At 45.5% G+C, this 144179-nt stretch overlaps 1 long non-coding RNA gene across 1 annotated transcript; it reads left to right on the top strand.

The window, feature by feature from the left end:
* The first annotated feature begins 40884 nt into the window (after window positions 1-40884).
* Window positions 40885-92481, top strand: LOC138511009 (uncharacterized). The gene is made up of 3 exons (XR_011280534.1): window positions 40885-41116; window positions 91246-91364; window positions 92144-92481. It is a non-coding gene; the product is annotated as an uncharacterized lncRNA (long non-coding RNA).
* The last annotated feature ends 51698 nt before the right edge of the window (window positions 92482-144179 follow it).

The following is a 144179-nucleotide window of genomic DNA, read 5'->3' as shown; positions in this document are numbered from 1 at the left end:
AATTAACTGCTATCTGCACTACGCATTCCCCTTCCTCCATAACCTTATCTGACTGAGCACTCGCTAAATTGATTGAGCAGAAGTATTCTGCAAATAGTTTGGTGAGTGTTTGAGGGAACATTTACCAGTCCGACAGAAATCCCCTGCATCACAAAACTGCATTTTAGCAGTTACAAAAATAATGGCTGTGTTGTGTCTGCTGAGCACATATGGGACGAGATGGAACATAGACACCCAAGAATGGCTGCATTTTATTTTCTTCATGTAAATCCAAAGAGAAGAATTCAAAGGCAGAATGGCTCAGAGCTGCTGTGCTGCCATCTCAAAAACTTAAAACTGCACAAGAAAATGTCCCGTATTTAAAACAACCTTGCACTGGTGCTACTTTCATCTTTAAACGTTACACAGTTTTGTTCTAGTAAAACACAGCCATGTCATCTATTTCAGGTTAAACACCATCAAATGAGGGCCATCCCTCCCTGAATGACATTGTTTTGTCAAATAAAGTCTGTGAAGAGCAGGGAATTTCATTTCAGTCTGCACGGTTAGCATTCACTTTGGAAACAAATTAACCCACGCAAAGTACTTCAAAAGAAAGCTTTCTCTCTCTTGCTATATGTCAATTACACAGAAACCATGTTCAAAGCATATCCCTGTACACAGAAATGTACCTGATCTGTAAAAGCCCTTGAGAAAATGAATGTCCAAGAAACCGCGTTTGTGAAATGTACATGAGCTGAGATGCACACTTGTAAACCTGCTTTTACAAAGCAGTGAAATGACACTTTGAAAGCTAAATGTGAAATCATTCCAAATACTCGCACAGAAACAGTATTATATGTGTGGGACTGGGGTGGTTTAAATGTATATTATATTTATTTACAAAAAGACTTGGGTTCTGGGGAAGAAAGAGAGAAAAAGAAGAAAGAAAATGTTTGAAAACAGCAGAACTGGTTTGGCAAGGCAGGCACTTCAAAGTTACCAGCCCCCATGGGAAAGGAAACCCCTTTAACAAATTTGAAAGGGCAAAGGTGTGGCAATTCACTACCTCGTCAGACTGACTGGCATTTCTGCAACAAGGGAAAATGGACCAATGAACTAGCCCTGTCACAAAGAAGTGGAATTCCTTTGACACCTCTCCTCAGCTTCAACTGCCTAGGATTAAAGGGAGCTATGCTAACCTTGTTGATCAGAACTGACACAGAGGGGGCAGGCTGACTGTGGAGATTTGAAGGACCGCCCTACAGTGTCAAATGCCATCCATAAGACTTGAAAGAACTTTTTACATTAAGACATTTATTTATATACTCTGAATAAGCAGTAATGCAAAATTATCACAGTTTTTATGGGATTTTTAGATGCACAGAATGAGACTGGGTGTGTCTTTGTAGCCCCTGTAGAACTGGAGTGGCAGAATAAATTGTATTTCGGTGTGAATCATAAATGGTACAGACATGAAACTTGAGGAAAATATGTCCAATACTAATATGTATTTATGGAGCCAGTGGCAGCATTTTAGGTATTTCGTTTCCCTGGAAAACAGTGAAATTGTGCCCAAAGGACAAAGCAGCATCGTACAGACTTGGCATTTAAACTGACATACTCCTTGTAAAATATGGGATCTGCCTACCTGATTTTTATGGAGGTGTTGTTTGTAAATATGAGGGTTTTTGTTCCATAACTTATTTTGGTAAAAGTAACTGTGATGAAACAAATCATGTCATAAAACACACTCACTTAAACTGATGTCACTTCCCTGGAACCAATCCACCTGCAGGGAGGTGGTGACATCCACAGCCTGACCTATCCCATCTAAGAGGTATGTCCAGGCTACTTCCACCCACATAGTAAAAATTCTCTGATGTCATCCTGCTTATATAAGAGGGAGGCATAGGGAAATCCAGAAATTCAACATTCAAAAATTCACCCTGCTAGATTCCAAGATCCAGAACCACCTATCCAGAACCTCCTATCCAGGCAGAACCACCTAACCATAACTAAACCCTGCCAAAATCCCAATAATTCAGGGATAAAGGAGGAAAGGCTGCTGATCCCTTTGGGAGAATCCAGTGACAAGACCTGTCTTTGCCCAGCTAATGCATCCCACTGTCCACAGTGGCCAGACCCCTGTTGCCCAGCCGTTCAAATAAAGGAGAGCCTGGCCGTTGTCCAGAGGCCCAGTTAGCTGTCCAAACTACCCAACTCAAGTGCATTATGTAAGTATCACCCTCCCCAGTAGCAGAAAGTTGCATACACTGCTCTGTTACCTTGCATTCTGTCCAAATCCTAGAGAAATCCCCTAGGAACCCTAGTAACTTCCCAAATTGTCAGCATCCTTTGTCTATCCTGTCCTTAGAAGAATCTCTGTTAGTCTCCATGTGTTAGCGCAATTCTTTTCAAATCACTTCAGTCCTTAGTACCATTTTTGAAATAAATTAATTAATTTCCGATAAGGATGAACGTGGTGCAAATTGGTTAACATTGCAAATTACATCCTTGCGTGCAGTGTCTTTCTTTAATAATCTAGCCACTAAACTATAGTCTCAGTAGAACAAATCATTTTGGTAACAAAACCGAGTTTGCCCGTGAAATTGTTTCCATTCTAAAATCTGATTTTCATTTCCTATAAAGAAACCCATACTGTTACCCCATAAGAGTAATCCATACACTTAAGTTTCCTATCTGGTATCTGCCTTTAAACCCCATTAGAAAAACTGATTTCCGATTATGACTGTTTAGCTCATTTCTTTTGCTGTTTGCTTGTTTAAATCCGTGAAAAATAAGAAATTGTAATTCTGCAAAGTGTGATTTTTGCTGCATTGCTTTTTCTTCCCAAAGTAGATTTTCTTACCAGTATTCATGTTACTTTAGTACCTTGCCTTGTAACTTGTAAACTTTCTTGCCTCTTCAGTACAGCCACACGAATTCCTGTCCTATCCATTCTACAGCACGTGTAAACTGACCTCTAACTATCCAGTGAATTCAGAGTGCCATTTTGCTCCTTTTTCAAGCGTTTTTCATTTTCGTTTTGGCTTCCCATTCTGGGGTTGTAGGTCGAATTCCTAATCTGATTTTTTCCTCTTATTTCTGACTCCTTGCTACTTCTTTCGACCCACACAAAACCTGGTCAGCTGGTGTTTGGGGGAGTGATGCAGAGGGAATGCATAACAGTTGTGCCATCTAAAAGTATGACACAAAGCGATCTTGCTTCTATCTCCATTTAAAACTCCTGTAACTGACGTGATAAAGTTAAAGTAATTGTATCATAACATTTCGCTGTATATAATCACCACACCTGCGATTGCTGCCCTAAAATTGATTTGTTTGATGTCGCATTTGAATTTAAAAATAAATAAATATTTCATTATTATACACCGGCCTGGGTCATGGGAGACGGGTTGGCTGCCTTCTCAAAGCAGAATCTGAAATTAATAAATTTAAAAGCGTTTTTATTGTGACCACATCTCTTACCAGTGGAAAGGGTCCTGGTCGGAGTGTGCTGTGTCTTTAAATCCGTTACAGTTTTGTGATTGCGTTCATGTTCTTCTTAAGTTTAAACAACTGAAAAAACCACAATATCCAAGATGAAAACACAAAACAAACATATTGCCAAAGGCACGCAGTGCATTCTTTTCAGTCGGTTTGATTTAACATTTATTGTGTTACCTCGAGCATCGATTTAAGTTGGCAGGATTCCAGTTCCATAAACAATTACTTGCGAGTTTGGCAGATGTAGAAACCTTTGCATTTCCATTAAAACAATGATAGAAGATATTAACTTTACATTCCCCCAATGCATCTTAAAGAAAATACATTGTTTCCCTAAAACACTACAGTGCTACAACATATGAACAACGTCCAAGAAACAGCTGTTTCTAATGGGGCTTGGCTCAACTTCATGAAAACCCAACATCATCTAGTCTAAAAATGCAATCACATACAGGATGAATAACCTTGCTGCTTCCCCTGGAGCTTTACCCCACTCCATACTGATTTTGTCCTGCAGCATCCCAACGGCTGAGGACACTGAGACATTCAGCAATGTCTGAGAAGAGGGGAGGATTTTGAACCCTGTTCATTCGGTATGATGGTCTCATCTAACATCCCTTGACACTGGTGCAGGAAGGGGTATAGTGCTTGCCCCTCTTAGCCCCTCCATTTTCTGGGTATTTTTTGGTTGGTATGTTTGATTTTTAAATGGAAGAAAAGAGGAACACTAGCTGTAAGTGGTGATCAACATCCAGAAGAGAAATGAGATAAACGACCCCAACATTGATTTTGTCTTCTCATTTCTATCAGAACATGTAGAAAAACACATTGGCAATGCCAATAGTTTTGGTGTTTACTGTTGTTCTTTGCATTATGCATGTATGGGCACCAGGGTGCAAGGAAGAGAGTGCAAAGTTTTAAAGGTGGATGCAATAAGGAGTGTGCAGGTGTGCAAGAGAATGCGAATGGGAATTTGGCAATAGAGGAAGCCATTGATAGACTGTGCCATCAATGATGAGCAAGAGGAAATATGAGCGAAAGGGTGAGATTGAGAGGGTACCAAATAAAGTGAGAGAGTGAGAGGAAGGATGATGGGGTAGAGATAGGAGGCAAGGTAGGTAGGTGGGTGTGGAAATAGAGGGTATAGCTTGGGTGGGGCTAGAGGGCTTGAGTGGGTGGGGTAGAACAGAGAGAGGGGGTAGGATGGTTGCGGTAGAGCGGGGGTCGGGCGGGAGTGGATAGGGAAATGGGGGAGGGTGGGTGGATGGCAGTAGAGAGAGGAGGTGTGGCCAGAGAGAGTAAGGGTAGGGTGGGTTAGTGTGGAAAGAGAGAGTGGGGGAAGCGTGGGTGGGGTAGGGTTGTGGGGTTAGAGAGAGTGGTGGTAGGTTGGGATAGAGAGATTTGAGGTAGGATGGCATACTGTAATTGGGCAGATTGAACTGCAATGAATCTCCAAAGGGTGGTGGCAAGACATGGTTACAAAGCAGACACTGTTTGTGGTTATTGGTTAGTTATTTGGATATCTTATGATATGATATGATATGATATGGTATTTGTAACGCGCCTATACACATGTCTTTCAAGGCGCGACGAGGCAGGGAGGGGAGGGACAAGGGGAGACGGACAACGATCCTACTAGGCCAGGTGTCATTCAGATCGCGCAAGTGCAGGGGTGGGGGAGGGGGAAAAGTGCATTGAATTATCCATTCTACTATTAATCAGTGATGAATGATGGCTAGATGGAGAAGCAGGAGTGCACTTACGCCAGTAGTCCAACAAACCTGAATCTGCATAATGGGGTGAGTTTGCCCCCCTCGCCCACCTTCAAGTCTGGCTTTGCACTGGGTGTTTTATTTTTCTCCTTTGAGCAAATAGAGGAGGCTGTACAGGCATCGGGTGCTGCCGAGCAAACATAGCTGGGAGATGGGGTGGGGGTGCAACAAGGAACAAGGGCTTGTTATTCTGGTTCCCATCATACCCGGTGGTGGGTCATCAGGCCCATGGGCGCAGAACATGGGGGGATGGGAGGCACAAATCCCCCCACAATTTTAAGTGGGGGGGATATAATAGCTTTTATTCCCCCCAGATTATTTGTGTCACTGCCGTAAAATACAACTGCCGCCTGCACTGCAGGCTGCAGTTCTCATGTAAGCACTGATGTAGCTGGTGCCCCTGCACCCCCCATGGGGCAGGGGGCCCCGTCCATGTCCTGGTAGGGGCTCCTTAGACAAAAAAATATTTTTTTTACAAAATAAATGTAAAAACAGAAAAAAATAACGTTTCTTTTTGAAGTCAATCTGCCTTCATAAAGATTTTTTTTACAGAAATAATTTCTTTATGAAGGCAGACTGACTAAAAAAAGATTCTATTTTTTTTATGAAGACTGAGGGCTCCCCCACCTCATGACGTGGAAGCCTAAAGGCTAGTGGCCTCCAAGACATGGGGCTGGGAGCCCTATGACTTCAAAAACAAATAGGGCCTCATTACGAGGTCAGCGGTAAACCGCTGGTGTGACCGACAGGTTGCCGCCGACCTCGTAATACCATTTCCAACACGTAGCTTCCCGGTGCTACTGGGACATTACAAGTCCTCGCGGACTGGGAAGGTAGGTGCTGGAAAATGTTAGTCCCCATGGGTTCACGGAAGCACCGGCATTGCCACTAATGGTGCCTGTGCTTCTGTGATGATTCTGCCGACTGCGGCTGCTGCACCTGCCAGGGTCAACATGTCGGGTGCAATGGTCCCAGGAGGTATACTGAGTGTGGCGGTCTAGGAACAAGGGTGCCGGAAAGCTTACCAGCACCCTTGTTTCCGGATCGCCACACTTATAATGAAGCCCATAGTTTATGTTTGCAGTAACTCTGCCTTCATAACAAAATTATTCCTGTTCTGGTTTGGTCCTTTAACAGAAATAATTTCTTTATGAAGTCAGAGTGATTTCAAAAAGCAACCATTTATTTTTGAATTAATGGGACTCCCCTCCACCCCATGACACGGGGGCCTCCTGATCCTCTGAGATGATGGGAACAAGCATTCCTGGCTACTGCAGGGAGCTGAAGGTCTTGTTCCCTGGACCAACGGGTTAAAGGTAAGAAAATGTTTTTCCTTTAAATGTGTGTGCGTGCATGTAAGTGTGTGTATATGTATGTATATAATGTAATATGCATTAATGAGTGAGTGCATGATGCGGCCTGGATATGCCTGTGTGAGTGTATGGTGAAAGTGTGCACACTCAAATGTATGGATGGCTGGGAGTGCCTGTATGGTGAAAGGGTGCACACTTAAATGTACGGGTGGCTGCCTGGGTGTGCCTGTATGGTGAAATGGTACACACTTAAATGTATGGGTGGCTGGGTGTGCGTGTGTATGCGTGTATGTGTATGGTGAATGGTGTGTGTGCTTGTGTTCAGGGGCTCAACAAAACCTACATTTCCAGAGACTGCTAACCCTTCAAATGTTGGGAGAGGCACTAACTTCACGAGCGGAGGGGCAGTGGCACATTTATTTGTGTGGGGGGCATCTAACTTCTTTGCGCAATCTAATGAGACTATTCTAGTGCAGCTTCAATGTTACAAGCAGTTACCTCTCTCCTTTAATCAAAGCACCCACTTATGGACTGCTGTGAGAATGAGCGGTCTCCTGTCCCCTATCTACCCTTCCAATCACTCCCCTAGCATGCAAGTACTAAACCCATTTCATGATTTCAACTGCCTAAAAACAAACAGTTAAATGCTTTACATTAGTATTTGCTGGGCCTTTAGGACCAAACACAGGTGCCGATTAACATCTGTGTCCTGTTCTGTCCGGCAACGGATTTGTCGGTAAGCCAGGTCGAGTCAACATATCCCAAAATGTTAAGGGGTGAAGGAAGAAGAATAAAGCCCAGTCAGATCAATGGTGTTGTGCCACTGCTTGTGTTTAATGCCATGATTACTTATTGATAATCTTCATTACTCGTGTCCCCATTCTTCCTCATCCCAGTACTTGTCTATGTGGCACTTCGCCTCATACACAAGTACTGGGATGAGGTAGTGGGGCATGGAGGTAATGCCTGGCTTAGTTACCTGTAGTTGTCATTAATCCTAGCGCCACTCTTCCTCATCCTTGTACTTATCTATGAGCGAACGCGCTTCATACGTCAGCACTGGTACAAGGAAGAGGGACGCAGAGGGAATTCTGGTCGATGGCTTGCAGGGGGCCCCCAAAGCTAATGTTACTCCACTGCATGCAAGCTTGCAAAATTTAAAGTAGAGTTTACATTTACTTTTGCAATCTTACAATAGACTGACTGACTGGAACTTCTGCTGCTGCCCCGCACCTACACATAATGAACGTGCCCAGGCCGGAGAACAAACAAACTGCACGTGCCCTGCCTGCGCAGTGCACTGCTGCGCAGCCTCAGCCTTCATTTTTCAGAACGACGGAGAAGCCATGCAGCGACTCGTGCTGCAGTGACTCTGTGCTCATGACAGCGTGTGTGTTATCGAGGGAGACAGAGTGAGAACAGGCTGAGCAGGCAGCAGCTACCGTAAGGTAAGTCATTCAAGTGCCCTCCCTCCTCTCCGAGGTGCAGGGCAGCATGGGGAGGATTTATTGGAGGGAACGTGCAGCAGTGCCAATGTCAGATATAGTTTCTAAACAAGTGCAGTGCATTGCAAAACTGATCAGGGAATCCTGGCCTCTTAATGTTTCAATGAAACATTAAGAGGCCAGGATTCCCTGATCAGTTTGCAAAGTGCCACATGTGTTTATAAACTATATATCTGACATTGGCATTGGATTTATTTGGGGTGTATTCAATGTGCCAATGTCAGATATACAGTTTCGAAACATGCAAGGTGCATTGCAAAACTCATCAGGGAATCCTGGCTTCTTAATGTTTCAAAGAAAACCTTAAGAGGCCAGGATTCCCTGATCAGTTTGCAACGTTCTGTGCATGTTTATAAACTGTATATCTAATGTTGGCATTGGCACACTTTCATGAATTGAAAAACCTGTGGCCGTGCCAGTGCCGCCTTCATGTTTTTCAATTCATGAAAGTGTGCCAAAGCCCCTGCCAAAGTGGAACATCACATTTGGAACGGCTCTTTGTTCCTTACTGATGGGCAGCGAGGGCTCACATTTAAGCTCCAAGCATTGGCCAACACGGGCTTGCAAGGCCGCACAAAAAAATAGGGAGGCATTCACCGATACAGCAGAGGATCAAGGGTGCATAATAGGAGCCGGTACATAGTAACATGTACTTGCAGTTTCTATACAAATGCCACAACACTGTTTAATATATTATGTATTGCCTTTTTTAAGGAGAAGGGCGTGTTGATTGTTTTTGCTGCTTACACTATACTAGTGCCCCTAATCCGTCATGTTACTTTGAGATTGTTTCTAGTTTATTTTGTTAGAGTTGGATCATGCTGACTGCACCTGATACATTTCTCTGTAAAAACAACATTATAACTGTATTTATAACTGCTTCCCAAAATAAGACACGGTCCCCCAGCTGGAGGTGACATCTATTACTGTGACACTTTGTCCTTCTTCACACTCACTTAACATGCTTAGCATACATGGAGCAACAAGAAACTCTGTTAGAACCTTTACGATTGAGGCATTTCGTTATATTGTACACTGACAACTGAGTCACTTCTAAGTGATCCCAAGTAAACATATATAGAAAATAATGCAAATGCACAGTGGGGAGGTCACACGATTCACCCAGGATCACACAATCTGGCGAAGAATGAATTTTATCCTAGATGTCCCTGTACCCCAGGCCTGGCTTGCAAAGTGCAGACACTGCCTGAGATATCAGCCTGACATTGTATACGAAATCCTCATGAAACCATATAAAGTAAAATGAGTATGAGCTAATGTCAAGAAGGGCCACTACGTGGGATGTGTGCTCTTTTCCATAGGAATGTATAAGGTAGGCAAGGGAACATACTTGATGTATCCTCTAATATCAGTAGGCCTCTCTTAAGGCACACCCCTCCATATCTTCCCACAACCTCATAGCTGCTTGAAGTTTGGATGGTACCACACCTTGGTCTCTGGCATGAAGGGTACCTGCATTTCGCTAGTTCAAACCCAGCAGCAGGGTCCACTTAACCTTTCATAAATTCAGTGTTGTTCAAATGAGGGTAATAATACCTGTTATTACATTGCCTAGAAGCTGAAAGCATCTGGCATGAAGCGCTATGACCAAAGTGTTATTATATTCCATAAGGCAAACTATTACCAGCACAGACCTGAACTCTGTCCCTACCCAAAATAAACCACTTGTTGGAGCCTATCCTGCGCATTTCTTAACAGAAATCAAGCACTAATCTTCTGTAGGTCTTGGCTAAGCTTCACCCTGTTTTATTCAGCCTGGCTGTTTCTGTCAGCGTACTTGAGTGGTCGCAGTGCGATCAGATTTTGGGGGTAGAGCCTCAGCAGTATGTGGATTTAGTGACTTCTGGGTCTGTCCCCCCTTCCAAATATCCATGCTCCTGACTATTTCTTAAGAGTTAATGCTTGCAGGTATCAATGGGCCCTTTTAAGGTCATGGATCTTGCATGACTGTTTCAGCTTATTCTGAGAAGCTATATGGAGTGGTTGGTCATGCAAGGCGGGCAAGAGACAACCTCTGAAATGTAAGCCAGGATATCGAGGGTGCTCTGAAGACTGAGGAGAAAGTGCTGAGTAAGTGTACCGGTGAGAGCTGTGGGGTGCTGGCCATGGGGGATTGGGAAGCGAGGGACTGGGGTGCAGTAGAGTGTGGGACTGCAAAGTGAAAAAGGGTAGAAAGGGTGCAGAGGACAGAAAAAGAGAGGAGCAAGGGAGGGGAGAGATGGGAACAAGAACGGAGTGCAGATGAAAGATAGGGAGGGTTTGCAGCACGGGGTGACCAGTGTGTGTGGGGGGAGAGGGGTGCAGGAAAGACCAGAACACAGGGAGAGTGGTGTAGGGCAGAAATGGCATAGGAGGTGCTTCATGTTTTGCAAATGAGAGAGAAGTACAGGTAAGTGAGAAAGTGCAGAGGGCACTGTGTCAGAGGAGTGACTTGGTGTGGGGTGCAGGGAAGGGACTTGGGAGAAAAGGGTGTACAGCAGATGAGAATGTGTAGTAGAGAAGGGTACAGATGGAAGATTTATACAAGGAAGAATGGTGGCTTGCCTCATTTTCCCAGATAATGGGTACAGTCACGAAAGCGTCTTCTTCTAACGCTTGATCCATGCTCACGAGGCCTGCACGAGGACGATTAGAAGTCGTGTGTTGAAATAATTGCATATATATACACTACACCATATCTGTCTGCACATTGATTGGGCCTGATAATACACACAGTGGTTCCCCTCTCCGAGGCGCAGGCCGGCATGGGAAGGATTTATTAGAGGGAACATGGGAGATCGGGCTTGGTGCTCTCCCACTGCCCCAGTGTCATCTGCGCTGCTGTCTGGTTCCTCTCCAGGAAGAGACAGTCACAGGAGGCTGTTCCTTTATCAACTACCTTTTCACTCAATCCTACCTGCAGCCTAGTTCTGAAGTCAAGACTAACCTTAAATGAGGTATAAATTCACCTCTGACCTGTCCTGTAGTGGAAGCTGGTCCCAAGGTGTGTGGCATCTTACCTTGCGACACAGCATCATGTTATTTGGGCTATTTTAGCAACTTTCATCGGTTTTTGGTGGATGGATGCCACGTGGGCCGCAGACTCATTTTATGGCATAATCTATTCCTTTACAAAAACACTAGAATGATCTATAAAGAGCACATAAAGTGGCAGTTCTGGTTTAGATAAAGCCAATGACTTAGGGATGTTTACTACAAAGCCCTGTGTAGTTAATAACTTAATTGGAGCTGGGAACATACTACTGGTGTAATACAAATGTCTTATCCAGGGATGCCTTCATCCACTCCTTTTCTCCTTAATTGTTCATTGCACTTGCACTATCTGAAATGTTGTTAGGCTAATTATGATAGTTATTCGTAACATTCTTAATTGTTTCAAGGACCTGTAGGAATGTAACTGTATTTCTCCCATGCTCCCTCCCCCTCTTGCAGCGCTTTGAAACACATTGTGCATAGGCGCTATACAAATAAACAATCAATCAATCAAAACTCAATCACTCTATTAGCACTATGCATTTCCTTCACTGAAGTCCTGCTAAAAACCAGCAATGGCAAGTTTTTGCTTGTCTATATGTATTGGGCATTTGCCAGGCACTGCTATTAAATGTTCAGGTACTTGCACCATTTTGCAGCTGCTACCATCAGTGGGTACCTAATACCACTATGGCGGTGCTTGGTATGGGCCTTTTCCCATTCCTACATTAAAACTTAAACAGTTGGTGTTGCCAACGCTGGTTTTAAAGTAGGGATGCAACTGCATTTTTGGGACCCACCACCAGCTCAATAATGAGTTGTAGACAAGTTTTAATAGAGGCCACCATAAGCCATAAGGGTGACCCAGAAATAAATAATTGAGATTCAAAACAGCACTTGTTCCGCTATCCATGTAAATCCAGTGACTACCCTGGTGCCGAGGTATGATTGCAGCCCATACACTGCTGTAAAGGGGCACACTCCTGTTCCGTCATTGAGGGTTCAAGTGGAATAGGATAGGAAGGGTTGGCCATACTCCATAATGCATCTGCACTTAAAGCACAGGTGAGAGTATTATATAAAATCTCTCTAAATGTCCATCGCTGGGAGGATTTTATGCTCTGAACTACTTTTCTTTTTCTTAATTTTCTTCGGTTTTCTTTCCTTCTTTTCTCTTGTTTTATACAGTTTAGTACGTACTGTTTTTATTTTGTGAAAAATCCAGTTCTTTGACTAAAACAAAACAAATAAATTAAAAAAACAAAGTCCCCAAGGTGTCCCCTGTCCACCCCAGATTTTAAGGGTCTCCTACGCCCGTGATCAGGCCATCAATAGCCGCTCCCTGGCAGAGGACCACTAGCATGGTCTCCAGCTTTACCTAGACAACAGCAATTATAAAAGTGAGAGCCCCTAAGGAGTGCCCGTGTGAAATGATAAACAGTGGCGAGGCAGATATCAGCTGGCCTGAACTCTGCTGGGGTAGGGGATGGCATGTAGGAGTTGGGGCCTGAGGGGGTGGGCAAGGGATGGTTTAACTTTGATGATCGTTGTCAAATATTTCAAGTTGCTGCTATTTCGAGCCCACCTGTAATTCATGCAAGCTTTCCAGATTCTCACTTTAAAGTCACACGATTATTTTTTATAGCAAATAATTAGAATTTCACAGAACAAAGACAGCAAAGAAGAAATGCGAAAAGGGGAATATCTCCCGTGTGGAAAGGGGGCATTAGTTTTCCCATGAGTGATGGTTATAGAACGATATTGTGCGCATACATAAGGCGCTCTTCGTGACACGGTGGGTGCAGGAAATCCTTTGCATTTAATCGCCGGGTAACATCCCTGGGCCTGGCTCAGGGCCCGGGGAGTAGAACCCAACCCAGGACACGTTTCTGGGGAGAAGGCGCATTGTCTTTCCTTTTCATTGCCATTCCCATGCTCCGAAGTAGCTGGTTCATTATAGCGACTTCCGGGGCTTTAAGTGGGCCGGGGCCTGCCGGGGCTGGGCCCTGGCAGGCTCCGAAATTAAGTTTTGAGGCGGGGCCCTTCTTGGGCCCACTAATCTCCCCAGGCAGCCCCGGCCACTACACGAAAAGGCATTTTTTTCTACAGCCTGAAGCTCTCGCTCGTATGCGAGAGCTTCAGGCTTCAGAAAAAAATGCCTTTCAGCCATAATGGTGGCGCGGCACCTGCGAGGCATCCCTTTAATCAAGTGATGCACGTGGGCCGGCGCCACCATTATGGAGAAAACGTGAGGCTGCTGGAAGCAGAGGCCTTGCTTTCTAAATACTGAAGCTCCCGCGGATTCACAGGAGTATCAGTCTTTAGGAAAAAGGCCTCTGCTTCTAGTGGCCTCACCCTTTCAGCCTTGATGGTGACGCTGTCCCTCCCAAGCTGGCGAGGGGCAGCGCCTCCATTAAGGCTGAATAGGGAGGCGCTGTCCCCTGCCAGGCAAGACTATAGAATAGAAATGCAGAGATCAGCACTCTCTCCCCCATAGGGGAGAGGGTGCTAATCTCTACAAAAGTCGGCCTGGCAGGGGTGCCAGTAGCCCATTGAGCCGGGGCTCGTCAAGGGGACGTGGCCTAACGGGCCATCAAGGCCCCCGCGGTTAGGCCACGCCCCGTCGATGAGCCCCTGCTCGATTTTTAGTGCCACTTAAGGCAGCCAGCCCACATTGAAAGGGAAAATGACCTCCTTCAGCGAACAGTACACTTCGTATGGGAAGCACCTGTTCTGGCAGCCCTGGTCGCACACCCAAGTCAAATGTATAGTTTGTAAACGAAGTAGACCCAGAGTCTCCGATAACATTATAATTATTTAGTTACATAAAAGTAGTGTCTTTTATCATTGCATTCGATTATGGGAATTAAGTGCCATGTAAACAAAAATATTTTATTATTTGTGTGCCCTGGTGGCCGTGGCCAGTGACCTCCGACTCATTGACCAGCGAGGACTATCAAGTCCTCGCTGGTCAATGAGTCGGAGGTCACTGGCCACGGCCACCAGGTAAGGGCACACAAATAATAAAATAGGTCCCCCTCCTCCTCCTTGACGGGGTGGCTGATCTTAGTGTAGCTGAGCTCCTCCTGTGGGTCCCCTACATCCTTAAAGGGGATCATCTCATTGGTGGGGCAACTTAAGGCCCGAGTAAGCAGACGTCTCCCCATCCTGCCGATGCGTAGACCTCCAGCAGATCCAAAGAGCGTGGGCACCCGGGGAGAAGGCCGATGTCACTTTGTGCCCCATTAAGAGGCGATTCTCCAGCAGTCTCTTGCATTTAGAATCCCCAGGTAGACAGGCGGCTCAGTTGTATACCACTCTTTGCTGAAATTGTTTAAGCTCAGAGAAGAGACTTGAAAGGCGATCACTCCACGCCAGACTTCATACATAGTCCACAGAAAAAGGATTGCTTCATAGAAAATTCAAATATAACTGGTATCTAGTTAAGTGCAGTCATTTTGCTCCTACTTTGTAGCACGCGCAGCTCCCCGGCAACAGCAGCAGGCCGGCAACCTTGAGCGAGAGAGTCATGACCCGGATGGTGCTTCGGCCATTTCATTGCCCAGACGTCGGCAAGTTGCCATGGCAACGCCATACACTGCTGCTGAACCCACTTTTTTTTTTTTTTACATTCACAGTACCAATGTTTTAGTGATTAGGTGGTTCACGCCACTAAAGCACCAAAACCAATTACTGGTCCAGCAGCGGACAACGATTGATGCAGAATAAGAACGAACAATGGGATGAATGTTTGCTTATGCTTATGATTGTCTTTGGGTCGGCTAATGAAGGTTCCTGGATACCCCACTTCTGGAAGAGAAAAACTGTGGGAAATGTTTTTTTTTTTTAAAGCTAATTGTTTCATGGAGCACTATTTGGCCACAGGTGAGGAGAAGACTAGAGAGGCCACATGAAAACATATGGGTCTGAACTGTGGGTTTTTGGAGAGTAGTGACTCAGATTGGGGCTCGTGAAAGAAAAAGCAGGAAGTAAACACACCAGCAATCTTGGAGGCCAGCATGGCTGCACACCCATAGGGAAAAGTGTTCAATTCTAGCTGGTGCACTGTGCCATCAAAGGATATGTGAGCAGTGAAGGTGCCCTGGTGCATTGTCGCTGAAAACTTTTTGTAAGCAGAAAAGAAAAAGAGCAGCAGAACAAAAGAAACCTCCCGCCTGAAAAATTATATCAAAAGACTCCAAAACACTTACAGTGGGAGTATGGTCTCAACAGGGAGTAAATGCCTTTTTTGTTTAAAAAAGCAAACGTGAAAAGCGAAATAGGAAAATAAATAACTACAGTAGAAACCCGCGAGGCCCGAAAGTGGCTCCTTGGAAGGAAATGTCCCTGCCCGGCAATCATCTCCAGCCTGACTGGGGCAGCGGGTGTCAGCAGGGAAGGAAGTCTCCTCGCGTGCTCTGCCATTGAGGAGATTGGAATGGGAGTCTGGGAGGCTGCAGGCGCCACACGTGCAGGCAATGGCAAGTCAAACGGAGTCTCTCATGCATGTGATGTTGGTCCGACTATAGGATAGAGCTCCGACACCAAGGACATGGAAAACGCTGATGCGAGAAAATGGACGCGCGAGAGGCTCGGGATTGATGATCTTCCCGTTGAGTGACAGTGACAACGACATTACTGCCACATCAGCCACATTCGTCACGTCGAACGGCTGCTGGGCAGAAGGTCATTCATGGAACGGCAAGACGTGCGACGTGCTAATGTTTCCGTTTTTGACCTACACGATCATCCTTCTCAGTGGCTGTTTTTGAAGGTTCCGTGTTTGGCGACGGCTAATTCGACTCTTTGAAGTGACACAGTGCGTCATTGTGCTTCTGTACTATTGTGCATCTGTTCCCTTGTGCATCCCATGCATACTTGGTGAATGCAGGTCGGTGGGGTATTACCAGGCCCCCTCCAGAGTCCTTTGGATCAAACATTCAAGCATGCCCCTTAGGCACACGTGACCGCATTGCCTGTGAGCGCTGCAAGATTGAACAGCTGATGCAGAGTGTTGCAGTATGTGTAGGTGTGTTGCGTAAGCTTCAACTGTGCGGCATCTGTGTGTCCACAGGTGGCACGGGGGACTAGCTTTAGTGCTAGCCTACGCTTACAGCAGAACTAATGCTTCCTACCGCCCCACCCAGCAAGGGGCAGGCATTCATGCATCTGTTTCAAAAATGTGTCTGCTTTCTCGGAAGCGTGTCTCCCCCTAATATTTCCGTGAGGAACAGGAACTCAACTAATGAGAACCCATGGCCATTAAACGGTGCATGCCATGACCACGTGGCATGGAAAGGTCTTTGTCCCCTCCGTGAAGACACGACGTAACTGATGTAAACTCAGATAAGGCGAGAGTAAGAACGCGAATTGCTGGCCGCCTGTAAAACTTTCTGTGAATACCTATCGACCTAACTATAGAAACAAACTCTTCGTGAGGGTCGAAGACACTGTCCTCAGCCCGTAGGTACTTCATTTGCTATGTAAATATAAACACGTTTAGCAGGAACGCAGCAAGCATATGTGGATCCCAGGAGTGCGTCCTCACAGAAGAACGCTGGAGGAAATAATTACCTGTTTGGAATAAATGCTAAGAATCTGCGTACTTTGCTCAAACATGGCCCACACAGTTCACCATGTAAAGACCAAACATTTCGCTGTCGGTGTAATTAGTGCTTCCTGCATACACAACAAAATATAGAGGTTCTTAATAATGGACACAACTGTCGTTTAGAAAAAAAAATGAACACGTAGTCTACAGTAGGCTTCATCCCCGTTTGCAGAAATTAAGGTGAATTAACTCCTGAACATGTATGTGGCTCCATGTAGCCGGTCAAGTGACACAGCGAGAAGAGCAGCTCGCTTCGACATCCATGCAGAGCCTGCTAACGCATGTTCGAATCCCGGCAGGGCCAAACTCAGCCTTTCATCCTTCCGAGGTCGATAAATGAGCACCACACACCGTGCCTAATAATAAGCAGCGCTCAGATGCCTGAGGGTTCGTAGCGCTATATAAACGCAAAATTATGTACTAGAACCGCAGTATGGCTGCAAGAAAAGGCTGCTCCTTTTCATCTAGATCCAGGGAAAGAGGACTGTTGCTATTGTGTTAAGAAAATAATTTCTGACTGTGATGTTTCTTCACTTTACGTTGCTTAGGCCTGGCCTTGGATCTATTGTGTTACCTGCCCCAGTCCCGACTCCCTGCTGAGGGTCAAAGGGACAACCTACCAGACTATATATACGTACACACCTAAAACGTATCTAAACAGTGAAGACCTGCTTTAGACACAGTATACATTGGCTTTGGGGTGCAGGGGAGGAAAACAGACCCTGGCACGGAGTCCGGACTACAAACAATGCATGAAAGAGTGTCCACAACTTGAGACACTCCTTTCCCCTGTACACCAATTAGACTACAAAAACAGTCACATTTTTAGGAAATCAATTACACTTTTTACTAATTCTTAAAGCATAACACAATACTTAGGATCTAAACATATATAAATTCACATTTTTCAGTAAAAAATACAGACAATCAATTCAAATAATCTTTCGCCCAATCAATGGGGTAGCATTCATTAGTAACAGAGAAACTGGTGGCTCGCTCTACGCGTTTCAGGGGAAAAAACATCTTCTTCAGGAGCAGATAACTGTAAAATAACATATACATAAACTCAGTAAGCGATTGATCACATATTGATCTCAACAAAGATGTAGATGAACTTTCAGGATATTGATGTCTTGCTATGCCCACAAACAGTTACTTCCGCAGATCAGGGTATAGTTGTAAAGTGTCCACGTGGGTTACAGCCATTAAGCCCAGTCCATACCTGCTCAAAATTGTGAATACCCCGAAAGGTGGATTTCGAGAGAGGGTCTGAATCACTGTGGAAAATCCGGTCATCTGAAGGGCTGAGCTGATAAGACCTGCTTAGGGTCAAAGGGACATCAGGCAAGGGTGATACTGATTTACTGCTCTCACCTGCAATGTCCATAGCTTCTTAATGAGCATTTTTCATATATGCCCCAATATGAAAATGTTATGTCTCTATGACTTAAATACGTGTTAATGCGGCATTGAAACATCTTATAATACACACAGGTGTAGTTGTCTTTCTGAAATCATAATGCATTGTGTTCCCTTTGTCACGTTAACCTTTCTTTGCTCTTTGTGTATTATATTAATTAAATATGCACTGTATTCCAATGCAAAGTTAAGTAAGTCAACCACAACAATACCCTTTCGGCACTAATCTACCTGATGTATCCTGCCTCCTGCAGGATCTACCCTGGGCCAGTAACAACAAGGAGCAGGAACCAGGCTGACCCAGGTTTGTAGAAAGTAGAAACACGCTTTATTGTCTTGGTTACAGGTTCAGATAAGAATATAGGAGAGAGAGATCATAAGTAGCTTCTACCCTGGTTCCCTGCCCAGCTCCAAGTCCCCAACCGTCTCCCCTGGAATCCCCAGGTGCCCCAACACTCCAAGCTCCACTAGCATTCCATCACAGCTCTTACACTGACTCAGACCTCATTCATACATATGCAGGATATAACACATCCCCCCCTTTTCCAATCAAAAGAAAACGCACAAACTCTCAACCATGCTAGGACTAGCAACCACAACTTACTATTGCTCCTTCCACCCTGGCCTGCCACACCAAGGTCTTGGTGCCGCCACCACCAAGCACAAACCTTGCCACATGGACAAACAAAACAAAACTACAGGCATCGACCCTCCTAAACTAAACACCTTCCGCCAGGACTGCCACTCCTGGCCTCAGGTCTGCCACACCTGAGCACAATCCAAAAACGCCCCCGGAGAGGCTACTAACCTGCCAAAATGGTGTAGCCACGAATCTAGAAAACTTACACAAAGGCCAAAACAGGATAGTCCTAAACATGCCAACAAAGATCCCATGCACTCTAGCAAATATCCCAAAAACCATGCCTCATCCTCCTCCCCTAAAGAAAACATGAAAAAGGAATGAAAAACCTAGGAGAGAGACATACAACACAAAGATCACAGAAAACACAACCACAAAAGGAAAGAATTGTGGCTTAAAAACATGTAATTACTACCAAGTGACAAAATTAGTAGTGCATAGCACATTCACCTTTGCAAAACCCAAAATTCAGATGTAAAAATTTTAACACTACCAGAAAAAAATAGTGTAGTGAAATTTCAAAATTTTTTGCAACCCAAAAGCTTCGGCACACCACTGGGATGAAAAATCAAATGGTGTGACCTGGAATTTCTAAAAATATTTTGAAAAGTGTAATAAAAACTGAAATGAATCCAGTAACCCAAACCAGTGTACAATCCACAACTTCAATACTAAACATTGGCTTAATACTGTGTGCCCTCCACTCCTATTCCATACCACTTGCAAACTGGCGTGCAAAAGCAACAATAACCTCCTCTCACATGCACCGCCTGGCATCACAGAACTAACTAGGGAAAATCCTAAACTCAACTAAAGGAAGTGTTGCCGTGCGGTTACCTACAACGCAGACAACTAGTGTAGCCCCTATAATGTAAACATACACTACATAAGAGAAAAAAAAATTCTCCTTTCCCTTCCTTTCCCAAACGCACCACTGCGTTGTAACTCCACAAAACAACTCCGAAGAGGGCCCATGCCCTAAGGTCAACTACATTGGAACACCCTTCTGTGTCCAACCTCCTCAAAACAAAACTTTGGGGTTCCTCCTGAAGGTTTTTTATACTACTGCCAATACACCTGGCCAAGGTGTATAAGCTTAAACCCCATTGCATGCATGCAACTCCCAATATTTTGTAGTCCAATATTGCGCAATCACTCCACTACAAACGTGCATATTCACGCACATCAACATCTACAACAAAGTAAGTCCAAACACATGCAACTCTTCGCACCGACTTACATCACATACCACTTACACTTAACTGCCATAAAAAGGCACTATAATTGCAGAACCTGCTGCCTCCAGTGCGCACACTTGCGTCACATACTCCCACACAATTACACTAAATGTTGCTAACAAGTGTAATCCCCAATACGCTGTCCACAACATACAGACATTAAACGGAAACAAGCAAAAATCTCTAATATCTGAATTAAAATGTGCTGCACGACCAGCGATGGTGGTGATCAGTCACCATGCCGGGGCATCCCTGAAATCACCAAAAACCTCCCGAGTGATTTCCACAAACTCCTAATTGAAAATATATAAACACACTTTCCATTTAACTTCATTGAAGACATGTCTATAGCATTTAAAAACAAGACATAGTGAATATTCCGCCTCCTAAAACTCCATTTACATCTCCAAACGTCATTAATGTAAACATCATGTAAAAATACTTTTCTGATTCCTTGTTTTGTTAACCCCATGGAAAATAACTATCATACGATCTTGGAACATTATCATGCACTCATAGAACAACACTTCCTGAACACATTTTACTTCAAAACATTTTGGTAAGCTATGTTAAAAAAAACGCATTGCATTTCTTAATGTCGTGTTCCATGCCAGCGTGTTGGAGAAACAATGATAATTTTATAAACACATTATATTCCCGACATGTTCCAGCTTCATGCGGCTGCCGCTTCTCAAAATGTTACAGTTCCGCCTTTAACAAAACTGTATCTCCGTTTGGATGCAGGTACAGCAGGCAGTTAAAACAACTTTCCGTTCCGAACGACCGGAACATGAATCACTAGAAACGTTCACAGTACCTGATTTCCACGTGTCTCCATAAAATAAAATACATTGCTGTCAAGCCGTCATCACGTTCTTTAGATAAAATCTGTTGCTGCCTCCAAACCGGAAAGAAAATGTTACGATTTCGTCGCACACTGCATAACGTTTCGGCTGATTTACATTCTCCTCCATGTCCGCACAAAACAAGCACCACAACTGCAATCCGTTGCTTATTTTTTTGACAGTTCATAACACGTGTCTTCGAGCAGCTTGCAGACTTAATATATTCACTCCAACATTCCATATTGAAGCAGATGCTCTTCAATTCCGCACACGTCATCACGCAACGTGGCTATTGTCAAGGGCCATTCCTCTAATGTTACTGATTGAGTCTCCGAATGCGGAAAGCAGGGTAATGGCGTCGGGCCCTTTCTTTTGCGTTCCAGCCCAACGGGCAGGATGGAACGCAAGCATCGGACGGCCTGCAAGGTGCGCGCGCCACCCACAGCCTCAAGGGACCCTTAAATTTAGCCCAAACTTCATCCGCCACGATTCCCCACAGTACCTTGATGGGTGGGGCTGCCAGCTATGGGTCTCCGAAATTTTCAATTCGCCAGCGCTGCATCTCGTATTACTTGGCAGTCTGCTTTATGTCCTCCAGCACGTGCACGCCAATGTGCACACTGTCTCCGGGTACCTGGTTGTGGCCCACTTCTGCTGCAGTCCCATGGATGGGCCTCCATGGTTCGTCTGATGCCTGTTAGCTGCATCCATCTCCTTCTTAGACACCAGTTGCATTATTCTACCACCAGCTCACCAGAAAAACGCATTTTAAATCTGGCAATTTCTTCTCCAAGGCCTCTCCATCACTGCTTCCTCTCTCCCACGCTCAATGTCTATCGGGCTCAAACATCCTCGTCGCCAAATGATGTATCCTGCCTCCTGCAGGATCTACCCTGGGCCAGTAACAACAAGGAGCAGGAACCAGGCTGACCCAGGTTTGTAGAAAGTAGAAACACGCTTTATTGTCTTGGTTACAGGTTCAGATAAGAATATAGGAGAGAGAGATCATAAGTAGCTTCTACCCTGGTTCCCTGCCCAGCTCCAAGTCCCCAACCGTCTCCCCTGGAATCCCCAGGTGCCCCAACACTCCAAGCTCCACTAGCATTCCATCACAGCTCTTACACTGACTCAGACCTCATTCATACATATGCAGGATATAACACTACCAAAGTGCACAACAGCAAGCGTCAAGAAAAGCAAATATATCATATAAATAAATTACAATAAAACAGGAGTGAAGCATAAAAAAGTAAACATTATTTTAAAAATCCAGTTCGAATCTGAACAATGTTGTGAGACTATTGGAAATCTTGTTCTGTCCTCACTTATTATCTTCACTAAAGGTGTGACCAATTACAAGTGAAAGTCATGGAAGACGTGCACTAAAAGTAGCAAGTCAAGAAAAACATTGTCACTACTATGGTTGCACGCTGCCTTCGTTATTCGTAACGGTGAATGTGAAAGGGTTGCTAAGGCGACCGTGGTTTCTTTGTATTTGCATTCTTGGAGAAGGCACAGGGAACCCTGCACATGTCTGATCCCATGCTTCTTAAGTGGCCGCTTAATCCGTGTATTCCTTTGCTTAGTAAACTTAGGGCAAACGAACATAAAATGTATTACTCTCTTCTTTACTGTACCACAAAAAGGACAAAACAAGCCATTACCTTGCCTTCATTTCGATGTTTAAACTGTGAGAGGAAAGATATCGAAACAAAATCGGGCAAGAAAGGTCATGTGGGTTTTTTTTCTCAAACCAGGCGAGATATTGGTTGAAACCCCAATAGTCCTTCATATTGAAATATACAGATGCTTTTAGCCCCATGTTCCTGTGATGAATGAAAGGACCAAGGGCCCCATCCTGAAATCCCATCTCGGTTGCTGTGACTATTTCGTTACAATTGCATGCAGGATCTCTTCAGAGGTGGCCAAGACCAATTATTAGAAATAGAACACAGTATCCTGTGATGGAGCAGATCAGGACTACTATGAATTCATACCCAGAGGAGTAGGGGCTATAATATATCTCATGCATAAGGTTCCATGTAATAATGTCCCCACAAAAATATCGGCATGCAAAAATATCGCCGAAAAAGGGCCGTTTTTTGTGGGGACATTGTTGCATGGAACATGCGGGGGACACCCCCGCAACCTCCAAACCCTTTTTTTTCTTTTTCTTTCTTTTTGTTCTTTTTTTTTTGTTCTTTTTTTTTTGGCTGCCCCTATCCCCATATATATGGTCACCCATGTAATATTGCCACAACCTTTTCTCTGCGATATTATGTACGGCGACCATATATATGGGGATAATATTACCTGATACCATGCATAATTGGATATATAGCCACTTCACAATACATTGACATGGATGGGGCAGAGGGTGGTCTCTCAGAATCTACTGCACAAATGCCCACTCAACCAGAGCCAGGCCATCCAACATCAAGTGACCTCATGTTTCTAGTCGATACATAATGGCCTTAACTTTGGAAACCTCAATAACAGGAAAGGTGGCATTGCCCCTGATTTGTGTGCATTAAAGAGACTGCTGCCCCTGCTCTCTGTCTCAATAAGCAATTACTGATTTTCCATGGGTCAGTCCATTCACTGTTGCTGAAATCCCAATACCTAAATATTTGCAACTAGAGAGATATTTTCGCCATTCGGTTCCAGGTAGGATTTCAGTTTCCCAGCACAGGCGTGCCGGCAGATCATAGCCACTGTCTTGGTGTTATTGATTTCAAGCTTAAATGTCTTGCAGCATGACTCTATGGTTGTAAGCTGCTCTTTAGTACCACAGGCTGCTTTGAATGGTAGAGCTACATCTTCCGCGTAACGCAAAATCCCAATATTTTCCCATCTATATTCGGGGCGTCCGTCTAGATTATTTTCGAGTGTTCCAATCCATTAGCAACCTTGGTGCACACTCTTATTTACTGGGAATACACAAGTAGACACCCCATTGTGACTGACGCTGACTGTAGCAGACGACTCAGTAAAGTGACACCGTTGCCAGTCCTTGCAGACATGTTCTTGAAAGCACCTCTTCAGTGCATTTTGCAAAAAGCAAGTTGGTCCTCGGTTGGCCCGTTTCTGCACACACTCTGAAACACAGCCACTGTCACTGTGAAGACAGAGCCATGGAAAGATGGCAAGAGATATTATTGGGCCTCATTAGGAAGCTGGCGGCCGCGGAATGAACGGTGCCGGTAAGGCCGGTAAGGTACCAGCACCGTTCATTCCGGGCCGCCACATTACGAGGTTGCTCGCGGGTGGCGCATTGCACGTCTGGGCCAGACCAGACGTGCATACCGCCACCCGCGAGCAGACCAGGATGCTAACAACGGACCCGTCATTTACATGTCCGTTGTTAGCATCCTCCCCATTCCCATTGAGCCCTATGGGGGCTCGAAAGGGAATGGGGCTTTACCAGGTCCGGGTCCTGAGAAATGGGAATTACCGGGCCCACAAATTGTGAATGGTCCAGTAATTCCGTTCTTTCGGGACCCGGACACGAGTTTGGAGGCAGCCATGCAGCTAAGAACGGCATGGCTACCTCCAAACTCGTAATGAGGCCCATTGAGTCATTTGCTTCATGCATGTACCCCTTTGAAAGATGGACAGCAACTTCTCAGCACTACATTTAGACATATGGCAGGCATTGTGCATTGGCTGCCAATGAGGTGGCATACATTTGGGTCCCTTTAGTCCTCGACTCTGATTTTTACTGGCGTCATTTTCAGCATTTCTTTACCCACCCAATTAGTCCAGCACATACATTAATTCCTGCAATTATACCAGGCAGTAGTGATGTGACCGTTTATTGCGCACCTAGGATCCTCACAAAGTACTCCTGTTAGGTTTGGCTTGCTGAAAATCAAGCAGATTTTGTGTGTCAATGAATTATTTCACTGACAGGCTGCAATTCCCTCATGAGATGATCATCACCAGGGGCCAGATTACAGAAACTTTGCACTGGTAGAAAGGCAAAATTGCACGGTTTTTGCACTAGGGTATAGTTTGCGCTATTTTTGAAAACACTGGGACATATTCGAAACTCATTGCACCCTGACTGGTGCAGCTTGGCATATTATAAGCAGTAGGGCAAAAATGGCCCTGGTACAAAACAAAGATAGATTTTCACTTCATGTTTGCACCAGGGCAAAGTTTGCCCTAGTGCTAATACGGTTTGGTATTAACACTAGGGCAAACTTTGCCCTGGTGCAAAAATTCATCAAAAATGTTTCTTTTCTTCACTTGGCCATTTTTGCTCTGGTGATTATAACATGTCAAGCGGCACTTGTCATGGTGCAATGATTTTCAAATATATCCCAGTGTTTTAAAAAATAGGGCAAACGTTGCACTAGTGCTAATACCGTGCAATTTTGCATTTGAAACTGTGCACAGTTTGTGTAATCTGGCCTCAGAGATGGAGACTATGGGCCTGATTCATGGAATTATTTGCATGGGAAATAAGGGACTTGCGTGCCAATCTGGCGCAAATCCACGTTTGTCGATTCATGGAACCGACTGTGGAGGACATTCTTGGGACATGCGTGGAGTTCACGCAGGCCCGGAACATCTGTGCGAGCCGTTGAGCACCTTGCCCGACATCACACAGAGCGTGGCCGTGGCATGTGCAGAGGGCTGCGAAGGAGGCGGAACTCAGAAAATGGGGAAGAACATGCAAAAAAAAGTGGACATTACGAAGGACGGCCTGTAGCCAGTCCCTTGCAGAACCACATTTGCACCAAACGACACATATTCATGGAAACACCCACACAGCCCCTCGGCATAGGAATGTCCATGCAAATCCCTCGATCATTACGCCACCTGAAGGCAGGCGTAAGTACACTTGTGCATAGGATTCCCAGCGCAAAGGTGGGTTTGCACGTCAGATTTACGGGTGTTTGTACGCAACCGGGTTCCGATCCATCTCAGGGTTGCATGTAAGCATTGTAGCAGGGTGCAAGAACGGTTTACGGGTGTTCGCAAGCATATTTTCCAAATTCAGACCGAGTTATGATTTTTCACATTCATGTTGACGGGCACCAGCACAGTTATAGGGGACCCTGCGCAGGGTCCCTGAAATCCCCGGGGGACCCCATGCACTGTTTGGAAGGTGTGTGTATTCGCGCCGAGGGAGCGCGCAAAGGTAGCTGTTCTGGCTGTTTATGCTTTGCCTCTGGCCGTGTCAGGGACGTTCCGGGCACAACTTGCGAATACGGTTACTTTGCACAGTAAATTACATAAATATGCAGGGGGCACATTTTTTTATTCTGCGCGGAGGCTCGCGTAGTGTACTTCTCGCGTGCATGAACTTGTGGAATTTCTACACAGGTTTCCATGAATTGGCCCGTATGTGCAAAGCAAGAGACATGCATTTTGTTCACTATTGATCCGGAAGGGATTACATTTGAGCCACTGTCCCTTGCTGGAAGGCCAAGATGCAGCTATTAAAGAATAATGTCACCATCTGCTTAACTTTCTCCCAAAAGCCACCTTTCCTGCGCAATGTGTCTTACTGCTGAAAGGTATGATCCCGCTGCTAAAACTCATGTTGCCTGGCACTAAATGGGAAGGTGGCAAGCTGCCATGTTAAAGCTGTGTAGTTGGTACTTTGGCCACTTGCATTTTCTCAAAACAAGCTATTACCTTTCTCACTGTGATAGGCACACGTGCGACACTGTGGTTCACCATTTTATGAAATTAACTTGTGACTGGAAATTTGCAAAAGCGCATCTACACTTTTTTCTTTTTTAATTAAGAAAATAAACATCCACAAATTGAGCCATGTTTGCAAAGCTGGCATACACATACCTTTTATTAACTAGAGTTTGTTTCAGTTTTTACTAAACGCATTACACATAATACCCCATTTGATACAGTTGCCAATAAAGTCGTTCATATTCCAGTTCCATTTTTTAAACAATTTCCAGTATCTGATATCATTGCAATACACCATTACCATTCGTTTTTCGGTTCACTATATCCCAGAACCTCTCCATAAATGTAATAGTGTGCACATTAGAGGCATTCATGAGCAGTCGCATAGCTTCAAAAGTGGGACACTCCCTCACACCTCAGGAAGCCTAAACAATGTCTGTTAATTTCTGTCTTGACCTTCGTTAACTATCCACCTGATATGTGCTACTGCTGTTGAATTCAAAACTTCTTCCACTTAAAATACTATTTGAGGAAGTATGCGATTTATCGGAGTGCACCCTCTCCAATAAACATATCAACATTTAAATGACAATCTCTAAGGGGCTCATGTTCCATTAATGTGTAATTTGGCAGTGCGGACCCATTACGTTTACACTGTAATGTAATGGCAGATTTTCATCGTTTGCACTGCAGTGTGCCAATGTAAAGGACAAAAGGGGGCACAAAAGAATGTACGCTGCCTTTTGCCCTTCATATTTGTGCTCTGTAGTGCAAAGTGAGTAAAGGCTGCCTGGCATGATAACGTGGCAGGCAGCGTTTACTTTTCATTGTGAGCACCGCTTGCCATGCTTGCATGGCAAGCGGTGCTCACAATTACAATTAAATGCTCTTGGCAGGGTGCTTGCGCAATGGATCCCTATAGGGTCCGCCTGCTTTATTTATAAAGCAGGCGGATCCCATAAGGATCTCCAGCATTTGCACTGGCATGAAAAGCCTTGCCGGCGCAGATGCTAGTGCATCTGAGGACCCATTACGCTACACTGTAATGTAAGAGCGTCCGCGCCACCAGGTTTTCGTCATTTGCACTGAGGGGTGCAAATGTAAAGGCCAAAAGTTGGCATAAAAGAATTGCCTCTGCCTTTTGCCCTTCACATTTGCACTCGGTAGTACAAAGTGAGTAAAGGCTGCCTGGCATGATAACATGGCAGGCAGCATTTACTTTTCATTGTGAGCACCGATTGCCATGCCATGATCTATGTTCTGGTGAAAGAGAGGAAGGGGTTAGAGTTAGTTGTGAGAGAGGAAGAGCAAAGATCCAAAACCAGATCTTTTGATGCATGCACACCCGAATCACCTGTTGTGAGAACGCTAGTTTCATTTCAGGCGAATTATATTTGAACATGGAACATATAAGGTTTTATTGCCACAGTGGTGTTCTAGATCTTTCTATTCAGCTCAGTCGCTTGCTAATGAGTTCTACCCTGCTGGCATGGGTGGTTCTCTGGAGGGCTGTTCTTACAGTATGGGGAAGTTTACTGAGGTGAGGATGGTGTGTGTGTTTTCGGGGATAGGGAGTTCTAGTGGCTGGGATCCTCCCGAGTGTGTATTTCCAGGCTGGTGTCTATAGTGTAAGGTGGAAAGATGTAGGATGAGTGGGTTTGTAGGTGTGGATGCTGGCTGTGATGCTGGCTGTGGCTGTGAGGCTATGCAGTGCCATGAGAGCATGGCACATCCCCCGTGGCTACCCTTGCACTTGGGGACTGTTTCTGTATCCCTACAGCCCCCTACCAGCAATTGACTCCTGATGTCTGCCCCTAACCTTGCACTTGCCACCAGCTGACCACACTTTTTATTTATTGTCTTTATTTATTGTACTTATTTATTTATCTTTATTTTTTACTGTTATCCTATGCACTGCCCCCTCCCCCCACACTTTTCCCCATCCCTCACCCCTGCACTTGTGCGATCTCAATGTCACCTGGCCTAGTAAGATCCCTGTCTCTGTCTTCCCTCTGTTCCCTCTCCCTTGCCTCCTTGCGCCTTGAAACACTTGTGTATAGGTGCGTTATAAATGCCATATCATATCATCATATCATATCATGGCCATTGCTGCAACACACTGGTGTCTGTTTTGGCTACGCAGTGTCACAGGCAGAACTAGTGTGGCTTTGTGTTAATAGCAGATAGCTTGTACAAACGAGGCACTTTGGATCATTTCATAGTCCAGGATTACTTGTATCAGTGTGGAGCAAGATGATTGCTTGGTTTTATTATTTATGAAGAATTAAAACGCCACTTGTACAGCTTCATGGCACTGACATAAAATGCAAAGCAAAGCATAATACGATATACAACAATACATAAACAAGTAATACATACCAATACGATATATGATCCCTATAGCAAACAAACCCATCCTGCATGGAATCTGGCGAGGCAGAATATACAGCACTTAGACATACTGTAATAAAAGGTGTTTAGATTTTCTTTTTTTTTTAAACAGATTGAGAAATGTCTCGTAAGGTTCTAGAAAGAGAATACCACAGAGTTGGTCCAGTGGCCTGTAGACATTGCCCTCTCCGACCCACTTTATGGAAGCAGGCAATGTTCAGCTTTGAGTCCATACCAGGTCGCAGAATTCTAGTAGGTAATGGATGGACAAGAAGATTAGCTAGATACACAGGAGTCACACAGTGGAGAATCTTGTAGCTTCGACAGACTACCTTTACCTCAAAGTGTAGGTCGACTATTAGAAGAGAATACTCTTCCAGTAAGCTGACATATTCACACATTTTCTGAGGTGAATGGCTCTGTTTTGTAGAGCCTGCAGTTTGCCCTGAATTCTGTTTGTCAAATTCAAATATACTGCTAAGAAGTAAAGGAGGAACTGATTGGACCAATAGTATCCTGCGCGGAACACGTTGTAAGGGGCAAATCCTGGACAGGTTGACAAGATGGAAGTGTGAAATCTTTACTACTGCCCAAAAGACAACTTACCATCAAAGATCACCCCCATATTATGCACTAATTTAACATGCACAGGCACTGGGCCCAGGACCTTTGGCCATAGAAATAGTGCAGATGACTCTGAAGAAGAGGCATCCATTCTAACGGGTTATGAATGTTGAGTTCCAGGGGGCAGTCCAGGTATTTGACGGCCACTTAAGTTCCTGTTCATTTTAAGCTTGTATTTCAATAGACCTGAGAGCAGGCAAACTCTGTGTCCTCTTTTTGAAGTGTACCAATACTGGGATGTTATTCTGAGAATGTGGTAGTATGTATTTTAGACAGACCATAGGAATGAAAGGTGGCACAAAGGCGTTGCATGAATAATTCTCAATAGTTTGAGTTTATTTTAACTTGAGATGGTTTGGCCTTGGAACATGTCTTTTGTCTCAAATTGCCTTGGTGTAGGAATATTGTGCTGGAAATAGGTGATATTCATTGTCGACAATCAAGTTGTCATGAGATTATGGGAGTGTTTCATCTCTTACTTTGTTTTAGTCTTATTTGTGAGGTTAATATTATTTTCCTTCTTGCAGTCTTTTGAGGCAACAGGTTTTTCAGAGTTTCTGCAAGATAAGGATCAGGTACTCTTTCTGTGTACAAAGTCACTTGGGACTGATTTAGAGGTTAGTGGCCGAAACAAAAAGGTGGCCCCTCCTTCGCCTTTTTTCTTACTCTGATGAATGCTCACTGAAACTGCATGCGGGGCCATAGTGGCTTGAGATGAACTTCCTCGAGGTTACGTCTGGGCCCCTGCTGTGTAAGACTTGGTGGGCAATGCAGGGCTTTTAATTGGATCCTACACTTCAATTTATCTAATGTATTTATTTAATGAAAATTACAGGGGAAACAGTGCATTTATAGCACAGAAATGCTTGCAAAACGTTTTAACATTGATTTACAGAGTGGAGGACCAATGTCCTTAACAATCGGGGAGAAGGTGTGGATATAAGGATGCAGGCGAGTTAGAAAAATGAACCAGGGACAAGAACAGTAGAGCATGATGTTGGAACAGGCTAGTGGAAGAAGTTCTTAAATTTTAGGATTAAGGGGTGAAGGATAAGTGCTATGGGGTTGTCGTAGAAAGGTTGGGGTAGAGGTGAACTGGGAGATGTGGTGGCATAGAATGCTATGCAAGTGGTTCTTCAGAAAGGAGGAGAGCTAGGAGGTTGAATTTAAATACAGGTAGAGTGGGATTAGTGTAAAGAGGGAGTGGAAGAGCATTTCACTTGCCTTGAAGCCAATGAAGGTTCTATAATGCTGGGCTGATATGCTCCCTTCATTCCTGTCTCTGCAGGAATCTGGACGTTGAGTGTTGAACCCTTTGCAGACATTTCACCAGGTAGTCAGCGAAACCTAGATAGAGGCTGTTTAAATACGCCAATTTCGATGATTTAAGCGCTGTTTTTGTCATCAAGGAGTGTTTTGGAAATTAGCTTCCGGCTAGTTTCGGTTGCTTATTTGATGCATTCAGGTTTCCTTTGGGAAAGATTTAGGTGTCATGTATGTAGTTGCAGCAGATGAGTCTTTGTATACCAATTATGTCCATGATAAGGGCCATCTAACTGTTGAAGAAGAGAAATGGCAGTGATGTGAATGTTGAAGAGAAGTTAAGGTGATGTGTTACATGGGGTTAAATTCAAAGTTGGCATATGGGTGATTTATATCTTGTTTGAGAGAAAAAATATCATCCACAGTAATGCTGTTCACTGAACCTCTCTACAGTCAGTCTTTCAATTAGGATTTTGTAACCGGTTGTGTTAAAGGTCCCTGAGAAATCTGAGAGAATGAGGGTGCCTGTAGCGTTAGCATCCATGTTGTTCTGATGAATATACCAGATAACTGAGTCCAGGTTCAGTTTCTTTTGAAGGCCTGAATCTTAATTGGGTCTATCTATATTGAATGTCATCCAGTACCTGTGAAAGATTAATCTTCCCAGGATATTTGCTTTGTGTAAGAACGTTGGACATTGGGCAGTACCTAATCTGATTGGTCAGATCAGATGACTTTTATTTTACAGAGGATGTTACATTCTCTCGTCAATGCACGTGAAATGCTTGATTGCTCTAAAAAGAAATTAAGTAAGGTTCAGGAAAGTTAGACTAACTCATGTTTTCGTAAAAATTGTTTTGCAGCTGTCTTGTATTAGGCAAGTATTCTAATAGTCTTTCTTTCAGATTAGTTTCAATTTTCGGTTTCTGAGATTTTTGAGGTTGCTGACATACCATCTGAATGTGTGTTCTTGATCTGATTGCTTAAATGGTTATATATGGTTTAACTTGATAATGTGGATTAATATACTCTACATTGCTTTGTTTTGTGTGGATTAGCCGAAACATGTGTCATCAACAAGGGCTACTTAAACAAAATAAAATAATAATTTATTTTTGGAACCTACACTTGGCACTGTCTTCTAACTGAGTACATTTAAAGCATCATATTTCTTTTAAATAGCCTCACCTGTAAGGCCAGATCCAAATACTTGATCAGATCGAAAATAAACTCTGGGACAGTACAATTGAAAATTAAAACTATCACTTCTTTACAATTTCTTGCATTGTTCATTAAAAAGTGAGGTTTTAACCTTCCCAACCTCTCCCTTTTATAAAACGGGCAGATCAAAATAAAATGTACCAGATCTTCATCCACACCCACATCGCATTGGCACTTTACAGAAGTATTTAGCCAGATAGTTCTTTTCGCCAAGGGCAGTACATTTAGCCTGGTCATAATTAAAAGTCTTCTCCCCTCCAGCGAGTCAAGGCCAGAGATAGAGCCTTTTGCAGACAGGCACCCTGTCCTGCGAGAGTAGGTAATGATTCAAGTTTTTTTTGCATCCACTACCAACACTCTGTCTCTGGACCAGGTTTTGATATCAGCTTTAGCTTGATCTGGATTAACCCGCCCTTTCCCGGCCAAGAGCTGGTCCCACAGTCTACTCTCTGTTTTATACCAGGCCGGCTTATGTATCTCCGGACAGCCCTCTATCACTGAAAGTCCTAGCTGTAAATTTGGATTTTTTGAATCACCTGTTTTCAATTTAGTAAAATAGCCCAGCAGAATTGCTTGTGCCAAAAATTCAATACTCTTAATCCACAATTCTATTCTTAGGGCACTACTCGGACAACCCAAGGGAAGCCCTAAAATGTGGTGCCAAAAATGCAACTAGACAGCCTCGAGGGGCTTACAGGAACTGAAACCCCAGATCTCGCAACCATACACCATCTGAGTTACCACCTTGCATTTAAAAACCTAAAAACATTTATCAAGCCTACGGGCACCATATTTTAAATAAAACCTTTGTAAGCCCTGGAGGCAAATTTTCGCCCTGTCCACCTGATATTTAATATGTTCCTTCCAGAGGCAGTCATTTGACAATGTTAATCCCAAATAGATGTTTGAAACCACTATTTCTACGGGGCCATCTTACTGGATTCTTCTTTTTCCAAAGATCACAATCTTGGTTTTGTCTTTGTTTAGCTTTAGTTTATTTACTTCATGAAAATGTTTGCATAATTAAGATTTTACTTCAGGCATGCTCGATTAAGCGGCAGGATGACAGCATTTTCAGCATAAAGTAGGGCACTGTATTTCTCATTACTCCGCCTCGGCAGACTCACTATACTATTGTGTTTTACAGGGTCAAGATCTGGCAGCAAAGTATTAAAAGGAGTGGTGCAAGCGGGCATCCATGTTTTACCCCTGTGTTTGTCTCAAATAAATCTGTATTGTCCCCTACTTCACCAAATCTAACTGCCGTTCTGGTTTGATCATAGCATTATTGGACCAGTCTTGTCTTAGTAAATTGGGCAGGATCCTCAGTGTTATTAGTTTTTCACATAGCGTACTTCTGTCAATTCCATCAAAAGCCTTTTCTAAGTCTAGAAAGGCAGCATTCACAACTCCGCCTTGGATTTAGCAATATTTATCGATGATTAATGACAGAATAAAACAGTGGTCTGTTGTGGAAAAACCCCTCCTGAAGCATGCTTGCAGATGGCCCGATATTTTGTTCTCTAGGGCCCAGTCTTCCAATCTGCCTAGAATGCATTTTGCATAAATCTTAGGTGAAATATCCAGAAGCGTGATCGGGTGGTAACTATTAGGATCGTTTTTGTACCCTTTATTAATTATAGGAACTATTATCCCACTCAGCCACTTGGAGGGAATCTTCCGAGCCCCATATGTTGCTTCAAAGAATTTTACAAAAATAGGCACCCAACAAGCACCATGTCCTACAAACATCTCTGAGGGTAGCCCGTCCGGGCCTGCAGCTTTCCCTGATTTTAATTGGTCAATGGCCCTTAACAAATCCACCTCAGAAAACCGGATATTGTTCTCCAGACACGCCACCTGCAACTCAATCTCCTCATCCCCATCAATAGAATAACATATTCTTAAAGTGCATCACCCACCTGTTCTTTCAAATGAATCCACCCTGCTGGTTCCCCCTCTTATCCCATCCTTTTGATACTTATCTCCAAAGTAACCTGTGATTATAGCTGTCAACCGCATGAGCAAGTGTATCCCATTGTTTCTCTATGGCCTCTGGGTTCTTTTTCTTCAGGAGCTTCTTTTATCCCATCAAAAGGGGATTGTCCTTAAGTGCTGCGTGCAGACGGCCCTTTCGAGCCTTGCAGTCCTGGTTGAACCAGGTTGCATCCCTCCTTATTCCTGGACCCGGCCCGCTGTGCCGATCACCTTCCTCTGATATTCTCTTGAAAAGCATCTCTATAAGTGATTCAAAAGCTATCAGTGTTTTGCCTGCAGTGTACCCTTTATCCAGCACCAACTGATGCTGTTTGCGAACATCTTCACAGCTGAAGCAGCTATTGATTTTAGACCTGTTCAGCCATTTCATCAGGCCCTTGCTTTGGCCATGCTGTACTACGCCAAGTCTTAATTGTAAGGCCAGTGGATGGTGGTCACTCTCCCTTCTGTCTTCCACCCCGAAATCCACCACCCGATTAAAAAGATAACAGTCGATGAGCATATAGTCGGTGATAGATGTGTAATGACCTCTGGCAAATGTCTGTCGGGGGGGTGGAGGGGGTCATTGCCTGTGATCGTACTATTAAGTTCTACAAGAGAGAATTTCATGAGAAATTGTGCCAGCTCCCTACAACTGCTATGACATCTATCAAAAGCACAGTTCTGCTTAGGTATACTGCATGCTTCTTCCAGAAATGTGGTTTCGGAGCTGGTATCGGGAGACTGACAACATTTCCAGGATCATCACCCCACATGAGCTCATGGGCACTATATGTGCCCCAGGGCTTTGCAGTCCAGCAGGCCAGGGACACAAATCCCACCATTTATGAGAAGTATGGGGCACAGGTGGCCTAGAAACCTCCTGCAAGGCTGTATTGCTATTGCCAACTAGGCAGGGTAATGAGGCTCTTCACACATTCAAGGATGGAGGGAATCAGAGAGGTCATTGGTCCACTCCTTGATCTCTGCTGATCCAGTCCCCGAGGCATCCACCCATGTGTGGAGTGTGACAACAAGCAGGGATGAAGCATGGTAGCCACGCAGGCACAGGTGAGGAGCAACTGGGTCATCAGGGTTGAGGGGGAAGGGAGGGCGGTGAAGAAAAGGAAAGAAATAGACAGTGGGAAGCCACACGTAGGTGGCCACACAGAGAGGGCAGCTCAAAAAACATCCTGTGGTGCGTGAACGAGTGATGTGGGTTGCGAGGAGCCCCAGCACAGCAGCTAGCATCAGATCATGGTCCCACTGAAAAAGGAACATGAACTTGCCTACCCCCTTGGGCTTTGGAGCCTCCGTCCCTGGTACACTTATGACTCTTGGCACCAAAAATGCTGACTACATCATTGTCACTCTGAGCCCCAGAAAATCTAGCTGCATAATGTCAGCGATGTAGCCAGAATTTCAATAAAGGGGGGGCTGCACCATATTCTCATGGCCCCAGTGCAGTGTTGACCATAGGCTATGGGGGATTTATTAACGTAATCGGGGTGTTTAAATTTGCAAGCTCCTGTGACCAGGGAAAATGTCAAGATTTTTTACACTGTCTTCACTGTATTGTTAATAACCGATATTCATATTACCCCCTGCAAATCGTACTCATTTCATCAACTGTGTAGTTATGATATCCATAAGTCCTCATGCCAGAATTGTAACATATCGTGCAGGTTCCACAAACATCTCTGGAGAACCATATTTATGTGAACCTGGCCCTACGGAATGAACCCAATAATTGGCCGCTGCTCTACCTGGTTTTCTCTCTCTGTATACAGGAATGTGTTGCCTCTTAGACAGCTTTACCTTAACAAATCCCAAACATATCCATACATAATTAAATGTTTCCTTCGTGGACGCGCAACTGTAATCTGCATGTAAAATAAATGCAAAGTGTAAAAGATATAAAGCTGGTAATGCAGACAGACAGCTGCCCACTTTTCTCACCCAACTACTTAATTCACACTATAAAAATATGGTGGAGCAGGGTTCTCAAATACTGTTCATTTGGCATTGCTGTAGATTTTATAAATACGGAACTCCAAGCATCGGAAGGCACAATGATGTGAGCCTAAAGGCCAAGACTGGTTGATATATTCACACCAAACATGAGACAACTTGAGAACCTGTCCAATGAATTGATTAAGTTCAAGACAAAGGTACATGCTAGAAGAGCCTGTGTGATAAGTTCAAGCTTGTAGTCATTGCTTGACACAGGCATGCAGCTTGTTGTATGCATATTGTATCATTTCGCGGAAAAGTTGATCATGTTGTTGAGCATCAAACATACACTTTCTCTAACTGTCAGGAACACTTCTGAACACAACTGAGCTGAGGCCAGAATAGCAGTGTGGGTCCCGGGGCAATGAAAGTGGGGCTTGCCACTCATGCCACACTTTTTATGTGCCAATGGTTCACTCTCTGGTATTGTGTTCTGCATGTTCTTGGTACCAAGCAGGCTCAGTCATGCCGAAGATGGCTATTGCCTCACTCATTCAGTGCCCCATCCACATGCTGCTGCCCAATGAGAGCACATAGAGGAAGATATAACACTAGACGGCTGGGGCACCCTAAATCAAGCCTGCCCCTCTCATCAATAATCTGTTTCACTACCAGCTACATTGGCTGGTGGTGAAGGCTCCGTTAAGAGAGGGAACTAGAGATGTGTAAAGAGTGGCCAAGAGCCTGGGCTGATGGGATGAAGTGGAAGTCACACTCTGGCACAATGCCGGTGGTGCGACCTTCCTGCAGACAAGAGCATGATCAGATGTTCTGACATATGGGCCACAGGGGAGCATTTATATATGTATTGTTGATCTATATGGTGCCAGATTCAAAATGTATTTGTATTTGTATTTTATTGGCCTTTTATAGAGCGCCTTAAGCCAAAGTGCCGTACAATAAACAATAAAAGCACAGTACAATAAAATCGAACAATTTAAACCAGATTACAATCACTCAAGGGTGTAAAAGTAAGTGTGTTTTGAGAGAACCACTGAAGACAGAATAGACAGTAATAGAGCAGAGAGGGAGTGGGAGGGCATTCCAGTGGAGAGGAGCAAGAAGTTCAAAATATCGGGAATGAGACTGAGCGCAGGGAGTATGAGGAACTGAAGGTCTAAAATGGGCAGAAGACCGCTGAGAGCGAGATGGAGTATAGAAAGATATGAGAAAGATATGAGTTCAGAACTCATAGAAAGATATGAGTTCAGTAAGATAGTTGGGAGTAAGGCCATAAAGAGATCTAAAAAATAGACAAAGAAAGTTCAACTTAATTTGAGAGTGAAAAGGTAGCCAGTGGAGTGTTGCAAGAGGTAGGGAAGAAGGCACAATAGACGAATTGAAGAATTAAAGACTGATTAAAGACTAAAAATGCTGAGTGCTTCGTGGCACCCATATGCAAGGCAACAGCCGGAAACAGCAGGAGGGATGAGGGATGAGATAGAATGATTCACTAGTACCACAACATGGATTAGGCAGGGGTCCGGGGAAAATAAACTTGGAAACACTGAAACAACCTGAAATAAAATGTGCATGAAAACCTGAGGATCAGTGAGGACACTCGTCGCTCATGAAGACACTCCAAACCACATTCAGCCCAATCACCATAGCCCTGGCAACACATCCATCTGTGCACCTCCTCTTCCCCATACATGAACAGCATTAGAGCAGGGCAGGCAAAGGAGAACTCCAGGCCAGGGTTTCAGAGTCAGGCCACAGGGCAACCAGGGTGGCAAGAGTAGAGAAAATCAGAGAGTGGGCGAGGAAGGGCTAGAGCCGAGATGGGAAAGAGGGAAAAGATTGGCGACCTAGTCACCAGGGTGGACCCAGTGCATTTGCTGAGATCCGCAAGTGAGAGGTGGTGCTGTGATTATCGTCAAATAGTTCATTACTGATTTTTGGGGCCTGAATCCTAAAACGTTGTACCCCTTTAGCAGCCAACTTGAAAGAATGGATATGTAGGAGGGACTGACAATCATTTCTGAAGGTAAGAGGTGGCAGATACGAAGCAATACTGGTGTTAAATGTTTCAAGGTCAGCTAATGCACACATTTGGAGGCAAGACAATCAAGCTGGAAATGGATGCTGCTGTCTAGGTTGAACCACTAGACTTGCTGGCATTGGAACGCAGTATCTTTTGCCTAGACCACAGACTAAAGTGCCCTGCTGCATTCTGAGCTCTGTGTAGCGTAGCTTGACAATCTGATAGAGATTAAGTTATGTGTAAAGTGTGTGTTCGCTGCTAAATTAAGTGCTGCGTCCACCAGCACAGACCTCGTGGACAGAGTAATTGATGGTCATGTCACGAGAGCCAAAATGGAAGGCTGTAGCAATGGTAAGCGTGCACACCCTGAATGAAACACCAGAGTGGCACAATCTAAGTGCCTTTCATGTACTTGCAAATCCAGCAACATGATTTACGCCCTGATTCATGGATTATTTGTGCTGAAAAAAACGGGATTTGTGTGCCATTCTGCCTGCAAATCCCTGTTTAACAAATGGGGATTTGCGGGCAGAATGGCGCACAAATCCCGTTTTTTTCGGCGCAAATGATCTATGAATCAGGGCCTTAATGTCACTGCTTTGGGAGAAATACCTGGCACAAGATATGGCAATTCCTGCTATGTGTCAGGCATTTGATGACAATGACATGGCATATGATGTCAGTCAATGGCATGTGAGTGCAACAATGGCATAGAATGTGAGAAGCTGTCATGTCTGTGCCTGGGCATTTGATGGCAATATCGGGATGCCAATTGCGTAGAATTCCAATGCACGTAGTGGCATGTGATACCTGGCTTTATAATAACAATAACCAGCAACACATAAGATAATGGCACCCAGCAAAGGCTAGATTGCTAGCCTTGCGGGTCCTTGCCTTCAACCCCAAAGTGGCCAGAGCAGCCAGAACTGCTGTGCCACCGTGACTTTGCCCTGGAATGCAAGAAAGCCAGAGCACCTTGAGTGATGGACCCAAGGATGGCCATGACCCTGAAAAGAGAAAAATAAGCATGAAGACACCGTGAACAGCCAGTGGGGGTCGGAGGGGGTGCTGGGAAACCAAAACGTGGCCCTGGAAATGTTTTTCAAAGTGACCCTAAATTACACCATGCATGAAAACATGAAAAGGCAGGGAGCAACCCCCTGTCCCCCGAGATAGGGTTTTGGGCGGTGGGTGGGTGGTGCAATTTGCAAAAAGTGGATTGAAATAGTGCAATTGAAAACACATTTCTGCCTAAATAGGGATTAAAAAGCATTTTAACATGTCAAAAACGAGCATGTAGTTAACAGAGAGGAATAACATCCTGGAACATGTATCACAAGTTAATGGCTTCAAAGTGACGTGGAGAGTTGGAAGGAAGAGGTTGAGGTGCCTAGGAGAGGGGGTAAGAGGAGCACAAGTCCAGAGTTGCCTGTAGCACAGCCCGCCACTCTGAACAGCGGAGTGTTACCTTTCACCATAGATGAGCCTCGCCTGCTTTCTCACTATTCACTCCTGTTCATGACAGCTTTCCCAGATATTCATTTATATTTCTTTAAACATGCATTATAAACCTTTAGCGAAGTGCAGCATTTACCTGCCTCTGCATTTAAACGACAACCATTTAGTTTGATTACGAAACACAATTTTCTGTTTTGGAATTCCGGAAAGAAGGCAAGAATAGAAATTGGAACCAATTAGCAGTGTGTTCCCGACACTTCAGAATGTAGGCGAAAGTGTCAGACGTTTTCAAATCAAATCGTGAATTTAAAAGGTGTCACGAACTCCCCGCACTTGAATAATCACGGCATACTGTATTGACTGTTAGCGGCCCTGCGGAAAGTATTGCCCACGCATCCTGCGCGTTTTGCAAGCTGATTAAGTCTGTCATTTGTCCGGTAGCTGCTCACCGGGCAATAGCAACCCTCCCAAGTCAAGCCCCGGGAAGACGTGGATCGTAATAATCTGCACATCCAGGGACTGAAATACGGACTCGACGCGGCTCTTTGCGGCCCCGCTCTGAAATGCAATCACGGGGGCTCATCGGGGAACGCTGCCCCCATCTGAGATGGATAAATACTTTGCCGCGTGAACCCATGGCCCAGCGGAGGTTTGTAATCAGAGGAAGCGAGGTTTTTATTTGAAAAGCTGCAGTGCGGTCACCTTTTTAGCCACATAAAAAGTCATATTTTCAAAATGGAGCTGCGGTGCTTTACTGTGACTTTGTTGCAGGATATCGACCTTTCATTACGTCGTAGGATGTTTGTCAGCATTTCGCAAGTTTCCATAACATTGTCGCTGCGTCTCTTTTCAGAGAACGGGTATCTAAACGAGGCATCTTCAAACGCCTGGATTTGTATTTTGTTAAATAGAAGGAGTACCTAACCGGAATGCTACCAACAAGTGTTTCCAAAGCGCAGCACATAGGAACTCGAACATAACTATGCAAACACAAAACACAAAACACGCCGCACTCATCTGAACAAAATAAAATACAAACACCATCACGAAACAGGGCAATCTCTATAGTGTTGTTGTCTCAAAGGAGCACAGCCGCAAGGTGCTGAGGTTGCACTGGCTTGTCACCAGCACTGTGTATCTTAACGCTGGCTTATGGGCAATGCTCTCTATACTGCTAAGAATGGTGGCCTTTACTGGTTCGCTGTGTGTGGTAAAGAGTAACAGAGTGACGTTCATGACGCAGCTGAAATGGCGGGCGAACGCGCCAACGAAGGTGGCATGGCGGGCGCCGTCCCTTAGTGGGGGCTGCCCAGCCGGCCTCCTCCCCCCCACTACTCAAGAAGCAGGTCAGGGGGGCGGGGATGGGGGAGGAACACGCAGCCCGCCCCCGGAAGGGACAGGAGCGCGCGAAACGCAAGGGGCGGGGCAGGGAGCCGAGTGAGAAGCAGGCCTCATAAAGGCACGGGTTTGTTCCAGATACAAACACATTCTCCCTCGGTTCCCTGCCCCCACCGGATCGTGGATTTTGTTTCGTGGGACCCTGCAGACTCGCCGTGGCTGAAGGTTTTCGTTTTGCTGCCCAGATGGAAGGAAGGCTGCTCTGGTTCGTGTGATGCAGCATGGCGGTTCCAGTGTTCCAGCGAGGGTGTTTTTGGTTGCTGGCAGATAAGGAGTTCAAGGGATTCAAAGAGAGCAAAGGTAATGACTGCACTGTGTGGGATTAATGAAGGATAAGTGTTCATTCAGGGATGAAAAGTGCGGTTGTGCCGTATTTGTTGGCTTTTTAGTAATTTTAGCAGCAATGAGTATTCCCACGGCGGGTCGCTTGCAAGCAGGGTACCCAAGGCGGTTGTTTTGTAAAGCAAAAGAGCAGTCGCTATGCAGTAAGAAAGGACGGTCGCTGTGCCGCCCGCTTTGAGTCCTGCTTGTGATTAGGAACGTATTCTGCGTTTACCTTCGGGGATGTATATGGTTTGAGGCAATAGGAAGGGCCTTGTAACACTCGCAAAATAGATGCATGGACTGGTAAGGCTTAGTAGATAACATACTTGCGGGCCCCGTGTAACGTAGGAAGTCATTTATAATTGAAAGGCACGCTTACGGGCGGGGGTCATTGCTGGGTTCATGGCTGACTACAAACACCAGCAGGCAATGCGCCATGAGGCACTGGGTTGATGTGTGGTCTGATGTCCTAGTTTGTTTGGGTAGCACGAGGACTGGGAGCGGCCATAACCGGTTTGCGTGTTAGGGTTCCTCTCTTGCCCCCGATTTAGGCAGGTGCGACACTGATAGGAAAGGAAATGCTCGGCGCTAACTTTAGGTACGCCCCCGTTTCCTAGAGCAGACCTGGTACTCGACAGCAAACGAGAGCAGCGCGAATAGCAGCAGGGGAGGCGGGTCTGGTCGTGCTGGCTGTTGGACTTGGAGACCACTGCCTAGGTTTGGGCCAGGAGGGGCAGCAGCAGACTCTCCCTTTCCCCAGCGCCTCGATTCTCCGCAGTTTAAAGATTAACATGGCGCTTGCCACTCCCCGCAGAATACATTACTGCGTTGGTCACAAGCTTCAGCGTCATAGGTAGCGCATTTTGATAAGGTCACATTAAGGCTGCCTTTTTAGCAGTCACCCAACACTGTGTTCAGTCCTCGAGATACAATGGAGACAAAGCTTGGCTCGGAACGTTGGGAATGTTGGATGTTAAGGTGTTTTTGTTAGTGGGGAGGTGATCCAAAATAAAGGCCCTGTAGAACACGCTACGAATTGCTTAAATATGCATAGCTTACTGAGCGGTATGCCCTTGCCCGGTGGCGTGGTAAGGGGGGTAATGTGGCCATGGGGGTGGATCTAAGCCGTTGCCACAGTGCGGGATAAGGGCTGTGACTTGTCCCTTGCTTCAGGGATCGGTAATGGGCTGAGGGATCGTTTTCTTGCAGGCGGGAACAGGGGCTGACTCAGTAAGGAGAATGTCGTGGGGTTGGCTGCCATGGCACCAGCGCTTGGGGGGCCGAAACTAGGTGCGATTGGGGTGAGCAGAGGGTTGGGCAAGGTTCGGACAGAGGGGGGCGGGAAGGGCATTGCTGGGATGAGGGCTGGCATATGGAGCGGGGGAAGGGGAGTCTTGTTTATCACTGCGTGTGGGTTATTTGCCCTATGCCTGTGTGTGTCGGACATCGTGTTTGGGGCAACCACGGTAATGCGACCACCCTTTTAGCCAGCTGGCCATAGCGCGGCCCTTGGGCACGGAAGCACAACGGAGGGCGCGCACACTTGTTGTGGTGCAGCGGTTTAGGGCGCATTGTTTGTAGTGATGTGGTACAAGTTGTCTTCGCGCGGGGCAACGTGGCAGGGTGGGTGGGGTTCTTGCTTGGATCGCCGCATTCCTAATGGGGATTGATGTTATTCATGGGAGGCTGGCGATTTTAGAGTGCTAATTTGAGGATGCCACTAACACAGTATAGAATACAGGTCGAGCTCGGGGTTTTGAATGGGGGACACACCTGGTAAGTGCGGGTTTGGAAGTGCCATGGGATGGGGCTTTTGGGGGTTTGGTCCATGCTGGGGCGAGGCGGTTGCAGGGTGGTAAGTACGGGAAGCTGCATTTACAAGGGTCAACATGAGTTAAATGCGGAAGGTTTGGCACGTGTTGGAACAAGGATGAAGGTTTGGGGGATAGTTCTTTATTTACCAGGAATGGCCTACTTTGTTCGAACACATTTGGTTGCCGTGCGGGCCGCATGTCGAATTTGGTAAACGGGGCCTTCTTTGTATGTTCCGTGGGCGGAAAATGCTATAACAAAAATATTCAAACTCAGCGCGGCGCAGGGCTTGTGGTGAATTACCTGGCATGGAGCTCATTCAGGGGGCGCGTGGCGTTGTAGGGTAGGAAAATGTTATGTCAAGGGGGGGAAGACGAGAGTAAGAGGTGGGGGGACAAAGAGCTTGCAATGCCTTGTTGGTAAGTGTTAAGACTGAAATAAGTTGACCTCCAACCAAAGGAAAGGTACAAAATAATATTTTAAAACAGCGCAGTTTCTTTATATATGAATTCAACCTTAAACCACTTCCATGGCACTGCTGACGAGTTACTTCACTATGCGGCCAATAGTTTTGACCAGTGTTGGGAGCAAGACCACACAGAGCACCACACATTCGCTTCGAGCCCCCTCACCCCGTGCAGAGAATGGCGGGGGATTGGGGTGCTCGGTCCGGCGAAACAGGGAGTAAGGGGGCACAGTATTAAGGGGTACAGAACCAGACACCGGGAATTGGGGGGGGGGCAAGGGTGAGAGCACTAATACCACATTCAAGCATGATCTGTAGGGCAAGACAGTTCTATTAAACCAACCAGTTAAGCATCACAAGGTAACGTGCCGCAAGAGCTAAGTGCGGATTAACGGAGAGGCATCTCCTGGAGGGGGCAGTAGAGAATCCACTCGAATTCACTGGAACTAATTTCAAACCCACTCAAACAAACTACACGTAAGGGCATTGCGTAATTAAGTTAGGGTTGCCCCAAGACGTAGTTTCAAAATGGAGCATTAAAAAAAAAAAAAAATACAGGGCTCTTTAAACCTTTCTCGACATGAACGAAATTAGGTATTTGCCTACCCCCTCACAATTACAAACCAACCTGACCTAGGTCTAGGTCCTCAACCCGGCAATGGCAACAAATGGAATATCCTCAGCGCAACTCGTACACCCCCCCTCAGACCCAGACCCCCCTCCCCCGGTGCGTTTACTTCACTGCTGCCTGGGAGTAGGATGCGCAGGCTGGCAGGGGAGGCAAGGCCTTGGAAGGACCGGGGTGTGGGGGGGACAAGGAGGCCATACACCAACCAAGGAGCAACGGAGCGAGGGGAGTAAGCGGAAGGGTTGGCTATGGAGCGACCTGTGCAGGTTGGGGGAACTCTCTGCCGCCGGCAACCAGCAGAGAGTCTTGGAGGAGTCACAGGTCGAACCCTGTAGCAAAGTACTGGCAGGCCCATAGGGGAATGCTCAGCCAACAGCTTAGATATTACGGCGCCCCAAGAGTACTAGGCTCAGGGGAGGCCCTGGGAAAAAGGGGAGGGACGTAGGGGACTTGGGAGCCAATTCCACGCCCAAAATTGCAGGGAGGGGGAAATCAACATAAACTCACAATCAAGGCCATCAAGGGAAGTCGGTCGGGGGGGAGCAAGAGGAGACTACGGGGGGCTCAGGTAACGGTGACAAAATAACAGCAAGGGAAAGTCTTCACGGAAGGAGGGGGGCATGAGGGGGAGGGAGGTGGAGGATCCAAGATAGGGCGGCTAGGCGAATAGAGGGAACAGGGGGGAGGAAGCCAGCCCCAAGGAATAAGGGGGGCAAGGACCAAAAGCTGGGGGACAGGAGACGGGGTACGGAAGAACAGGGCTGGGAAGTCTGCCTCTGGGGGGAAATGGAGCTAGGATATGGAGGGGCAGAAACGGCAGGGAAGGGGTGGGGTTTGGCGGGACCCTAAAAACTGGGGACCTGGTGAGTGGAGGAGCGAGGGAAAGGAAGGAAGGAGGAGGGATAGGGTACACTGAAGAGATATTACGCTGGCGGGGGGGCACTGGGCCAGACTCCACAGGGAGGCTGGGGGGAGAGGGAACTGGGAGGATTTAGGGGCTCGGCAAGACGGAAGGGAGACATGGGGGGCAGCATAGATAGGATAGGGCTTCTGGTACAAGCGGCACTTGGGGGACTGAAGGGGGGACATATAGGCAGGCAGAAAGGTGTGGGCCGGCACCGGAGGTCGGGGTCAGCCTTAACGTACGGATGTGGGATATGTGTAGCGTTGGGGCACTTGTGGTGGTGCCGGTATAGGAACCTGATTACTAGCGAGGCACCGCGTGGCTGCCGGTTTTATCTAGACCCAAACACCGGACACGGTGAAGTGTCGGGGGAGGAGGGAGCAGGGGATTCCCAACAAAGACCTAGAGAAAAGGGGGGGGGCTATGCCAAAAGTCGCTCATGGGAAATCTAAAAACGGCCAGGGGTAGAGAGAGGTTAATAGCAAGGGCCGGGCTCAACCTGAGGCATCCACCGGACGAGGAGGGTAAGGGAGAGGGGGGGGGGCAAGGGATACCTAGGTAGCCGCACACAGAGTAGTATACCTGTGGTGGTGAATGACGGATCGCCTGTAAGATAACTCCAAGACTTTATGCAAAATAAAGCTGCTGAGGCATTTTACTCTTCCAACTTTACAAGGTGTCTGAGTTGTTTCTTCAACATGTGATGTATGACATATGCCGGGGGTATGAGGGGAGGAGAGGGGGGTTAGGGGCCAGGTCATGGAGGAGGGGGGGGAGGACAAGGCACTGGGGTGCCCACGCTAAGCAGGTGTAATCGAAGAGACAAAATTCATCGGGACTCAACAGTTGGAACGATGGAGAGTAAACGCCCCAGTCATAACCTGGGCATTTGTCCCTACTTATCCCAACATACTTGCTTATTCCATTCGCCACCCATGCTCCCCCACCAAGGAAAAAGGCGCAGAATGAAAAATTCATTCTTTGTTGGCATAAAAGGCCACAGATTTATTTTCACAACATTGCTAAAAACTACAAGATTCCAAAACACTGCAAACCAAATAGTTCTGAAGGTGCAGCGACCAGCCGACTGTTCTGTGTCCAAACCTAGCTTCACCCTTTTCCAACCAAGTCCACTGTAGGCCAAAGCTCCCCCAACCATTCTTGTCTGAACCCCACCTGCCCTTGCAGGTGTTCCTGGGTTGGAGGAGTGCCCTTTTGTCCGGGAAAGTCGAGCCTCATCGACACCTCCAGCACCCTTGCCGTTTAGGCCTCAAAGGGGCCCTGATCACGAGAAGAGCGAAAACCCTTGCCGTTTTTCCACGGCTCGTTAGTAGTCCGTTTAGTGCCACTGGTCGAAACAAACACCGCCTCGCCGTTCTGTGACAGCAGCAGCAAGGCCTTTCAATTCCGCCGTCCTTATGCAGGGTCGATGGGAGGTAAACAAAACTGCTTCCTCCTTCCTTGGCTGTCAGGTGTCCCTGGACTGCAAAGTTCCACCAACCAAATGCCCAGCTGCTTATAAGCCCCCTGGCCTACCCATTTCTTTAGTTTTAATTTCACGGGCAAACTTGCCCAGTTTGGTGGGCTTCCTGCCCCTCGCTTGCTCACACTCCTCCCCCCTGCCCAGGGGGGAGGCAGGAGGACGCTGCCCTGTTATTTGGGTGCCTCCTCCAGTTTCTCCGTCGTCACCTCCAGAACAAACTGAATGAATTGTTGCTTTAACGTGTGTTTGGTTTTCTAAAAAGTCCAATAACAAAAAGCCTGTGTGATTTTAGAAGTGGATAATGGAGCATAATGAGAGCCTGGTCGGACACAGAAGTGAAAGTAACTTTTCAAACTGAGAGAAGATGAAAGCCGTTCATCCGAGCCAACTGCTTAATAGAAATTGCCAAAAAATGTGGAATCCAGAGGCAAATGCAGGACATACACTATTAACATTGAGATGACGAATACTTTAGCAAATGTATGTTTGTTTAATTAAGGTTAACCCCGACCTTGCAGTACAGGTCTGGCATAGCTTTTCCAAAAGTACACATTGGCCCTCATTCCGAGTTTGCAGGTAAGGGAAAAACGATGCCGGATTACCGGCATCGCTTACCGCTACGGGCTATTCTGACCAACAAGACAGCTATTAGCGGCATCGTAAAGTACAATGCCGTTAATAGCGGGCTGAGTGCGCACACGCGACCCACCATGCCGGCATTAGCGGCATGCCGTAAACCGGAGTAGATCACAAGTGAGGCAAACATGCAAATAACGGCCTCATGAAGGTGGAAAAAGTGCCTACCGGCATGGCGTAAATACCGGCATCCCTGACCTGGCATAAAGAGCCCTGAGCAGTTTTTCCAACTGCTACAGGTGCACACAATAAGCACAGGTGGAGGCAATGGAGTCAGGCCCAGTACAAAAGGAGCACACCCACACACCACACCCCCTCCCACACTAAAATTATACCAATAGTAGTAGCATTACTGGAGCTGGAGGACCTGCTTGCAATGCCTCAACATCAACAACAACAACAGCCGCCACCACAGAGGAGACGCAGGAGGAGAAGGAGGGTGAGACAGGCCCAGCATGCCCCACCAGTGCAGCTACCATTACCACGCTGGCAGCCCCCAACCCCACGCATCAGAGCCACTCCCTTCAACCTAACCCCTGAGCAGATCCACACCCTGTACCGTCTGGTGCAGGACACCATCACCACCATAGTGGACCTGATACACGACGACATAGTGATCCTCATTGAAATATGCACCACAATCCCCCCTCTACTGAAGGTAGTGTCTGTGCTCCACTTCCTTGCCACAGGCACCTACCAGCACACAATGGGGCACATGCATGGCATATTACAACCCTTATTTTCCCGGATCCTAAACCAAGTGCTGGATGCCCTCCTCAAGCACAGAAGGGACTACATCTCCCTACCACGGACTCCCCAGGAGAAGTTTGATACAAAAGTTGCCTTCCATGCACTGGCAGGCATGCCAAATTGTGTAGGTGCCCTCGACTGCACCCACGTGGAGTTGGTGGTCCTGCATGCCATGCAGATGGTGTACCGCAACCGCGAGCAATACCACTCCATCAATGTGCAGATGGTATGCAACGCCAGCAAGATCATCACACATTGTTGTGCCCAATATCCCGGGTCAACTCATGACTCTTTGGTCCTGCGGAACTCCACGCTACTACGCTCCATGGAGCGACATGCTGGATGACGTGTCTGGCTGCTTGGTAAGTAGCAGGACTGGCACATGGCATTGAAAAGGGGGGAGAGATGCACACACCACCATGCTGCCAATATTGATGAGACTGCACGATGTGCACATCACCAAACATTGTGCCCCAAATCATCACATACCGTACAAGACACACAAATCCAATATGAATGAAGTAAGGTCCACACCTATCACGACATGACTAACAGGAAACCACCCCACATCCCACAACATGTGCACCACCCATCAGTGACCATCATCCTCCGTAACGCCATCCTGCACCATGCAGTGCATATGCACCATGTTGATGTCTCCAGCATATTACCACACAGGACAAGCATTCCTGGGAGTGCATCATACTGAACCTACTAGGGAATCCACAGTCCCAGTGCTGCATGTCACCATGGGAAAGCCAATGCTCATTGCCCAATATTGCACAGACTACTGCCAATTCTCACAGGACACAACACCTCACTATTTTGACACTTCCACAGCTGTATGCTTACACCATGCATGTGCAACTAGACGTCAGTGCACACCATCATCTTGAAGATGAAACCCACACCATTAGAACATGGCACAGGACACATGGAGGGACAGTAAATGATGGCAATGCATCCAGGGACATGTGCATATGGGCAACCATAAACAGCAGGCATGTGTGACTAGTACAGCTGTCCTTCATGATTCCCCTGACATTTACCTCCATTTTTCTCTCATACAGGTGATAGTGGCTATCCCTTGAAACCGTGGCTCCTCACCTCTGTCCGAAACCCACAGAACAAGCACGAGGAGGACTACAATCGTTCCCATACCCGTACCCGTGTGGTCATCGAGCAGACCTTTGGTCTGTTGAAGGCACAATTTCGCTGCCTCAGCCGGTCGGGTGGGGCACTCCTCTACAAGCATGAGAAGGTGGCCAAGATCCTCATGGCATGTGTCATGCTGTACAATATTTGCATCCGCCGGAACGTGCCCCTGACATGGAACTTCTACCACCTGATGATGATGACGGGGAGGAGGAAGATGTGGCAGGACCTCAACACGGTGCCAATGCACTGGAGGGACGTGCTGTGTGGCAGTCATTGATCGCACAATATTTCTGACACACATGTCAGTAGAGGGTGACATAATGTTTGGACATAGGGCACTGGGTGTGGGGGTACATGTACAGTATGCACTGTGAATGATTAAATGACACATGCACAATGATTAATGTCCACTCAGGTCTTCTTTTTCACACAACTGGTGTATTGAATGTAACAATATTAACGTAAGTGTCAAAACCCTCCACCATCCTCACCCCCATCCCCCACCCCCCGCAACTCCCCCACACACCGTCACCCCCTCCCCCTCCCCCACAACTCCCCCACACACCCTCCCCCTCCCCTCCCCCACAACTCCCCCACACAAGTCCCATTGAGTCCACGAAGCCTACATGAGGCTGCCATAACATTCACTCGGTACACCCAGAGCCAGGGAGTGGCATGTCTTGTCAGCGCAGTGCACGGACTAACCGGCGGAGCGGGCTGGATTGGATTGAACTGCTAGAGGATGGTGTGGCCTCCTGCTGAGGTGGTGGGGCGGGACGACCTGCCTCCAAGGCATCAGCGATGTGCCCTAGCACCTGCCGAAGTCCCGAGACCTCCTCACAGAGGCAGTTGGTGTTGTCGGTAAAGGACTGGCCCAGTGTTGACAACTCTGTACGCCACTCAACTCTGGCCTGACGGTTGTCCTCTACAAATTCTCGGATGACTGCAGTGAGTACGTCAGTCCGCTGTGTTCCCCTGGCTGCACATGTGAGTGTGCTGGGTATGTGGCTGGCATGCCCAGCCTGCTCATCCTCCCCAACACTGGATACTGGACTGATATGTCCCTGGGTGTCATCATGGGCAAACTGCTCTGGGGTGTTGGTGTTAACGGTATTGCTCGTAGATACCTGGGGGGATGCAATTTGGGTTGTGGTATGGGCAACATCCATTGTATCATCCTCAATGGTGCCCCAGATGTCATCCTGGCTGTCTTCCAATGTGAGGGGTGCCGTGGCTACCACCTCCCCAGCCACACTGGACTCCTCCGAATGGAGTGTCTGACAGGTGTCTCCAGCCAGAACAGTGGGTGAGGGGGGTGGGGGTGGTGTGCCCTCCACGGGCCTTGGCGGTACAAGTGCTTTGTGTCCCTGCAGTGGCTTGCTTGCTGGGACACGGCACCCCCTGGCTTGTCCCCTGGAAGTTGACGAATGGTTGATGTCCTCCTGGGACCTCTTACTGGGTAATGCCTGTGCATCGGTGGTGTCCTGATCTTCGCTGTCATGCTCACTGCCTGTGGGGGTGGAAGAGAGGGACGGCATGAGTGATGTTTGGATAGGCACCATACATACATTGGGACAATTGCTCATCCACACAATTTTGGGTAAGAGGCATTTGTGTTGGGAAGGGCACGTCATTTCATACATGGGTGGTAAATGCAGCCATATGTCGGAGTCACTCATGTTGGCCAGGAACAGTGCTGTCTGACATGCTCACTACTTTTTTCATGAACGCTGTGTGACTCGTGGAATTTCCTACTTTCTGTGGTATGTGTCATGTACAATATGGCCTTGCAGCAGGCATCAGCATGTGTCTCACTTGCTTCTGACTACTTTACAGGGAGTGTGTGTGTGGCTGACCATGGTGTGACTGTTTGGACAGACCTTGGCATTAACTTTCATCAGATTTGGCTTAGCAGTGTTTACTTTGGACACTCACCTTCATCAGCAGATGTCGTGGCTTCACACTCCATTTCACCTATGCCGTCAATCGATTCTGACCCAATCATGCTTGCACATGTGTCCTCCCATGGGGTGAGCTTTATGGGTGAACTAGGTCCTCCTCCAGTTTCCATGGCCTGGGCGCGATTTACAGATAAAATGTTGCGCACCCTTAGGCGCAGATCATCCCACCGCTTACGGCAGTCTTTCACCGTGCGGGGTGTGTTGCCCACTGCGCTAACCTTCTGGGCAACAAGTGCCCAGATCTCTTTTTTACACAGCACTGCCTCTCTCCTCATGTTGCTGCTGAAGACTATGGCATGCTCCTGCAAAGTGTCCACAAGCATCTGCAGTTCGTCCTGGTTAAATCTCTCCTTTCGGAGGTGGGAAGATCCCTTCTTCAGAGCTTTAGGCATTCTTGGCTTGTAGGGGGTACTTTTCAGTCAATCAGCAGTGTCCCAGGGGTCCTGTGTGCTGATGGATTGTATTTTTAAAGATGGCCGCCGTGCTCCTTCCCGTTCCTGTGTGATGACGCTATTTCCGGTTCCGTTATTTAGCAGTGACTGGAAATAGAGGTGTTCGCTAATTACGGTCACCGCTATTTACAGTCACCGCTAATGTCGCCTTGCGCTATGTCGGAAGTGTAATCTGCGCCCAGCATCATGCCGTTAAGGGCTTTTTGGGAGCCTTTTGCAGCATGGCGCTAGGTACCTTACCGGCATGGTGCAAATCTCGTGCCCGCAAAGTCATTATAGTCCTTAATTAGCGGACTGGTGCCAGCACGGACATGCTATTTGCGCCATGCCGGTAAGGGACGTTACTTACCTCCAAACTCGGAATGAGAGCCATTGTTTCGGTCCTTGTGGTAAGATGTGTGAACTCCTAATTATGCGAAAATTACAAAAAGGCATCAACTATTTATGTTCTAAACAGAGGTTGCACAAATGGAGGAAACAATTATTCATTCAGAAAGACACTGATTTCACATTGGAAACAGCATGAAATATAAAGGTTAAGAAAAAATGGCGCTAGACAGACACTCACCGCCCTGAAGAAATGCACATATCGCCCCATGTGAATGGATTTACCAAGAGTGAGCAAAATATTTTCGCACACAAATCCATCTGACACGTTCCACTGATCACATGCTAGTGTGATGTCTTTAAGCTTGAAAAACTCCCACACAATTGGTAACAAAGGAGGTATGGGGTGGGACACGTGAGCTTGTTCAGCAATGGCTACCTTTTTTGGGAGTCTCTGTTCACGACACAACAACAACGCATAATAATACATTTGATTGCTAATGTTAAACCATAAAAGTAATCACCTGCAATGCTTGAGAAAATGCTGATCTTGAGAAACAGTACCAATAGGAGGAAGCACCTAAGGAGAGAGCCTGTGTATTCCTGCAGTCATTAGTGCTCTCAGCCATTTTAAAAGTCTGCGGCTCTGAGACAGTATCCTGCACCACCAAACCTGAACATCAAGAGGAGCTGCAGACTGAGCTGGAAACCAGAGCTGTGGGAGCGACCGAGGAGGCTGCGATCCCACCCCTAATACTCATGTTACCGCCGTTGATTAACCAAAGAAGGGTAACATATTGTCCTTAAGTGTGACAAGCAGTGCAGAATGCTCAGATATGACTTTTGATGCATTTAAAGCTGGTTCCTAATGAAATCCACCACATGCCAGCAACTACTAACGTAACCCACAGTCATGATGTGAGTGCAGAAGCTATGTGGAAAAGCAGACACTATATCTACTGAAAGTTAGGTGTTCACCTGCCCTTGAAGTGGACAAGGCACACACACAATCCAATCAAGGACCAGCTTTGCCACCAAAAAATCACATCAACATATTTAGGGTTCTAAGGGCGGGTGGGAGGACCTTGGACTCTGTTAGGCAGAATCCTGTGCAGTGCCCTTAGGGACCACTACACACAATTAAGACTACAGGTGGCAATACAAGTTTTACCTTTGGTACAAGCCTGTACTACTATGTTAAAGTGGTAGCAGTAGCGGAGCAGCCAGGCTTATCTCAGGAGTATATGAGCAGGAGTAGAGATTACACAAAGAGACCACAATTACTGTAACTCAAGCAAAAACTCACTCAAGGTTTCAGGTAAAAAAATATAAGTACATTTATTTTTAAACCATTTGTTATAAACACAACACTTCTATTAATTCAAAATCACACGTAAAATACACTACAAAAAAAACAATTCACTTTGGTACACTCTAATTCAAGGTAAGTACTCTATGTTTTAACGGACCGGTGTTGTGAAACAAAAGACGTTACCGGGAATACGTATGCGATCACTTTTTAACAGTAATGACAGTTCGGTCTTACTAAAGAAACGCGTATCTGCGGCAAGAAATGTTACCGGGGCAAAAACAGATTTAGCACCTGAGTTAACCACAGAGAGAGTTGAGGGTAAAAATCATAAGCAATACTTTTATCAAGGCAGACAGAATCAGAGAACACTCGTTGACATAAATTCAAGAGTCAATAGGCCGTAGCCAGTGTCAAGTGGAACCGGGTTCCTACTGTCGAGGATCACACAGTTGGACAGTTCAAGATTCAACGTTGCCAGGAGTACTTAGATATTGTCATCAGAGGAAGCAAAAGTTATAAGAAGGAGGGAAGACAAGAGCAAGCCTTGGAGGCGAAGAAAAGGGGTTCACCCTAATTCTTCAAGCAGAACACAGTACCTTATTCAATGAAGAAGATGGTGCCACGGCAGTTGTTCCTGGTAGTTTCCTGCAGACCCAAGGTTCCTGGAGCTTTGGTGCGAAGGAGGACATCTGGAGGGGTCTGCACCACACAGGGATGAGGCCGGCAGCAGTGACGGTGAATAAAAGGTGCGCTCCTTAAAAACAGGAGAGGCTCTTCAGATGGCTATCCGGACCACTACAGCTGTGTGCAGCGATTTTGACCAAGAAGAGGATCTTCTGGCTGTGGAAGATGAGCTGGTTATCCCCACCAGGCTCAAGGGAAGAAGACTCCGGGCTGGATCTTCTCTGGTCGTCGAAGGGTAGATAGCTCAGGACTGCAGCAGGGCTTCACTGGGACGGGGTAGTTGCAGCAGCCGTCATTTTCTCCGATTCTCTTCGGTTCCTTGTAGTTCCAGTGGTGACTCTGACACCTAGCCCAAGAGACCTGCCTTTTATGTGACAATCCCCCATTCACACAGCCTGGCTGTCAATCACGCAGAAGGGGGGTTGTCCAGCCCGGACAACCACCTCAGCCAATCATGGCAAAGTGTGACTTGGGTTTCCTAGGATACCCTGTGCAGGGGGTGACTACACCCCTCCCTCACATTCAGCCCACCTAGACAACCAGGTGCCTGGAGGAGGGCTTCTTGGCAGAAGCCCACCAAAAGACAGTGAACAAAGAAGGCAAACCTGGTTTGCCGCACAAAGTAAAACACAAGAAGGACTTTAACAAAAAGAAATGGTGAATAAACCCGACCGGAGCCAAAAGAAAGAGTATTTGGTCAAGCAGGTTTACGTTTGAGGCTAATAAAATAGCCTAAAAGAATACCACGTTTATATAGTATAATCGCAGTAGAAAAGTTAGGGTAGATACCACTGCCACCAGCCAAGTCTAAATGTTAAAAGAGCAAAACAATGCTCTAGGAGGTACAGATAAAAAGGGCTAAGGATTAACCCTTTCCAGTACTCCATGTAAGATGGGGTGTACTGGATCTTTAAATGACTAACTAAAGTTATTGGCAACTTTACCCTTTTCTGGGGTACAGTAGTCAGCCTCAGAAATGGAGTTGGTGGGAAGTCTAAAAGACAACCCTGTGTCACTGCACTGAAGGTGCTGTGTAACACACAAACGAAGGGGGCCACTGACGTGGTATACTCCAGAGTCCACAATCACAAAAGCAGATGAAATACACATGGCAAAAACACAGGTAAGAGTGGGAAAAAGAGGCACACTCTTACCAAGTGAAAAAAATAACCCGAGAAATGCAGCAAAGCTGCTGGGGGACTCACTAGGTGAGGGAAATTAGCCATAAAATGAGAATTCTCCATAACGCTGCCCGCCCCCCCCCCCAGACTAAGGGACGGGAGGATTTAATCCACTCCTGGATGGATCTCAAACCTCTAGTCGATTATAAACATCCTTGAGAGACCATCAGCATTTTGGTGGTGACTTCCTTCTGTGTGCTCAAAGGAAAAATCAAATCTTTGTAGGCAGATTGACCATCTGAGTAACTTTGGGTTTTCCCCTTTCATTTGCATCAGCCATCTCAAGGGTTGGTGGTCAGTCTGAATGATGAAGGTAGATCCATACAAGTATGGTCTAAACCTCTTCAGTGACCACACAATAGCAAAACATTCACGTTCTATTGTCGGGATCCTTTAACTTCCTGCTGATGAAACAAATGGGGTGTTCCCTACCTTTCTCATCCAGTTGACTAAGGACTGCATCTACACCTACTTTAGAAGCATCCGTTTGTACAATGAAGGGTTGGTGATAGTCAGGAGCTCTTAGGACTGGAGCTTGACAAAGGGCTTTCTTCAGACCTTCAAAGGCTTGATTCCACTCTTCATTCCACCTGACCTTTTTTGGGATTTTGGGAGAGGATATGACATTCAAGGGAGAAGCTGTGGTCCCATAGTTCTCTCCGAAGTTCCTTTAATACCCAGTGAGACCTAAGAAGGCTCTCACTTGGGTTTGAGTAGTCGGGGTGGCCCAGTTTTGTACAGCTTGTACTTTGCTAGGCAATGGCCTTATTTCACCTCCTCCTACCTCATGTCCAAGGTAGAACACTGTACTCTGAGCAATTTGACATTTGCTTGCCTTCATGGCCAGATGGCCTGTACCAGAGCCTGCAATACATATCCTGGGTGTTCAATATGTTCTTTCCATGTAGGGCAGAACACTGCAATGCCATCCAAGTATGCCATGTAGAAGTCCTCCATCCCATTCAGAACTTGATTGACCATCCTCTGAAATATAGCAGGTGCATTCTTTACTCCAAAAGGCCATTACCTTAAACTGGTATAGGCCAGCTGGGGTGGAGAATGCAGTTTTCTGCTTGGCATGGTCTGTCAGGGCTATTTGCCAATAGCCTGATGTTAGGTCAAATGTGCTGAGGTACTTGGCTGCACCAAGTTTGTCCACCAGCTCATCTTTCCTAGGTAAAGGATGGGCATCAGTCTTTGTGACTGCATTTAGAGCTCTATAGTCCACGCAGAATCTCAACTCCTTGGATCCTGCCTTTGGTACAAGCACAACTGGGCTAGCCCATGGACTGGTAGAGGGTCTATAACCCCGAGATCAAGCATCTCATTGACCTCATTCCTTATATGGGTTCTTACATTGTCTGACATTCTGTACCCTGTGCTTTCGACAGGCAAACAGTCACCAGTGAGTATGTCATGCTGTCCCCAAGGGGTCAAGCCTGGTGAAAGTGAGAACAGGGAGGCAAACTGATTTAACAGTAACTTGCACTCATCCTGCTGGTCAGATGTGAGACTGGAAGAGAGATTAACTCCTTCCACTTGCTCATCTAAAGGTAAGCCTCTGATGAGGTCAGGCAGAGGTTCACTCTCCTCCTCCTGAGCTGAAGCTAGAAGCAGAGCTCCTATGTCAGGCCTAGAGACATAAGCCTTTAAACGGTTGGTGTGAAAGTCTCTGGGAGCCTCCTTAGGATTGCCTAACTCCACCAGATAGTTCACCTCTCCAAGTTTACCCACAACATTGAAGGGTCCCATCCATTTGTCCTGCAAGGCCCTCTGCCTTGTGGGGACAAAACAAGAACAAGCTGGTCTTGAGAGAACTCAACCATGTTAGCCTTCTGGTCATGCCAATGTTTGACCAGAGTTTGACCAGCCTTCAAGTTATCACTTGCCTCTGCCATCATGTGTGACATTCTCCTCTGGGGACCTATCACATAGTCAGTCACTCTGACTGGTTTGGGGGAAGGAGCACTCTCCAACCCCTCCTTAATCAGGGCCAATGGACCTCTGACTGGATGGCCATAGAGAAGTTTGAAGGGACTGAATCCTACTCCCGCCTGAGGGACCTCCCTATATGCAAAGAGAAGGCATGGCAGTAGAAGGTCCCATTTTCTTCTAAGAGGTTCTTCTAAAGCACCTATCATGCTCTTCATAGTTCTGTTAAACTGTAACGCTCACCTGGCTCCCACGGAGGCGCTGACCTGGTCTGGATTGCTGTGACCTCTTCAAGTGTGATGCGCAGGATTCGAAACACCGACTGAACTGGACCCCCAAATCTGGCTTGTCTTGCCCGCAGAAAAATCTTTCTGTAGGTGGAGAAAGGGGATTAACTGTCTGCAGAGTTATGTGATTGCTTCCCACCTTCCCTTTGCTCTTCTCTGACCACCTCCGAAATCCCCAATCAAGGCTCACCTTAATGTTTGAATGGATGAGCTCTCCATCCTGCTTCTGGTGCAGGGGCGCGTATTTGACCAGTTACTTCACTGGTTTCGGAAGGCGAAATGCCGTAAGTATGCAGTTTAAAAAGTTCCAGAGTAGAGTCTTCTCTTTGTTTGCTTTTCTTAACCTGCGATCTGTCCTTATTTTCAGGTGCAGAGTGGAAGTGATGCTTCGAGGGATATTGCCGGAGATAAACTCAGGTGAGTTTGTGATAAAATGATCCCTTTAAATGTCTTTGAATCCCTCTAGTAATGTCTTTATTTTTTCCCCTTAGGCGCCGGGGTGCGGTACCAGGCCAAGAAGTGGCGCCGACCCGAAATGAGGAGTGGTTCTGTCAAATATGGCCAGGTAAATCTTGTGACGGAAAATCAGGCTTTCCTCATTTGTTCCTCCTGCTCACCTTTTGTCTCTTCTTCTCCCCTGCAGGTGCAGAGATGTGGCGGAATGCCCAGAAGGTCGCGGTGGATAGTGAAGAGCCCACGAGGCAGGTGAGTGATGCGCGGCGCTGCAACAAGTAGCGCAATGCTTTTTAAAGAATGGCTATCTTCAGGATCGCTGGCGTGATGGTTCCGGACACAGGTAGGAAGTTAGATTAAGTTCTTTGTTTTCACCCTTTTCTCTTCCCTTCCTTCCTTTCAGGTATCCCAAGATCGAGGCGGGCGTGGCTGGAGGCAGGATGCAGGAGCAGGCACGGTGAGCGTTCAGCTGCTAGATGCAGAGCAACGCGAAGCACGTGTGGCAGTCCGGGCGTGGTTTAAATAGCCTTGGAAGAAGTTCCAGGTAAGTATTCTTCCACGGTCCCCACCCAAGTAAAATAGTTCCTTTGATAAAATAGTCCCTCCTAAGCCTCATTTGGCTTGAGGCTTCATACAGCATGGTCTGCGTCAGGTAAGTGCACCAAACACCCTCTTTTATGAGCCTGGCGCCTATGGCACCAGGACTGATGTCCAACATGAGCCTGGCGCCAAAGGCGACAGGACAAAGTCCAAAGAGCCCCTATTAGGGGCTGCTGGGCTTTTACCCGAGGGCATGATGCCTGCTCCCGGGGGTGCTGGGCCTGTCCTGGTGCTCCGGGGGTAGGCATCATGACAGCACTCCCCCCCAAGGCCCCTCCCAAGGTCGTTCCCTCTGGAGGTTTCGGTTTGTTTGGGAAATCCCGATGGAACTTTTTTACCAGCCGAGGTGCATGTACATGGTTGCTGGGTTCCCAAGACCTTTCCTGAGGCCCGTACCCTTTCCAATCAATTAGATAGAGAAGTTTTGATTTTGAACTTTTAGAATCCAAAATGTTCTTCACCTCGAATTCAGGCTCCCCATCTATCTGAATTGGTTATGGTGGCTTTATTAATCTGGTTCCTGGTTGCACTGGTTTCAAAAGTGACACATGAAAAACGTGATGAATCCGCATGTTAGCTGGCAGATCGAGCTTGACTGCCACTGGATTAATGATAGCTTTGATCGAATAAGGGCCCAATTACCTTGGATTAAAAGTTCGAGGTCCCTCGAGCAATAAATGTTTGGTAGCCAACCATACTTGGTCTCCTATTTGGTATGAAGGCGCCTCCTTCCGATGCAGGTCTGCATTTTTCTTATATTTCTCTTTCGCTTGTTGCAAATGGGCAGTTGCATTCTTGAATGCTTGAGTTATAGTGGAATGCATATGGTCTACTGTGGGCATTTCAAGGCTCAGAGGAGAGTCCAGGTCTGCAGTACGAGGGTGATGTCCATATAGGGTGTAAAAGGGGCTTTGTCCAGTTCCAGAGTGCACCGAGTTATTGTATGCATATTCGGCCACCCATAACAAATCCTTCCAATTACCCTCCGATTGGTGCAACATACACCGTAGGTATTGTTCAAGGGTCTGGTTCGTTCTCTCCGTCTGACCATCGGTCTTTGGGTGATGGCTGGTTGAGAGTCTTACGTCGATTTGTGCTAGTTGACAACACCTTTTCCAAAAGTGTGAAATAAACTGGCTTCCCCGGTCAGAGACTAATATGGACGGGAATCCATGCAAGCGGATGATATTTTCGAGGAATTTCTTAGCAAGGACAGAAGCTGAAGGTAATCCTTTCAACGGAATAAAATGAGCCATTTTAGAAAATAGATCCACCACAACCAGAATAGTATTGTATCCATTACAAGGGGGCAGGTCCGTGATAAAATCTAGTGACAAGGTGTGCCAAGGCGCTGGTGGAATGTCTAAAGGCTGAAGAACACCGGCGGGTTTTGTCTTTTGGCCTTTGTTTTGGGCGCAAACTCCACAGGACATCACAAAAGATTTAATATCCTTTCGCCAGGAAGGCCACCAGAATTGTCATTTAATTTTTTCCTCAGTTTTGGCAATGCCAGGATGTCCTTCCATCAGGGTATCATGATGACGGGAAATAACCAGTTCTTGTAATTCCTTTTCTGGCAGAAATAAGCGTCCTTGGAAGTAAGGTAGGCCATCGTTGACCGAAAAGTAAGACCCCCTTTGGATCCAATCCTGCAAGGCGGTAGAGTCCAGGAGTTGTTTTACTCGTGCTTGAATGTCTTCAAAGGTTTGTAAGGAGGTTAATCCCAAAATTCTTTGTTCGGGAATGATCGGCACAGGTTCTGAATTAGTGTCTATTTCTCCCATTCCTATTCTAGATAGTGCGTCTGCTTTGCCATTTATACAGCCGGGACGGTAAGTGATTACGAGATCAAACTCAGCAAAGAACAAAGCCCATCGGAGCTGACGTGATGATTGAGCCTTGGCAGTCTTTAAATATTGTAAATTTCGGTGATGAGTGATCACGGTGATGGTGTGCCTGGCGCCAAGAAGATAATGCCGCCAAGCCTTAAAGGCGGACTTAAAGACTAATAATTCCTTATCGGTAATTGCATAATTTACCTCAGGCGGTGAGAACTTTCTGGACCAAAATGCTACAGGATGCAGTTTGTTGGTTTCAGGGTCTCTCTGAGACAGGACAGCTCCCATGGCTAAACTGGACGCGTCAGTTTCGACTATGTATGGGAGATCGGGACGCGGGTGCTTCAAAATAGGTGCAGATGTGAATTTAGCTTTCAATTCCTGAAAGGCCTGTTCGGCTTCCTTGGTCCATTCGAAACGTTTATTTTTCCGCAAGAGTGCAGTGATGGGTTGTACTAAACGTGAAAATTCCGGAATAAATCTGCAATAAAAATTGGCAAAACCAAGCATGCTTAGGACCCCTTTTACCGAGCTAGGGGATGGCCATTTGAGGATGGCCTCCACTTTCCGTGAGTCCTTTCGGACCCCATTAGGTGTCAGGATGAATCCAAGAAACTCCACCTCGGTGGTATGGAAAACACACTTTTCCAGCTTAGCAAACAGTTTGTGCTGGCGCAATTTCTCAAGGACGGCCCGGACATGCTTTCTGTGATCAGATTCCGAAGAGGAGTACACAAGAATGTCTTCGATATAAACGACAACACAAACATCGATAAGTTCCCAAAGGACATCGTTCATGAAGAATTGGAAGGCAGCAGGCGCGTTGCACAACCCAAAAGGCATCACCTGGTATTCGAATAAACCATATTTTGTACGGAAGCCTGTTTTCCATTTGTCGCCTTATTTTACTCGCACCAGATGATAAGCCCCCCAGAGATCTAACTTGGTGTATACGCAAGCGTCCTTCACCTGGTCAAGGAGTTCAGGGATCAAAGGCAGAGGGTAACGGTTTTTAACCGTTATCTGATTCAATGCGCGGTAGTCGATACAAGTTCTAAGGTCGCCTTCTTTTTTGGGCACGAAGAACAAAGCCGAGGATGCCGGGGACTTTGACCGGCGAATGAAACCATTGGCTAGGTATTGATCTAAATATTGTCTCAAATGCCGGTTCTCAGGTTCAGTAAAGGGCATAAATCCTGCTACAAGGGGGTTGTGCACCGGGCAGCAGATCGATTTGGCAATCGTACGATCTGTGGGGGGGTAACGTGTTGGCCTGTTCCTTTTGGAAGACGTCCTGAAAGTCTTGGTATTCCGGAGGTAGTTGCATGGAGACAGAGGTTACAGATGCTAGACTAATCTTCAGATTTTCTGGGTAGCAGGTTTGTGCACAATCCGGGAAGGTTATTCTCTTTGCTCGCCAATCAATTCGAGGATTATGTGTCTCTAACCAAGGAATTCCGAGAATAACCTGAAACTGTGGGGCCTTGATTACATCAAACACAACTGCCTCCCGATGGCCGTCCGGACCAATAAGAGTCACCTCAGTAGTGGAATGTGTTACCGGTCCTGAGGCAATTTCAGTTCCATCGACTGTGGTGATGACATCTTTGCTGGTTTTTGGACGCAGAGGGAGGTTAATCCTAGAGACCAATTCACGATCCACATAGTTTCCTATAGCCCCACTATCGATGTATGCCTTTATTGCATGCAACCCCTTAGGCTGTTCCGGATCTACGAGAACCATTGGCACAATGAAATGCGAGGTCTGAGAGTTAGTTTTCAAGCTCGGCAAGCGGACCCCTACGCTTGTCGGGCGGAGTCGTTTCCCGAAACAGTCTTCATGGTTTTTATCAGCGGCTCCTACCACCTTCTTGGGCGGTTTTGCTGGGCAATCTCGTAGAAAGTGTCCAGAGTTCCCACAATAAAGACATAATTTTAACTGCCACTTCCTTTCACGTTCCTTTTGGGTTAACGGTCCTCTAACCCCTCCAATTTGCATAGGCTCGGAGACATCAGCACCCTTGGGAGTGACGTGGGTCTTGACCAACACCCAGGTTTCAAACTTGTACCGATCTGCTTTTCGGTTTTGGAGCCTGTGATCCAATTGGACCACTAAGTCTATATATTCTGTGCAGTCTTGGGGCGGATTTACAACTTGGGCCAAGACATCTTTAAGTTCTCCGCATAGACCCCAATAGAATAATGTGATTCTTTTATCCTCTGGCCACCCAGTTTACACGATTAGTCTGTTAAAGGTTGCTATGTAGGAGAGGAGGTCTTGGTTGCCCTGTCGCAGGGATAGAAGTTCATCATCCAGAGCTTGTCCCTGAGAATGACGAGCAAATAATCTCTCCATGCTTGCTTGAAATCCTTGGAAATCCTGGAGGATTGGGTCATCTTGAGTAACCAGCGGTACTGACCAATCGGCAGCACAGCCGCTAAGGTATGACAACACAAAAGCTACCTTGGTCTGGTCATTAGGGAAGGCCCCAGGTCTGCATAGGAAGTGCAAACGACATTGATTCATGAATACGGCGAACCGTTTGGGGTCCCCAGCAAAGCGTTCAGGTGGGGCCAGCGGCATATTTCCAGGTAGATTGATTTGCACAGGGTTACTTGAAGCCACAGGAACAGAATTCCCCCCAGAACCAGGTAGAGGGGTTTGCCCAGCTTGACCTTGCAATACCTGCCTAGCCAGGTCATCAGTTAGTTCCTTAGATACGATTATTTCCCTCCTGAGGGCATTAGTCTCTTGACGAGCGGCATGTACTTCGGCCCATAATTCCCCCAGTAATTGGGCCAACATATCAGTCTCAGAAGTTTCCATAGCGCCTCGGTGGGAATTTGTAGGAAGGCTTCGCGTTCTGTAACGCTCACCTGGCCCCCACGGAGGTGCTGACCTGGTCTGGATTGCTGTGACCTCTTCAAGTGTTATGCGCAGGATTCGAAACACCGACTGAACTGGACCCCCAAATCTGGCTTGTCTGGCCCGCAGAAAAATCTTTCTGTGGGTGGAGAAAGGGGATTAACTGTCTGCAGAGTTATGTGATTGCTTCCCACCTCCCCTTTGCTCTTCTCTGACCACCTCCGAAATCCCCAATCAAGGCTCACCTTAATGTTTGAATGGATGAGCTCTCCATCCTGCTTCTGGTGCAGGGGCGCGTATTTGACCAGTTACTTCACTGGTTTCAGAAGGCAAAATGCCGTAAGTATGCAGTTTAAAAAGTTCCAGAGTAGAGTCTTCTCTTTGTTTGCTTTTCTTAACCTGTGATCTGTCCTTATTTTCTGGTGCAGAGTGGAAGTGATGCTTCGAGGGATATTGCCGGAGATAAACTCAGGTGAGTTTGTGATAAAATGATCCCTTTGAATGTCTTTGAATCCTCTAGTAATGTCTTTCTTTTTCCCCTTAGGGGCTGGGCTGCGGTACCAGGCCAAGAAGTGGCGCCGACCCGAAATGAGGAGTGGTTCCGTCAAATATGGCCAGGTAAGTCTTGTGACGGAAAATCAGGCTATCCTCATTTGTTCCTCCTGCTCACCTTTTGTCTCTTCTTCTCCCCTACAGGTGCAGAGATGTGGGGGAATGCCCAGAAGGTCGCGGTGGATAGTGAAGAGCCCACGAGGCAGGTGAGTGATGCGCGGCGCTGCAACAAGTAGCGCAATGCTTTTTAAAGAATGTCTATCTTCAGGATCGCTGGCGTGATGGTTCCGGACACAGGTAGGAAGTTAGATTAAGCTCTTGGTTTTCACCCTTACCTTTTCCCTTCCTTCCTTTCAGGTATCCCAAGATCGAGGCGGGCGTGGCTGGAGGCAGGATGCAGGAGCAGGCACGGTGAGCGTTCAGCTGCTAGATGCAGAGCAACGCGAAGCACGTGTGGCAGTCCGGGTGTGGTTTAAATAGCCTTGGAAGAAGTTCCAGGTAAGTATTCTTCCACGGTCCCCACCCAAGTAAAATAGTTCCTTTGATAAAATAGTCCCTCCTAAGCCTCATTTGGCTTGAGGCTTCATGCAGCATGGTCTGCGTCAGGTAAGTGCACCAAACACCCTCTTTTATGAGCCTGGCGCCTATGGCGCCAGGACTGATGTCCAACATGAGCCTGGCGCCAAAGGCGCCAGGACAAAGTCCAAAGAGCCCCTATTAGGGGCCAATGGGCTTTTACCCGAGGGAATGATGCCTGCTCCCGGGGGTGCTGGGCCTGTCCTGGTGCTCCGGGGGTAGGCATCATGACATAAACCTCTCCACCAATTCATTGGTTTGGGGATGGTAGGCAGGTGAGAACATGTAGGTGACTCCACAGGTTTTCCACATGGTTTGCATGTAGTGGGGCATAAAATTTGGTCCCCTGTCAGATATCACCTCCTTAGGAAAACCTACTCTGGTAAAAATACCAAGTAGGGCCTTAGCCACAGGCGGAGCCGTAACAGTCCTCATAGGTATGGCTTCAGGAAATCTAGTGGCATGATCCACTACAACCAGGAAAAACTTGTTGACTGAAGATGTAGGAGGGTCAAGAGGATCAACAATGTCAGTCCCTACCCTCGCAAAAGGAACTCCCACCACTGGGAGAGGCACCAAGGGTGCCACATTCTTGGATCCATGCTTGCCAGAGGTTTGGCAAGTGTGTCAGCATCTGCAGAATTTGTCTACTACTGAACCCATTTTAGGCCAGTAGAAGTAAAGAGAGATCCTTTCCTTGGTCTTCTTAAAATTTAAGTGACCAGCCAAAGGTATTGTTACGCTCACCTGATATCCACAGGGACGCCACCCAGCTGGGTTACTCGCTGGCATGCTTCTCAGCTTTGCCCTGAAGTGGTCTGCGGGGAAGGTTCTGCCTGAAAACACAGGAGGACTGTGTTCAAGACTGACCAACTGAGGTAAGTGTCCTCCCTCCACCCACGTATGCTTTCAGTCCCTCTTGGGCCCTCTCCTCACCTTGTGGTAGAATTAGGCATGCTCTCTGTCCTGCCTTCTTTGCAGGGGTGCGTTGTCTTTCATGGGCGAGTGCGGTCCAGTTACTTCACTGATGCCAGCCCGTTAGATATTGTTCAGGTAGGTCATATTGCTGTTCTTTAGTTTTGTTGCTATCCTGCATGCCTTTCTTTAAAATGTCTCTTTTTTCCTCCATTAGGTATGTGAGCTTCAGCGCGGCGAAATGGCTTGGTTGAGCCCCGCTGGTAAATGATGGCGCATTAAGAGCGCTATGATGCGGTAAGTAAGCGCTATGCGCAGCGCTGCAAAGTCTTGCCTTTGCTAACCTGTGTTTTCCTTCCTTGTAGGTCGCGGTTTTCTTCAGCGCGAGTGGAATTTCCGGAGTGGTGCCAGCTTAGAGGCAACCAGCCAGGTAAGCCTTTTGAGCAGTTCTTAATTTGTAAATGTCTCTTGCCTCTATCTTCCTCTTTCAGGTCGTTCTGTCTGGGAGGCGTGCTGTTTCGAGGAAGCTGTTCTCAGTAGCTGCGAGTGTTTAAAGAGGAAGACTGCAGGTAAGATGCTGCTGCTAATGATGTTCCTTTTGTCTCCTTGCAGGTTCTGCTTCTAGGAAATAGCTCGACACGGTGAGCGTCACGATGCAAGCTGCAAAGTACCACGAAGCATGTTCTGCAGTCAGGGTGTGGTTTATATAGCTCAGGTAAAGTAGTACCAGGGAAAGTAGTTCCAGGCCTGCCACACCCAAAACACTAGAATGCATAGCTTGGTTCTTATGAAGCAAGCTATGTGGATGCCTCCATGTTGGCTGACAATACAATAAAGTAGTTCCCAAGCGCATTGTTGTTCATGGTGTATGAGCCTGGTGCCAGGGGCGTCCGGACTGGCCCCATGAGGGCTATTGAAGAGGATGCCTGGCCCTAGAGGCCTGAGTCCTGACTCCACCTGGCCAATGGGTTTGCCAGAGGGGGTTTTGGGCGAGGGTCGTGACAGGTATCTTGTGGGCTTACTGCAGAAACTGGAGTCGGTTCACTAGAGGTACTACAAGTTTCTTGCAGTCTCCAGGGGTTGACTTAGTCAGTTCACTGTAGAAGAGGCCATCTTCCCAGTGCAACCTATACTTCCCAGGCTCAGTCCCATTGAGCTGAGAAGCTGCATGTAGGTGAAGACCTTCCAGGGTTGGACACTCTCTTTGTCCTTTGCTGAAATCTGCCCTGTTGGGTCCACCTTCTGCCAGTAAAGACTGCAGCTCAGGATGGTCAACAGGGTCAAGATCTCCTAAGAGAGTAAGATCTTCTTCTAAATCTGATTCCTCATTATCTAGCTGGACCATACAGGGTTGAAACTCACACTCAGCCTCAGCTGGTGGAGGAGTCACAGATGTGACTTTGGACAGTCTTGGCAATGTCCTTCTGGGCACATGGGTGTTTGCTGGTTTCCTGCTGGCAGACTTGGGTTTCCCCTTTGTTTCTTTCTGTCCTGCAATAGCAGTAATTAAGTCCTGTGGACTTGGGCTGATAGTTTCCTCTATCATATCCCCAGGAGAGCCTCTCAAGGTTCTCTCCCTTGCAGACCTAGTGAGCTCCTGCTTCCTTCTGCTGGGTGGCCTGGGGGTACTAGAAACAACTCCAAGAGTTTTAAGGTCATTACCCAGCAGAACCTTCCCAGGTACGTTATTGTGCACACTTACAGGTATTTTGACAGTCATGTCTTTACACTGGATGAGAGCTGGTAACTGGGGAACCATTTGCACAGGGCCTCCAGCTAACTTGGTTAGGTGTTTGGGTACCTTAGCAACATCCTCCACCTTGAAAAAACATTAATCAAGCACAGTTATGCTGGCTCCAGTGTCTCTGATGGCAGGGGTTTCCTGACCATTCACAAGAACACTGATTTTGTAATACTCTTTAGTATTATCTGGGATTGAGTTATAGACATCTAAGTTCTGTTGTTCCCAAAGACCCAGGGACACTAAAGAAACACTAGCTGAGACTCTCATGGGCTCATCAGCTAGTAACTGAAAGTTTCCACTGGCCATAGGTACTTCATCCACCGGCGAGAAGGCTAAGGAGACAGTGTGGACCCCTGAAGGTTTACCCTTACATCTGGGATCTCCTTTCACATGGTCAGTTATCCCACAAACAAAGCATTTCCCAAATGCTCTCTGGAATGGGAGGCTTTTTCTGACCTCCATCTGGTTTGGGACCAGATGGTACACTAGCCTGGTTCGGTTTTCCTTGTGGCTTACTCTGATTATGTTTGTGGCCCTCTTTTGGATTGGAGTTATTGGAATTCCCTTTGTTGTCTTTCTTGGGCTGCTTCCCCTCATCCTTTTTCTGAGTAGCCCCAGAATCCTTGTGAGTAGCCCTGTTGGCAACCCACAAGTCAGCAGCCTTAGCTAGCTTCTTAGGATCTATCTCATTTGATCAGCCAAGTGCTGTCTAAGCTCAGGAGAGCAGACATCAAAAATAGATTCCAACATCACAAGATTCCTCAAACCTTCATAAGTGTTCACTTTGTAACCCTTAACCCAACCATTTAAGTCTTCAAACATTCACACACCCAGGTAGCCCAAGGGGTACCATCATGCTTTGTGAGGGTTCTAAACCTCTTAAGATAATGGGAAGGGGTCTTCCCAAACCCAGCTATTAATGCTAGTTTCACACACTTATAATCCTGTTTATCCTCCCCCCCAACTCTATTAGAGCATCACTTGCAGAGAAGCCTAGAGAAAAGCCAGGGAATCAGCTGATTCCATGGGATACATTGAATCCCATGTGTGTACTCAAACATTTCTAACCAATCCAAAACACCAAGTTTAGTCTCATACATACCAATCATTTCCTTTGGCATACGGGGTCTCTTAGGGCTGGAAGACCTAGAAGCCTCTGGGAGAGAAGCATTTTCCACGGACAGTTTCTTCATCTCTAGTTCATGACTCAGCTCCATTTCTCTGTGCCTCAACTCTTGATGTTTCATGGCAGTTTGTGCATCAATGCGTTTCACTTCTAATTCAAGTCTCATTTTCTCAAGTGCAATAAACTCAGGAGTAAGTGCAGGACCTGTGGGGGTCCCTGTGGGCAGAGGTTGTGCTTTCTGAGCAGGCAAAGGAGTTGTAGGGTTTCCTAGCAAGGACTCATCTACTTCTTCTAAATAAATGAACACTCTCAGAATCAGAAACATCAATATCCACATTTGCTGGAGGGGTATGTCCTTCTGACCCACTCTCCAGACTTTGTTTTTCCATTAACTTTGCAACCAATTCGGATTTCTTTCCTTTACCAGAGACACTCCTCTCCCTACACATGGTTCTCAAAACCTCAACAGTGTAATTTAAGAGACCCTCTTCAGTGTAGCTTTCCATATTTGACATGATTTCTCAGTTAAATATAATTAGTGGTGTTAGCCTTGTGGTTAGTTGAACCCAAGCAATGGCAGCACTCTAAGTGTAATCACTATACTTCCAAATCCTCACCGCTGTACACCAGTGTTAGGCAGAATCCTGTGCAGCGCCCTTAGGGACCACTACACACAATTAAGACTACAGGTGGCAATACAAGTTTTACATTTGGTACAAGCCTGTACTACTATGTTAAAGTGTAAGCAGTAGCGGAGCAGCCAGGCTTATCTCAAGAGTATATGAGCAGTAGCAGAGATTACACAAAGGGACCACAATTACTGTGACTCAAGCAAACACTGACTCAAGGTTTCAGGTAAAAAAAATATAAGTACATTTATTTTTAAACCATTTGTTATAAACACAACACTTCTATTAATTAAAAATCACACGTAAAATACACTACAACCAACCAATTCACTTTGGTACACTCTAACTCAAGGTAAGTACTCTATGTTTTAACAGACCGGTGTTGTGAAACAAAAGACGTAACCAGGAATATGCATGCGATCACAGACAGTAATGACAGTTCGGTCTTACTAAAGAAACGCTTATCCACGGCAAGAAATGTTACCGGGGCAAAAAACACACTCAGCACCTGAGTTAACCAGAGAGAGTTGAGGGCAAAAATTATAGGCAATACTTTTGTCAAGGCAGACAGAATCAGAGAACACTCGTTGAAAGAAATTCAAGAGTCAATAGGCTGGAGCCAGTGTCAAGTGGAACCGGGTTCCTGTTGTCGAGGACCACACAGTCGGCAGTTCAAGATTCAACGTTGCCAGGAGTACTTAGATATTGTCAACAGAGGAAGCAAAAGTTATAAGAAGGAGGGAAGACAAGGGCAAGCCTTGGAGGCAAAGAAAAGGGGGTCACCCTAATTCTTCAAGCAGAACACAGTAACTTATTCAATGAAGAAGCTGGTGCCACAGCAGTTGTTCCTGGTAGTTTCCTGCAGACCCACGGTTCCTGGAGCTTCGGTGCGAAGGAGGACGTCCGGAGGGGTCTGCACCACACAGGGATGAGGCTGGCAGCAGCGACGGTGAATAAAAGGTGCGCTCCCTAAAAACAGGTGAGGCTCTTCAGATGGCTATCCGGACCACTACAGCTGTGTGCAGCAATTTCGACAAAGAAGAGGATCCTCTGGCTGTGGAAGATGAGCTGGTTATCCCCAAAAGGCTTAAGGGAAGAAGACTCCGGACTGGATCTTCTCTGGCCGTCGAAGGGTAGATAGCTCAGGACTGCAGCAGGGTTTCACCGGTACGGGGCAGATGCAGCAGCCATTGTCTTCTCCGCTTCTCTTCGGTTCCTTGTAGTTCCAGTGGTGACTCTGACTTCTAGCCCAAGAGACCTGCCCTTTATGCGAAAATATCCCATTCACACAGGCTGGCTGTTAATCGCACAGGAGGGGGTTGTCCAGCCCGGACAGCCACCTCAGCCAATCATGGCAAAGTGCAACTTGTGTTTCCTAGGATACCCTGTGCAGGGGGTGACTACACCCCTCCCTCACATTCAGCCCACCTAGACACACAGGCGCCTGGAGGAGGGCTTCTTGGCAGAAGCTCGCCAAAAGAAAGTGAACAAAGGAGGCAAACCTATTATTTGGTCAAGCGAGTTTATGTTTGAGGCTAATATAATAGCCTAAAACAATACCACGTTTATATAGTATAATCGCGGTAGAAAAGTTAGGGTAGATACCACTGCCACCAGCCAAGTCTAAATGTTAAAAGAGCAAAACAATGCTCTAGGAGGTACAGATAAAAAGGGCTAAGGATTAACCCTTTCCAGTACTCCATGTAAGATGGGGTGTACTGGATCTGTGGTTAAATGACTAAGTAAAGTTAATGGCAACTTTACCCTTTTCTGGGGGACAGTAGTCAGCCTCAGAAATGGAGTTGTGGGAAGTCGAAAAGACAACCCTGTATCACTGTACTGAAGGTGCTGGTTTACACACAAAAGAAGGGGGCTACTGAAGTGGTGTACTCCAGAGTCCACAATCACAAAAGCAGATGAAATACACATGGCAAAAACACAGGTAAGAGTGGGAAAAAGAAGCACACTCTTACCAAGTGAAAGAAATAACTCCTGAAATCCAGCAAAGCTGTTGGGGGACTCACTAGGTGAGGGAAATTAGCCATAAAATGAGAATTCTCCCTAACAGACTCATATTTACAAAACGCCATATGACTAGATGAGCAGATTTGGCAATTACCACCGTGGGGAGGCAGGTCACCTTGCATAAATCCGTCCCAACAAGCACCCAAGAGACACCCAGACCAGTACTCTGGGCGAGAGACAGTTCCTGCTCCTTGGCTGTCTCTCACCCTACTTCAGGGCTGGATGCTGTACCAGTAATCCCTCCCTTATCCCCGGCAACGGGCATCCATAACCAGGCTGACTCGCACAATGTTCTTTACAAGTGCAATTATATTTCTCCCTCCTTGGTAACCCGAACCACAGAGTATGATATGATATGATATAATATTTTATTTATATCGCTCTCGTACACAAGTGTTCCAGAGCACAACCAGGTGAAGGGAGGGGAACAGGGGAGAAACAAAAACGATGATGATCTTACTAGGCCCATTGACATTGAGAACGTGCAAGTGCGTGGGGATGGGAAAAGGGGAAAGTGCAATTGAAGGTGGGAGAAATATGAAAGTTCAGAGCATAGGAGAGAGCAAAATAAATAAGTCAAATCAATAAATAAATACAGTTGATAAACAGTGGTAGTGGAGCCGGTGAGTGGCAAAGTGCTAGGTTAGTCAGATAGGTTGTATCAGATAAGTGCCGAAGAAGAGTGGGTGGGGGACTGTATGGGTCAGATACAGGCCCCACTGCAAGGGGTGGCCCGAGGCAGTGCAGGACGGTGGCCAGGTCCACAGTGCCGAGAGAGATAGCAGATCATTAGGGAAGAAGCGGGGCAAAGGCAGAAGTGAAGAGGAAGGTCTTGAGGAGCTTCCGGAACTGTAGATGGTTCTCCTCAAGTTTCAAGGTGGCAGGGAGGCAGTTCCAAAGGGAAGCCCCAGCCGAAGACAGAGATCTACCCCCAGCTTGTTTCTTTGAAAAACAACTGACCCTGAGGGAGTTAGAGATAGAGGAGCAAAGGTTTCAAGAGGGGAGGTATTTACGGAGGGATAATTGAATGTATTTTGGACCCAGGCCGCAGAAAGCCTTGTAGACAATGCAAAGGGTTTTGAATTTAATCTCTGCATCCACTGAGAGCCAATGACGGGATTTCAGAGCTGGAGAGATACGATCCCTGGGCTTGAGGCCAAGGACAAATCTTGTAGTCCTGTTCTGGATTAATTGTAAAGGGTGGAGAGAGGAGGCATGAAGATTTAGAAAGAGGCTGTTACAGTAGTCCAACCTAAAGAGAATAAGAGCTTGAGAGACAGTGGGCTTCGTTACACGTTAGGCGGCTGTGAATGAACGGTGCCTGTAAGGAACTGGCACCATTCATTCCGTGCCGCCCTATTACGAGGTCTGCAGCGGGTCCCGTTCAGGAACACCTGGTCAGACCAGGCGTCCTTAGCAGGACCCATTAGCAGACCAGGATGCTAACAACAGGCCCGTCATTAATGGGCCCGTTGTTAGCATCCTCCCCATTGCCATTGAGCCCTATGGGGGCTCAAGTGGGGATGGGGATGTACCGGGTCCGGGTCCCGAGAAAAGGAATTATCGGGCACTCCAAGGTTGGAATGGCCCGGTAATTCCCTATTCCTGGAACCCGGATCCGGTACCCGGTATGGGGGTAGCCATACCGCTGCAAGCGGTATGGCTACCTTCATACTCGTAAGGAGGCCCAGTGAGCTTCTGAGGGAAGGAGAGGAAATGAAGAGTACCTCTAAGGAGGTGCAATAAGATGTTTGACTTTTTTAGAGACATCAGAGATGTGTGCGGTGAAGGAAAGTGTGGAGTCAAAGATGACTCCAATGTTCTTAGCCTCACAGGTAGGGGCAGGCGGAGGGCCAAGGGAGGATCACCAGAGAGTGAGGGGAAAGGATGGAGAGGGTGTACCAATGACCAGGATCTCTGTCTTGTTGGCATTTAAACAAAGTTCATTGGCGGCACACCAATTTTCAATTGCAATTCGGCAATCAGAGATGAGGGAAGGAGAGGAGGTTGTTGAAGGAAACCTGAAAATGAGTTGGGTGTCATCAGCATAGCACTGGAAATTTGAGCAGAAAATGAAATGCAGTAGGCGAGGGTTGCCAGGTATTGGTTGAAAAGCCAGGGCGAGAGGTTAGACCCCTGGGGAACACCACAGGTAGAGAGCGAGATAGAAGACAGGAAGGACCCAAGTTGTACCTGGGAGGGACGACCAGAGAGGAAAGAGGTCAGCCAGGCCAGAGCCTGATCAGTGATACCCAGGTTGTCACAGAGACGATTGAGCAGGGTGTTATGGTTGACCGTGTCGAAAGCAGAGGAGAGATCAAGTAGGATGAGGACAGAGGGAATGTTAGAGTAAAGGTTGACGAGCAGTTCTTCACAGATGTTCAGGAGTGCGGTTTCCGTGCTTCTGGCACCTCTGAAACCTGATTGGTGGTCATGGAGAGTACTAACTGAGTCAGAATGAAGGTTAAGCTGAGAGATGGCAAGTTTTCCAGGAGCTTACCCAAAAGGGAGTAATGGAAATTTGGCGATAGTTAGCCAGACAAGAAGGATCAGCAGTGGGTTTCTTGAGGAGAGGATGTACAAGGGAGTGCTTCAGAGGGGAGGGGAAAGATCCAGTGGCAAAGGAGAGGTTGCAGAAATCAGCAAGGGCCGGAGCGAGGGTATCAATGTGGTCCTTAATGGTTTTAGAGGAACAGGGATGGACCTGTTTTGATGAGGCTTTCATCGATCGGACTTGTCTAGCGACTTCATTAGGGGAGAAAGGAGGAAAGGAGGAGAAAGAAGGAGGGGGGAGCTGAGGGTGGGTCAGCAAGCAGAGAAAGATAGGGGAGAGGAGGAGAGTGTGGACAAGATGTCCTGGCTTTTAGAGATAAAGTATGAGGCAAGGGCATTGCAAAGAACCTGGGAGGCGAGAGGAGGGGTGGATACTGCAGCAGGGTTGGCCAGCTCCTTGCTGATTTTAAAGAATTTGGCCGAGTTGTTAGATGCCGCAGAGACATGGGCTTGAATGTGGACTCGCTTCTTGGTGCATACAGAGAGTCGATATTGCCTTTGGAGCAGGCGGCAGGCCAGTTTGTCAGAGGATGAGCAAGAAGGCCTCCATTTCCTATCGGCCGCCTACACTTATGTTTAAGTGTAGCTAGGTCAGAGTCATACCAAGAATTGCACTTGACTTTGGACTGCAAACAGATCCTCATGACAGGGGCAAGAGCATCAAGAGTAGCATAGATAGAAGAGTAGAGCAGAGACAGGGCTGTGTCAGGGTGTGAGTCAGCCAGGGGTGAAGGAGGGGTGAGAAGGTAGCAGCAAAAGCCTCGACTGACACACGCTTCATGGGCCGGATGTCCGAGAAGGTGGGTGGCAATCTTGGGGTGGGCTTGGCTTGAGGGGAGGAGATGGAAAGATAAGAGGAGAGGAGGAAGTGATCACTCCAGGGGAGAGGATTGGTGAGGGGAGTAGATAGAGGAAGGCCAGAGGAGATCAAGACATCAAGTGTGTGACCAGCAGAGTGAGTTGGGCCGGAGGGGAGGAGAGTAAATCGCAGAGGTCGCGAAAAAGAGCAGATGAGGAACAGGGAGAATCCAGATGGATGTTGATGTCACCAAGGAGGAGGAGATGAGTGGTAGAAGCCAGGAGGGCAGAGGAGAGTTCTGCCCACTCAGAGAGAAAAGAGGTGATTTGACCAGGGGGCAGGTAGAGAGTACCAACAGTAAGACAGTGGTTAGGTGGGGGACAGAGCCTACCAACAAGGCATTCAAAAGAGGGGTAAGTCTGAGTGGGGATGATAGAGGCAGGAATCCACTCAGGGAAGATCAGGGCTACAGCCCCTCCGGGCCAGGTGGTACTGGGGCGGAGAGGATCTTGTAGCCGTCAGGGAGAAGAGTGTCAAAGCTTGTGACAGAGCTGGCCATGAACCATGTCTTGGTAAGACGAAGGACATCAAGGTCAAGTTCTTCTAGGAGGTGGCAGATGTCTGAGGAGTGTTTGACAGCAGAGCAAGAATTGAGGGTGGCAAGATGAAGAAGGTTGCCAGCCTTAAAGATCTTCCGAGGTATGCCCTGCGGAGGTGTGGAGGGAGCATGAGATGGGGCAGAGGAGGGAGGAGAAAAGGACAAGGTAGCCAAGGTAGGAAAGTAGGATACAGCCGGAGATGAGAGGAAGTTGATGAGGTGAGGCAACTGCCTAGCAAAGAGAAGGAGATTGGCCTGAGGGCCTTGCACCGTGACAGTGCCATTTAGGTAGACATTAATGATGACTCTGGGGAAGTCAAAGGAATCCATACGGACTTCCCAGCGGGTGCCAACTTTAATGGGAGAGGAGAAGACAGAACAGAGCACAGAGATCATATGAGGGGTCCAGAGATCTGGCGAAGGAACGACAAAGAGGATGTCAGTGAGGGTTTGTCTGCCAGAAGCACTGGAATAGGTATCAGCAATGGGGAGACCTGGGTTGGAGCCCAAGATAGCCTTTTTAAATTTCTTCTTGCCAGACTTAGTGAGAAGGAAAGGGTAGTTGATAGTGAAGCAGTTTAAGTAGATAGGAGAAACAGATAGCGCCATGGACAGGTAGAGAGAGGGGGCAGTGAAAGAGATATGAAAGTCAGCGATATGGAACATTCACTGGGCTAGCAGGTTACAAATTGAGGGCCAAAGGGAAATGAAAACACACCAAAATTTGACTTTCTAAAACACACCTATATTTGACTTTCTAAAACACACCCAAATTTGACTTTCTAAAACACACCCAAATTTGACTTTCTTAAACACACCAAAATATGACTTTCTGAAAACACACACAAATGCGACTTTCTAAAACACACCCAAATGTGACTTTCTGAAACACATCCAAATTTGACTTTCTAAAACACACCCAAATTTGATTTTCTGAAACACATCCAAATGTGACTTTCAAAAACACACCCGAATTTGACTTACAGTGGCAAATGCTAAGGCACCATAGGTAAATGCAAAGAAGTAATAGTTAGAGGTCAGTGTTGGAGCAAGAGCATTAAAGGGAATAGCAGGGAGAACAGTTGGAACCAGCAGAGAGGAGAGTGAAGGTTCATGAAGGGAAGGGGGTAGAAAGAAGGAGGGAGCTAAACCCAAAGAGAGGAAAGTAAGAGAGTCTTGTTAGTCCATTTACATGGCTGAGTGAGCAGGCAGCCCCAGGGACTGTCCAGTGGGTCAGGCTGTTGTAGTAGCGTCATGTAGCGTCCCGGTAAGCAGGCAAGGAAGCTGACAGGGGTCTTAGAAGTGTGCCTTCGCACAATAGGCAGGTTCCCGGCTCGTGTGATAGGAGGTTCAGGGTAGCCAATTAGCAAGGGGCAGGGGAAGTCAACAAAGCTGCAAGACCATCAGGCAGCCATCTTTGAGGTGATTCAGACTAGTAGAAAAAGAAAAGAAGATGCCCAAAAACAATGACACTAAAAGCTAATGCAGGTCAGGAAAATGGTGATTTACAAAGTGTTTTTCTAAGCAGGCAGATTCACTGCCAATATTCTATATTAGGGAAATGCAAGAAAATAATGATTTGATTTCTTATTTGATTCATAAATGTCCCAGAAAAATGCCCTTTTTCATATTAAAAAGTCTATTCCTTTTCAATTCTGTTTTCTCTTTGCCAATTATTTGTCTTCACTGCTCGCAGATATATGTAGGGGCAAGAGCCAGAGAAAGGAGTCGACAGAAAGGCCTTACCAGGCAAACACGAGGTGCAGGAGCGGAGCGAAGCAAGCAACTCCTGGGAATCAGCTGATCGCCATTAGTTGATGGCCCGGAGAGTACCATGGGTGGGCTCCATGGTCAAATCAATAGCCGAGGACTGTGTGGTGGTAACCTTTAAAGATGAACAGGTAACCAAGTATCTGGTAGAGTCTCCCTTTAAACTTCTCCTACCCCCAGGACAGGGAGAATGGAGGGGCAGTACCTACGGTCATGGGTTCTGTTCACTCAAAAGTGGCCGTGGGTCCATGCCGGACCCCTTCCAAGTGGCTCAGTTCCCATTTGGAGTGGGTCGCAGGGTTGAGAGCGTGACTGGTCTGGAGGGCAGTGTATCTGACTCTATGCTTGCCTGGAATCAATTGGCTTGTCTGACCGATATGGAGGACATTCGAATGATGCCAGTCCCCTGGGGCGGCCCATGGACAGTCACAAGAGGTGGTACCAAGTGCTGCTTTGGGCCCCCCAAATGTTGAGATTGTGGGCAGGGGAGAAAATGTGATATTATTGTCATAGAATGTGGCCAGAATAAGAACAAGGCTGGCCTGTTCAGAGACACAGATCACATTTAGTGAAGTAGATGTTGTACTGCTCCAAGAAACATGCTCCCAGGATAAGATTAATGTTGATGGCTTGGTCCCATATCAATGGTAGTCGGAGAGAAACAAGCGAAGGAGAAGTATGTATTTTGGCCAAAACACACCTGGAAAGTGTGCAGGTGGTTCTTACAATTCTGGTGCCATATGTATTGGCGGTTAAAATCCTTAGACGTGGCCAGGTGGATCTCTTAGTAGTTCATTTTTATAATAGTCCCCATAAACAGTATGGAAAACACTGTCTGGGTGTGTTGGCTACTGCCCTGGAGGGGTTTTCTGCCGGGCTCTCTATTGGTAATGTTTGTCTGGTAGTGGGAGGTGACTTCAATGCAAAACTGGGGGGTGGGCCTGACGATAATTTGTATGACACTACAGTAGATGCCGTGGCAGGGATATCCCCTCACACCATGGTGGACACTAGGCTCTGTGGGGAAGGGTTGTGCCTTTGGTACTATCTTTATGAGTGGGGACTGCGGGTAGTAAAGGGGCGGCTGGGTGAGGACATTGCTGGCATAGTTACTTTCTCCTCTGCAATGGGTAGCTCAACAATCGACTATTTCTGTGTGCTAGTTAAGCACTGGGGCCTCATTAAAGGATTTGGGGTGGTGGATAAAATCTGTAGTAACCACTTCCCCATCAAACTTGAGAATAAGTGAGCTACATGGGTGGACAAGTTGGGCCAAGTGTATCCACTGGAGGTATCTATAGATACCTCCCGGCGTAGGATAAAATGGAGGGAGGACAAGAAGGATCATCTAGTAAGAAAAGCAGTCCTATCAAGCTCACATGACCTTGAGAATCTGCTGTCAGGGAATCTGGATAGTAAAATTATACTGGAGGATTTTGGAACCATGCAGACCCAGCTCTCCCAGGTGTTTTCTTGTGCCTCAGGCAAATGAGGAGGAAAGGGAAAGGGAGGGTGGTTTGACTCTGAGTGCACCAGAGCTAGGAAGAACCTCTTACTTGTTGTAAGCAGTATTGGAACTCCCAAAACGGCCATTATAGGTGCTAGATCCCAAAATAAGAAAACTCTGGCCACTAGAAAAAGGGCAATTGAGGAAGAAGCATGGGAAGCCTGGGTGGTAGAAGCAAGGAATGATGACTCCAAATTGTTCTGGGAGATTGCCCAGAGGGAGCCATATTATAAATTCAATATGGATACTTCGATTAATAATGTTTGCAGATAGGGCCAAGATGGACAATATTTCAACCCTATACAGTGAGGGCAGAGGGACTGATGAATATAGGCAAGCGACTAGGGGCAGTCCGGGACATAATGAAGGGATGGGCACTGAGTCAAGTATTGTTTTCTCAGTGGACGAAATAAAGAAGGCTATGGGTTGCCAGCATTGTAACCGAGTTCCGGGCCCGGATAATGTCCCGGCTGATTTATTCGTTATGGCTCTGAATCTCTGGGCACCAGTATTAGCACAAGGGTTTAATGCAATATATGCAGGTAGAGCTATCCCACCGTCATGGTCCATAGCGGTTATCCAACCAATATATAAGAAGCGATCTTGGGCTTCCCCTGCTTCGTACAGACCCATATCACTCTTGGATTCTCTGTTCCAAATATTAGGTCATGCCATTCTGGCCCATCTTGAGGACTGGGTTGTGAGTAGTGGGGTCCTCTCTCTGGTCCAGCTAGGATTTCGGCCAGGGCTTGGTACAGCTGAGCAGGTACTCAACTTTTATTTGATAATGGCACATTCACTCTATTTGAAAGAGCAGCCAATCTATATGGCCTTCATGGATCCGAGCATCGCATTTTACAAAGTCAACCGTGCCAAGTTGTGGGATATGCTCAGGTGCATGAATTGCCCAGGGCCACTGGTAGACCTTCTGGCCAGGTTGTATGGCTCCATGCAAGCACGTGTCAGGAGTGGTGCTAATGGGCATTGTACGGGTTTCTGTCCAGCTGAATTGGTGGTACGCCAGTAATGCATTTTGTCTCCCCTATGTTTTTGCCTATGGATAAATGGTCTCCACAAGCACCTCCTAAAATCTTCTCCAGACATACCAAAAAGGGGTGGCTGGCCTTTACCGGTCGTAGTGTATGCAGATGATTCTGTTTTGTTGGCCCGTACACCAAGAGCTCTGCAGGCCTTCATTTCAGAATACACTGTCTTTACGGAGGGGCTGGACTTTGTGGTAAATGCAGCAAAGTCGGCAGTGATGGCTTGTTGGAAGGGGAGACGGAGGATTAATTTTAGGGCTATGCACTGCAGGACAGTGTTATCCCCACGGTCGGTTTTTCAGACTACTTGGGGGTCAGATTCTCCTCTAATGGTGGTGCCACAACCCATGTATATAAACAGGCCCAGTAGTTCAAGCAGGCTTTGGGTGGGGTCTCCAGGGCCATGTCTATGTTTAGAGCCAAACCAATTGCTCCATGGCTGCAGTTGTATAAGGGTAAAACGGCCTTGGTTGCCAGATTTGGGATGGAATTGTGAGGTTATTCAAATGTCAGTGCGGTCCCGACTCTGGAGAATCTATTGCTCAAGAACCGTCTGGGGCTGCCAGCTTCTACTCCTAATTTGGGAGTACATATGGAATTGGGTTGTACACCAATTGGGCACATGGTTTCCCTGCAGCCAGTATTGCACTGGCTCAAGTTATGGGGTATTGGTAAAGCGTCACTCACCCATGAATTGATCATCTTCCTGATAGACAAGAACTTAGGAGGCAAGGTCCCATGGCTGACTCACATTAAGAAACAGCTTAGGGTGATCAATACCACCATCTGTACCCACCCAGTAGTATGCTCTCTCGGGGAGAGATAAACTGACAGGCTGCAGGATGAATAGAGAAAGTATAGAAATAATGAAGCCAAAGAATTGTGGGTTGATGACAATTATGTCCCTGGGTATCCAGTGCTATTAGCTATGGGCGGAGTTCCCAGCGGAGTGTGTTTTCGCAACTAGGGCAAGGTTTAACTGCATCCACCTTAGGGCTGTGGTGGCAGCATGGTCCGGGGGGTGGGAGGGTGCAGATAGATCTTGTCCAGTGTGTGAAGCACCATAGGAGGACCTTGCACATCGGATTTTCTTTTGCTCTGCCTGTGTACAAGCCAGAGGATGGCTTATACAACCTCTATTGCAGGAACTGGGCTTTTGTACAAAATCAGCATGCCCTAATATATTTGGTCTGGGTTGACACACCACGTGTGGGTTGGTCCTTACTTACATATTTGAATGCAGCACTTTTTCTCAGGAAATAACTGCTAAATATACCGCCCTGAAATGAGCTCATGCACACTGTCTAATGAACTGTAGTTGTAATCTGTATTAGTAGCTATCATTGATGAGGTTCTTATGATCATGTGGTTTACTGTGTTATAATTGGTATGCATTTTTGTTTGTTGTACTGTTTTTGTGGATTGTTTTATATGCATATCCGAAATAAACATGATGATGATGATATTTGTAAACTATACAGGTATAATCTAATGCAAACAGGAAAAGCAATCTCCATGTTGATCAAAGGAGGAGTCATAATATTTATCCATGAGAACATTGAGTAGGAGATTCTGGCGCACATTCTGAAAATCGAACTATCCTGAAGCTTGTGGCTTTTCTAATCTGCTCCCAAGATTTGCACATTACTGAATTCCTGCTTGGTGTCCACTTGTACACTGTTCCTCATGTTGAATACTCACAGTCATGATGACATTATTTAGCTCTGTCATTCCTTCATTCCATAACACATATACTGTATACTTTGGGAGACAACCCTTTTGTTGAAATTGAAACATGGTTGGTTTTGTGCTGCTCATGATGGCCTTTTTAAGCTTTTGTTATTTTCACCTTGCATGGCATGCTGGTCTGAAGTATGGGAGAAAGATTGATGTATATGTGCTCTATTGTTGTGAAGTGAATACTCTACCCTTGGTGCAATCTTTAAAGCCAATGTATGATGCGTTTAGTCAGGGCTCTCATCTCATCTATAGCTTGCCCTAATATTATACTCATGGATGGCACCTCATTTCCTCTAAGATAAAAGGGATATCTCTGAATGCCAAAAGGATCAGACCCCAGCAAAAAGAGGGAACATACTAGAGAATTGCCAAGCTAACGCAGCAAAGTCACTTTACTTCAAGAATCTGGCTACGAAACAGATATGAATAGACTGAAAAGTCATTTTATTGATTCAATTTTAGCCCTGTTAGCATTCAGCAGAGAGGATGGAATAGCAATACTGCTAACCAAATCCTTTCAGATAAAAATAATTGTCTGCAAAGAAGATCTAAATACCTACATGTAGAAGTAGACATCTGGGGATCTGCCTTGAATATTACTGGCATTTTTGGGTGAAACCAAGATATTTCAGACTCCTGCAGAGAGAGACCATTTACATAGTAATCTGTTTTATGTCCTGGATCCCTTAGTATGTTGTCTAATATTAATGTATTGTTTCTAATCAATGAATCCAATTATTTTCAAAGCTCTTTTTAAATCACTAGACTATTTAAAAGCAAAGCATTTTTCTTTTTCCCAATTGATTTGCTTAATTTTCTGTTACAATACATCCTACCAGCTACATGAGTTTCGAGTTACAAATTCTTCTTCCTGGCATATTTCAGTCACTTTCACCTGCAATGATTCTGTTTTCCGCAAGATGCTTTTTAACAGACTTTGATATATTTGTTCTTTTAGTTGTATTTCCCTACACAGGGACCAATCTCAGTTTCAAGTATTAATCAATCTTACAGGATCAGCAAGATAAATTAGGTAACAATCATGTAACTAAACGGCAAATAGCCAAGACAGAGTACGTACCTTATTGGAGAACATAGATATACTAAAGAAAACAATTAAGAAAATTGAAGTTTGGATGGATTTTATAGTTTATATCATGGGAATAGAAAGGAAAGCGATTTCTTAAATTAACATTGATACTATTACTTAGTTAAAAGTACCCACAACACATGTATTCCCCAGTACGGAAGATACAGTTTCTCCCAATGTATGTAGTAGAATCTACAAGGAGTTAGGATTGGGTATGCTCTAGACCTTCCTCAGTGGAGACTTCACTATAAATATTGACACTGGCTGCTCTCAGAGCCTTTTTTAAATCGGCCAAACACACATACACATGAAGACTGCACAATCCCATTATGGTGCAGTGTATGTTCTATTCTGCTCCATATTATTCCCAGTCAAGAATAGGTTGCTTATCTGTATCCAGAAACATTGTGAATGTGATTACAGGACCTAATATCAAGTTGATCTTCATTTCAGACCATGCAGTGGTCGCTATACTGCTTAGTACTCTTTGGCCTGATGAAAAAACATCCAGATGGAGGATGAACACAGAAGTAAATCTACAATCAATCTATTTAAAATTATTTAGAGATATCTCTAGAGATTTGTGGCCTCCTGCCTTCCCTTTCTTGTGTGATTGTCTGTATGCTTGGTGAATATGTCATAGATGCATGGCTGGTGGTTGGTAGCTCCTCTCCTAATGGGACTGGATAGTGTGCACCTTGCCTTTGGTGTAGTTTTCAATTGAGTTGCTCTTGTGCAAGCCTGAGTGTTCCCCCTCTCACCACTGCCAGGGTGTCAATTGTGGCATTCAGGTGAATATGTGGAGGCTGTGTGAAGAATTCAATGTGATGTCCACATTTCTCTCCTGAGTTTAAACAATGTCGGGAAGCCTGTACACAGATTTTGGCTTTTTTTTCTCCAGAATTCAGCTGAGAGCAATATAGTGACACAAGATGTGATAAGTGTCAAGCGGATTTGGATGAGCTTTTAGGAAGAAAACGAGCCCAGACGCCTACGTAAACATCCAGCAACTTCCTGCTTCCATTGTGGGTTCAATTTGGCCGTATCAAGGTAGGGCAGGGCTGATCAATACCAGGAGTTTGAGAGTGAGAGACAGCAGTAGGCAGGATTTATTTTTTTGTTTCGAGGAGGTGTGTGCTATTTAGAATTTGTAACATTTTGTTTTAAGCTGGGAGCACTTCTTTTTGGTTTTCTTACATTTTGTGCCTGGCCATCAGGCAATATATGTAGGAAGCCATTTTGTTTTGTTTGTTATGGAATCCTTTTCTTTTATATTGTGATTTGAATTTGAAAACTTTGTTACTCAAGTTTTTCTTTCTTTTGTAGCCAGTTTATTTGAGAAAGCTGATTATTTGTTAGATAAACCTTTGATGTTTTATTCAAGAAACTTTATTCGTTTCTTTTTTATAGAGAAACTACTTTTCTATTTTACCTCTATTTTGTTGGAAAAATAACCCGGGTGCTAGCGGAGACATCTGGTGTGGTGCTATCTGTACAATAGAAATACAGTGATCTACATCCACAGGTGGATATGGATCTCTTATCCTGTTAACTTGGAATCTGAGGAGAGGGGGCAGAGTTCATTAACGTTTTCAGGCTGAGGCACACAGACTCTGCCTCCTCTGGCAGATGAAGAAGCTGCAGAACCTGACGGTGGGAATGGTGGTGGCAGTTGAGCCTGAGCCAGGGGCAGTGCCAACACCACAGTGGTCAGGAAGAGAACCATTACTGCAATGGCCAAAAGGAGGAGAGCCAACACTACAGGGTTCAGGAGGAGGTATCAAGCCCAGTGACAGTTCAAAATAGACCAGAAGCTCATTCAAATGTGGGGAGGGCAGGAAAATAGCCCCTTTTGCCAGCATCCTCAATGGGACTTGGATTACTTTTAAGTTGCCTCATGGGATTTTCAACAGGAGAGGCTGAATCTGTGGAATGCAAAGACGGTTAGGGGTGGAAGGTCTTTGCTACTCATTCACTGGGTACTATGGCACTCTTGGACCATCTGTGGCACTGGCACTGGGATCAGTACCAGAAGTTACAACCGCCCAAGCCTATAACAGTGATAAGGATGAAACTGTGGCAGGGACCACACAAGAAGGCTCAGGAGTAGTGTGACTCTGTTGTCAGAAGTGCAGACATGTCCATGCAGTGGGAGAGGTGAATCCCAGGTAGGTGGGTGAAAGGGTCAATGTCCCAGAGGGAAAGTACCATTGAGAGCATAGCCCGACAGATTGGAACATCCAGCCTAGGGGGTGGATACATCCTCAGCAAGGGAGAATTGGCGCATGCGGCAGTAGTGCCTGTGCAGATCATCATTTTTAAAAGCACCACCCTGAGTGCATTTTAGAATATGGGGAGTTTTGCTGTACTAGTGTGGCACAGTGAAATTGTGTGAATATCTTTTGTTTTGCTTTTGAAGGGGGCTATTTATGTAGTTTTCATTTCCTCCTTCCCTCACTTAAAAAAAGTACCCAAAAAAGTACTTAAGATAAACATTTGAAAAAATATTGGAAAATTAAAAAATAAATACCCCAAAAATAACATGTTACAATTTGTTCCATTTAGTTTGGTGTAATCCTTTGGGTGTTGAAGAATAAACATTTGAGTGAGGCTAAGGGTAGACATTGGAAAAAACAGGTGTCCTATTTCAGGATTTCTGATTGAATTATTTTGGAGAAAAAGGATTGTTTCCCTGCTTCCTGGTCCAAGGCCTATATAGTCCCTATCTTTAAGTGAGGCTTAAAAACGAGTCATCTTAACTACCGACTAAGTGCCCTGTTGGATGCGGACAGCAAGGCGTTTTCGTCAATCCTGCTGTCGCATCTGGAGGATTGGGCAGTGGCGGCTGGGAGTCTAAACAAATGTCAAACAGGTTTTCGGTGGAATCTTGGTAGCAGCCTCAATGGAGCAATCATAAAACTCATCCAGCATTTGGCTTGGGATGGCAAACATAAAGCAGCATACATTGCTTCGATAGACTTAAGCACTGCTTTGACGCAGTGGATCGCTAACAACTGCGGACTAAACTGTATCAGTGGAGAGTGCCTGCTGGTCTTTTAAGACTATTGATTGGCATGCAGTCCGAGTCAGAAATCCAGGTGCGTTTGAACTGCAAGGGGGCTTTGTCTCGTCATATTCTGATGAACCGGGGAGGGGGGGGGGGTCAGGTAGGGTTGTGTGTTTGCTCACTGTCTGTTCAACCTATATCTATCAGATATCAGCAAGCATTTAAAATCTGCCGTCCTTGCTTAGCCTGCAGTTGATCATTGTAGCCCTTTTTGGCGATCATACACAGATGATTTTCTCCTGTTTGACCACATACGATTGGGCCTTCAAAGGCTCTTGAACGCCTTCACAGTCTTTACTCAATCTCAGTCCCTTTCCATTAATCATGCTAAATCCAAGATCTTACAATGCTCCAAACGTATCACAGGAGCAAAGTTTAAGTGGTATGTTGACACAGAACCAATAATGAAAGTTAGTGAATTTAGGGTTCCTAATACAGGCCACCCGGACTGGACTACATTGAATGCCTGGGTGAGAGAACAGACCACCTGATTAGTAAATCAATTGATACGGGCAGATAGCCCTTATGGAAGCTACACATTGCTACCGGCTTTAAAATATTACAAGGGTTAATTGGTTCCAAAATAACATACGGGAGAGAAATATATTCACTATCTCTAATGGATACTTTACCCTATCTTGAAGCTTTGGCTTGGCGTAGGGTGCTGTGCTTGCCTAACGCAGTTCCTATCAAAGATGTTTGATATGAACTGGGGATAACCTCTTTGACTGCCTGCGTAGAATGGAAGCGGCTGTCCTTAGTGAGGAAAATATCATAGCCTTTAGGGGGCTCCCTTTTTGACAATCTAAACAACATCCTGGTAAGCAGGAATAGCTCTTGGCTCAATGAGATCTTTGATCACTGCACATTGGTCATAATTAAAATTCATAGCTCATTGGAGGAACTTTCTTACAATCCTGAGCGGGTGAAGAAAACGCTATTTGACCTGGAATGGATCTCATCCATGGAAAAGGTACATAGTTACTCCTATCTCTCACATTTAAAATACGACCATAAGAAATTGAGAGTGTTGGCACCATTCCTGTCAGTATACCCGGCTAGATGGGCTAACCGTGTATTACTGGGATTTTGTTGGAATCTCTTTTTAACCAAAGAAATCATGGACAGAAGAGGTCTGATTGTCGGGGCTGGGCGGGGTGCAGATAATGTAAGAATGTGGAAGCACAGGAAACTTAAAACACTTATTCATTGTATGCCCTGCACAGAGTACATTGAGATCAAAGCTCCTTAAAAAGATTGCACAACTCGCAACCTCAGGTGATTCTGAAAGGATTTGGCCCTTGTGTTTTGTTGGTCATCTGACATCCACTGTAATTGCTGTTGTTACCTTCCTAAGAGCATTGGGGTTGGAGGCGGGGCTAGCATAGGGGGAAAAGTCATCACATCCTATTCATATTTATACTTGTTTGAACCACATAAGTCTGTAGTAAAGATGGTTATGATGTATGAATATACCTAGATGCTGGGAAGTTAGGGGATTATGGATTTAGCAGTGCCTGATGTGGTATCTGTGTTTTCCTTTGTTGTTTTTTGTTTTCCTTATTGCTGCTGCTGTTCTTAATTCTTTTTTTTATTATTGCTTAATTGCTGTGATGAACTGTCTGTTTATTTTAATTTAATGATTGTCATGGTTGTTAAAAGTTGACTTATTTAACCATAAAACAATAAAATTAAAAAAAAAAAAAAAAAAAGGAATCATATTACACTCACTAAGACATTGGGCCTCATTACAAGGTTGGAGGTAGCCTTGCCGATAAAACCGGCAAGGCTACCTCCAAACTTGCAAGAAAGTCCGGCACCCGCAAATGGGCAATTACCAGGGTATTTCGGCCACGCCGGACCCGGTAATTGCCTTTTTCTCAGGTGCGGGAATCAGGTGATCCCCATTCCCATTGAGACCCAGAGGGCTCAATGGGAATGGGGATGCCTGTAGCACCGGCATGGTTCATTACCGTGCCGGTGCTAGAGGCAAGCTGTGCTCGCTGGTGCCTTTCATTCCACCAGGCCAGACTACCCTGCTCTCCTGCAGGCTGTCTTTATCCTACTTCTCTTATGCAGCTTGTCAGTCTGCCCTACTCTCATGCTGCCTGCCTTTGTGCATTCCATCTACAGCCTATCATTTCCCAGCCTACTTTGTGTCCAGTTGGTCTGCCTTGTGTCACTCGTCTGACCCCTGGACCTGCTACAGTCCTTTGTTTATCCTTCCTTAAGGGGCCCTTATGCGGAAGCAACCATCAGCACCATCTAGGTGAGTGCTTCACTGTCTCCTTACCATACTAATACTCGGAAGGCACGTTCGTGGTTTGGATAGTCTGGCACTGGCTCTCCCTGACGGTATATAATTACAGGGAGAGGAAGGACTGGGTGGGTATATCATCAAAATGGTTGTACATCATCACCTTGGTCGCCATGCATCATTGTCACCACAGCACAATTTAATCTTCAGAGCATTAGCTAGTAGTCAATGGAAACCGGCAGCCTCCTCTACGTCTGGGCTGAAGTGTTCACTGGGGCAGAAGGTCGTGCTCCGTCTCAACTCTTTTCTGCTGTTTACTTTCAGGATCCTGCCAATGTGCTTGCACAAGCAATGGTATGTTTCAATATTCGACTTTGATATGGTGTTCATTCATTTTAATAGCCATCACTTGTTCTACATGAGCCACATAGTCTTGTCCAATGGTCAGAGACAATAGCATGAGCAGCACTAAACATGTACTCTGACTGTGCACTAGCTTGGAGCAGCTGAGGATGTCAATGGCTACACAGGCAAGTGTTGCTGCCTACACAGACTGCTTAAAACACCAATTTTGCAATTGGCCATCATCCGTGCCAAGCTGGCATGCGTCTTGTGAAAATCTAAAAGAAAACGGTAGGCCCACTTCCACTTCCTGCTGTTCTCCCGGGCCAAGGCACATAGAATCATGCAGAATCTGCAAGCAGGTACCCCAGGCAGATGATACCTGTCAGAGTTGCACACGTTAAATGTGTTCCCCCTGCACCTGACACAGTTGTAGTGGAGAAAGTGATACCAGCTGAAGACAGCCTTCGTACTGGCTGTTGTGGATGCTCAGTTGTTGTTGTTATTGCCTGACCTTAAAACCTCTGCTCTCCAAGCAAGTGATCTTGGAAATGCCTGTTGAGTGCGTTCCTGTACATTTAAACTATGTCATCTCTATGTGTCATTCTACTGCCCACAGTCTGAATGCAGCCATGTTAACCTTAAATCACGGCTCAATGAATGATACTCACTGTTTCAAGTGTTTTATACCCGGGTCATTTTAAATGGTTGACAGCAGTTATCTCACCAGCTGCGCAATGTCTGACTCAATCATGTTATTATGTTCCATTGCTCTTTTGCACAGGTTCATTTCGATGGAAGTACCTCACTCAGTGACAAAGAGGTTTGGATCATACCTCTGTGTGGCTTTCTAAGAGGGCCACAGGAAACAGCAGAAATTGTGCATGGGCTGTCACTGAGTTGGGGTGAAAAAGGTCCCATCCAATTCTTAACTATGACTGTAGCTGTAGTCACTTACAGCATTATTATGTTCACTTTTAGGAAAGATTATATTTTTTCAACTTTCCCTCCATAGATTTCTATGAGCCACCAGTCTTTCAGTTCATGTTTGAACCCTTTCCTGACTTTTGGTGGTCTTTAAAGCTATCTATTGTACTTCCATTGCCTGTTTTTCCCATCCTTATGGGGAAACTGACTAGTGCCTAAAACTGTCAGTACTGAGAGATGTGGGCTTCATTACAAGCATGACAGTGCAGAAAATGCCCCAGTAACAGAGTGGTAATTCCTTTACTGCCCCATTACTTCACTGACATACTACAGTTTTGCTGGTAAAGGGAAGGATTTACCTCCAGCAAAAATCTGGTGATAAATCCGCTGCTATACTGGCAAAAATCTGCAAAATCGGCACAGTTTCAACTATCAGTAATTCTGCTGAAATCCCTGTGGTGTCCCATGGACTCTAATAAATAAATGGGTACTAACACCGCCTACCCCCACTTTTAATCTGGCACTAACGCCGTCTGACAAAGTGGAGGTAACAGTAAATATGTTTGGTGGTATTGTGGCAGATTTATAGATGAAGTAACACCAAACGTGTAATGAGTCCCTTTGTCTCTGTTTTGGAATTCTTGTATTGTATTTTTACCCTTGCACACATCACTTTACAGTGAAGTTCAATTAGGATACTTTGGGCCTCATTACACGGAAGGCGGTGATCCAGGGTGCTATTAGCACCCTGGACCATGCCGGTAAATTACCGGCACCGCCTTGGCGATAAGGGGATTTACCGCCCCATTCCAAGGTCGGTGGGGCGGTAAATCCCCCTTCCGCCATTGCCCTTCCCCATTCCCATTTCTGCCCCATAGGGCTGTAAGGGAATGGGGAAGGCGCTAATTACGGCACCGCAATTTTGCGGTGCCGTAATTAGCTCCAAGGTCCCTTAGCGGGTTGGTTTTTAACGCCTGCAAAAAGCAGGCGTTAAAGCACCAACCCGCTAAGGGACCTCGTAGTACGGCGGTAAGGGTTAACGGTCACCGTTGCCATTAACGGTGACCGTTAACCCTTACCGCCGTCCGTGTAATGAGGCCCTTTGTATTCGTATAACATTTTACCTAATGCCTTTTTGGTTACTTTGACAATGTGCCTAAGACAAGCTGTTATCAGCAGTGTGATTTGTACAATTCTTGTGATATTGTTGTGATATTTTTCTGCATTTACCATGAATGGCAACTAATGGTGGCTAGCTAGCGAGGTGAGATTTGCACTTGTTCCTTGGCCGTCTTGTCCGTTGGCCATCTTCCTGCCTTTTCAGGTCAGGAATGTTCATATATGGTAACCCCTTTCTTGGTGGAAGCTGCTGCTTTAGCAGGCAAGTGGGCTTTGTGTGTGTGAGGAAGGGGCTAGATTGTCTGGTTCCTGTCTACATCCACTGGAGCCCAAAGGTCTGGTGCTGGACAGATGTGATAACCAGTGGTTGTCCAAGACTGATCGTGCAGTCTGACTTGGACCCGTGGTTGTCCAAGAATTTCAGCCATCTCTCTACAAGGAAAGCTGGGCGGGGCCTGCTTCTGTGTTCACCCCTGGATGATCCCCTATCACAACATGACCATGGTGACCTCCGCTGGAACAAGCTCACTGCACTCCCATAGGATATCCTGAAGGGTCTGAACTGCCTAAGTCTGCATCCTTTCCTCTGGCTTACCTTGGGAATAGATAGATAGGATAGAGTGGGGGACTTACCTTATTACGGGTAAATATTTTCCTTACTTTAAAGAACTTTCAAAGCACCCCACATCCCATTGCATCATTTCTGAAATACCTTTGCTGAGGAAGTTTGGAACTTGTGTCCTTTGGGTAAAAGGCTGCATACATTTTAGGGCTGGATTTATTCAGATATAGGAAAATGGGTTTGTGTTAACTATTCTAACTTTTTCTCCTGCATCTGATCACTCACCTGTATGGCACTGGTACCTAAGTCATGTTTCTAAGGGTTAGTCGGTTCCTACTGGCAAAATACATAATTGTATTTGTATATACTTACTGACTAAATTAAATTATTGGTATTGTTCTGTGTGGTGCCATTGTGGTCCCATTGCAGCCCTGGACTACTCTCACATGTTTCCTGAGACTAAGCCTTGACTGATCATACACCTACCTTGATTGGGTTTTGGCCAACCCCTCAGTGTCTTTCCTGCTCGCCATCAATAGGGTGGTCTCCGACAAACCCCCCCCCACTCCCACCTGGGGCATATTTTAGAAATCCATCTTAACACTCACACAGACATTCAAGCATATGCAATGTTGAATTCCAGCAAGTGGCAGATACATTTTAAGTTGTTGGTGTAGGGCTTTGTGCTGCACCTGCAATGCACTTAAAGTATTTCTGGTGCTAAATGACTGACTGAAATGAGAACTGCAAGAATATCACGGTCAGGGAAGCAATCACTCACAAAATGTTTTGCCACAAGGTGGAGAATAAGTGCAAAGTATGCCACAAGCACTGCATTCACTAGCCTTAGTGCAGCAACGGCACTGCCATCACTGGCTGCTGCCACAAAGCCCAATGCTAGCTGGCAGGAAATTAACCAGTCTACTGCCACTTGTTCAACTTCATCAAATATATCTGCTCATGCGTGGCTCCTACCATCAAAGCTTTACAAACACAAAGCAACTTACTGGTGAACAACATGTAGCTGCTCCAATGACTTTGTTTGCTTACCATTAGAGGGGAATGTGGGCCAATATGATGTTATAGCCATGTAATCAGTGCTTAGCCCACTTGTCCACGTATCCATAGTGAAGTGGGCTTTCCCACCCTCTGAGCTGCACAAGGCCTTTCTCATCACATAAATGACTGATCATACAATACAGGAACAAAAGTAAGTCTCTGGGGGAATTCATCAGTGGGCATCAACATGGGTTACCTATTCTATGAAACATCTGTAGTGTATGTATGGCAAAAGAACTAGTACCAACATTCTCTCCAATTTAGCATTGAGCATCTCTACTTGAGGTTAGCAGATATTTCTGACTGCACTCAAATGACTCGTTGAGGCTGGGCTGGCAGTTAGACATAATTCTTCTTCCTCTACTTTGTTTTTAGGTGGTGCTGTTAAAGGCACTGACAGACACCCTACCTTGCTGAAGGACTGACCCACCTCCCAGTTCTGGATTTACCATATGGGGTAGTTCCAGAATGCTGATGACTGTATGCTGGCTCCTGTGAGTATGCTGTGTAATTTATCCCACTGTTGTGCCTAATGTCGCATCATATGAGAAAGCGATGATGATGAGGCCAGATTGCTCCCCGCTTTACCACGAGACATGTCTTTTCTTCACAGAGTGTTGGTGTCAAAAAGCTGCTCTTTATTCGCTTTACCCTGTACTAAGACATTTTAGACTATAGATATACGCTGTAGATTCACAATAGGTCACTGACAGCTGAGCAGAGGCAGAACAAGAGGGGACATGGTGATCCACAAGTCACACAAGTGCAAGAGGTGGTAGTAGGTGCTGTGATGATCTGGTGGGTGGTGTCATTGATTTGTGTACACCACTACCTCCCTAGGATCTCTGAGGTTTTGCAAAGACAGTGTATACAGAATAAGCACTTTTTGTGGTATTTGCGCACTCCGAAACTATGCTGGGGCTGTGGTGGCAGTAGGAGCCCTTTTAGGCCGTGGTGGTTCCTACAACCCCACCCTCTTGGCTGCTGATGTGTTGGACAATGTATCATAGCTGTAAAAACCTGTCTAAGATTTCCCTTTATAGATGGGGGGTGTATTCATCAACTTGGTTATCATCTTCATCGCCCTCATCACCATAATACACATCATAATCCCAAGGAGTGAAAGGGGTGGGAGTTGCTGGGGGTGTGCCAGGCTTAGGAACATCCTGTTCCACTAACATGGGCATTTGGGCATTGCTATGCTGCACCTGACCTACTGCTGAGAACTGCAAATCCAAACACTTCACAATTATTTCTTCTCCTTCTCCCACAGATTCAGTGGCAATGTCTTCACTTGCCACCCCCAACAGACCCCTGCAGAATTAGGTCATGTAAGCAGGTCTGTTGAAAAAGAAATCATGGGATACTTCCTGAAGTTTCAGAAACTGCTAAACCACAGAAGATATTAGAAGACATGTAGCCACCACTACAACCAGAGTTTCAATGCCTGTGGTACTTATTGTAGCAATGTTTTATGTACAATTTTAATTATGGACTGACATACTATTATACTAAGCAATATTCATGTGTTGCCAGCAATTGCAGAAGCTACTGTTTCTACAGTGAAATTGCAACATTTCCATGGCACCCTAAACCTCCTCTCACGTTGGCCTACCTGCTCTGTGTACATTGTAATTGGTCGACAAATGTTTTGTATAAGATAATTATTAAAATCTGTCTTTTATATTACCATGCATCTCTGTCTAAATTAGTTAAGACAGCTCTTGCCTTGTGGGGATTTTAGCACTGATTGGATGTAAAGGAGGGTAGGTGTTTTGTGGAATCTGCTTATATGCAGTGCAAGGAGTGCCAGGGGCAAGCAGTGGAGCCAGTTTTTATTTGTACTATTTTTGGTTTTGGCAATCATTTCCTTCAAAAGGCTATTGAGACGTTCACACACCCATTTGCTTGCTGGTGATAAGAATAGAAAAATGCATGTTAAATGCCCAGCAAGGTTTTAATGTGCTTGAAAATCTCATTGGTGAAGTGAGGGCCATTGTCAGACTGCAGGACCTCACACACGCCCCATTGTGGGAATACTTCCCGGACCAGGAACTTGGCTGCCCTGAGGACATCAGGATGAGAACAGGGGCCTGCCTCAATCCACTGAGAGAATGGGCATACAACCACTATCATGTAGCAGTATCCTTGGAAAACTTGGATCATGTCGATATAGTCGATATGAAGATGCTGGAATGAGCACGTTGTCCGAGGTATGGCTCCTCTCACAACTCTCAATGTATGTCCTGCAGTAAGCTGTTTACAGTTCATGCAGTTACTCATAAATTCAGCCACGTGTTCTGTCAAGTTAGGACAGATCCATGTTTCTCCACGTTGGGCAGCAATGAACTCCTTCCCTGTGTGTGTTGGATAATGTAACTGTGTCAGTGCTGTGTGCAATAATGTCAGTGTCATGACCACTGTATGTATGTTATTCTGCTGCCATAAGGCATCTGTGGGGGTACATCCCCTCTTAAACCACAGGTCTTTCTCCTCCCTGGGTACAGTTCTCTGCAGCTCCATTATTCGTGTTTCTGCTAATACATTGTACCCTTCCTCTAGTGCCATTTTCCTTGTAAAGTCACAGGCATGTGACAAGGCCTCCATTTCTAGTAGTTCTCCAAAATATGCAGCACACTTTGCTTCTGGTTCTGCTGCTTCATTTCCCCTTGAAATAGGGTGTTCCCCTTGTGTGTGTGCTTGGCACTTCACGGTGGCTATCTGTGCAGGATACTTTATAACTTCAATTAATCTGCCTAATAAAAGTGTATGCTATACTGGTGACCCATCTGCCCTCCTGAAGCCCCTCCTCATCCATCGTGACAATCGTGAGTGTACTGTTGATGTCACGTATGCAGAGTCTGAGTATACTGTCACCTCCTTTCCCCTGCTGTGCTCTAATGCCACTGTTAAGGCCACTAATTCTGCTGCCTGTGCAGAATAATGTGATGGCAACTGCACACTGACCACTACCTCTCTGGTGCCATCCTCTCTCAATCTTACCACTGCCGTTCCTGTATGCCTGGCCCCATCCATCTGGTCAATTGTTGAAGAACCATCAATGTTAAGCTCATTTCCCCTAGCAAGTGCATCCCCCTGTACCTTACGAGTGTCACTGAATTCCTGTATGTTTTCTGTGCAATCATGTGCGTATTCACCTTCCTGTAAAATGTCTGCAAGAAAGATAGCAGGGTTAACAACTCTGCAGCTCACCACCTTAAGTGATGGGTTTGATAGTAGCACCTCGAACCCTAATGCTCTCTGGGTCATCAGTGTGTTCTTTGGTTTCTCCAGTGTCACAAAGAGAGCATGCTCCATGTAGAGAGTGGTACTGCACCTCATGGTAGTACCTGCTGATTTGTCCAATGCAAATGCAGGCAAAGTCATAGCTTGTTCGCAAGGTTAGTGTCCTCTCATTACTGGGTCCAGCTTCCCACTGTAGTAGGCTATTGTCTTGTGCCCCAAAGTAGTCTTTTGTGTCGGTACTGTTTTTATTATCACCCCGTTGGTGTGTGAGAATAAAAAGAGTTCCTTTTTACAGTCTGGGATTCCTAACAGTGGAACTGTGCAAAGTGCTTCTTTTGGTTCATCGAACGCCTCAGTCATTTCTGTTGTTCATCTTATTGTCTTGTGTCCCTTCTGTGCTTCTTTCAGAGCCCCTAGAAGAGACCTGGTGTAAGTGCTGTAGTCAAAGATCCATACCCTGCAGTAATTGCACAACCCCAAAAATTGTTGAATCTCTCTCACTCTCATGGGTTTTGCTGTCCTGTGTGTGGTTTCTGCCCTTTCTGGCATCACCTGTCGGCCATTTTGTGAAATCATCCGTCCAATGTATAGCACTTCTTTCTGACAGTACTCTAGTGTGGCTTTGTCCAGCTTGTACCCCTTGTCAGCTACCACTGTCAGCATGTGTATTCCGTCCTTTCTACACTGTTCTTCTGTCATGCGGCAGATCAAAATGTCATTGACATACTGTGTAGCCATGCTTTTCATCTGTACACTGCCTAGGTCCATCTGGAGAACGATATTGAATATGGAGGGTGACTCACAGAACTCTTGAGGAAGTCTTGTATGGTTTCCATTGTGTATTTCTATACATAAAGGAAACCAACTCTTGTGAGTCTGGGTGTAGTGGTATGGAGAAGAAGGCATTATTAAAGTCTATGACCATGAAAGAGGCATCTTCCACTGGAATGCTGCACACAATTGTTGCTGGATTTGGAACCAAAGGATACTCTGCTTCTACAATGTGATTAAGGGGGCGCAAGTCCTGGATAAATCTCCATGACCATTTTGCTTTCTTAACTCGGTAAACAGCAGTGTTGTATCGGGACTCTGATGGTATTAGAATGCCTCACTCCACTAGTACTGCAATTGTCTCATAAATGCATACGCCTGTCTCCTTTGAGAGGGTTCCATGTGTTAATATCCCCGCAAAAATATTGCCATACAAAAATATCACAATATGTTTGCGGCTATATTAAGCCATGGAACCTGCGGGGACACCTCTTCATCCCCCATCCTTGTTTTAAATGAGCAGGCAACACCCCCTCAACCCCTAGTCCTAATAACCCCATAAATTATCCCCACTAATAATATCACCTATGCCCTTACCCCATGACCATATATATGGCGATATTATTGGTGGGGATAATATTACCCGATATCTTTGAGAGTGGGTATTGTTTGACTCTGGGCAACATTGCTCCTGGTTTCAGCTTTATCTTCACTCCCCCACTCCTTTCAGAAATCCCACATCATAGGGACTTGTGGTCCATATGATGCTGGACACCTGGGCCAAATCCTCCTCACAGAAGGATGGTGGTGCTTCCAGTACCATTGCCATGCTCTGTGGTACCTCTCTGTAGTCTATTTTAAACCAGTATGTCACAATCACTTTGAACAAAATCTCGTGCTCTGACCGTTCATCTCTGAATAGTTCTTCGGCTTCACGGTAGTTAGTCTGTACCCCTCAGCTACAGCAATCTCTGCTCACCATGGTCATCCTGTGTCATCCATCTCATGAACTGCTATCCAGTCATCCCTCACAATCACTGCCTCGATGTTTATTGGTATTATTGTCCCTTCTGTCTCATCCAAAGGTAACTTTGGTCTGAACAAATATGCATTTGGAGCTCGCCACCACCTCCCTTGAATCCCTGGGAGCCATGCAATTGCAATCTCAGTCCCATATTGGAATAGCTCCTCATCCACTGGTACCCCCCTCTGTACCTTCCATCCACACTAGGCTTGCATTATTTCTCTTACATTAAGGAAATGTATTCCTGCTGTGCAGTACACTATTTCCTTGTCTGTGAATGAAATTGCCATGTCTAGTCTGCTCATAATGTCTCGTCCCAGTAAGTTTACAGGTATCTGTCGAGAATAAAGGAAAGGCAAAGATAGATTGTGTTCCCCTATAGAAAGGGGGATATTTTCTGTAAATGAAACCACTTCTTTAGCCCCATAGAATCATTGAGTATTCATGGCATCACCTGACAAACCTATATGTTCCCTCTCAAATGCAGTACCTAGTCGCCCCTGTGTCTAGAAGAAAGGAAAACATTTTGTCACCTATCGCCACCCCTATGTGAGGTTCCTCTGCAGGGTTGGGTGGGATCGACAGTATGAAACACCCCTACCCTTGCCCGTTTCCTCACTGCCTTTATCAATTCATCCTTCCAATCTGGCTTTGTCCCGACTGGCCTTAAGGAAGTCTGGGTACGCCCTCTCCTTAAGAAACCCTCCCACGACAAAGCAGCCTACCTGCAAGTCCAGAAATTCCTTGAAGACAACCGTCTCCTTGGCCTTCAGCAGTCTGGCTTCTGTCCACGACATGGTACCGAAAAGGCTCTACTAGACTTGAAAAATCAAATGGACGACCTCAGAGATGCAGGCAAACCTGTGCTCCTTGTGCTTCTTGATGTATCTGCAGAATTTGATTCCAATCTTACCATGAACAGACAGGTGAATGCCAATGCCTCATCCTCGGCGTACTACTCCAAATTGCTTAAAGGAGCCCGACCTTTCTTAGCTCAACAATACTGTTTTACCATTGTGCAGGCTATAATTGGTTCAAGATTGGATTACTGCAATGCCCTCTTTATTGGGACCTCTGGCAAGAACTTTGCCAAACTACAAATGGTACAAAACAGCACCCTCAGGGCCGCCACTGGGACCTCTAAAAAGGACCACATCTCTGAGGTTCGGAGGCAGGTTCATTGGCTCCCAGTTAAAGAGAGAATTGTCTTTAAAACCCTTGCCCTACGCATAAATGCCTCCATGACCTTGCACCCCATTACCTGGTCCAAAGAATAGCCAAGCCCACCTTATCTAGGCCGACAGGAAAGCCTATGCCAATATGATTTCCTTGCCCAAGACCCAGAGGAACCAGTCTCCCATCCATGGCTGCCCTTCACTGGAATGCCCTCCCATCCCACATTAGGAGGTTTAACTCACACTTAGCCACTTAGCCTTCTGCAAAACAATCAAAACCAGGTTATTTGTCTGATAGCTGAGCTCGTACTAGCCACCTACTAAACAATACTCAACAATACTCCACAATACTGGATACCCCCATCAAGCCCCCAGTTGCCATGTGACTGTGTCAACGCTTACACTGCGTGGTCTGCTGATGCTGCTCGGCTGCCGCATCCCCCAAATCTGCCACTTCTCCCGTCTGGTCTGCTGGACGCCTCAGAGACATTGAGCAGGCTATTTCCCAGTCTGGCTCCTGACAGCCTTTCCGCGGGGCACGCGTTCTCCGTCTTCTCGAAACACATGAGGGGTCCTGCAGCCTTTCAGGTTCTGCGTAGCTAACCATTACCCTCTTAGGTACCCATGCATATCATGATGGGGCCATGAACTCATGGGGTTTCCTTGGTGGATGGATCCAACCTCTTGGCTTTTTTGAAGTGTGGGGTGCTTTTGGTACAAGTACTGTTTTCTGTGCCTTTGGTACGAGTGTTGTTTTCTGTTGCCTCTGTTCTTCCCTGTATGTTATGTCTATGAGTGCCTGAGGAATGTGTGGTAGCTGTGTGGTTGTTGGCTGGTAGATCTTTTCCTCAAGGGACTGAACGGTGTGCATCTTGCTTTTGGTGCAGTTGCTCCCTGGGGTTACTCTTGTGCTTGGTGCATTGGTTACTATGTGCAGTGCTTGTGTGCTGTAAATTTTTCTTTCCTCCTTTCCCAGCTCCCCTGTGTGAGTGAATGTGGTATTCAAATTAGATATACACCTTTCCCATGCCAACATTTTCCCATTATCTTTTGAACTGGCATTTGCTGTGACAGGTGCATAGGTATGACCTCTTTTCTGTTGCCTTCCAAATGTTGCTTTCCGTCTGTGTCAGATGTCCCCTTTACCTAGCAAGATGGAGTCCCAAAATCCCTGAGGTGCCACAATAGGCTCCATACAAGCTTTGGGGTTACACTTGTTGTGACAGATGTTTGGGCGTGCCTTCCCATTTTCTTCACCATCCTGCCTTTCCCTGCCCTGTGTCAGTAAGGGTGTCAGTGTGAAAGCTGCATCCTACTTTCCCGTCTTTGTGTGACTTTCTGTATGCTTGTCTATGAGTGCAGTGTTGTCAGTGTTGTCATGGTCCTATGTGATGTAAACATAGAGTGCTTCTCCACCCAGGGGTTCTACTGGTGTCATATGGAGCTAGCTAGATGTATGGTGGGAACCAGCGAGATACTATTAATTACATCTCACAATGTACTTACATATTTACTGATAACTTAAAGCTTGAATAAATGGAACTTAACTTGAGAGATTACTGAAGACTTCAAGTGATTTCAGAGAACTTATTTAAAGAGTACTTTCACTTAAACAATCCAGCAGACACGAACATAATGTTACCAGAGATGCATTTAGGGTGAATATTAATTGTGCTGTAATAGTTATCATGGCATTTGAAAATAAATCTAGTCCAAACTCAAATATTTGGAAATATATATTGTTAAAACAGAAATACTTTTTGTGTCTTCAAAGTCACCCAACTAGCATGTCAAATTACAGAGACATATCTTTAACAAACCAAGACAACAACGTTTATTTGTGGATGTTAACACATTACTGATGTATGGACCCAACCAGCTCTTAAATGCAGATCAAATATGGTTTTAGAGGGGCAGGTTTTCTGTGGGTCACACGTTTGCTGTGCCAGGTCAAGGGAAATGTGCATAGTGGCTCTGCTCCACATAGCAGCAAAGCCCTAAATGCAGAAAAAGCTTTTGGACATAACTCAAGGGACATCATTGTTTTTAAATTCATAAAAGCCATTCATGTTAGAAAAGATTTTGCTAAAAAGACCCTGTCTCTATATACCAACCCCAGGGCAGAAGTGTTTGCCTATGGCATCTAATCTCCACCTTTCAATTTGACATGTAGCACACCAGATACTGCAAGACTTCCGCAACTTCTTGTAGACCTACACATCTATTTCTAAAAAGTGTGTGTGTGTGAGTGTGTGTGTCTGTGTGTGTGCAGAGGAGGGGTTTCGACCGATACAAAGGGCCACATCTTACACAAAACCCAATTTTTGGAGGAACTGTAACTCGTGATATTTCATGAACATGGCCATTGCATGTGTTTTCATGCACATCATAGAGGACTCGTAGAATCATTTACAGCCAGCTCTACTTTGGATGGATATTATAAGTCACTAATGCGTTAATTGACATGTAAATCATGAGGTTGCAGGGTGAGTTATGTAGACAGGCATCGAACTCACAGATAACGTTAACTAGCTTTATAATGTATTTCTTGGGAATACATTATTCTTTATAATACCGAAACAATGTACTGGGAATGAATTGTATTTGAAAGTTGTATATGAACCAGCATTTTACATAGTTCACTAGTTTGGACCTAGCAATGTGCAGGGCTGGGTCTTTATGGTGTAGAGGGTGCACAACGCAGGGTGGAACTTTAGGGCGGGAATGAGTATTGTTGTGGGGTTGGACCTTGTAGCAGTAATGGGGTAAAGAGTGAGACTGGCCTTGCGATGGGGGTGAGCTTAAGAACATAAATGAGCCTTGTAGGCAGACGGACCCTGACGGTGAGATGGGCCACATGGCAGGGCTGGACCTCTTGACAAAGATGGGCCTCGGGATGTGGATGTTCATTGGGTCAGGGATGGGCCTCAAGTGAGAAGCAGATATCGTCTCTGTGTGAGCTGCTAGTTTAGGTTAAAGGAGAATGTTTAGTAAGATTGAGTAAGGTTGACTGTTATATCAGAACATGCCAATTATATTGTAATTGGACAGTTGTGATATAATAACTAGCTGGCTATAACATTCTGAGGTATGTCTGATGGTGCCTGGCTAATAAATGAGTGAAACAGCAGGAATCAGAAACATTTTCGAAGAAAGAAAATCGAATGGGAGAAAATGCTGACTATAGCAATGGAAAAAATAACGAATTGCAAAAATGTCGATCAAGGGGACCAGGGGTTGTGGTGGGGGCGTCCCCTGCTCACCTTGATCGACATTCCAGGACTTTGGAGGTTGCAGAGGTGTCCCCTGCTTCCATGAAAAGAAAGGGCAGGACAAACAAACTTTTTTTTAAAAAGCAAAGGATCCTGCAGCGCCTGGTCCCTTCCATCTGCTTTGCAGGAGGATTGCGGAGGTAGCGGCACACTTTCGCTTTTTTCTGCCTCTGCCATTGCAGATTCTATCATTTCACTGTGATCCCAACAGCAAACACCAATAGGTGACACATCAGTGGGGTGTACTTCTATTCACGGATGATAGTGCACTCCCTCTACAATAGGGAATAGCATCAACAGAATACACAGAGAGTATACCCATGCACACATTAGTACCTGTTATACATGCCCACTTGGACCACTGCAGTTCTCTTAATTGCCCAGGGAATTAATCCTTCTCTTGGCTCTGGTTTTTCTCCAACCTGAGGGAATTACTCCTTTCCCCTTGGGTCTTGCCTTTTCCCTGTGGATGTAGCCCTACCAGGAGAATGACCCCCTTCTCTTGGTATCAGTCACTTTACCCGCAGCGAATAACAAAGCAGCAGATTTTGCCAAGTAACATTAATGATCATGCTTCTTTATTGGTCCCGTGAAACGGTGGTCAGCCGACACATGTTTCGACCCTTGGGTCATCCTCAAGGCCTAATTCTTCTTGGAAACCCTCTAGTTTTTTGTGCATAGGCAATCAGATTAAAGTCTATCTTTGTTTTCCTTCTGATGAGTTTGTGTTTTTCCCACATTTTTATTATTTTTTAAGGGTAAAAAGCAAAGACGACAAAGGGGGCCTAATAATCCTCCAAAGGCCACCAAAACCTTTCTAAAGCACAAGCTGTTGAATGGCCCTTGCAGCCTAATACAATTCACAATGAGCAAGTGACAGTGAGCTGATACTTCTATAAGGCCCCCCGAACACCCCAGAGTCCATCAAATCTCACCAGATTTGGACTGGGCAGAGGATTGCCAAGATCTCATTGGTGCTCCAAATCCCACCCTGATGTTTAGGTGTTTCGTTCAGCCCATTAGTAACAGTGAATGGAGGGTCAGTCTTACTCAGCAGCAAAGAAACAACCAGTTGATCTTACTCTACGTGAATGCAACTTGCCAGGTCTAACAATTATTATTACCAATGTTCAAGCATCAATGCCCTTTTGCATCTGGAAATACTAGCAATTGTCTTTGTTTTTTTTTAAGAGGAATTCCTTAGTTGTTGCACTTGGAGAAGTGAAATTAGATTGCCACCCGTGAAATAGTATCGGCTCCATATCACGCAGATTAGAGCCATCCATTAGTTCAGTTGTCGTTCTCAAGCAAGCCTTTGTTCTGTTTGAAGACACAGAACGAAGACTCTCCATTCTACTGTCCAGACATTGAGGCGGCATACCCTTCACTGGATTGCAGTTTTCCAGCTTCTTGGAAGCAGACTGCTTCGTTTGAGAGGGTTAAAAGCTAATCAGCTGCTAGCATTTTGTGGGGCACCAGTAAACAAGGCGTCCTTAAGGAATCTTTAGATCTGGTGCGGGAACCGTTAGGAACGGTTTGTGCAGCCCCAAAAGCTTTTCTACGAAGGCTGAAAAGGTACTATTTTATCCTCCTCTCCTCCAAGTCACAGAAATACATTAGAATTCAAATGTATTGATATATCATGCACAACACTGTATATTACTTTACTTTGCAGAAAAGGGACATTTTAATATAGCTCATCCGCTCTGAAACTACTGCAAAGACTGCTTTGCAGAATGGTGTACATACTGATCACAACTTCGCATTGCGCTCGAATTTAACTTTCCTCGTAAAGTAATATTAGTCTAGAGGAGTTAAAATATCTCTTTCTAATGATGCTGTGACCTCTAAACCCCAACCAAAGATTTCCCTTTAAGAAGTCGCACTGCAAAGATCTCAAGAAAAATAGATAAAAGGTGAGCCACAAATGGTTTCAAATCAGTTTTTCTTACATTCACACAACTCAATCCTGCAATTGACCTGTTAGTCAATATCACATTGATTGTCTGTCATCTAGAAGGCAGTTATACGAATGGGAAACATCACATGGCTTCTCAAATAAAAACTGTAGCACATCACATGCTCGAGTAAAGGCACCATGAAAAGCATAGAAAGTCAGCGTTGCAGTCACCATAAGTAAATATGAGGAAGGTTGAGAGCAAAATAAATGGTGTATGCAAAAGGCCGGGTAAAACTCAGGACAAAATCAGAGGGCATGACTTGCAATGCCATAAAGGCATCATTTGGGCAATACGCAATCAGACAAATTAAATAGTCTGATGACTAGACAGAAAGAGCTGATATTTGCTGTTCATGCATAAAGGATGGCAAGCATTCCGTTTTCCATTTTTGTGAGATTCTTTATTGTGGTATAGGGCTCAGTTGTGAAAGAGAAATAACCTTTTCAGTTTTCTATTGTTTTGCAAGTCTTAATTGTAATACAAATCTCTGTTGTGAAAAAGAAAATAACCTCAACACGTGCTTCACCACTTAACATGTGGATCTTCAGGAGGTGAGCAGTTTATAAATCAAGATTAATGTATTGTCTCCAGTATTTGTTGGCGCTTGAGTCACTATCTACTAACTACAACTCCAATCAACCCCAGCAGGCCTTGTCAATAGTAAGGGATACTGGTAGTTGTAGGCCAGAATATCTGGAGAGCCACAGATTGCAAACCCTGGACTTACACAATGCATTACACATACAGACTCCATGCCATCCCCACACCTCCTTGATCATGAGTTGAGGGCATATCACTTTCCTCATGCCCTACCATTTTAATGACATCAGCTGCCTTTCTTTATTCTTCTGTGGACAGTTTCCCCAATTCGTTTAGCCTCTAAAACAGTCATTTCTGCACCGTTCATCGAAATATCTAGGACTTATTCAGAAAACAAGGCCATCACATATTGATAACAGTCAGAAACCAGGTGGCTGAGAAGACACGTAAACAGGGATCAAAATCAGGAAGAGAACTCTCAGCCAGAAGAAAACAGACTTTTAAGGAATAATTAAAAAAGAAGGCCCTGCTTCTCATTTTTCTCTTCCCCATCTCTCTTGATGGCAATGGTGTTTCACTTATTTCTATCCTTCCTTCCTTCCTTCCTTCCTTCCTTCCTTCCTTCCTTCCTTCCTTCCTTCCTTCCTTCCTTCCTTCCTTCCTTCCTTCCTTCCTTCCTTCCTTCCTTCCTTCCTTCCTTCCTTCCTTCCTTCCTTCCTTCCTTCCTTCCTTCCTTCCTTCCTTCCTTCCTTCCTTCCTTCCTTCCTTCCTTCCTTCCTTCCTTCCTTCCTTCCTTCCTTCCTTCCTTCCTTCCTTCCTTCCTTCCTTCCTTCCTTCCTTCCTTCCTTCCTTCCTTCCTTCCTCTCTCACATTGCTCTGGGCAACACTCCAGGCCATCGTTCTTCACCTGCCAAGCCATTACAAAAGGAGAAAGACCAAATGCAAATCAGGCTTGATCTGGCCATCAAAAGAGGCAGTCCAGCCAAACTGCTTGGTCACATCCCTTCTGCATTAGACCACAAGCATCCCCAAACATGTTTGGGCCTCTTTGGGCCTCATCAGTGAGAAGTAGCTTGGCACTCTAGGCCCAGCAGGCACGGAACCCACATCTGGGCATACCCGTCCCACTCAGGGTGACTACAGCAAAACAAAAGAGTTGCTGGCTGTAAGGCTTAGAATATAACGTACCCTCTGGCATTGCTATGGGCAACCCTCCAGACCATTGTTCTTCACCTGCCAAGCCATTACAAAAGGAGAAAGACAATATTCAAATCAGGCTTGGTCAGGCCCTCAAAAGGGGCAGTTCAGCCCGAACCGCTTGGTCACATCCCTTCTGCATGAGACCACAAGCAGCACCAAACATGTTTCGCTCTCTTTGGGCCTCATCAGAGAGGAGCAGCTTAAGTCTCACCAATATCTACCAGTGCTGCCACCTTTCATGCTTCTTGTGCACAAATATGATCATGAGGCCAGTCTCATCAATATCTGCCATGTTCATGCTGGCCATGCCCAAATAAAATCAAGAAGGCTGGAGAACTTTCTTAACCATATTTGCAACATGTTTCTGCTGCTTGTTGCCCAGGTTCTTTCCCTTGTCACCATCCTTGCCCATGCATTCCTCAAACGTCTGTACATCTGTGGCCAAATTCTTTGTTATCTATTGTTGCACTACTGTGGGGAAGCTCTTGGAGAAGTAATGTCCTTCCCACTTGAGACAGGCTTTTACTGCAAAGAAACGAGAATCATTTGGGCAATTGACAGCCATTGCACACCTGTACCTACCATTAAGGACAGGGTGACTAAAGATTGTGACAGGCACATGTACATGGGAAAGAGGTTGTCAGGCCAGTCCATTGCCTTTGAGACTGTTCTGCACCTGTTTCTAATCTGCACTTTTTTCTTTTTTTAATTATAATGGTATGTTTGTTACCAAACCTTTCATTTATCACTTTACGTTTTACAATTTAGAAAATTAATAACCAGTCTGTGCCTTATTCCTTCGTTCCCTTTTCTTTAGCTGATAGCTCTTTTACAATTAGGGTATTTTCATTATGTTAATCCAAAACTCTATGATGTTAAAGATTATGTGTTTGTCTTGACCAGGAGGATGTGAGTCCATCTTTCTCTTGGCTCCATCTGTTTTTTTTGAGATTACAAAGAAGTCTCAATACTGGTTTCTTTTATCAGTCAGCGCCAAACATTCCATCACTATGTGGTGAAGTGTTTCTGTTTGTCCTGGTTGTTTACAAAATCGACAACGTTAGTTCATAGGTGGTATATGTTTTCTCTGTTCTTGAAGTTCTCTTGTGGAGAGAATGTTTAGGTGAAATTTCAGAAATAGATCACGGATCTTTCGCTCAGGAAAGAGTGATAGATAATCTGGGAGTTGGTTTAGACTTCTTGTTTCACTTTCGCAGTTCAAGTTTCGTTTGTAAAGTGCTTGTTTCTCAAGGGTCTTTATCCAATCGTTTCTTTGTATCTTGCGTTTAGCATATTGCGGTCGCTGCACCAACATCTCTACAGATATCCCTTCTAAAGCCATCTTTTTCTCCAAGTCCATTTTCCACCTATCCAGCGCTTTGACATTCATTGCTTTTTCTTTTTTCCATAGAATTTCAATTGCTGGTATTTGTTCAGGACTGAGCACATTCCTGAATAGGTCTAATTGTTTCCATAATATTATCGATTGCAGGAATTGGAGTGCTAGTTCAAAGCGATTTCTTGGCATTGGGACGTTCTTAGGTAAGGCTAGTGTTTTCCTCCAGAAGATGGCTTCATATATTTGCCACTCTGTATGCTGTTGATTCAGCATTGTTTCGCCTCCATAGCTTAAGATGGGTATGAACCTTTGTCTAAAAAATGCCACAATCGGTCTGAAAGAGAATTTACTGAATTTACATTGGAAAAATCTACCTTGGCGTGCTAATGACAGAGCCTTTGTCTCAAGTTGCTCATTTCACTTCTCATCTTTAGATTGATTATTCAAGAGGCCAAGGTATTTTGTGGTTTGGACCACTTCTAAGATTTAGTTTTCTACGACAATCACTGGCGTATGTTCCACTTTTTTCCTTGTTTGAATTAGCATCATTATTTTAGTCTTTGTGCTGTTCATTTTTAGTTCATTTGTCTTCATATATTCCTCCATCTTTGTTAGGCTCACTTGTAGCCCTCTGATAGATTTATCTAATACGATAATGTCATCTCCATGGATCATTGTTTGCAGTGATTCTTTGTTTATCTTTGGAGGATTTTCGATAGAGTAGAGTATGTACATTCTTCGCAGTCTGATGTATATAGATTATACAAGGTCGCTGCCAGTGGACAGCCTTGTTTAAGGCCATTCCTGGTTTTAATCGGCTTTGATGTTAAACCTTCTTTAGTCATTCCTACTCGTATCGTGGTATTTGAATAAAGTTGCCGAATGGGTTCCAGGATATCTTTTGGGCATTGCCATGCTGATAGTTTTGTCCATAGCTTTGTCTATTTACAGATTTAAAAGCCAGTTTCAGGTCAACAAACGCTGCATAGATTTGGCATTTCTTTGCATGCGCTTCTTGCTTTATCAAATTTTTCAAGATTAGATTAATGTTGGTTTCCGACTTTTGGGACAAATCCTGTCTGGCGAGTGGCTTGCCTCTTCTTATTTTTAGCCCAGGTTTTTAGTTGTCTTAGAAGAAATGTAGCAAACAATTTTCCCAAGGGATCCAACAAGGCGATTGGCCTATAGTTGACCGGGTCTTTCCTATCGCCTTGTTTAAATATCAGGATCAGTGTTGCAGTTTTCCATGTCAGTGGAATGTGTCTTATTTTAACAATTAGGGTGAGTAGTTGTACAAAGAATCGAGTCCATTGTTCTGGTGCTAGTTTAAGCATCGCATTGGAGAGGCCGTCTGGTCCTGGTGCCTTTGATGCCTTCAAATGAGTTATCGTTTTAGTGAAGTCTTCTTGGTCCCAATGTAGATTCCAAGTCTTTGCCAGACTCTCGAGGCTTGGTTTGTCAGCTTGTGTTCTTTCCTTGTAGAGGTTTGAGAAATAAATTGACCATTTATCTTCTGCCACTTCTTGGATCATCTCTTTATTTGTGACCTCTGTTGTTAAGAGCGACCATAATTCCCTGGTGTTTCTCTTTTTCAAAACGCTCAAAAATGCTTCATCATCAGTTTGTTGTAAGGTACATTCTGCCGATTTTAGACAATTTGTATATTTTTGTTTTTCCTGTCTTATTTGTGTAGCACTGGGCTCCGAGTTTTGTTTCTTTAACATTCGTATTTTTTTTTGCATTTCTTTTTTTCTGATGTTAATCTGTCTATTGAAGTAATGTTTATGTGAATTTGATGGCTTTCCGTTCATGCTCCGTAGTTGTTGATACGGCTGTAGGATACATCCATAGTTCAATTTCTTGTGTGATGTTTTTATTGTACCTTCAAATTTTTCTGCCAGGTGAATAATGTGATGCTGTTTAATTCTGAGTTTGTTCATCCCATTGATTAGCCCTAATGGTGGTAACTCTGTCATCTTTGTGCGGGTAGTTTCTTGGTCCCAGGTTATTATTATTTGATGATTGTCACTCTTATCTGTAGCATTATTTGCTGTTTTGGATACTGCATGCTGTTTTTTTTCTGATACATATATATAGTCTTATAGCTTTTGATTTCCCTCTGGTCCAGGTTGGTATCATTTGTCCTGTTGCGTTTATTGGTTTGCCTGTCAACATAAGATGTCTCAGCGCCATTTCCTTTGACCATTTCCGGGCTCTGCTAATTAACGTCGCCATATCGCCAAGGTTGCCATTTGATGAATATAGATGTATGTTCAGATCCCCACATATGATGAAGTCGATGACCTTATGCTTGTTACTCAGGTCATCTATCACTGCACAAGTGGCATCTATAAAGGCTGCATCACTAATGGCTATTGGATTCCAATACAAGTTGAACATTCCAATTGTTTTCCTTTGTATTTCTTTTGATTTTTTTTATCAGTGGGTAGTCTTCGTCCTGGTATTTTGAGGATCATGTATTGCACTCATGTGTTCAAGTTCTTAACTTCCATGATTTCCAAGTTTTGGTCTAATTTTATGAGTATCATCATTAGATACGATAGTCTCCCTTGTTTGCGTTCTATTGCTGCATTTGAATGAGTAAGATATCCGTCACAGATTACTTCTGATGTTAACCACGTTTCTTGCAAACATATTATATTTATCTTTGCCAATGCTGGTGTTGCTTGTTGGAAGAGATGGACATTACCTCTCGTATTCCAAGTGCATACTGTATAGCCAGTAGGGAGACAGTTATTTCGTTGTTATGAGTGCTCCAATCTTTTCTTTTCTGGTTGTTGATCTTCATATCGTGGTTGTTTCCAAGTACTGTTTTGGGCTTCATAGTTCGTGTCCCTCCAAATAAAATGTTTTGTCATGTTCAAACTTTCCATACTTATTCTGGTTGTATTGGGGTTTATTTCTCACTTATCTCTGTTTCTTTGTTGATATACTGATATCTCTCCTTGTCTGTTATTTCCATACTTTATATCAGAAGACGATTATGTCTTCCCGGCAGTTTCTATTGTTTTTTCTTGCTACTTCTAAAGGTTCGGCTTCTTTACACTCGAAAACCAATAACTCCATAACCACACTCCCTTCTCAAACGCATAGCATCAAAAGCCCTTTGGTATGCAACAGTCTGGTGTGACACTAGTTCTTTTGTTAATGGTGTGCCCTCTGAAGCCTGCCTTGCAAGCTGATCCTGCTGAGACCTCCCTGGGCTGGAGGCAGGTGTTACCAACCCACTCAAAAGATCAACCAGAGGCATATCCCACTGGCAATTGTCCAACTGGTTGCAGCAGAGACAGTCAGTCTAGGGAGAATGCACACAGTCTGTCACAGTCTGTCCATGGCTGGCCTGGACTCACAATGTGAACATATGTATCGTACAAATCAGATATGGCCCTTTACAATTATGTGTACTAACAGCCACCACATCCCAACCCCAGGTATGGCTTATGTTTTAAGATCAATCTGTCATCAGGGTGATAGTTCATTTTAACTATGCGGTTTTGGAACAGATGTGTATATTTTAAATGCGTACACTGTAGAGACCTTGCTGTCACTGCAGCTGTCACACGGGGACTCTGTGACTTCTGAACATGCTCTCTGCCTTTGGAGAGCAGGGACAGAAGACCATTATATTCATGCAGCAGGGCACAAGTGTACGTTATGCTTTTGGCCTAATGAAAGGGGGTGGGGGTCTGTTTAGCAGACCACCCTTTCTAGGATGGATTAACATATAATTTCATTATCAATACAAAATCAACAAATCAAGGCAATCAGTCACAGTGAACTTCCAAATTATACTTTGCCATGGAAAAGCTTCAAAGGGCACCCTATGCAGTTTACTAAAATGGGTCCAGAAAATTGGACTAGTTTACTTTAAATTATTTGCAAGGTGCTACCAAAGTGGCCCGGGGGCATACGGTCTCCAATGAAGTCTGGTGAATAGTACAATAGAATGTCATAGGACCAGAGTAACCACTATGGAGGGCTATCTGAATAAGTGTGTTTTGAGGAGTTTCTTAAAACACTCCAGAGATTACCCAATAACTCTGTGTATTTTTATTAAAGTATTGTCAATTACATATCAGGGATTGTACAGAAAACATTTCAATGCAGTAATAATGAAATTAAATCATAGATACAATTTACAAAGAGATCATACATACAAAGTAATTCAACAAGATGTTAAAACAAAAACGTTATAACCATTTTCTTTTGAGATTTTATCAATGCAAAATAGATCAATGTCTTCATTTTTGTTCAAATGTAAGGTCCTAAAACATGCCTCTACATGCCTCATGATATATACACTTCTTCAGGAAAATAGAAATCTATCAGCAGAAAAGATTATATTTAAATAGGTTTATTGCCTGTTTTCAAAGAATATTCACAGGCTTGATCAAGGATAATTACCTTTACCTCGCACAATTTCCAGAAATCACCTTAAAACCTGGTGAAACGATTGCTCCTACGGTGCCTTCAATTACATTGCAGTATGTGTACAATTCTGGACAGGAAGCAGACAAGATATTTTCTTAAAGATAAGTATACAGGTACTATATTGTGTGGCCATTATGCAATCATATTGTTATATACTCACATGGACAACTGAGATGTTGCTGTAATCATATTATGTTAAATGACTTTTAGTTCGACAGGCTTTACGAGAAGAGTTAGAGGATCCCATCAAGATCCTATGAATTTCATGCTCTTGTTGCATGTTGGAAGTGTGATATGCTATCCTTTGTTAAAGCCGTTTGGATAATTTATTTTATTTTATTTCTTTTCATTTGTATAGCGCACACATACTCTCAGGCATCAGGGCTCTGGAGAAACCCGTTACATGTAGCTCAGAGACAAGAATCACATTTACTAACATACAAAGTGGTTACAATGAGTACAGAACATCACAGGCAGGTAGCATGAATATTAGGTTCAGATCAGAGTAGTTCCAGTGGTGCTGCTCTACACAGCAGATGTATGTGGTAAAAAGGGGGTTTGTGAGGGGTGGGTTAATTAAACAGCCAGGTTTTTAGGGATTTGCAGAAGACCCAGTAGGATTCCTCCATCCTTAGCGCATGTGGGAGGGAATCCCATTGCTTAGCAGTAATGACTGGGAAGCTTGACCCATCTGCTTTGGTACGTTTTAACTTGGGTTGAATCAATCTGTTGGTCTAAGGGGTTCTGGTGTTCCTGGTAGAGTGATTCTTTGCAAATCTTTGAACCAAATAAGGCAGGGCAGATTTGGAGATTTACAAATGAATCATAACCAGAGAAAGGTCTATGCACTTTGGAAGTTTGCTTTTTAGTTGTGTTGTCTCTCTTTTGGATTTCAAACAATATTCCCTATCAGTATTTAATAGGATTGAGAAGCTTTTCAGAGTAAACATATTTGTTCATTCAACAAAGCATTGCTGTCCAGCGGGTTAGAGAGCAGAGCACAGAGCAGCCCTTGCAGTCCGCTCTGTTATTGGCAACGGTATCCAGCTTATTGTGTATGCGAACCTGACTGGTTTTGACATTGTATCCTGCCTATTACCAGACTTTGTCACTTGCATCCAGCTTCTATTGGTGCTGCCTCCTCGACTCGACTCTCGGCAGATTCATTTGTCAACAGTTTCTTAAAAGCTGACAACGTGCGCATCAGCGTGTGCATTTAGCGGAGTACAGAGCAGTCTCTCCAGTCCATGCAGGATGAGAAGGTGAGAGCAACAAAAACAGAAATCCTTTTTTAAATTATCTTTCACTTCTGTCATGACAACTGTGGGTGGTGGCAAGGGACAGAAGAGGTAATCTAAACCCCCTTTGCCAAGATCTTATCTATTGTGCAGTACGGTTGGGAGACAGCAATAATAATGAAAACTAGCAAATCGTTGTTGCGTGGTCCACAAAAAAATAACAAACCTTCAAAAGGACCAGTCATTCTTCCTCAAGCCCCTCCTAGATTCAATGGTCAACTCAAGAAGGTAATAAAGAAAATATAGCTGACTGCACTAAAATCATATTTTTTTTTTTACAACTACAACAACAAAAGCCATGAATAATGTAACTTTGATTAATGCTTCGACTGCAACAATGGCAGGCTCATCATCCACATTAATCCCTATGCATAACAAATACTCACTGCTAAATTTATGCTTAGGCCTACAGCGTGAAGCACAAAATGAACAAATTACGCAGGCCACCAACATGGATTCACAGATGGTATTAAACACAAACCTATCTGCCAGTCCTGATTTAACCAGACATCGATTGACATCTGCGGATAACTCGGATTCCTATGATACTACGAGGACAGCCTGTGCCCACTTCACTCAAAAGGGGGAATCAATTATGCCTGGCATAATTGCAATTGAGGCAACAGTGGATGCGATTTCTGGGTTGTGCACACATTTGGCACAAGAACAACGTGATATAAAAAATATCCTGCCAAAAGTGGTGGATATTATTTTATCCCAAAGCCAAATATCTCTGCCAATGAATTGCTCAAGTAGTGCAGAGTAAAACCAAAATCTTGCAGAAGAGCACTATGATACTCTGTTGTTGTTCTCTTTGCGGGAGCGGATCTAACTAAGGAGCCAAATAAGGAGAGAGTGGAGACGGAGTTGGATGCTGTAGCCTCCATCGTGGAAGTGTACATTTTAAATGAAAAACACCAGTCAAGAAAATCAAAATCAGAGGCATATAAGAGAAATAAGCGCAAAACGCAATGGAAGTGTGACAAGGGCCCACAGTCCACAAAAGAGCCAATATGGAGAACAAATGATATGATATGATATGATATGATATGGCATTTGTAACGCGCCTATACACAAGTGTTTCAAGGCGCGACGAGGCAGGGAGGGGGGAACAAGGGGAAGACAGACAGCGATCCTACTAGGCCAGGTGTCATTCAGACCGCGCAAGTGCAGGGGTAGGGGGAAGGGAAAAAGTGGAAGGGGGAGGGGAGGGAGACTGCAGTACAAATAAGTAGAATAGAAATAAAATAATAAATAAATAGGGCCAGCTAGTGGCAAGTGCAAGGTAAGTGCAGACAAGTGCTGGGGGGGGGGTCTGTAGGGATACAGAGACAGTCCCGCAGTGCAGGGGTTGCCAGGGAGGCAGTGCAAGTGAAGAGTGACTGGGCCCAGGACCGAGGTCGGTGAGAGTGGCCCAGTTGCAGAATCAGTGCAGTTTAGGTGAAGCATTTAGCAGGGGAGAGGGAGAGAGAAAGCAGAAGTGAAGAGGAAGGTTTTGAGGTGCTTCCGGAACCGGAGATGGTTCTCCTCAAGTTTCAGGGAGGCAGGAAGGCTGTTCCAGAGGGAGGCCCCTGCCGCGGAGAGAGATCTACCCTCAGCTCGTTGCTTCGAGAAGCGGCTGACCCTGAGGGAGCACAAGCCTTGGCAATAGCAATCATCATGAAATAGTTTGCATAGAAAGCCAAGATAGTTTTGTTTTAACTCAAAAAGGAACAGCAAAAACAGAAGCCATTGTGGACTCAGACCACCAAATCCAAATCCCGGGGACATTGGACTGATGGTTAAACCACCAGAAAATAGAACAAAGGGATGCTAGAGCAGCCCAGTGGCAAGAAGGGTGCCACACATTTGGAAACGTGGGAATCCATGGGGCATTAAAGAAAACACTTGCACAGTAAGGAAAGTAGACAGGGCCTTGACAAGGAGGCAAGGTAATAGCACTAGTCCAGTAAATCTGGCAGTTGACAATGATTAGACCTTGTCTGGAAATATAATATTGGATTATCGCCAACCTGAAATGGCAAAGTGTAACAATTGCACCAGGACATATGATAGTGCCCTTAATCTGAAACACTGGTTACAAAATCAATATGGCTTGAGGAAATCTACACCACGAGGGAGAGAGCCCTTTTATCAATCGTGCACAGGTTGCTTTCCTATTACATCAAATTGTACTACCGGAGCTTCCTAATAACACTAACTGTGTTGTTGTAACCATTGACCGCAAATGCTCCTTTTCTAATCAGATCTATAATTTAGGATTTGTAATTCAATACATGCTACCTGTGCGAAAAACGCCACTAAACTCTGATTTGTACTGGAAACAAAATGAGAACAGCACTAATCAGATATGGCGACCTATAGTAAAACAGACAGCGGATGCAGAGAAAGCATATCAACTGGCTATGCCAAAGACCACCAGAAGTTGCTGGCAGCTGGAAAGAGATTATTGGGAGGCAAATGAACATCGGGGCATCTGGGTTACAAATTGTTTGGTAATCCATGGTGCAGAAAGTATTTACGAAAAGTTCAAAAGGGAAAGGAGGGAAGACCTAGAGGAGGCCCATGCATAGGTGCAAAAAAACACCTACAAGTTTCTGAATTTAATTCTTGGATGGCCAATGACAATTGCATTTGCGTAATGAATGCCGACTTCCCTAACCAAAGGTCAAGCGCTTTGGCTATTGCACTTTATGATACTCCAGATGGATGTAGCACAGTGAAATTACAGGGCCACTTTATAAAGAATTTAAATACTGGAAGGAAATGTCTCCAGGGGGCACAGTCATCATCGCAGAGGATTTTAATGTGCACTGCATAGCAGTTGATGACCCTACTATTGATGAACACCACAGTGAACAGATGAAGGTAATAGCAATTTAACAGGCATACAGAAAAAGCTATTAAATAAGGGCAGATTATGGTTTAAAAGGCAAAGAAAGTATGACCTGTTATCTATGGTACCTATCAACTGCAGCTCAGTCCTAACACTTAAAACTTGGTGTATTGGGACCAGTATGTCTTGTTTGGATGCCATTTTTGGCACTTACCAAACTAATAAACTCTTCATTCGCCAGCAACTCAGTCCCAAGTAACCTGAAGCAATCTTGGGTTCTCCCATTACTCAAGAAACTCTAGATCCGTATATACTCACTAATTATAGACTGATGACCACAGTCCCTTTCCTACTGAAAATCTTAGACAGAGTTGCATACTTGCAAATTCAAGACTATCTAGAGACAAAACAACTTTTAGGAATCAGTCAGTCTGGCTTCAGAGCCCAACATGGAACGGAAGCTGCCCTTGTTGACCTTAAAAGGCAGATTGACAAACTAAAAGACAAAGGTAGAGTTGTCATCCTACTTCTCTTAGACTTATCGGTAGCCTTTGATCTGGTCAACCATAAAATCCTATGCGACCACCTGTCATCGGCAGCACACTTCTCCAACTCTGCTGTCACGTGGATCCAATTATTCTTTTCAAACAGAACCATGTGTGTTTTCTTACCCACAGCTGCGGCCGACCCGATCACCATCACCTGCGGTGTCCCGAAAGGCTTCTATGTATCGCCCACTTTGTACAATATCTTTACAAAGCGACTATTCGACAAACTGGACCGCCTGGGTGTCACCTACACCAACTATGCAGATGACACCCAGATACTCCTAACACTATCAGACACCTACGACTCTGATGTCTGCTGGATTAAAAAAGTCTACACCATCATTCAGGCATGGGTTACCACAGATGGCCTCTGCCTGAATGATGATAAGACTGAGCTTCTCCTAGTCGGCTCACCAAACAACCTGTTGAAACTTAGTCCCAACTACAGTGGCATCCTCATTGAAGGCAAAAACATACCTTTTGCCAAAGATGTAAAAACCCTCGGCTTCTACCTCAATGCCAATACCAATCTAACCAAACAAGTAAATGCGACTTCCTCAGCCACTGCCTACACGGGCAAGCCGATCAGGGCTTGCAGACCCCTATCTTCCAATAGCTGCCTCATACTGGCCAGAGCACTTATACAATCTAAACTGGACTACTGCAATGGCCTATACTTAGGCGCCAACACATCCATATTTAACAAATTGCAGTTTCTGCAAAATAATGCACTCAGAGCTGCATTAAACACCTAGAAGCGAGCACATTTCTGCAGCCAGAAGGTTGTGCAAATGGCTCTCCACACAAGAAAAAATCGTCTTAAAAACCATCTGCCTCACCTACAAAGCTTTGAACCACCAAGCCCCTCTATATCTCATGGACATATTTACTCTGAAATCGTCAGCCAGAATTACTAGATCGACCAATACATCTTGCCTGGTGGTGCCCAGGTATATCCTAAATAGAGCTGGCAGAACCAGCTTCCCGGTTCTAGCCTCCCAATTATGAAACACACTTCCACAGGACATCAAAACTATTCCACCCTTTCAAATATTCAGAAGTCACCTCATCACATGGTTACTGAATAAAAATGAACATTACTTGCCTTGCACTTGACATCACCCTGTACTCCCATTCCCTTAATTGCACATATCATTCCCCATGCTTCATATCCCACAACGTTCTATGCTCCCCACCTACCTCTGCCTTTCCTTTGCTATTTGAATGTATTATCTGTAATATGTCTGTATAAACTGTGTAAACTGCATAAAATGTATTAACTGCATCTTGTAACCATTACCTTAACCTCAAGCGCCCAGATACCCCTGGGTCAGGCACGCTATATAAATAAAGTAAACAAACAAACAAACAAACTTACCAAATACGCACATGGATGCAGTCGTACATAGTGACATTTTATGAACTAAGTGACCATGCAGCTCTTATGGCTTCGATACGAACAAAAGAAAAGGTGGACCAGGGAGGGTTGACCATGCAGGTTACGACAACCATACAGAGAAACCGTATTAGGTGGTCTACAGCAAATGTTAATAGAGAAATACGATATTAGTCACATATGTACAAGTAGAGATATGCCTGAAGGCGAATTATGGTGCACATATTCATTGGTAAATACGATTAATACATCAATTACATACAGTAGTTTTGTAATGAAGCCTACAGTCAGTTTTGACATCGAAATACATAAAACAAAGAAAATATACCACAGAGATGCACGCAATATAAAGTGCTCTGTGATACTAACTAAGCAGGAATAGAAGACAAAATTGAATAGACTTGCAATCAACTATAAGTAGTGGTTAATGGCACACAAATCAGACAAAAACTTGTCAAATTGGAAGTTGATTTATCATCTGATAAAATAGCATGATGCAAAGAAGTTCTGGTATCTATATCAGATATATATATCTGAACTAATGCCTAAGGAAATTACTGCTATTTTCAAAGAGAATTGGTGAAGACATATCGATAAATCATACTTGGAGAAATCATGGGAACCAAAGAACTTAGCGGGGATAAGCAAATGAGTGATTGAAGGTATCATATTTGACGAGGAAGAAATTGGGTCCGATTCATGGAATAATCTGCACTGCAAAATGGGACTTGTGTGCAAAATCGCCCCCATGTCCTAATTCATCGATTCATGGAACACAATGCGTGGGGCTTACCTGGTGCTTGCGAGGAATCCGTGCCGGTCCAACACGTCCCTGCGACCCCACAAACTACTTTCGTGATACTCCAAGGGAAAGGCCGGCTGGGCCAGCGCCGCCACCTAAAAAGGGGGTGGAATACATTGAATGAGGAAGACCAAGCAAAAATGTAGGTGTTACGAGGGCCGTTCCACCGTACTCATGAAATTGAACAGGGATCAAATCCTGAAATACGTATGCCATGCAATAGCAGGCGTAAACATCACTGCACACACAAACAAATGCATAATAAGCAAGCACATTCAACAAATTCACATATTCAGCCATGATGAATGCACCATTTGTGGCAGCAGTCATCCTGGGACACCGCAGGAGGGGGCGGATGGCCAGGGCCTGGATCTTACAGCCAAGGACCAGCCTTGTTGGAATGCCTGATGACCAGGTCTATGCCAGGTATACGTCCCACCCCATATCATCCTAGACCTGGTCACGGGGTGGGAGGATGACCTCACATCACCCACAATGTGCTCCCAAGCACTGAGCACCTTGCAAATGTACTCACTGTACTGAATTTTGTGGCCACTGGCTCATTACAGCGGACCACCGTCACAGGCCATTCAGTCACACAATAATAACTGTCCGCATTCTGTCCGCCGGCATATCTATATGCCCAGAACACTTGCAGAAAGGCAAGCAGTGGTCCAGGATGTTTATGGGGTGGTGCACTTCCAAAAAGTGCTTCATGCGATTGATTGCACACATGTTGCTCTACGTCCACCTCAAGCAACAGAGAACATCTCCCGCAACCGGAAACACTGGCACTCCATCAATGTTCAGGTTGTGTGTGATGCCAAGGGTATCATTACTGAAGTGTATGCCAACTATCCTGGCAGCACCCATGATAGTTACATCTTCAGGATGTCCCCGCTACACCAGGTCCTGGAAGCTGGGAAGCATGGGAGAACATGCTCATTGGTGAGTATGAATGGCCATGCACATGCATGCTTGTTGCACACAGACCAATAGACTCTGTCAACAAATGAAAATAACAACCATTCTCACTTCTACAGGGGTCAATGCCTCCCATCTGAGCACATACACGATAATACCCATAAGCAACCCCAACACACCTGCTGAGGTAAGATACAACATTGCCCATATTGCAACTCAGGACATAGTGGAGCGCACATTCGAAGTACTCAACTCACATTTAGGCTCAATTGACAACTCTGGTGGTGTGTTGGTATATGCACCACAAGTAGTCTGCAGCATCATTGTGTCAGCATGTGTCCTGCACAATGTTGCAACACACCGTGGCATCCTGGTGCACATGGTGGTGGCACCCTATCAACTCCCACAGGCCCACCGCTTGCATATGGCTGGGCAAAGGGCATGTGGAGAGGCTGGACGTACCTACCTTGTGCAATCGTATTTCACCTAAAATCCCTCCCCTGTGGAGTGCACACGATCCCGCTACATCCCAAGTGCCATTCAATGATGACAATGGGCCGATACACATGCCCACAAAACCACCCTGAGAAAGTGCCCTTGGAAATGCTAAATTGTGTGCATCCCTTAGAACTAAAATACATTTAATCTTGTGCTTCAAAAAGAAACACATTGAAGAGGGAGTACACCACTACCACCATGCCAACCATTCAATTAAATCACCTCTATGTCACCAACACTATCCCATATGTAATGTAAAAGGATATGCATACTGCGCACCATACCCACTGTAGTGGTCCCCTTATGCTCTGGTGGATCTGAGTAACTAACATACTGTTCAAATGTGTAAGCCTCGATAAATCCTGAAACATCATGTCTGGCCTGCAAGCCATACATAGTCTCAACTATTTACATGGACACAAAATTCAACAAGCACAATTGGAAATATCTGCACACATGTCCTAGATTGTGCATGATGCACACAAACATGCCTCCATTGTGATATGTAGAAAAGCAGTGCAGTATTGACCCACACAATCCTCAACATCCCATAACGATCAATAAAAATAAACATCTTACCTGTGCCCTTGGCATGCAGTTTACAGTCAAATTTTATCCCATTAAATAGCCATCATTCCCTGATGGAAGGATCTGCAGAAAATGAACAAAATGAAACATAGTACAGATAACACATCCCTGCACCAAAAAATTCAAGAACCCACGGGCACCTCTATGTGACATACAGCACATGCAAACAACAACTCACAAGACAACCATCAACATGTGTCCCACCACACATGCAGAAACACCTGCACACTGCATGCAAATAAAACACACAAAACACACACACTGACAAACAATAGCATCCGACATACTGCCTGTCCCCCTGAATAACATGCAGCAAATGTGCATTTCACATATCCCCATTAACTACACGATGGCACACACACAATGCACGCATCAGTAAACATGCTGCATGAAAATGATAAGACATCATATATACAGATAAGTGATCCCACAAAAAAGTAGGGACACCCCTGGAAGACTACCAATGACATGATAAGGCATGCCATCACCTGCGTAGTATTGGGACAGTGCAGTGAACTCATGGGAGCAGATTCTTTATAAACCTATGTATTGGTCGGTCACTTGTTAGGCACCCATACAATTCCCCAAAATGTCTCTAAATGCACACAGGGCAACAGGGTGGGACAGGGGAAGGTAGACAATGAATTACAACAGAGAGAAATAATGGAATCAATATTACAAACAAATCATGACAATAACTGGAAGGGGAGATAAAACTACTATGCCTTGTGAGTGTTCCCAATGTGCAAGTGTACAGGAGAGGGTGGTCATGAAAAAGGTTCTAAGTTGTTCATTGAGAACTGCTTGGGGTGAAGTGCTAAGAAAAGAAAAGATTTATTTATTTATTTATTCAAATTTATTTAAAGCGCACGTCAGCCCGGGGGCAACGTTGTGCTTTTACATGAAGGCATAATCTGGTTACAATGGAAGGAAGATAGTTACGAAGCAATTTTCATTACAGGACACATTTCGTAGCAGACGTATGCGAGCAAGTATAGGTGAGGGAGGGAGGATGTTAGTTGAATAAGATAAACGTAAGTGCAACCTCCCGTGGTGAGGCTGAGCGTGAGCAAGTGCAGTATACACACAGTGGCTTGGATGATCGATGTGGGGTGCTCAAGCCCTCAAGAATAAATAAGGGCCCAGCACATCAGTCACACTACAGTATGATCAGCAGTGAAGAGAGGAGGATAAGGAAGAGGAGAAAGGACTTGGGGCTTGTTGGGAACTTAAGGAGGTCCTGCTCAAGACACAGAGGGAGAGTGAGGCTATTACACAGAAGGAAGCCTGCTGAGGAAACCTATCGACCAACACACCTTTCTATAGAAAAGTGCTTCACACGCAGGAAGTTTTTGCCAGAGGAACGCACAAGTCTAGAAGGAAAGTATTTGACCAGGAAGCGTTGACGATACACTGGTACAAAGGTACCGTCCCCAGATAGCCCTGTGAATGATACAGAGGGATTACAATGTAATCCGTGCTGAGACTGTGAGCAAGTGAATGCGTTGTAGGGCAGGAGAGAAGTGGTCCCTGGGCTTAAAGACAAGAATAAGTCTCGCTGCCTTATTCTGGGTAAGATGGAGGGGTCGCAGGGTGGACTAAGGAAGATTAAGGCGGAGGCTGTTGCAGTAGTGTAGCCTGGAGAGAACCAGAGCACAGGTAACATTGAGTCTCTGGGGGAAGGTGTGGAAGGGTAGAGAATTTGAGGGATGAACGAAAGGGTGGAGTCAAGGATGACTGCAAGATTCCTGCTTTCTGAGGAGGGTGCAGTGAGCCCATGGAGAAAGACCAGAGTGCATGGAAGAAGTAGGCTGCAGGGGATCCAATAGGGAGACTCTTGTTTTGGAAGTCGTACAAGCCGAGGTCATTTTCAGTGCACCACGCCAGGATAGCGGAGAGGCAGTCAGGGATGAATGAATGTGCAAGTGTGTCAGTATGAACTTTGCTAAAGAGTTGTGTGTCTTCACCGTAGCACTGGGATTTGTGGGAGAATGAGGCAATTAAGCGATGCAGCAGGTAAATGTATATGTCAAGACGCAAGGCAAAAGAATGGATACCTACCTAGGGGACACCACAGGTGGAGGAGGAAGTAGGGGAGGAGAAAGGGCCAAGAATGGTTTTGTAGGAATGGTTGGTTAGGAATGAGCTAAGCCACTCCACTGCCCACTCCGAGATAAGAAGTGTATCATGGATCATTTTAATGAGGATAAAATGGTTCACTGTGTCAAATGCAGATGAGATCTCAAAGAGGATGAGGACAGCAGGGGATCAGGAATTGAGGGATGCAAGCAATTCCTCATGGGTGTTCAGGAGAGCAGTGTCCATGGCACAGGAAGTTTTGAATCCACACTGGTGTACATGTACACCGCCAAGAAGTACGTTATGGGTGTTGATTTGGGGGAGACACAACTTCTTGAGCACTTTCCCCAGGAAGGGGGTGATTGAAATGGTACGTTTAGTGGCTATACAGGAAGGTTCTGCAGATGGTATTGTAAGAATGGGGCGCACAAGGGAGTGCTTGAGGGAGGATGGAGATGAACCAGCAGCAAAGAGTGGTTTCAGAGATCAGCAAGAGCAGGGGCCAGGGAGGAGGTTTTGCCCTTGATGGGTCAGGATGAGCATGGGCCCACCTCTTTGGAAGAGACCTTCATGGAGTTGACAACTTTGGTGACTTCTTCAGGGGAGACAGGAGCGAAGGAGGAGATGGAGGAAGGAGGAGGGTGAGTGATAGGGGTGAGAGGGAGGAGGATTGTATTGGAAGAGAGTGTCACAAGGATGTTCAGTATGTCCCAGCATTTTGAATATAAGTGAGATGCGAGTGCATTACAAAGGGACTGTGAAGGAGTAGGGGCAGAAGATAATGCAGATGGGTTGGCAAGTTGGCTGCACATTTTCTAGAGTGCAGCCGCGATGCAAACCACAAGAATGCAAGTACACAAATACCCACCTCTTGCACTGCTGGCAGGATCATGCTTGATGCATAAATTCACAGAGGCCGATGTCACAATGGAAGGCTGGCCACTGAGACAACTGCCATGGAAGACATAAGCAGACGACACAAAGCAATGTGATATAGCAAGCAAAGTTAAATGCATGCAAAATGTAGGATGCACACAAACATGGCATGGTCAATGCAGAATTCCTTGCCACAGCATACAATTGGTCAAATACTGCATTCAATACAATGCAGCAGTACCAGGCACCCAGCTGCGGTCAACTTGAAGCTGCAAACACCATGGTGCAGCATCCACGAGAAAGCACCAACACCACTAACCCTAATGTGCTGGTACACAACATAGTAGCCCAAAAAATTGCATAAATCCCCACATGTGTGTGGTTCTGAACTGCTGCTGCCCCCCATAATGGTTGATCCATAATGAAAACAGCCCAAAAGTGCAGTTGATCCATAATCCCACAAACATTGCAAGGGATGTGAAGAATCACTCATTACACATGCTCAAAATGCCATGAGACACCCAGCAGCACAACCATCAACACCTGTCACAGGCCACAAACAGCCAGCCATGCAACTCTCTCCCAAACACCCATGAAAGGCCCACACAGTTTTAATGCCCCCAATTTAGAATATGAAACCAGTGGCCCCACCAATCCATCGAAACAACACCATGCCCAGACCCATCACCAGAAGCACACCCTGTGAAACAAGCACCCATGAAGAAGAACGGTCCCAAATGATCACACACAGTGCAAGACTCACATGCAAACACCACACAAGCATCTGCTAATGTCCTTCACTTACCTTTACAGGGTATCCACCCGCCTTCCCGCCTTGCATACAATGCACACCATCGGGAGACACTTCCCCTAAATGCAATCACAAAAGCATAGTAACAACTTTAACAACAGAAACAACATGCACATTCATGACAACACATGATTTGTTACCGAAAATATGCAGAGCGCACCCACTGCAGGAGCATCACAGGGTGCAAGAGTGTGACAGGACATATACTGTGATCTGCCCAGGAGTGGGGCGTACCACAACAGTGAGAGGGAGAAAGAGTGACACTGAAAGGGAAGCCCAAGGAAATGCCACATCAAGGAGTACACTGCCTGGATTGGAGATAGAATGACATGCTCTACCACACAGTAGGTGCGACCATAGATGAAAAAACCAAGGTAGGCAACACATTGACATGAGTACCTCTTAAATAACCATACCACCATGTTAGCATGCAAAGCACATATCAGTTAAGTAACACATGCAGCAAACATGGTGACCAGTTACGCATGCAAAAGAGTGCTCATGCTTACCCGCGGAACACATATGCATGCCTGCATGTCCACCACTGCAAACGTCATGTCCTTGAGATTTAAACAGCACACCTCAAGGAAAAAATAAGTAAAATAATAAAAAATAAACCAGGAAAGGGCAACACACAGGCAACACAAAAATAAAATGCCAACATCCCCGCCTGGGGTGAACAAAAGCATCAAAAAAAAAAAAAGAAAAAATCAAAAAAGTCCATCATGGACCAGGGGAGTGAGGGGTCCAACTAGGAGTGGGGTAGGGGCAGGGTGTACGTCAATTTCCACATGGGTGGATGTAAAAAAAGAAAAGAAAAAAGAAAATACCCGCCATGGGCACATAGACCGCATGACTGTGGTGGACCGGGAGGAAAGTCTCTGCTGGCACCAGCATCCTAGGTTGAATCAGAAGCTGGTAGTGGTGCTTGGAACTGACCATACAGTGGCCTTGCCTGGTCCACAGTGGCAGCGGCCATGCGTGACACAGAAGAATGCCCGAGCACACTGATGGCTTGGAGGTCACCATGCAGAACCTCACGGTATGCACAGAGCCCTCTGAGATATTCTGCTCAATGTTAGCATCTCATGTTGGAACAGTCTCCTGATGGCTGCCTCTTCCTCATGGATTGCTGACCTCTGGGCCAACAACTCTTGCCTGAGGGAATCCCTGTGTGCCTGATCCTCTGCAATCAGGGATGCCTGCAGAGAACTCAGATCTGCCCGTCGGCTGCTGATGTTGGCCTCCATGCATAGCCTGTGGGAGCGGCCTGTGGACCGTATTACCTGCAGCTGTTGCTCCACCTGTGTTGCTGGTGGGATCATGGAACTGGCCAACCTATCCATGCCCTCAGCCAAACTCTCATAGTCTGTACCCTGTCGGTGTGCGGAATGCAACATCTGCTGCTCCCACGCGGTCTGCCAAGGCTGCACACGTTGAAGTATGACTGTAAGATGAGCACCTAGCCAAGGTCTGTGAAGTGGAGAGAGTAGGTAAATGGAGTTGGAGATAGGAACAAGGTACAGTGACCCACAAGAGGGACAGGGACCCATGGAGTGTGTGCTGAGTGTGGGAGGGTAACAGGGATCTGGCCTCACAACAATTTGACTCAGGAGACAATGCCATAGCGACAGCGGAGATGTACACAGTCTAGACATATGCACACTCACTCATGGCACTCCGTGAGGTGTGTTGGTTGCCATCTCAATGTTCTATGTAGTATGAAAGCAGTTACATACATGTGTGAATAGAGAATCTATACCCTGCAGTCCATGACGTGTAACTCATTTTTTTGATACAAGCACATGCCCAGCAGAGCGGAGTCACTGACATTAAGGATGCAACTATCAAGAGGGCATGTAATGGTATCATGTTGCAGATGTTGGGTAGTGGGGGATGAGTACTGTCACACGGCCATGTTGAACTGATGTACAACACATGAGTTGTATCCACTCTTGAGTACACTGGACAGGAGTCAGTACACCACGGCATGGTTCACCTAGGGCACTAATTCAGATGCAGCCAGATGCGCAACACAATCATACATCTTGGTTATGCTTCACTACACGTACTCAGGATGCACAATCTTGGTCACTCACCGTAATTTGGCAATCCTCCCATGCCTTGCACCTGCTCCGTTAGAATGAATTGGCTCATAGTCTCTTCATGCTGGATGAGCTTCTCCTCCTCTGGTGAACCCCTTCCAGTTGCCATAGCAGAGGTGAGGTTGGCACCCAGCTTGGAATTTGTGTGACGGGTGAGGTCATTCCAGCGCGTCACTACCTGAGCAGCAGTGCACTTCTCAAACCCTAAGGCGTTGATCTCATTCTATGCAGGCTTGGCCTTCTTGCCATGTGGTGTTGGTGTTGACCCTGTGTGGCTGGGACCACTCTGGGCTCCAGATGCCAGATCACTAGTGGCCTGGGGCTTGGCATTATCCCCTGGGGGTAGGATGGCTGCTTCAGCTGCATGATACTTACCCTTCTGGGCTGGGACAGCTGCTTTAGCTGCACATCCCTTACCATTCTGGGCTGGGACAGCTGCCTCACCCGTAAGTCCCTTACCCTCCTTCTGGGCTGGGACAGCTGCCTCAGCTGCACGCCCCTTACCCTTCTGGGCTGAGACAGTTGCTTCAGCTGCAAGTCCCTGGACACTTGGGACTGGGACAGCTGCTTCCACAGGAGGTCCCTGACCCTGGCCACCTCTGCCACCTTTCCCTCTTGGGGTCTTTCCACTCATGTTCCAGGTGTAAGTGAACAATGGAAGGCACACCAAGCAATTGTCCTGGGAAATTAGAGTGAGGGGCAGTGTACGTGATTGAAGTCGTATTTCTGTGGTCCTCCAAGGCTCAAAGGCAACCAGGAGGAGGCTACATTTCTTAGGGCGGGAAGACACTCAAAGGGGGCAGGTGCGCATTGTGAGGTGGGAGGCACCTAAGGGACAGGATGTCTTCCGTGTTCCAGAGATATGGGCAGCAGATCAGAGCTGAGAGGTAGCATGCTCAGGAAGCGAGGATTGTATTGGACAGGGCTGGGATTGTGCTGCTTCGGGCGAGGAGGTAGGCTGCCATCCTGCAGACCACTTGCAGGAAAGCCGAGGTGATAGAGACACAGATGCTGGAGTCCTTGCAAGCCCTCCAGGCAAGAACGGAGTTGAACCTGAGGAGTGAGGACCTGGTGCTGGACTAAGCCCTGGTAGAGAGCCTAAGTTAGATTGGCAAGGAGGAGTTGGACTAGCCCGCTGCCTATATACATAGTTATTTAGGTGTAGGTTTCCTTTCTTTCTTTCTTATTTTACCCAGACATTTCAGACATTCCTTCCCTGTTTTTATTGTATATAGTTGTTTAGGCTTAAAAAACAGATTTTTGTACATATTTTACATGGACTAGTTTTACCTTCATTTGCAGTTTATTCCTTTAATATACGTCATTCTATTTGTTACATTCTATGCTTTGTGCAGTTCATTTGTGTGTCGGCCTGTTTGCTACTTTTATTTTGAGCCAGTGCATGTCTCCATTGAAAGTCATGTGTCTTGTTGTGTGCATGCTTGTGTATTGTTGTTGCAGGGATGGTTGGGGGTGGCAGGATGCACATGTGCCTGGCATGTGGTGGTGGGTCAATCAGACGAATGGGTGTGCACAGTATTTTTGAATTTGCATTTACCTGTTCTGAATCACTCTGCGTTTGGCATCAGTGTGGTTGGGGTGGAGGGAGGTGGGCTTAATGTGGAAGTGTTCCATGGTCACGTTCATAGCACATTACTTTGTCATTGCTGTGTCAAACACATGTCGTGCATACACCTTCACCAGCATGTGCAGTCACACAATGCCTTCTCTCATGTGTTGCTCAACCTCTACTGCTGGAATGTAGTAGTGGCTCATATTTGATCTTCCTGAGTGGCTGCACAATTCACCAGTCTCTGTGAGTCATGTTCTCTATGACTGCCCTACCATCACCCATGCATGGACCTGTCATGTAATTGTTCCCTAACAGGCATTTTGCCACCCAGCTCACTCATGCTCAGGCTGTGACACTCCTGGTCATGGTCTGTGGATCTTGCAACAACTTATGGTATGTTTGCTTCTGTCATGAGCGCACATTCTGTCACTGTACTTTGATGCCATGGCAATGTGCCATGGGCAGCATGCACACGTTTTTGCACTCACTTGTCACATGTGTATGGTGGGGGATGATTAAGGCCTGGAAGGGTGCGTGAGCAGATGCTCCACTCATGGATGGACCTCCAGTGATTCCAGTTGGTCGGATTTGTGGAATACATGTTGGTGTTGCAATTCTTGGTGCTGTCAGAACACGGAAGATCAGGTAAGCAACAGATATGCATTGCACTGGTAATGTGTCAGACTGTCAAGGTGCTGCCTATGGGGAGTATCACAGGTGAGGTGTGCTGGAGGGAGGCATCCAGTCTGGAGGGGGCTGCCTGTGGGGTGTGTCCAGTCTGAAGGGGGCTGCCTGTGGGGGTGTCACAGGTGAGGGGAGCTGGGGGTGGTGTCCAGTCTGGAGGGGGCTGACTGTGCGGGTGTCCAGTCTGGAGTGGACTGCCTGTGGGTGGTACCCAGTCTGAAGTGGGCTGCCTGTGAGTGTTGTTCAGTCTGGAGGGGGCTGCCTGTGGAGGGTGTCACAGGTGAGGGGGGCTGGGGAGTGGTGTCCAATCTGGAGGTGGCTGCCAGTGGGGGGTGTCCAGTCTGCTGTGGGATGCCTGTGGGGGGTGTCACAGGTGAAGGGGGTTGGGGGTGGTGTCCAGTCTGGAGTGGGCTGTGTGTGGGTGTTTTCTAGTCTGGAGGGGCCACCTGTGGGTTGTGTCACAGGTGAGGCAGTTTGGGGGTGGTGTCCAGTCTGTCCAGTCTGGAGGGGGCTGCCTGTGGGGGGTGTCCAGTCTGGCGGAGGCTGCTTGTGGGGGGTTTCACAGGTGAGGGGGTTGAGGGTGGTGTCCAGTCTGGATGGGGCTGTCTGTGGAGGTGTCACAGGTGAGGGAGGTTGGGGGGTGGTCTCCTGTCTGGAGTGGGCTGCCTGTAGGTCTTGTCTGGTTTGGAGGGGCTGCCTGTGGGGGTGTCACAGGTGAGGGGGACTGGGGGTGGTGTCCAGTCTGGAGGGGGCTGCCTGTGGTGGGGTGTCCAGTCTGGAGGGGGCTCTCTGTGGGGGGTGGCACAGGTGAGGGGGGCTGAGGGGTGGTGTCCAGTCTGAAGGGGGCTGCTTGTGGGGGGTGTCACAGGTGAAGGGGGCTGGGGACGGTGGCAGTCTGGAAGGGGCTACCTTTGGGGGGTGCCACAGGTGAAGGGGTCTGGGGTGGTGTCCAGTCTGGAGGGCGTTGCCTGTGGGTGGTGTCCAGTCTGGATGGGGCAGCCTGTGGGTGGTGTCCAGTCTGGAGGGGGCGTTCCTTTGGGGGGTGTCAAAGGTGAGGGGGGGTGGTGTCCAGTCTGGAGAGGGGCTGCCTGTGGGTGGTGTCCAGTCTGGAGGGGGATGTCTGTGGGGGGTGTCACAGGTGAGGGGACTGGCAGGTGGTGTCCGGTCTGGAGGGGGCTGCCTGTGGGGGTGTCACAGATGAGTGGGGCTGTGGGGTGTTGTCCAGTCCAGAGGCGGGTGCCCGTGGGTGATGTCACAGGTGAGGGGGCATGGGGGGTGGTTTGTGGACTACAGTGGTTCATGTGCAGTAGGGCAGTATGTGGAAAGGATGGGTGCTGAGGGTGAAAGGGGATGTTTTTGTAAGGGCTGTAGCCTACACTTACGAGGGAGGACACGCATTTTCTCTGGGGTGCGGCCTGGGATTGCGAGGTGAGGCACGCAATTTCACAGAGGTGCGACCTGGGTTGTGAAAGAGGGGGCACGTATTTTCTCTGGGGTGCAGCCTGGGATTGCGAGGTGAGGCACATGATTTGGCTGAGGTACGGCCTAGGCTTGCGAGGGAGGGCATGCATTTTCTCTGGAGTGCAGCCTGGGATTGCGAAGTGAGGCACGCAATTCCACTGGGGTGCAGCCTGGGCTTGTGAGAGAGGGCACGCATTTTCTCTGGGATGCAGCCTGGGATGGCAGGGTGAGGCATGAAGATTCACTGGGGTACTGGATGCTGGGCCTGGGGTGACGCGTGTTAGTCCTTTGGCTTGCTTTTTGGTGTGTGTGGCAGCGTGTTGTAGGCGTTCCTCACGCAGCTTGTTGTAACTTGCGCGATTGCTAGTAATGTGTCTTGGAATCCATGAATGCACATGGCATGCAATATTTTTTCTGCACCACAGCTCGCACAGGTTAATTCTCTGCGCACAACCCTTGCACCATTTCTGTGCCGGTTTCCATGAATCGGCCCATTCACTCTATAATTATTAAAATTAAACCATTGAGACCACCAGGGTTGGACTGCCTGGCCAATATTTGTATTAAGAAAAATCTGACAGCATGGACAAAACTACTGTTTAGTAATACTATGGTGTAGAGGGGCACTAAATTAATGTAACCAATATTGGTTGGGATATAATGGTAATGCAAGGGTAATTAAAGGAATGTTGAGTAGATTTAGGTGCCGTAGAATGGTTACTATTAACTTCAAATGAAGAATGTAAGGCAGATCAATTATTTATTTTGAAATTACTCACTAGAGGAAAATAGCATCTTCAGCAATGATAAATGGAGCAAACATTTGAAATGTTGGTAAGGTTCATTGATTATCTATTTGGTATATGGGATGGCTTCCAAGAAGAATTAACAGAATTCTTTGAGTTCATGAATACGATGGCTCAGAGAATTAAGTTCACAAACAAAACCAGCAAAACTTGATTTGGAAGTTTACACCAAATTCGGAAAACATGAAACTACAGTATTTACCAAAGTTACCGATAGGAACAGTTTATTGCATGCTAAAAGCTTTCACCCAAGGAAACCCATAGAAAGCATACCTTTTAGCCATTTCTTATGGAACAGGCACATTATCTCAGATAATCATGAATACACCTCCAAGGCGAAAGAATTGAAAGAGAAATCTGTCAAATGTGGTTATAATCAGGAATTAATGAACACTGGCACAGAAAAGGCTAGCAACATCAGTAGACTAGTAGCATTGAAACCCAAAACACGGGATTCAATTGATAATCTAGTATATGTGACAACATACTCCCAACAGAGAACACAGATCAAGCGAATAATTAAGAGAAATTGGAATACTCTAATATTAGATCCTATGGTGGCAAAGTTGTTTCCTGAACCACCATTATTTGCATACAGCAAGAGCAAATCCGTAAGAGTTCATCTGATAAAAGCGGATTTTGCATATAAAAGGGACAAAATCCAAAACCATAAAGGCACTATTCTGTGCCATAATTGCAACAACTGCCATAACCTGATTAAAAGGAATACCATCACTCATCCTCACAAAAGATACCAAATTAATCTTTATCACACTTCCACATGTGAATCCAAAAATATCATCTATGGCATAAGATGTCCATGTGGGTTGTATTATGTTGGTCTGACCACCAGGAAAGCCACAACCAGGTGGTCAGAACACAAATCAAATATCTGAATGGCATCTGATAAATCACCAGTAGCACAGCATTATATCAAACAAAGACACACCATCGCCCAAATAAGGTTTATCATACTTGAGCCGGTTTGCACACCAAGAAGAGGTGGCAACATAAAAAAGGCATTACTTAAACTCCTAGGGGGTGATTCATGGAATTTGTGGGCTGAAGAAATGGGGATTTGTGCGTCATTCTGCCCGCATATCCCTGTTTAATAAATGGGGATTTGCTGGCATAATGGCGCACAAATCCTTGTTTTCTGGCACACAAATTCCATGAATCAGCCCTCATGTCTCCCCATGGAATGAACATGGAGTGGGATTTAAGTTGCTTCTTGTAAACTTTTAATTGCAATTGAACGGATGGGCTGTAGAGCTTTATTTCTTGTATACATCAACAAACTGTTGTAGAAAAATAGTCAAAGTGTATGTACCCTTTCCATAAATCCATCTAAATTCTATGTCTAGAACTCTTGTATAAGACTATTTTGGTTTCAAAGAACACTGTCTCACGCAACATGTACTGTTTTCCAGTAAACGCATTTATATGGAATGCAATCAATGCGTTTTATACTCTTCAAACATGGTGCTCTTCGTGCGACGCACCGAGGCACCATTTGATTCTTAACAAGAGTGTGTGCATGCATGATAGTTTCCTTGATGACCGTGACAGCATTTCGATCAGGCTAAACAAGCTACTTCAGCATCGCGGCTTCCACTGCTACGTTTCAATCTACGGTATGTAATTTCACTTTGATCAGAATTGCTCCATTCATGAAGAAACTGACATTAGAGTTATATACTCAACTAGGATTTCCCCGTTTCAGGATGGCACAACAAATCTTTGCTTCAGAAACAGACACGATCAAAGCCAGGATAAACAAGTAATCGCAGCACTGTGGTGTCACAGCCACGTCTTTGACCAGGGTATGTAAACCATTTAACCACATAATCAATCACTCATGGAACCATTCCATATAATATCAAACACACTAAACCAAGATCCCTTTTCCAGGATCATTTAACAACAGCGCATTATAGAAGCTTCACGTTCTCAAAACATTTGGGACTATTAGATGCTCAGCTGTGGTGATTCTGCGTACGCGGTAAGAATGCAATTTCATATTCAATATCACACTACAGAGAATGTGACACCCATAGAATATATAAACATGCAGACTTGTAACCATGTAATATAATTTAATTACCATACAGGACCGGCATTGAAATCACAGTGCCATGCATGAAGATGACTTTAGTTCAAGTAAATTACCCCATTGCATATTGTATCGAGGTGAGAATATATTCATTTTCTAGACGTGAGTGCATTTAATTCAGTTTCTATAAAGGGCCATGATGTGGGACCCAGCGCTATACTGAAGTGCATGGTCCTACATCTGGCCCACCATTACCCACAATTACATCCAGTTTATGATTTTTACCTTCAGATTTTACCTACCTGATTTCAGAGTAGACTGAAAGACTTAGATCCTTATGTTTTAGCTATTTCAGAGACAAGAGACATCTCTTGGGTACTCAGGTCAGTGAATTTACACAGTTACGTTAGACTGCAACGCATAACAACAGTCACTCGTTAAAACATGTAGTGACAAATGTATTTATTTATTTTTACAGAATGTATTAATTGATATACATGATGAAGGGCAGCAAAGCCCGAAACGTGTTGTATTGAGAGGAAAGGATACACTTAGAAACCACCACTGTATTGAAGTGCATATCTCCATTTCTGAAATAAGGAATGAATCTATGAGATTCCTTTTACTTTAATGAGTTTGAGAAACTGCAAAATATATCTTCTGCACAAATGTAAATGATTTTACCTGTGTTATATTCCTGTGTTTATTACTAATTGTATGGAAAATTGTGACTCTACTTATGAATCATATTTGATTATTTTTGTCTTTTTAAATGAATTACTTTGTATCAGTCATTAAAAACCATACTTTCTTTTTTAATTGTAATTATAGCTATTAGGAAAATGCCAGAGAGTTGGCATCAATCAGTAGTTATTCCTATATATAAATGGGGTCTGATGATAGAGCACATTAATTTTAGACTCCTTACAATGCTTTCCTGTAGCAGCAATATTGTTGCTAACATTTTACTGAGACATCTGAATAACTGGGCTGAATCAAAGAACCTCTTAAGCCCCATGCTTAGAAGAGGATGTAGTACTACCCACAGCAAATGGGCACTGCAGTTTCTGGTGGCAGAAGCAACCTGTAGGAAAAACAACTGCCTGTACCTCTGTTTTGATGATTACTCTGCAGCATTTGACTGTGTGGTTCTCAAACATCTGTGGAGTAAATTTGCAAAATGGGGGATTGATCCATCATTATTGTACTGCATTAAAGCACTTAATATCCACATTCTCTAGGCTGGACTACTGCAAACCCCAGAATCTCACTAGAGCTCTGGTTCTCTCTAGACCTCACTACGTCAACAGCCTCTTTATAAATCTACCTGCTTCTACTCTCTGCTCTCTGCAACTCATCCAGAACAGGACTGCAAGATTTGTCCTTGGCCTCAAGCCCAGGGATCGGTCTCTCCAGCATTGAAGTCTCGGCATTGGCTCCCAGTGGCTGCAAGGATTAAGTTCAAGACCCTCTGCATTGTCCGCAAGGCCTTCTGGGGACTGGGTTCTCAATGCCTCCAACTCTCTCTTCATAAATACCTTCCTACTCAGGCTCTTTGCTCCTCCACCTCCAACTCCCTCAGGGCCAGTCGCTTCTCCAAGCAACAAGTTGGTGGTAGATCTCTTTCTTCGGCTGGGGACCCCCCCTGGAACAGCCTCCCTTCCTCTCTGAAACTCGAGGAGAACCATCGCCAGTTCCGGAAGCACCTCAAGACCTTCCTCTTTGCTTCTGCCTTCTCTCTTCCTCTCCCTTGCTGATTTCATGTCTGATACTGGACTGGTCACCTGGCTGCCCTCTGATTTTTGGCCCAGGTCCCGACCCGCCAAGTTGCACATCCGCACTGCCTCCCGGCAACCCTTGCACTTTGGTCTGTATCTGTAACCCTACAGTCCACCCACCTGCACTTTTGGACACCTGCTGTCTGAATTTACCCTTGCACCCACCACCTGCTGGTCGCACTTCTTGTTATTGTTTTGATCCTATGTACAGCACTGCCCCCTCCCCTTTCCCCTGGCACTTCCGCCCCCACACTTGCGCGATCTCAATGTCACTTGGCCTAGTAAGATCGTTGCCTCTTTCCTCCCTCTGTTTCCCCCTTCCTTGCCTCATCGCGACTTGAAAAACCTGTGTATAGGTGCGTTACATATGACATATCATATCACTAGTGTATCTGTTAAATTTTCACAGAAAGGGGTCTTGATCAGAATTATTAACTAATCTGGGATTAAAACAGGGCTGTGTTCTCGGCCCGGCCCTTTATAACCTTTATGTATCAGATGTTAATACAAACCTGGAAGTGTGCTGAAATGTTCCACCCAAATTAGCGCGGAGGTCCCTGGGATGGTTGGCCTATGCGGACTATACAGTCCTTATAGACCAAACCCCGGTGGGCTACCAGAGAGCAATTGGCGCCCTATATGAGTGTGCGAAAGGGAATGGTTTTAGGGCAAATGAAAGACCAAAGTAATAACTCTGCGAAATATCAAGCATTGTAGTCTTCCTTATAAATGGCAAATAGGTGGTAAACAACTTGTGAGGGTACACGTGTATGTTTACTTTGGGCAGCAAATTCGCTCCTACCCGGCTCATACGTTCTATAAAGACACACTTCAGGTTAAGGTTATGGGCCGGTGGCAGGTTATTAAGAACTACTTAAACAAAAAATGTGGCGGATCAATGGAAGGCCTTCTGGAAGTATATAGAAAGAGCACCTACCGTGTGTTATGTACAGCTTGGAAACTGTGCAGGAAAAACACATTGGTTGGCTCAAGGGTCTAGAAGGAAAACCTCTGAGTTCCATCCAGGGCCTCCAAAGATGGTCCCCTTGGAAGCTTTATGCTTGGCATTGGGGTTGACCTTATTGATATGTATTGGAAAATGGCATGTTGTAAATTGTATTTAAAATTTCTCCATGGAGACGAGAAAAGGAAATTGTTGACCCTAATGGCGAAACAGGTTAAGAGCCTTAAAAACAATCAGGCATATGTAGATCTGGTGAACATTGTTTTTAAGCACTTGAAAGATCTAGAACTTGACATACCTAACAAAGAGGAACTTGGGACTTTCTTTGAAACACATAAAGCGAAGGCACTGAACTGGGACAGAGTGCAGAACATAAATGCGCTCTTGAATAAGAAAAGGTATATCGAATACACTACACGGGCTCTTTTAGCAGGAGTGCCAAGAACCTACCTTGCTAAGCTCTGTGACACGAAGCTACGTCTTTTTATTATATATCTTCTCCTAAACATACTACCTGTGTTTGAATACACAGAGGCTTGGGAGGGTATTGCACGACAATTACTACTCTGCTGTTTTTGAAATTGTCATATAGAAACGTCTAGAGACATCTTGAATAGTTCGGAATTGAGAAGTTTATTTCTGAAGGGATATTCCGAGCTGTGCAGCAGAGAGTCCAGTACACAATCGGACCAATTCTGGTCATCAATATATTCTGCCTAATCATTAGTGATTACAAGAGCAGCCTATTAAACCTGGTTTCTGGTTCTCCCCAAAAATGTGTGAAAAGAGGGAGGAGGGAGGGGGAGTATGCCTGTTAGTAATTACTGCAATGTATCCCTTGTGAGTATCCGAAAAAGCATGATATATTTTAATTGATTTTAGATTGGAGTTTTAATCATGTAATTGTATGATTAGGGTTTTATGATCACATGTGGTTATTTTATGTCTAATTATGAATTTTATGTAAAGATTTATATTTTACGTGCAAACGGCTTTTTGCCACACACACTGAATAACATTTAAGTAATAACATTGCTGTTTAAACTTACTATAAAAAAGTGCCATTGACATATATTATATTTGGATAAATGCAGTCCAACGTATGTTAACTGGGAGGGGAAGGTTGTTTTTCTTCTAAGGAAGGCTGACCTCTCCAAAAATGGTGAGCTCTAATTGATTTTGTGACATGTACAGAGGGATCGCGATCATTGTTTAATGTTGGTTGGTGAATCCCTTCTTGGATTAATTGTATCTGTGGGTCTAAATGTGGTGCTGTACATTTGTACTTTTATGGAAATGTGTACTGATTTCAGAAATGAGTATTCTGATGATCATATATTGTTTATTACAATGGGCCTCATTACTAGTTTGGAGGTAGCCATGCCGTTTTTAGCGGCATGGCTACCTCCAAACTCGGGTCCGGGTCCCGCAAAAGGGGATTTACCGGCCATTCCGACCTTGGAGGGCCCAGTAATTCCCTTAAGTGGGACCCGGACCCGGTACCTCCCCATTCCCATTTGAGCCCCCACAGGGCTCAATGGGAATGAGGAGGATGCTAACAATGGGCCCGTTGATGATGGGCCCATTGTTAGCATCCTGTACTGCTAGCGGGCCCCGCTCTGCACGTCTGGTCTGGCCAGGCATCCAGAGTGGGACCCGCTGCAGACCTCGTAATGTGGCGGCCTGGAATGAACAGTGCGGCCGCCAGCCTCGTAATGAGGCCCAAAGTCTCCACCTATTCCATAGTGAGATCAAAAAGGTATAGGACAAGGTTAATGTAAGTCAGAACATGTATTTGTTGTATTCAATCAGTGTCATATTAACCAGTTTATTACATGGGGTGGGGGAGAAAAGTGGTTCCAGAGGCCTAGTCTGACCCGTATTTAGGATCCTATAGCCGGACATGTCAGTGCTGAAAGGTTTAGAACATGAGCTTTTTCAAGTCCTCTGACCTGAGACTCTTTTAAAGGTGTTCACCTAAACTGAATGGTAACCAAATCCTTTTTAGATACCCCATTAGGATGGAGCCTTTTTAATACACATTATTCTAGATCTCTTTAAGGTCTATGAGGAGACCCTTGTGGTCTAATTCACAGCACCTTAATGGCATTCCAATAAGCATTGGGTCCATTTATCTTAAGCATGTACTCCTAACACTAATCCCAAGCAGTTCCATTTCCACACTCCACATTAGCTTTACAGGTGGCTAGGCCACTATCTACCATTTGCACAAAAACAGGTTTTCCTAATTCCTTCAGGATATTTTTCACTCACATACGATGCAGGTTCTGATACCTTTTATTGGACTTACTGAAAGTACTATGCAGAGATGGAACAAAGCATTAGCTTTCAGAGTCCCACAGACTTCTTGTCAAATGGTGCAGAGTGAAATGATTTGTAGAGAAAGAGAAAACATATTTTTTAAACCCTAGGTACCCTTCCCTTCTAGTCTAAGATGTATTTCAGTCAATTCACAACCAGCGTCTGTCCTCTGTAAACACAAAGCATCTGACCTCCTACGGAGGCTCTACGATCCATACTGCAACTCAGTTTCTATCTCTTTCTCAGAAAGCTTCATCAAGTTCTACAGAAACATGCATTCTCTGCATTGTCAGTGTGCTTTATTTCGGGTCGCCACCCTGGCTAGAGGAGGATGTTTCCAGTTTAAATACCCAAACAGGGACCTAAACCTTTTAATGTGCTGTACTCCACTCTTACCTGCAGGAACTACAGCTCGTGTCTGTATTGCTCTGGCAGCTCACAGGATCGTAAGTTCCAACAAACTGATCTACAGTCTCCATCCTTTCTACAGTCATCCTTTTCATCACATCTCCCAAGGTAACAGCCGCTTCAAACTTCCTGTGATGTATTTGACTTGTCCTGACACATGCTGGAGCTGATGCTACACTGCAATCTGCCACTGGCTCATGCAGTTACACTGAACATCTCAATCTCCATAACTCAATACCAGAAAACACATCCAGTTTATTCCAGTTTCTGACCCTTACTTCCCTTATTGTCGGAAATACTGAATGCATAGCCAGATTCCAGATGTCAGGTCATATGTGAAAAGTACAGTATTTAATCACTCATCCTGCATGATTGAATGGTCACAACATTTCAAAGCATGTTACTCTTAAATGAGACAGGGTATACTTTGAAGAGAATGTTTGCAGGATCAATGTATCGCACCCTACACTGTTTTATTACTTTCTAGAAATGTATGCAATTGAAAGCCTTTCCTAAGCGCTGTGATCCTGTGGGTGAGTAACTGAATTACTTTTGTTGTACTATTGATAACTGGGAATGTCTGCTGTACTGGCATTGCCCATCCCACAGCCACATTTCATCCAAGTGTGTAGGGAATTGTTTTGACCATAGGATGTGTGGAAATGTGCAATGATATATGTTGGTTTTCCTTCGAATTTATGATTTGAAAATGCTGAGAAAATACGTTTTGCCACACTGACATGAGGTACTTCTGTTACTTTAGGGCTTTTGGGTAAGAAGTAAATGCAATCGATCTCTTTCTAGCAGTAAAAGAACGATCACTGCTCATAGTTTTGCCAGAATTCTTTCGGGTTGGGTTTCCCCTGGTCCAAGTGCTCATAGAACTTGCGAAATGTACATAGAAAATATCAGTAGGATATGCACTCACCAATGCCATAGTTCTGGCATTTTGCTATCAAGTCTGGTTCATCAACCCAATTATTTTGGGCGTTATCAGGCTTTAGGGCGAGAGTGGGGAAATCATGTCTGTGGGTTACCACGAGGAACAACTCTAGTCTGCTTTCAATCAATTTTTGTTGTTTGTGGGCATAGTTTATAAAAATGTGCTTGATCATTACAAGTCACAGCTAACTTTCCAAAATGTATGGTGTTGATACGTGTGATTATTGGTAAGTACTTACAATGACTTAAGAGAAGTAAACCATTGCTTTTCTGAATAGACACAACCTGTGTAATAACAAGCCCTGAAACATTATGAAGATTATTGAAAACACTTCAACCTGTAGGCCCTTTAAGTGAGGTAACGATTTATTGGATGGATGGGGATGCAGAATTTACTCTTACACCAATAATAAGACCGACTCAGGAAGTTGGCAAAACATAGCTGTTTTAATATCAATTGTCTAAAACAAGGGGTACAATGGACGTTCGCTCAAGTCTCTCAACGTTTTACATGAAAAAATACACATTTATAGAGAAAACTCATCATCATTGATGACATACTATGTGGTAATAATAACAACAACAAAAAAATAACTAGGATTGAAGTTGGTCTATGGGGAACATCTAGATGTACTTTCTGTGGGGGATAGGCTTATGATTGGGTCTCTATACTCAGGTGGACAACTATGCCAATCCCTAGTGAAAGTCATCTTCATTGTCATCAAATACATGACGTTTCATTGGTTCTCAAACTATAGGCCTCTTTGCTATGTGGCCCGCTATGATTGGTTGCATGCTTGTACACTTCTGGAATATTGCACTTGCTAGCAGCAGGCATGCTGGTAGCCCAGGTGCTTGAGGGTGTACTTGATCATGCCTTTCCACCAAATTAGCCCATCAACCATCATCACTCCTGCTGTTTGCCGTTTGAATTGTCTTTGAACTCAGCCTTGCAAAGTATCACTGCACCTGAGAATGGAAGGGAGTGCGAGCATGTTGTTATCTTCAGTCTCCATGTAGCTTGCCAAAACTCTACTTCCATCTGCCCCATGAGACAGGAGACAGTGTTTTATCTCCTTTTTCGTATTTATTACTATTACATGCATAAAACTTGGCACTCATAGTGTTTTTTCCATTACACCTCAACAGGAGCTTGCCTCGCTTCTCACATTCATTGTATCTTCTCGAATAGATAACCAGTTTCTTGGCTGCCTCAACCCTTGACACTGGGCCAGACAAGACTGCTCGATTCTTCCTCCATCTTCAGCTGCCTTTCTCTGCTGCGCCACACTTTCAGCCCTTTTTGCTTATGGTGTCCTAGTTTGCTAAAATATGACGTGGAACATCCAGATTAATAAACATATATTTATTGGCGGCACCGCCTGCAGTCTATTCACTACGTATAGCCAGCCTTCATGATTACTTAGTCTACTTGTATTGCAACATCTGTACAGTTATAAAGTGATTTGCATTTTCTTCAATGCTCTTTGCACGTGCAATCTACATTCCACACATGAAATGTTACTCGACTCTTCACTTCGTCATCAGATTCTATCAGGTCTATATACTTTCTTCCTTGGCATCTCTTTTTGGTGCATCATCTCTGATTCATGTGACATCACTATCCTCTTCCATTCATCGCTTCATACTTCTTCAAGGACCTCCTTTAAGAGACTGTCATCTCTTCGCGGGTACATCATGCAGGGCTTTCTTAGTGGATTCCTTGTCTCGAGGATTCTTCGTGGGATAGGTACCAGTACTGGCGTTGTGCATGTAGCAATTTCCGGCTTCCATCATATAGACAAAATAGGGGCGGGATTTCCGGTAGAGGCATTTGACTCCTCCTCTACACTCCCCCATCTGGTTGATTCATCGACCACTCTTTCATCTGTTTCCACATTTAGACATCCTTTCCTAAAGAAGTGCTTCTTTGGAGTCCATACCTATACTACCCCTTTCAGAGATCCTGCTGATTTTACATGTTAATCAACACTCCAGGTCATCTGGCTACATTGTCCATTCGGACTGCAGTAGATCCATCTTCCCACATACTTTTGGTGGTTTCTCGGATACAGGAACTTCGTTCCCTCAAGTGCTAACATGCTTGCTTGTATATATTTTCTTATTTCTTCATCTGTCTACTCCTTGGGTCCAAACCCAGACTCGGCAGCCATCATGATTTTCATTCCTACTGCTTTCGTTGCTGTCTTCTTGCATTGTGTGATTATTATTCTGATCACACATAATCCGTACATGATCATCACCAACAGTGCTCCGAGAAACTTGAAAATATTCTCCATCCGTTGTGGAACCCATGAGAAGATTGATGCAAACCAGCTGTCATCTGCAAGATCTTCTGTTTTTTCTTCCATCTTAATGAGCAGGTTCGTTAACATTGTTATGGCCCTGTCAAGGTCTCATTCTCGTCATCATGAGAAGGTATGAATATGCAATATGATTCTCCGATTTTGGCACAAACACCTCCATCCATTGCCGTGATCATGTCCAGGACACATCTGTTCTGCAGGTTCATCAATCTTATAGCTCTCAATTCTTCTTTGATAGCGTTGAATCCCTTTTATGGTAGTATTAATCATCTGCAGAAGTTTCCATCTGGTAATCTGTAACCATTTGGCATTAGCCATCATCTGGATCCATGGCATGAAGATTGTCATGAATACTGCAGCAGTTCGACTGAAAAACCTATGTTCGTACAGAATCGAATCAAAGGCTTCTATGGACTTAGTTGAAAAGTAGTTCTCCCTCTTTGTCCAATTGAGAAATCCAACTGATCTCCTCTTCCTCAGGTGAGCATCTGCTTTTGGGAATTCTTCAATGCTCAGGTAACTCTTCAGAAACACCAATGCTGGAACGTGAGGGAGAACTATGGAACACAGGTCTCCCCAGTCTTTGGGCAACTTCATATATGCTCTGAATCCACAGGCACAATAGTGGTCCATTATCACTACTGTTCCATCCTTCATGCCTGGTACATTTAAGATTTGACTGCACTGCTGATTCATTCCAACCTTTTTTGTGCCATTTCTTCTGAAGCACAGTTCTGCATTTGCTAGACGCACTATCTGCAACGGTCCTCCTTTATCATCGACCCATGTCAGCAATTTCACAATTTTCGACCAGTGATGCTTGCATTCATTTTCGGCAGTATCTATGACTGGTTCATAGTATCCCATTTGTGCTGATGTTCTAAATATGATAAGGCCTTCAGCCCATCCTTCTGGGGTCAGCACTGTTCTTTTGATTTGCAGCTCACTTCTTCCCTTGCATCTTTGTATTTCTTCGTGGTTCTTTCCTTGACAATTGAGCATTTAATTTTCTTCCCATCTGATTCCTGATCCATTTATACCAGGCTGTTCATATCTTATCACTTGATTATTTGTTGCTGGCCTCTCTCTTGTCTTTAAATCTTGCACATAATCATCTTCTCTTGGATCTGTCTTCTCAGTCACCCATACCAAGGATGCCGTGCGCCCCTGGAACTGACCTCTCGTATAACAGAGTGCAAGGTGTGTCAGACAGTGAGCTTTCTGGACAGCTAATTCTATAGCTATAAATATCTTAGAATTCCCCATGGTGTATGGTATGAGAGCACAAACATAGCAAATCTCCTTAGACGTCAACTCTCCCACCCAGGTATTGTTTGGAGCATGTCTCATTGAACAAAATCTGTGCCCACCATCCCACCCTCCAACATACCTCTAATCATTATCTCAACTCAAAACTCCCGCAATCCCCCTCCTCCCAGGAACAGTGTTATATCTATCATGTCTCCTCATATGATTTAGTGTCTCTTATGGCCTGTGGGTCCTAATCAAGTTTTCAGGTTTCCCCAGCGTCCTTAAATTGTTCATTTGAGGGGCCTTCAGTAGTACATTCTCGACCTTTGTGGACAAGCAGCTAACAGTGCATTGCTAAGGTCTACTTAGTGTGTCCATGTTCTGAGATTCCATTCTTAGGACTATTTTAGTTCACTGTCCTTGAACTAGTGGTTACATATTGGTTTACAAAGTCACTCCATAGAATCTCATACTGTGTGGGTTCGCCATGTAAGGCGGCAGTGATTTTTTTCCTTTACACAAATATTAGCAGCCACATTCAGCCATTCTTTCTTGCACGGGACCATAGTTACCTTCCACTGCATTGCGAGGGAGGCTTGCTCAGCTAGAAGGAGAGGCACCACTATACCATTCACTCTTCTATATTCATCCTCAATTTTTTCCAAACCAAATAATATAAGAAGGGGTGTAACTTCTCGATGGATCCCGTCCAGGTCTCTAATCCAAGCACTTCGTCCCAGAACACTTTAATATGGGGGCACCCCCACCACATATGCCAGTAGTCCGCTCTCTCCTAGCATTGCTGCCAACATTTGGTACTTGTCGACTGGAGCACTTTGGACAATCTGTGGGGGTCATATTGCCATCTCTGAAGGAGTCTTATGGCATGCAATTTATATTGACTAGCTATTGATACCAGTGTGGCCCCATTACACAATTTTGTCCATAGTTTTGGGTCTATTTCTAAGTTCAAATCTTTTTCTCCCACCTGCTCCTCAACCTTTCCGTGGACCCTTTCCCATTGTTTATCAATACTTTGTAAATGGTTGAGATGAGTCCTTTGGCCTCTGTCACAGAGTTGAGGGTTGTTTCTTAGGGGGTACGGTCTCTCTGTATTTTCTCCCTCCATGACTCTCTCTTTAATACCCCTTTAAGTTGCAGATAGCGGAAAACAGGCAGGGTCCCTATTCCTAGTGCATTCTCAAGTTCTCTAATCATAGGGAAGTTGCCCTTCTTCCATATTTGACCCACCCTCTCCAGGCCTGCATCACACCAGGATTGAAATTTACCATGGTCTGGAATCTCATCTGAGATCCCTAGCACCCAAATATAGCTCAAAGGGGATGGCCATGTGGTGATGCCTTGCATGTCTGCTCCCTCGCTCCAGATTTCCCAGTGCCTAGTGTAGGATGGTGTTGGATACTGCGGGTTAATTTGTTTCTCGGGACCCAGAGCCACTCAGAGAGGTTGGCAGGAGCAAAACTATGGTTATAAAGGTGTACCAATTGTAGGTGTGTCTGGTTTCTCATGTGGGGAACTAAGATTCTTCCCCTGCCACAGGAATCTCAAGATGGCCCTCCTCACTTCTCCCAAAAATAGTTTTGGCATCGTAATTGGTAGCATCTGGAATGGATACAGAAATATGGGAAGACATACCATCTTGACTGCGTTAAGTCTCCTCATCCAGGAAATCGTCAGCTTTTGCCATTTTGCTAGATCAGCATGAAATGTAGAGAGCATGGTGGGAAAGATGTCTTCATATAGTGCCTCTAGATTCTGAGTAAGATTTATCCCCAAGTATCGCAAGGTGGGTTTCCTGATAGTGACGCCTAGTACAGAGAATCTGTTGTTGTCCCCCTGAATGGGTTCATTCAGGGGGGATAGAATTGATTTAGACCTATTGATTCTAAAGCCAGAGAGTAGACCATAGGATTGAATCAGTTGTATAGCTCTTGGAATCAATGCCAATGGATTCATCGCATATAACAATAGATCATCAGCATACAGGGCTATCTTGTATTCTTGCCCATTAACTTTGAGTCCCTCTACTAAATGGTCAGCCCTGATTGTTTGTGCGAGTGGTTTAATCAATAGAGCAAACAGTATTGCTGATAGGGGGCAGCCTTGCCTTGTACCTCTTCCCAGGTTGAACCATCGCAAGTGGTCAGAGTTAACTGATACCGAGGCCTTGGGAGACGTATAGACTGCCTTCACCCTTCCTCCAAATCTGTCGCCAAGTCGGACCTTACTCAGAACTGCCTCCACAAACCCCATTCCACCCTGTTGAAGGCTTTCTCAGCATCGACGGACATGAGAGCAGGGTCTCCTACATTTTCTTTGACTCATGGATCAAGTGTAGTGTTTTACGCATTGTATATGCCCCCTTTCTCCCCAGAATAAATCCCACTTGATCCGAATGTATCAGCCGAGGAATGTATACCTCCAGTCTAGCTGCCAATATTCTTGTGTATATTTTCACGTCAAGATTGAGCAGCGATATTGGGTGATACGATCCGCAGTGCCTAGGATCTCTACCTTCTTTAGGGATTACTGCAATCAGCGCCTCTGAAAAGGAGTCCGGGGTTGTTCCTGTCTCGAGAATGTCATTAAACAGCTCTACCATAAATGGGAGGAGGGTCGATAGGAAGGCCTTATAAAAGTCTGCCATGTAACCATCGTTCCCCAGGGTCTTCCCAAGCAGAAGCCTCTTCACCGTCCTCTCCACTTCTTCTGCCGTGATCGGAGCATCCATCAAATCTGCCTCTTCACAGGAGAGTTTCGGCATCTCCACCCCTCTCAAATACCCCTCTATTGCTGATCTGTCTTGGTGAGTTTCAGATTTGTATAGTTGCTCATAAAACTGTGCGAATGCCTCTGGAATGTCCCCTATCAGTACGCCCTGGGCATCGTCTCCTCCACTGTGTATGGCAGTCGCCCATCTTTCTTCCTTCTGGGCTCTTAGTCTAGCCGCTAGGAGGGCATCTGCATTATCCCCCTTC

This window comes from Ambystoma mexicanum, chromosome 6p (genome assembly GCF_040938575.1).
Source record: "Ambystoma mexicanum isolate Mex_15411 chromosome 6p, UKY_AmexF1_1, whole genome shotgun sequence".
NCBI classification, from domain to species: Eukaryota; Metazoa; Chordata; class Amphibia; order Caudata; family Ambystomatidae; genus Ambystoma; species Ambystoma mexicanum.
This window is presented reverse-complemented; position numbering and strand designations above follow the sequence as displayed.